This window comes from Capra hircus, chromosome 3, assembly GCF_001704415.2.
Source record: "Capra hircus breed San Clemente chromosome 3, ASM170441v1, whole genome shotgun sequence".
In the NCBI taxonomy this organism is placed as follows: Eukaryota; Metazoa; Chordata; class Mammalia; order Artiodactyla; family Bovidae; genus Capra; species Capra hircus.
The window spans coordinates 467,193-589,535 of record NC_030810.1 but is presented as its reverse complement, the minus strand read 5'-3'; the positions used below and the strand labels follow the sequence as shown (position 1 = coordinate 589,535).

Genomic DNA, 122,343 nt, shown 5'->3' with positions numbered 1-122,343 from the left:
CGACTGACCAGGAGGAATGCTGGAAGCCTGATCTGGGGGTGGCATCCGGTCCCCTGGCCCCTCCGCCCAGGACCGCCTGGGCCCCTTTCCTTCTGTAGTTCTCTCCAGGCCCGTCCCTCCCTCGGTGTTCCAGCTTATGCTCTGCAGCCTCTACGGGGTCCCCCGCCACTCTGACCAGGGTCTCCCTGCGTGGCCTCCCTGGCAGTGTGCTCCTGTCGGGTTCTGTGCCTCGGGGGGGGGACGGGTGCGGGGTTCTGCGCTGAGGGCCGGTTAGAGAAAAAACCCGGCGGAAACAACGGAGGCAAGAGTGCCCTTCCGAGGCAGCCCCGCGGAAAGCAGATATTCCTCCTACTTGTGTGAGATGTGCCCGGAGGCCAACCAACCAGGATTCTCCAGGATGGTTCGGGACTTACTTCCTAGATAGCCGCGCGGGGGCGCTCCTGGCCTGCCCGCGGGGACCGCGGAGGGGCAGGACCCGGGCAAGTTGAGCCGGATCTCCAAGAATGCACAGGAGCTCACTCAACTGCTCGAAGAAGGGGCGTGTGCTCCTGCAAATCGTGGGCCTGGGCGCTCCGGAGATGGTGCCACGTTTCCATTCCCCGGTGGGGGACCGCGAAAGCTAGGGGGCCGCTGGGCTCCCAGCACGGCCCGTTTCCTCTACAGCACACCTTCGCCTGGCCCTCGGCGCCCCTAGGCCCACCCCGGTAGCCCCAGGAGAAGAGGACCTGGTAACAGGGAGGCAGGCGGCCACGGCCCAGGGCAGAACGAGGCTGCAGACAGATCTGGGCCAGAGTCGCGCCCCGCCCCCCGTGCCGACGCCCCGCCCCTCCCCGAGCCGTAACCACGCCCCGAGCACGGATCTGCCGCCCCGCCCCCTGAGCCGACGCCGCGCCCAGAACCGCCCGCGGCTCCGGGAGCCGAGCTGGCCGAATTACATCCGACTCTGCGCGTGCCTTCTCGCCCTACAAATCCACCAATCAGAGCTCTGTGCCGCGCTTCCAGGCTGCGGCCGCGGAGGCCCCGCCCCAGCGGTACGGAGGCCCCGCCCCAGGAGCCGTCAGACCAATCGGCGGCGCATCCGCGGGGCGAGGGCGGGGCCCTGGGCGGGGCGGGGAAGGGGCGCGGGGCGCGGGGGCGGCCCGCGGGCAGTAGGGAGCCGGGCGGAGCCGGCGCGGACTCGGAGGCCGCTGGGGGCGACAGCTCGGGTCGGACAGCCGGTGAGGGCGCGGGGCCGCGCGGCAGCAGGCGAGCGGGGGCCAGGCTACGCCTCGGGGACGGGCGGCGGAGGCCGCAGGCCGAAGCCTGAGGCAGGGCGGGCGCCTCCGGACAGCGAGCGGCCAGAGAAGTCTGCTCCTGGCCTGGGAAGGCCTTCGGGCGGCGGGCCGCGTGTGAGGAGGGCGCTGTTTGGGGAGCCTGCCCGCTGGGGGCCCTGGGTGCGCGTGAGGACCCCGCGTAGGGGCCCTGGGGTGCGCGTGAGGACCCCGCGTGGGGGCCCCGGGGTGTGCGAGAGGACCCCGCGTGGGGGCCCCGGGGTGCGCGAGAGGACCCCGCGTGGGGGCCCCGGGTGGCGCGAGAGGACCCCGCGTGGGGGCCCCGGGTGGGCGTGGGGGCTACGCGTGGGGGCCCCGGGTGGGCGTGGGGGCCCCTCGTGAGGCCTGGGCAGAACCGCAAGTGGAAGCTCGGGCGACTTGCGGCCATGCCCTTTTTGGCCTTTCCTTAAATGGTCTTAAGGCTGGTATTAGGTGTTAATGCTTTTACTCCGGGAAACCTGGAAAGGCTCCTCAGGCAGTGAGAGCCTTCCAGAGCCCGCCCTGATAGCTGGGACCTGACCATGCCCAGCGATCGCTCAGGCCGGGGTCCACACCTACCCTGGTGGCCACGGCCTCCGGAGGCCTTCCACGTGCTGGTCGGTCGTAATTGCCGAGAAAACAGATTCCCAGGAGGTGCACTGAAGGAAATAGCCCGAGCCCACAGTGAAGGGAAGATGTACATCTCAGGGTGGCTTTTTCGTGCGCCTTTGCTGTCTCTGTGCGGAGCTTTGGGCGGAGCACTCTGGAGAGCGTGATGGCCGTCGGCATGGCGCCAGAGGGCTGGTGGGTGGTGTGCAGGGCCGGCGGCGCACCTGGGAGCTGGGCAGGCGTGGAGTGGCCTTTGCTTGCAGGCAGATCTAATGTTCATCTGTATCTGCGGCCCTTTGAAAGTCCTGAGTTCCTTACACCAGGAGACGTAACTCTCCGTGAGGGGTTATGAAGCACTTCACACCTGGTGTTTGTATTTTGTTTTGTTGTTCACTCTCTCTGTCATGTCTCTGCAACCCCATGGACTGTGGCACACCAGGCTCCTCTATCCTCCACTGTCTCCTGGAGTTTGCTCAAACTTAATGTCCACTGAGGGACCGTTGTCATCCAACCATCTTTTCCTCTCACCCCCTTATCCTCTTCTCCCTCAATCTTTCCAATGAGTCAGTTCCTCACATCAGGTGGCCAAAGTATTGGAGCTTCAGCATCAGTCCAATGAATATTCAGGGTTGATTTCCTTTAGGATTGACTGGTTTGATCTCCTTTTAGCCCAAGGGACTCTCAAGAGTCTTCTCCAACACCATAGTTGGAAGCATCAGTTCTTCAGCGCTCAGCCTTCTTTATGGTCCATCTCTCACATCCATACATGACTACTGTAAAACCATAGCTTTGACTTTGCAGGCCTGTGTCAGCAAAGTGATGTCTCTGCTTTTTAACATGCTGTCTAGGTTGTCATAGCTTTCCTTCCAAGGAGCACGCAGCTTAACTTCATGGCTGCAGTTAAGTTGTCTCAAAATCTGCAGAGATGATGTGGCCAGGCCCTGGCCCCAGTTGGAAGCAGAGTGGGTGGCCGGTGCCGGATCATGCCTGGACCTGCTTCCTGGGCCAGGACTCCTGCTTTGTTGCCGAGCCTCAGTGAGCACTGAGCTGTCTGGACCAGGAGCTGCAAGAGCTGCAGAAGTTTGCTGGCTCGTCACCTGCTTGGACCTTCTCTCCTCTAGGCTTCCTGCTTCCTTCTGTACTAATTCCTTTCCCAAAAGAGGAGTTTATAGGATACATTCACGTATCTCTCCTTGGGCTCCTTAGCAACAAATGAGGTTGCAGTTTACGTGCCTCATAGACTTGTGAGATCAGGCATCAGTAGCTAGATGCCTGGAACCCACTAAGTGCTGAATCAGTGTTAGCCGTCATGTTGTCGGGCAGAAAAGCAGTCTGGGTGCACAGTCCAGAAAAAAGGGGGATGTATTTAAGCAGAGTTGTCCTGCCTGGGAGAAGGGCATGGCCTGTGTTGGCGAAGCAAAGGTGGAGGCATGGGTAGTTCTCTGCGTGTGCTTTTAAGTCCATCAGGCCCCTCCTCTCCTTTCCAAACACCTGCCTCTCGGCACAGCAATGCGCCCTCTGTCCTGAGAAGGTAGCAGGTGGCTGTTCCTGCTGCTTATCCTTTCAGGTTTGTTCCTGCTTTTCCTTCACCCACTCTCTTGTAAGCCTGCCACCTCCCCTTTTGCTCAGTGGGTCGCAAGTTTCCTGCACACACCTTGGCGTTCTGTGCAGGAAAAGCCCTGTAAAGCTGAGTCGCCCGAGGTCGCTGGAGCCGAGGTCGCCCCGTCCCGCTGTCTGAGATCCACGTGTGGAGCATCGTTGGGCTGCAGCATATTTGTCAGCTCCGGGCTTTACCTTGGCAACCGGGTGTCAAAGGTGAGGGCGCCACAGAGCTTAACATGACGGAGGCCAGAATGTGATGGCTTTCTGGTGATTCTGTAAATTGGTGTAATCTTTATGGAGAGCACCTAGCAATAAGTGAGAAAAGGTTTAGATTTTGGAATCCCGGTTTGAAAGCAAACTTGGGTACACATGGCAAGTGAGACTGGTAGCGCGCTCTGCGGCCGCAGACACGCCCCGGCGACCCCTCCTCGCCCTTCCCTCCCGACGAAATTTGAACCATTATGATCCCTGGGAATACGTTCAAAGAGACATCTCAACCAAAATGGCAAAGCAGCTTGTACACAGCCTTTCCACTGATTTAAAAATATGCGAGGATGTGGACAAGGACCGGAGGAGAAGGTGGAGTGATGTAAGTGGTTTTATTTTAGGGTCACAGGACTGTTTTCCAATTTACAGTCGTTTTAAAATCCAAGACCAGAAAGGCCCTCTGACACTGTCGGATGCAGTGATGAGCTTGGCTTCGCCCATCTCTCCTAACTGCAGAGTACCAGGTGGTGAGATCCCACCCAGGCCTCCTAGGTGGGCTCTGAGGACCCCCACGGCCCAGCCCGTGGGTGCCCTCAGGGCCCCGCCCGTGTGCACTGCTCTGCCCAGCCAGCCCTCCACTCCGCTGTGGGCCCAGCTCCACTCCGTGCTGGAGAGCCGCCCGGCAAGGCCAGCCGCGCCCCCTCCTCAGTGCTCCCTGGTGCTGCCTGCACTCGGCTGTGTGGTCCGGGCCACTTCCACAGGCGTCTCCCCTTCTGGCTCATCCCGTGCTCAGCATGTGGGGTCCCTTAAGCCCAAGAGGAGATGGCACACCGTGAGGGCGGGGGTGGGGGAAGGCTGAGGTCACACGCGTTGCAAGTCACTAACCTTTCTGAGCCTGGATTCCTTGTTTTGTGAGCCAGGGGCGGGCCTGGCGGCCACTCAGGACTCTTGAGGGGTCTGACGCAGACACCCGCCTTTCGCTGAGGCCTCCTCCCTCCCTCTCCACCCACCAGATCCCTAGCGGCTTCTGGCTTCACTCCTTGCAGCTCTTACCAGCACTTAGGAGACTGGCTTCTGTGTCTTCCCTGCTGTGATGGGGCAGTGGGGTGAGGGGGGCGGGGGTTTCTCCTCTCAGAGGCTCCTGTGCTTTTAGGGACTTGGACTTGTTCTTTTCAGAAGCAAGGTGCTCGCTGAACATTTGGGTGAGTCAGGTTTCATCGGGGCAGAGTGGATAGCAGTTTTTATGGGACCTGAGATTTACCAGTGTAGGGGAGGGGAGCTCTTTAAGAAACACAGTGTTAGAAATAAAAATTAACTTGGAGTGCAAATATTTATTTAGAATGAGAAAAAGTAAATACGTTACAGAGTTGAGAAAGCTGACCATTAATACAACAGTCAGAAAAGATCCAGAAAAATAGCGTATTTGCTAATTACCTGACGCACCTTTGTTTCCCAGTGGCTCAGTGGTAAAGAATCTGCCAGCCACGCAGGAGACCCAGGTTCAATCCCTGGGTCAGGAAGATCCCCTGGAGAAGGAAATGGCAACCCACTCCAGAATTTTTGCATGGAAAATTCCATGAACAGAGGAGCCTGGTAGGCTACAGTCCGTGGGGTCACAAAGAACCGGACGCAGCTGAGCAAGTTAACAGCAGCAGCAGCAGATAAGAGTTGGTGTTGCTGTCTTGAGCCCTGACACCCTCTGTGCCACTTTACACTTGGCCGTGTCCTTTTTAATTAGCGTGACAGAGAAGAGAGTGAGTTCAGCGGCTCCTCTAGCATGGTTGATGGGAAACCTCTATTGCTGACTGTTAGGAGACATGAAGCATGGTTTCACGCTTGCTGTTTCTAGCGCAGCTACAGACTGCGTCTTGGAACAGCAGGAGTCCTGATAAATTCTGTTTTGCAGAAGTCCATTCAAAGAGTTACACCTCTGTGGCCTATCTATAAGCACACTGCTGCAGCGTGAATTCTGTTTTCTGACGGCAGGCAGTGCGGTTTTGGCCACTGAGGGCCGAGCTCTGCTTGCCTTTCCACGTGCCTGGTGATGACTCTCCAGTGTCTGGCCCCCTGCACTGCCAGCCTCGCTCCTTCCCCAGGCCCACACGCCCCCGGCACCTGGCGCTGCTGGTGCTGCTGGTGCTGCTGGTGTTGCCACGGGGTCCGGCCTGCACTTGGTCCCCCAGCCCCGGGCCTGAGCACCCTGGGCGGCAGCGACGCTCCCAGAGCCAGGCCTGCGGCGTGATGGCTGGTGATAAGCTCTGTGTGAAGGCTGAAACGTGTCCCATTAACCCAGCTCAGCGTGTCTCCTGCCCCTCGTGCAGGCACCTGGGTCCTCTTGAGTCGCATGACCTGGGGAAGCAGAACGCGGGCAGGGTCAGGGTGGAAGGGGCAGCAGGCTCAGTCAGTTGCCGTTGGAATATGTGTGCGAACTTTCTAGACGGCTTTGCCAAGGGCCCCTCCTTAGGACCTTGGAAGGGGCCGTGCCAGCGAGGAGCCCAGAAACAAGGCAGACGGGTGTCAGAGTCACACGGCCAGACTAGGGCAGGGTGTGGCCAGCACCTTGAGGACGCCTGGGATGCAGGTGGTAAGGGTGCTCAGCACCTCTTCTGCCAGCTGGTGGGGCGTGTTTGGAGGGAGGAAGCAGCTCTGGGTCATTTTACAAATCACTGGAGTTCTGTCTCCTGCGGCCTTCGGATCCTGGCTGCCTTGGTGACAGTTAACAAGATGTATGTTGGGGGAATGAGTCTCACTATCTGAACAAGAAACCCATTCCAGAGGCTGTTTAAAAATGATCATTTTTACTTTAACTGAACTGTTTGAGAAGGAGGAGACACAGGCGGGTCCCCTGCTTTCTCTTTGAAGGTGAGCCATGCTCCGCTGTAGGACCCCTGCTGTCCTCCACCCAGAAGCCGGCTGATTTCAGATGTAACATGTGTTTATCCCTGGAGACAACTCCAAAATGACAGACCCTCAGAAGGGAGGAAATAGAAACCAACTGTCTTCCCAAAGAGCGCCATGCAGACACACTCTAGATGCCCGGAGGTCGAGTCCTGTTTCTGGGAAGAGGCATAAGCCCCCTCTGCCCCGGCTTGCCCACCACCCTGGCTGCAGAGCTGCACGTCTGCCCGGAGCAGCCGTGAGGAAACGGCGGCCAGCACGGCCGCATGAGCAGTGAGGCTCCTGCTCCTGCTCCACCTCCCCCAGCCTCCGCAGACTGCTCCCAGGGCAGCCAGAACCCAGAGGTGGGCCCCAGGTGCAAACCGGGAGGGCTGCAGGAGGAGCCTCCCCGTTTGGGTTCCAGAGAGATGGGGAGACAGCCACCGTACCCCCTCCTTCTCCCTGTCCTCCGGCCAGGCCTGTTGCCTGCAGACTCCTGTGACTCCAGGGTGCTCTACTCGCTCCTGCAGCCGGAGAAGCCCCCAGCGAGCAGGGCGTCAGCTGCAGGCTTCTGTCTGGAGAACTGAGGAGTAAGCCAGGGAGCTGTGGACAGGGGGCCGAGGGGGTGAGGCCCTGGAGAAGGGGCCTGCGGGGGTGACCCCAGAGTTGCTGATGAATTTGTGGGCCCAGCGCTGATCTGTGCCTACGTGGGGCTGACCCTGCACCGTTTGCCCGTGGGAACTCAGCTAAGGGGGAGCCCACAGCCCGGGAGCCAGGCGGGCACTGGGGATGGTGTCCAGGGAGGATGGGGCCTCTGCAGGTGGGGCTGATGCTGAGGCCTCCACCCGGCCCTGGCAGGGTCAGTGCCGCTGAACAGAGATGCCACGGTCTTGTGGGATGTAAGTGATGCCAGAGACTCACAGTGCGGTATCGTGTGTGTTGCTTACCTGTTGGTGGCGACACTGGCTCTTCGTTGCTGCTCAGGGCCTCTGGTTCGGGCACACGGGGGCTGCTCTTCGCCATGGTGTGTGGGGTTCTCGCTGCAGGGGCTTGGCTTGCTGTGGAGCTCAGGCTGTAGATGCTCAGGCTTCAGGCCTTGCGGCCTGTGGGTCCCGGAGCCTGCAGGCTCCGTAGTGATGGCTCGTGGGCTTAATTGCTGTGTGGCACGTAAAATCTTCTGGACCAGGGATCAAACCCACGTGCCCTGCACTGGCAGGTGGGTGCTTACCCACTGCATCACCAGGGAAGTCCAGCACAGTATTTTAACTCTCCAGGACACAATCCGAAATTACCTGACATGCATAGAACCAGGGAAATACCAGCTTGCAGGAGAGAAGACAGGCTACAGCTAAGATGATGCGGATATTGGAATTACTGGACAAAGACCTTGTGGTCGGCAGAACTTTGTCCCCCAAGGCCATCACCCCCAGTGTTACTTCTGAGAACAGGTTATGTTATGTGGCAAAAGCACTTTGCAAATGTGAGACCATCGACGAGGTTCCCCAGTTGACCTGAGGCATGAGCGTTGCAGACTCCAGAAGCAGCTGCCCTCCCAGCCCTAGCGCCCCGCCAGAGGCGGTTGTTTGGGTGATTCATCCTCCTGCGTGCTTGTTTGAATGGAAGCAAATGCGTGTGTTCATGGTCGTCCTCTTCACCAGAACTCACGTGCCATGCACCCGCTTTGCACCCTGCTTACCACCTTCATGCCAGAGAGGCAGGCAGAGGCCTTCCTCTCGTGATGGAGTCTCAGCAGCTCCCTGTGCTGAGGACAGAGGGCTGCGCTTGCCAGCGCGCCACGCGCTCATTTGCCAGCCAAGGGGGGCGCACCTGGGGAGCAGACCTTTTTTTTTTTTACATAGACTTCTTTAGAGCAGTTTGAAGCTGAAACTCCAGTGGAAGTCCCACAGATTTCTCACATGCCCCCACTCCAGACGTGCACAGCCTTCTCCATCGTCACTGCCCCACCCCAGTGGCGCCTCTGTTACAAACCTGAGTCGACACGTCATCACCCAGAGCTTCGGCAGACTTTTGAGCTGAATTGTTCCTTTAGAATGGAAATTACACATCACAAGGTGGTTTTGAAGTTTTTTTTTTTTTATTAAATGACAATATATAGGAGCCAAGTTTGTAACACTAGATGTCAGTGGTGGAAATTATATCCAGCCACCGGAAATAGTTTTAGGAATAAGACTGCAGAACATTTTGTTCAATTAGAGGAAGAAAAGAAAGTGAACCAGGGTCCCTCGTCAGTCCCTGGATTTTGATAGATTCCCTCCAGGTCTCTGGAGAGGGTCCCCCTGAGGAGGTTCCCCTGATCCCTCTGGAGGGGGTCCCACTGGAGAGGTCTCCCTGGAGAGGGTCTCTGGAGAGATCTCCCTGGAGAGGGTCTCCAGAGAGGGTCTCTGGAGAGGTTCCCCCTGGAGAGGGCCTCTGGAGAGGTCCCCCTGGAGAGGGTCTCTGGAGACATTCCCCTGAAGAGGTCCCCCTGGAGAGGGTCTCTGGAGACATCCCCCTGAAGAGGTCCCTCTGGAGACATCCCCCTGAAGAGGTCCCCCTAGAGAGGCCTCTGGCAGCACAGGAGCCGCTCTCTGCCCTTTCGAGCCCGCAGGACTGGGAAGCGCTTGCTGTGTGTCTCATCTAGTTTGCATACTCTTGCCTTTTTAATGTTTATTTCTAAGCACACAGAGCAAAACAAAGTAATTTCTGTTCAGCTGTAATTTATGTAAAGCAGATTCCGTGCGTACATTTTTCCTTTCTTCCCATGGTCAGGCTAGAGGAAGCAGTCAGGCTGAGGCAAGACTGTTGAACAAGCAACTTCATGCTCCTACGGGGAGGGTTCTGTCACAGCTGCTCACTCCAGAGTGAGACCAAGGTCGACTGCTGTTTGCAACCCGGCGGTTTCATCTGATTTTCTAAGTTCCTTCCTTCCTGAGTTTTCTTAAGCTAAAAGATGAGTACTCATTAAATGGGAGGTATGTGTGATAGCAAGCAGAGCCCTCCTGAAGCGTCCGCGGGAGGGTGCCCATGGGCTCGGGTCCTCTCAGGAGGGTCGTCTACTGGAGCATCCTCAGGAGGGTGCCCGTGGGCTCGGGTCCTCTCAGGAGGGTCGTCTACTGGAGCATCCTCAGGAGGGTGCCCGTGGGCTCGGGTCCTCTCAGGAGGGTCGTCCTCCTGAGGTAAGCCTCCAGGTGTGAGGGTGTCTTGTGATCCTCAGTCTCGGCTTCAGCCGGGTGGGTGTTTTCCTTTGACCAGGCGGCTATGACTGGGACAGAAGCTGGCTGTTCAGAAGACCTATAAACATGCAGAGGCCATGTTTTGGAATTCCTTGATCCAGGAAAAGTGTTTTTCCATCTATCTAGTGTGGGTCGGACACAACTGAAGCGACTTAGCAGCAGCAGCAACGTGTGTTTTGTTCTTAAGAGAGATAAAACAGCGGTCGATTAACAGTGCGCTGTTAAAACTGCATGGATCAAACACACAGCTTGATGAACCGCGCGGACAGTGACCAGTCGGGCAGGGGAGCTGTGCTGGCCACACCTGCAACCTCTCCGCTGTGCATACCCTGGGGCAGCCCCCCAAGGGGACCCCAGCCCCGGCTCTTCTGGGATAGCCTCCCTGCATGTTCTTCTTGTGTGCCTCGCCTGAATGAGTACAGCAGCTTAGTCTTGCTTGATTTGGGTTTTTTGTTGGCTTTTTTTTTTTTTTTTTTGAGAAGTAGGTGTTTAGACATGACTTTCTTGTAATAAGTCAAAGGGAAGAACCTGAAGAAATTTTTTCCATCTAAATGTTTTATGAAAAAATATAAATGAGAATTATACAATGGAATACACAACAGAAGTGATTTAAAACAATACCTTGGTTGTGTATGTTGCTTCAGAATTGTAGCTTTACTTAAAAGGGGAAGGATCGCTTGGTGCCCACCGCTTGTTTCAGAAGGGCCTCTTCTGGTGGTGGGTGAGCTCTGTGAGCCCACCTCGTCTCCCTCTCACCTGTCTGCACACCTGGGGCAGCTGGCAGGTGGGCTCATCTTCCTTCACATCCTTGCTTCCGCGGGAGCTTCTCACGGTTGTGAAGCTGGAATGAAGGCGCTCGCAGTTATGGTTCTCGGCACCTCGTGGATCTCACGCTCAGTGATGCGGAAGCAGGTTCCTGCCACGTTGATCTAGCCCGTGGCCCGTGCAGAGCCTCGTGTCCTGACGCGGTGCATGTTTTTTGACGCCCGTGACGTTAACCGCAGTAAGAATTACTTCTCCCAGGGCCATGCAGCCTGGAGGGAGAGCTCTGAAGACGGCCGGTGACCGCCAGCCTGAACCACCCTTGCAGCTCAGCTGGGTCCGAGCGCGGGGTGAGCCGTTGGCTTGTGTCGGGGGCCGGCTGGGAGCTGTGTCCGGCAGGATGACCAGCTGCCTCATCACTCTGCTTGTGCTGTGCACGTCTCGCTTTCCCAGCACTCTTGACTCATTTTCTGTTTGCTTATTGATAAACCAGACGTGCAAGTCAGTTCTCAACCGGACGGTTGGGAAGGCCTTAGCTGAGTAGGGCTTAAGCAGGAGGCAGCAGGTCACTGAGAAGCTTTTCTGTCTTAATTCAAGAGATAAAAATTTCATGAGTTAATTTGTCTTGATAACAAAATTAACTTGAAAGAAAGAAGGCCAGGGAACTCAGCAGTGAAGGTGGCATGAAATGGAGTGGCCCAGGGGCCTGGTGAGGTTAGTTCTCCAAAGCACTCACTGCAGGCTAGTCGAAGACTTTTCCAAGATGATTAAGCAAACTAAAATAATTTTTGTGGCATCTGCATTCTTTCTTGATTAAACATCTGGCATTTGTTTTTGTCTTACCATGTTTAACCATTAAGTGTGTTTCTTTAAATTGACTTTTATACACAAATAGGCATACTTAAGGGAATTTGCCGTTAAGTAGAAGGGAACTATTAATAAGGATGAATGAAAGCAAGCCTGTATTACTAGATTCTAGCAGATACTTAGCCTAGTCTTTCGTTGTTAAAGACAGTGATGAGATGGGCTCTTTTCAACTTAATAGCTTAGAGCTGGAGACCTTTCCCCACACAGCAGGGAGGGTTGGAAGGGCACAGGCCCCTCTCGGGGCACCTCTGACCCTCTCAGACCCTCAGCGTCCTCATCAGTGAGGAGGGCGCGGAGGGCGGAGATGACAGCGAGGTTATTGCGGGGGTGGGGCAGGGCAGTGCAGGCAACAGCAGAGGCGGGGGCTCCCCGCAGCGTGTGCCCCGCTGCCGTCGGGGCGGGGGCTCCCCGCGGCGTGTGCCCCGCTGCCGTCGGGGCGGGGTCTCCCCGCGGCGTGTGCCATGCTGCGATCTGGCGCCGGGTCTAGAGTCTCCTCTGAACCCCCAGTGACACCTCTGCAGCCTGGAGATGCAGCTGAGAGACCAGGGCTTGCAGGGCTGGCAAAGGCAGCCCCAGCATCTCCCTCCACCTTCCTTGTGTTGTCCCCTCCATGTCGGTGGGGTGGGGACCCATGACCCAAGTTGTGCGCACCCACCTGCCTTTGCTAGAAGGCCCTGGGCCGTGCACACAGCGTGTGGGTGGGAGGAGGTGGCTGGGAAGGAGAGGCAGGTGGCTGTAGGCCACCCCGCTCCAGGGGGCCCCTTTGGATGGCATTGCCCGGCCTACGCACCCAGGAGACATTGGTCCCGGGGCTGCTGCTGGCAGGCATCTGTGCTCCCCCCGCCCGTGTATGAGGAGAAGATAATCTTTCTAAACTGTTTAGAGGCAGTTTAAGACTCGCAGAGGTGCAAAATCAATGCTGAGAATTCCGGTCTTCCCAGTAATTTTCTTATGTTTTAAAACTGAAGTAACTGAAGGTGATTGGGGTTTTCTGTTTGTTTCAGCACACTCCTTCTCAGCTGCTGAGGAATGGGGGAGCTGGAAGGAACATACAGAGTCCTGCAGACCCCGGGGGCACGCCTGGGCACCACGACCCCTGCGGGCGTCAGCACCCTGGAGCCCGGTCAGGGCCCCCCGGCGGGGGTGGCGCGGCCAGCGGCTCGGACGCACCTCCGCGTGCAGCTGCTGGACGACTCCGTGGAGCTGTTTGACGTCGAGGTAAGAAGCCCACGGGCCTGTGCCTCATGCTAGCTGAAAGTCACGGGCCGGATTCCTCATTGCTGGTAGTAGACTTTGCCTGTTTATCATGTTGCCTCAAGTAGCTGGGTAACAAAATGCTTGGAAACAGTGAGCCTGGAGAGTGACCTCTGCTGAGGTTCCTTTAAGCTTCTGACACAATGTGGGCATTCGGGAGGCTGGCTGAGGGCCATGCAGTGCAGGCAGGAACCAGCTTGCCCGCTCCCGAGTCTTGGTGGCCCAGTGGCTGGGTGAGAGGTGCCCCTCAGCATCGCGTGTGTCCACTTCCTTGTCTGCATGTGGGGGTGACTCCGGGCCCTGCTTCTCGGGGTGGCTGGGTGAGGACTGAGCGCTCGCACATGAGGAGCCTGGCACAGACCTCATTTTTCTGGGTCAGCAGTAAGAACACTTTTACTTTGAAAATTCCCTGTAGTAGCTTGCGCTGATAATATTGGCAAAAACAATTGAATATAGCAAACGCTTGAAAAGATTTTTTTCTGATTTCCTAAATAGCATTAGAGTGAATGGTCTTTTAAAAAATTGCTCATTTTCATAAGTGTGTGTGTGTGCACGCTTAGTCGCTGAGTTCTGTCTGACTTTTTGCAACCCCCCGGACTGTAGCCCGCCAGGCCCCTCTGTCCATGGGATTCTGCAGGCAAGAATACTGGAGGGGGCTGCCATGCCCTCCTCCAGGGGACCTTCCCGACCCAGGGGTCAAACCCGGGTGTCCCACATTGCAGGCAGACTCTTTACTGTCTGGGTCACCAGGGGAGGCCATGAATACTGGAGTGGGTAGCCTATCCCTTCCCCAGGGGATCTTCCAGGAGTCGAACTGGGGTCTCCTGCATTGCAGGTAGATTCCCAGCTGAGCTACCAGGGAATGCAGAAATAAGTTATTTTTTCTAGTACTTTTTATTAGTGTAAAGTAATGTCTTTGACTGCATTCCCCTGCTCTTAATGTGACAAACTAGTGAGAATGAATACCTTGAGCAGAGGCTGGCTTGTGCTTGGGGGGAGGTCGGGGCCGCACAGAAGGCGGGCAGGCATGAGGGGCTGGAGGAAGCTGGAGCCTGCCTGCAGAAAGCGCTGTGAGAGCAGAGGCGAGGCAGGAGCTGAGAGCAGGGAGGAGCAGGAGCTCCCACCCCAGCTCGGAGCCCAGGGCCGGCCGCTCTTGCTCACATGTTCTGTGGCCGGCATCCGGTACGTGGGTGCCGAGTGTCTGGACCCTGCAGGTTCTTAGGTCTCACCTGAGGAAGAAAGCAAGTATCACTTAATCGGGCAGGTAACTGAAACTGGCAGGACCTGCCCGTCCGCCTTCAGCGACACGCCTGTGTTGCAAGAGGCCGCCTTTGCAGGACAGGGAGTCTGGAGAAGGCACCTTTGCGCCCCGGGGAGCGGGCGGCTCTCTGCTCCCTCTCACCTTCTCACCGTCCTCCGGTGAGTCACCTGGAGGAACTGGTTAAAGTCTGGGAATTAGCTGGGCTTCCAGGTCTCTTCCAGCCCAGTGTTTGGAAGAATCTCCACCATGAAGCTGCCCTGTGGTGAACGCACTCGCTGTGGTCCAGGCTTCAGAGGGGGCTCCTGGGTGCTCAGTGGTGAGAAGTCTGCCCGCCAGTGCGGGAGACGCAGGTGGGACCCCTGGGTCAGGAAGGTCCCAGGAGGAGGGCGTGGCGACCCCCTCCCTTGTTCTTGCCTGGAGAATCCCAGGGACAGGGAGCCTGGTGGGCAACAGTCCGTGAGGTCACAAAGGGTCAGACACGACTGAGCGACTTAGCATGCACGCAGGCTTAGAAGAGCCTTAGGTGTTTGAAAGAAAGGAAAGAGGGAAGGAAGGAGAGAAGAGAAGAGAATTTTGCATTATTTAGGGTTTACTTTTGGAGCATCTGTTTTGGTCCTGGTTAATAGTCTTTATCAACTAAACCTAAGCTCAAAAAAGGAGAAAAGCAGACATTTATTGCTGAGTCACAACTAAGATGTAATTCTTCTCTGGGAAATTCACTTGTAAATCAGAGACTCGATTGTATAAAGGTTCAGAATATATCGAATTTGTCAAAGTCTTAATAAATTGAAATTGCTGTTTCCTTTGATCAGATAGAACCGTCATGTTTGGTATTTTGAGATACTTGGCAGAGTCCAGAAATTAAAAGAGGCATATTGCTGTTGCGCGTCATGAGTTGGGTAGGGAACTTTTTAAGTTGCGCCTGTGGTGCCTAAAGTCCGCCTTTCAGGAGAAGCGAAAGTTCAAAATGTATTTTTGTAAATGAGTTGTATTGTTAGTGCCCTATCCTCCACAACTGTGTCAGTGAGCTTCGCTGAGTAACAAACCACCCCTGGACTCGATAACCTGAGTGAACCTTTAATGCTTCCTGCACGTCTGAGCGCTGGCTTGGAGGGTCTTCTGGCTTGGCCCGGCCAAGGGGCTAGCACGACCTCACTCCTGAGTCTAGGCCCAGCCGGAAGCTGTCTGCATGTGGCCCTCACCCTCCAGCGAGCTGGCGTGGCGTGGGGATGGGCGTGTGCTCGGGGTGGGAGCCGTGAGGTCCCGGCTGGGGTTCACCCCTACAGCTTCCGCTGTGTCCCCCTGTTCAAGCAGGCCACCAGCCATCCAGGCTCTGGGGTGGAGAGGTGTGCGGAGTGGGGAGCACTCGTGAGGCTTTCCCAGCAGCTGTTGCCAGCAGTCAGGACCACGGTCTCTGTGAAGAAAGTGTCCCGGGGCTCTGGTGTTGGTGTCTTGGCTGCTGACACACCTCTCGGGCTGCTTGGGAAGGGCTGCAGAGAAGGTGTGCCCGCCTGCCCCCTTCCCCCACGGGTCCAGGACGCAGAGTCGAGGCTGGCTTCCACCCGGACCCCCTCCCTGCCCCCCATCACCACTCCCTGTGCCCCCGCTGGCACCACCCCCTCACCCAGCAGGCTGGGCCCTGAGAGGCACGCTGTGGCCCGCTGGCTGCTCCGCGCTGGGGGCTGCTGTGGACATGGGTGCCTGGCGGGAGGTCCCTGGCCAGTGGCCTCTCTCGGTAGCTCAGAGGTGGTCTCGTGGGCCTGGAGCCAGGCTCTGCTGCTAAAGGCAGGTCAGGGCAGCAAGGCTGCGTCCGCATGTGGCCCAGTGTGGCCCAGTGTGGCCCAGGGCCAGGCAGGGCGCAGACGAGCTGGGCAGGGGATGTGCTTTCTCCTGGGGTGGGGGCTTTGTTTCTCGAGGTGTGGCAGCGTCCTCTGGCCTTAGGGACTCGCTTGCGGTCTGTGGGGGTGCTCTCTGGCCCCCCACGCCTACCCCGTGTGCTCGTTTGGTTTACTTCCCACCGAGTGTCCCGCGGGCATGTCTGTGGGCCTGCAGGGCTGATATGCTGACCTTCCCTCCTGGTGCAGACGGTGGTGCAGTGGGCAAGGCCCATGGGGACGCCGAAGGTTCCTTCTCAGGGGCCGAGGATGCAGGTTACTTTTGTTACTTTGGTTACTTTTGAAGCGTTGTCTCTGCCTCTGTAAGAAGCCCCCTGGGCCGAGTCTCACGGGCAGCCCCCGCCCTGCTCCCTGCCCCCTAGGCCGCAGCTTGTCCCCTCCCCCTGGAGCCCCGGCTCCGCCCACCACCCACGGGGCCCCTGCATGTCCCTGGACCCCATGCTGCCGCCCGGGCGCCCCACAGTCAGCCTCTCCAAAGCTGGGCTGCTGTCTCCAGAGCAGCGTTGCACACGCCGAGCAGCTTCACTGAGGTGTGGCACTCGCAGCCACACGGCCGCCCGCGTGGAGCGCACAAGGCGGCTCTGCCACAGCCGCGCACAGCCGCCACCACGGTCAGCTCCCTGACGTCCCATCCTCACGGGGACCCCCCGCGCCCTGCAGCTGCCACCCGCCTCCCCGCCAGTGCTCCACCCTCGGCCCTGCCTCTGAGCATCTGGGACGCGCGTCTTGTCCCCCGAGATGTGAGCGCCGTGGGCTGCTTCTGAGGGTTGTGCAAGGGCCTCTGTGGCTGGCTTCCCCGAGGCATGGTGTGTTAGGGTCTCCTCTGTGGGGCACGGTGGGCAGTACTGTTTCCCTTTTGCTGGTGGAATCACTCCATGGCACCTGTGGGGAGAGAGAAAATCAGCCAAAAAGCCGCACGGTGTCTTGCTCCCGCTCGTGACAGCTGAGCCCGCTGCCCCTGGGCGTACATGTCGCCACCTCCTCGCGTGCCTGCGGGTCACATTTGCTATGTAAACACGTGTAAGCCCCGCCCGAGAAGCCCTGTGTTGCCTTGCGGCCGTGTCCGCTGCGCAGCCACGAGAGCAAGCAGTGTGTCTGCCTTCCCTATGGCCCCTCGACTTTTCTTCCCGTTTCCCCGCTCACGCCTTGCCTACCGCAGCTTTGGCGAACCGTGTGAGCGGCGGGATGGTACCGACAGGCCCGTTTTCTGCTCCACTGTCAGCTGGGGTCATTCCCCCCGGGCTGCGGCGGACACTGCTGCTGTGAACGGCTGTGTGCACATCGGGGGCACGCTTGTCTGTGTGTCTGGGCCATCGCCCGTGCGTCTGGGCCGTTGCCCATGCGTGAGCACTCAGGGGCCCACTACCTTCCAGGGGGGCTCCCCGTCTCCCTCCCACCAGCGAGGCCTCCAGTTTCTCCACGTTCTCACCTGCGCTGAGTATTACCTGACTTGAGTCTAGCCATCCTGGTGGGTTTGAAGTGGTGGGTTCACTGTGGTTTCAGCTAAAATTTTTAAAATTCTTAATGGCTTAAGAAAGGAAGTTTTTGAGCCCCAAATATGAGAATTGTACTATTAAAAAGTCCCCTTTTGGGGTGGTTCCTTGGATTGACGGTGAGTCATTGTGAAGCTCAGCGTCTTGCTGAGCCCATGACCTCACGTGGAGTGGGCAGCTCTACACCCCAGAGTGGTGAGGACCGTGGGGAAAGCAGGCCAGAGACAGGGCCTGCAGGCCTGGGCACTGAGGCTGGCAGACAGCAGGGGCTGCCTTGGGTGATATCTGAAAATACTGAAGTTCCATTTAGCGTGGTCATGCCAATCCCATGGGCGGAGGAGCCTGGTGGGCTGCAGTCCACGGGATTGCTGGGAGTCGGATACGACTGAGCAACTTCACTTTCACTTTTCATTTTCATGCATTGGAGAAGGAAATGGCAACCCAATCCAGTGTTCTTGCCTGGAGAGTCCCAGGGATGGCGGAGGCTGTGGGCTGCCGTCTGTGGGGTCGCACAGAGTTGGACACGACTGAAGCAACTTAGCAGCAGCAGCAAATTTATAGAAGTAGGACCGTTTACTGACACTGTATTTTCAGCTCATGTGTCATTATAATAGCTGCCAGTATCTATGAGTAGTTTCACACATGACGCTCACTTGTGCAACAAACTTAAGTTTATTACAGTCAGGTAAGATGATGGAGCAAGATGTACTTTATGGTTCTTACTAGTTACTAGTTCAAACACCTCTGTTTCGTGTAGAAGGGCGGGCAGAGGAGGCAGAAGTCTGTCTGACGGATGCAGGGTGGAGCTTCAGCTGTGACTTATTTTAAGCAACATCGGGCATTTATCGATAGCATTCTTAGCTCCCCGGTCGGTCAGCGGCCAACTTTTTGATCTAGCAAAGCCATGATTTGTTTTCAGTTAATTAACTGAATTCCATGGTTTTTAAATTAGAGATCTGGCCTCGGCTCTGGCAAGTCTTTGTTCTCATCCATGAGAGGAGCTGTCTGGAGGCCGTGCACACAGAGGCAGGCAGTGAACAATGCCCAGCTCCCTGCCCTGTCGGCGGGCGCCCTGCAGGGCCTCCCCCGGGCCATGGGCGCAGCGTCGGGGGAGGAGGGGCACAGAGCAGGCCCTTCGCTGGCCGGTCAGGGCCCGAGGTCAGCCGTCGCTTCCCCGTTGCCTGGTCTGTGGGCAGAGTGCTACTTGGGGACTGAAAGAACCATCTGGGGCGTGGTTGGGCAGGGGCACCTCTTCCCGGAGTGAGTGCCCGCCTCTGCTGCCAGCTGGGGGTGGGGGCCCAGTGAACACGAAGCTTGCTCATGTTCCCTGTTTCCTAACACACTCAGAATTTCCAGAATGGGCTTCCTTTTCTGTGAATTGCAAAAGCTTTGGCTTGAATATGGGACAAGTAGGAGGACAGACGCTGGTCATGAAGTCCCATTCTGCAAGACTTGAAGTTGCTGTTCCAGTAAAAACTTGATGTTTTCTTTCTGGCCAGGAAGACATAGCCAGAATTCCAGAGAGTACCACGGCCAGATGTCTGTCGCCGGTCCCGCACGCACACCCTAAATATGGCACAGAAACTGCCTCGGAACTCATTTTGGTCTGATCTCAGGAGAAGCTAGTAATTCAGCTTCTGAAGTGGGGATAGTGCAGGCTTCGCCCAGAGCCCTGTGTCTCCAGCCCACGCAGCCTCCGTGTGGTCCTGCCAGCTCTGGAAACCTGTCATTTGGTTTTAGAAAGCTGGTCTCCGTTTTCGACCCTGAAGCCCCGGAATGTGGCAGGATGAGATGGGCCAGGGGTGTGGACGTTTCCCCAGCTGTGGCATCGAAGCACCAACACACATGCGCGCGCACGCCTGCACACGCACACGCCTGCACTCGTGCACACCTACACGTGTGCGCACGCCTGCACGCGTGCACACCTGCGGGTTGGCACATGCACTCTGTTGGACGGGCCAGCGAGGATGACCAATGGCAGAGGGAAGAGAACCTGGAGGCGGCCCCCAGGGAAACCCGTCCCCGCGTTGCGTTGTGGGAAACAGCCACTGTCTCAGTGTCTCAGCAGAGGGTCCTAGGAAGGATACGTGCCGACGGTTGGTCTGCACCTGGGAGCTGTCCCCTGAGAACCTGAGACACCCAGTGGGCCTGTGTCCTTGGCCACCCTGGCAGGAGATGGGCGGCAGAGGTGGAGTGGATGCCCGGTGACGCGTCTGGCCTGTGAGCCCCTACCCTGGCTTCACGCACTGCCCCCAGAACCCTTGCTTTCCCCACGTGGCACTCATTTCTGACCAGGAAGAGTCCGAAGCCCTCTGTTCAGGGGAGCCCGGGAGAGCTGAGCTGGGAGAGCTGAGCTGACGCGGCTCCAGATTGCTCTGCAGGTGGTCGCTCTGTTCAGCCTCCACCCCGCCCTCCCCAGCTGCCTGCAGGGAGGCCCTGCCCACATAGAGTGGGTGCCCCGGCTGCCTGGGCCTCTGCGGGGTCACCTGGCCTGCATCTTGTCCCCCCGCAGTTCCCTTTCCCTAAGGGGGGCAAGCTGCCTTCTCTCTCCCTAAGGACGCTGGGTGGGGCAGCTTGGGACCAAGAGGTAGGTCTCAGCCGGGGTGGCTCGCGGCAGCGTATGCTCCAAGTGTGGGTGCAGCTCTGCTCAGGGCCCGTCCTGACGTGTGGGCGCCTGTCTGCACCTGTGGGGGCCGCGTGGACCAGCTGGGGCAGGAAGGCCTGGGGTCTCCCCGCAGGCCTCCGCTCAGCCGCCCAGCACCCTCCCCTGCCCCCATCTGAGCTGGAACCTGCTCTGCTCATGGTGAACACTGTCTGGATGTTAGAGGCAGGGCTGCTGCGGAAATTCTTGTGTGTGTTGCACACACGTGTGCAGGTGCGCAGGTGTCCCCAGTGTGGCCCCTGCAGCTGAGGGCGTGCCCGTCTCCGCCCTGCCCAGGTCCATGAATGCTCGGCTCCTTGGATTTTCTAGGTCATACTGGGCCCATGATTCCTGCTCTGTCTTGAGGGACTTAACTGAGTCGCTGAGTCCTCTCCGTTGGAGGAAGTCGCCGAGGCTCTCCAGAAAGCTGAGTGCAGGCGCCAGCTGCCGTGCCCTCTCACAGGGCGCGTGCTGGGTCTCCGCTTGTGCGGTGTCTGCAGCTTGTGTTTTTGAGTTCACTTCACTGTTTCCCTACCAGCGTGTCCCCCAGGATTAACCTTGAACCCCAGCCTCGCCCCAGTGAAGCGCTCACAGCTGGCCCCTTGGAGACCAGCCAGGATGGCACGCGGGGCTCCCGATGCTGCCTGTTTGGGTCACAGCCGACACCAAGTTCATGCAAGTCGTGTGTGTTCGTTGTAGAACAAGAAGGGCGTTGGAAGGCCCACAGCCAAGGGTCGCCCCGGGCGGGGGCAGCCACGCACGGCGTCTAGGTGCCCCCAGCCTCTGCCCGTGCCTTAGCTCAGCACGCCTGGAATTGGACCACACACGCGTGTAGGCTCTCTTCAAACTTAACATACTACCTGCGTGTTTCCATGCAACTTTTCCTGAAGGTTTTAATGCCTTTGGAGCTTTCTGGCTTTGTTTCTTCAGTGACTCCTCATGCCCACTCCGCGTTTTCCCTTTAGACAGGTATCTGGAGTGGGGGTTCTGCATCAGCTGGGGGTGTGTGGCCCCCGGGGCCACAATGGGCAGGAGCCCCTCACACAGCCCTGCCCAGCAGCAGGTGCCCATGACGGTTTTCATACCATCTCCAGGTTAAGAGGCAGGAGTGAGGTTTGTAGACACAGTTTTATCGAGCTTAGCCGTTTGGGATTTTGTTTTGAGGGATTTTGTGTGTGTGTGGGTGTGTGTGGCCAACACTGTTTTCAGTGGGATGCGTGCATCAGAGACGCAGCACGCCCGCCGTTTCTCCTTGCACAGTTTGGTGGGACCGGGTCTGTGCAAGCCGCTGTCGTCCCCGTCACGCTTCCTCCTGTGATGCTGAGCTTCCGTCCCCAGGAAACACTCACACACCCCTGACCTGTGACTCTTCTCCTGTGAGCACCTCGTGAGCATGGCGGAATCACGCGCTGGTTCTCAAGCACGTGGGGTCAAGGTTCGCTCCTTTCTGGCTGATGGTGTCCCGCGGTGTGGACGGACCACACTTTGCTGAGCCGGTCAGATGCTGAGGGACAGTTGGGCGGCCTCCGTGTTTTATCCTCTCTGGACATGGGGTACAGACATCGCCTCAAGACGCTGCTTCCGCTTCGTCTGTTTCCCCCACGCTGGGAGTGCTGGGCCGTGCGGTTCTGCTGTAATCGTTGGAAAGTGAAACTCGCTCTGTCTGACTCTTTGTGACCCCAGGGACTATACAGTGCATGGGATTCTCCAGCCAGAATGCTGGAGTGGGCAGCCTTTCCTTCTCCAGGGGATCTTCCCGACCCAGGAATCGAGCCGGGGTCTCCTGCACTGCAGGCGGGTGTTTACCAGCTGAGCCAGCAGGGAAGCCCAGGATCACTGGCGTGGGCAGCCTATCCCTTCTCCAGGGGATCTTCCCGACCCAGGAATCGAGCCCAGGTCTCCTGCACTGCAGGCGGGTGCTTCACCAGCTGAGCCATCGGGGCGCGCTGGCGGGCCCTCCACACTGGTCTCCACGGTGCTGCACCGTTTCGCTCTCTCAGCCACAGCGCAGAGGGTTTCTCACTGTTCCATCCACAGCGCAGAGGGTTTCTCACTGCTCCACGTCTCTCTCAGCCACAGCACAGAGGGTTTCTCACTGCTCCATGTCTTTGCCAACGCTTGTTCTTTTCTTTTCCTTTCAGATTTTTCCTTCCGTTCTTTCTCTGCTCCTTCCTTCCTTTTCTGATAGCAGCCATCCTGACAGATCAGGGATGGCATCTCACTGTGGTGTTGCTTTGCATTTCGTGATGATCAGAGACGCTGAACATCTTTTCGTGGGCTTATTGGCCATTTGTGTGTGTTTAGATATGATATTATCTGTGTGTATATATTACTTGTGTGTGTATATATTATTTGGATAAATGTCTGTCCAAGTTCGTTGCCCATTTTTTAATTGAGTTGTTTGGTTTTCTGTTGTTGAGTTTAAAAGTTCTCTATATATCCTGGATCTTAACCCCTTCTCAAATATGTGATTTGCAAATTTTTCTACATCATATTAGAAGTTTTTAAAAAAACAGGAATTTGATGGTTGGAGAAATACTAAATATATTGTATTTGAAGTAAAAAGAACAAGTCGGGATATTGGAGACACAGCAGCTGACAGCTTACAGTGAAGAAGCAGGAATGAAGGACAGGACACGTCCACACGAGGCATGTCTCCCCCAGGACTGGACGCCTGCTCAGGCCGTCAGCGTGGCTCTGAGCCACGCCCAGGGGCCCTGGCTCTCAGGAGGTGACGCTGTGGAGCCCGGGCACAGGCTCGCAGTGGACCGTGAGCCGATACACCAGGGAAGCTGAGCCCTCAGGCAGTGGGGATGGGGCAGGAGTGTGGGTCCCCCTTAGACAGGAAGGCCTAGGGACGGCCCAGCACTGTGGGGCACCGAGCGTGCACAGGACGCCGGGGAGGGGTCCCCGGGGAGGCCCTGGCCCTCCCGTGCTGGCAGCCCCAGCTCCTCACAGGGAAGCACGTCAGGCAGGTGTCTGGGCTGTGGGCCACGGAGGCTGCTTTAAACCCCGCTGCTCCTTGACTCCTGGGTCGCAGTAATTCTGGGCTTTTATTTTTGGCGAGATTTTGACTAGTCATTAAAGAGAGACATAAAGAGCGTCCGTGGGCACCTCCACGCTGTTGTTGGACTGCTTTGGGGTGTTCTCTGCACACGTGTTGTGGTTTTGCATGTTTATGTAGTCTGTGTAACTTTGGGGTGTTCTCTGCGCACGTGTTGTGCTTTTGTGCATGTAATTCTGTAGTTTATATAATTCGACTTGATTTTCCCACCGTGGCCATGAGGATCCAGCCAGCCTGCGAGGGCTTTTTTCTAGTGAAAATCAAACTGACATTTTCTTGCTCAGCCCTCGGTCCCAAACCCCCTCCTGGGTTGCGCTCTCTTCAGAAGCCTCTGTGTAGACTTCCATCCCAGTTTCACTGTCCAGCCTAAGATATCTTTCTTTAAAGTAACTCTGACATTCCCAATTATGAAAAATACATCCTTTCTTACTGTTCTAAGTTCAGACATTTATAGTGTTTTCTCATAATTATATTTTTTGCATATGTTTAACCCACTAATATGTGACCTTGTGCTTTTTTGCATATTTTGATATTTGAATCTAATGAAGTTAGATTTTTGTAGCAGAAGAAAAGCTTTTTTTTTTTTCCCTGTTGAAGTAATTCTCAGTGAGTTCAGTTCAGTTGCTCAGTTGTATCTGATTCTTTGCAACCCCATTGACTGCAGCCCGCCAGGCCTCCCTGTCCATCACCAACTCCCAGAGTTTACTCAGACTCACGTCCATTGAGTCGGTGATGCCATCCACCCATCTCATCCTCTGTCATCCCCTTCTCCTCCTGCCTTCAATCTTTCTTAGCATCAGGGTGTTTTCCAACGAGTCACCTCTTCACATCAGGTGGCCAAAGTATTGGAGTTTCAGCTTCAACATCAGTCCTTCCAATGAACACCCAGGACTGATTTCCTTTAGGATGGGCTGGTTGGATCTCCTTGCAGTCCAAGGGACTCTCAAGAGTCTTCTCCAACACCACAGTTCAAAACCATCAATTCTTTGGCACTCAGCTTTCTTTATAGTCCAACTCTCACATCCATGCATGACTACTGGAAACACCATAGCCTTGACTAGACAGACCTTTGTTGGCAAAGTAATGTCTCTGCTTTTCAATATGCTGTCTAGGTTAGTCATAACTTTCCTGCCAAGGGGCAAGCATCTTTTCTTTTCATGGCTGCAGTCATTTTCAGTGAAGACAACTTAAAAATGACTTTAAGGCTCTAGATGTTGCTTTCCTTCTGAAAAATATGTTGGAACATGGGCCCCTTTAAATCAAGCATATTAAATCAAGGAGAGTCAGCTTTACAGCTGTTTGCTCCTGGCTTAGATTTACATCAATCCAACATCTATCCTAAAACTGTATAAAAAATTAGAAACATACCCTAAATGTAGCAAAAAATCCAAATTGTATTATGAAATGAAACTATAAATTATATATAAGTACTGAGATAAAGTTGGCCTGTTAGCATACTAACATAAAGAGTAAAAAAGACATCTCAAGAGACTTTGGTGCTCTTGCTGAGAACACAGGTTCTGCAAAGGGGCTTCAGTTTTTCCTTATTTAGTGGAATCAGATTGGGAGAGACCTCAGAGTGCTGGAGGAGGGCAAACTTGTTTCAGAAAAAAACAAACTTTATTGCTGTGAATTTTTACAGTTTAGAATTAATGCTCTTATTTTTAATTATGCAGGTCAACTGAATTTATCAAGTAAGTGTTTCATCCTGGGTTTTTATTTTTGCCTTTTCCACTGCAGAAAGTTTTTCATATACTTTTTTCAAATTATAAAATGAATACATGCTCACTGTAAAAAATTCAGTCAGTTCAGTACAGAGGGGAAAAAGCTAAATGCATTTTTCTCCTACAATGGCCTGTTGCCCATTCCGCCTTCCAGGTGATCAGCTGTGCGTGTGCGAGGGTGCAGGCTTGCCATGCTGTCACTCACCAGCCACCAAGCGTCTCCCTGTGTTCACGTGTGCGTGTCTCTTCTCCTCCCGCCTCCTGAAGCCTCTGTGTTGCGAGTGCTGGTGGCCGTAGCGCTGTTCTCCTTGTAAAGGGTACACTCCTTTCTGGTCTCAGTCGTCTTTTTGGCCTAAACTCGACCACATTTTCTGTAAAGTTCCCGCTCCCACCCTTTTTGCTATTTGCCATATTCCGGTACAACCACACCGTTCTTTCACTCTGACCCTTTCTGTATCATTTGCTTCTGCTGTTTTTCTTATGAACAATCTAATGACCAACATTGAGTGCTTACCACCTCCCGAGTGCGTTCTAAAGCACTTTGCATGTATTATTTAATTTCCCGCTTAACCATTCAGTTCAGTTCAGCTGCTCAGCCGTGTCCAACTCTTTGCGACCCCATAAATCGCAGCATGCCAGGCCTCCCTGTCCATCACCAACTCCGGGAGTTCACTCAAACTCACGTCCATTGAGGCAGTGATGCCATCTAGCCATTTCATCCTCTGTCATCCCCTTCTCCTCCTGCCCCCAATCCCTCCCAGCATCAGAGTCTTTTCCAATGAGTCAACTCTTCGCATGAGGTGGCCAGAGTATCAGAGTTTCAGCTTTAGCATCAGTCCTTCCACTGAACACCCAGGACTGATTTCCTTTAGAGTGGACTGGTTGGATCTCCTTGCAGTCCAAGGGACTCTCAAGAGTCTTCTCCAACACCACAGTTCAAAAGCATCAATTCTTTGGTGTTCAGCTTTCTTCACAGTCTAACTCTCACATCCATACATGACCACTGGAAAAACCACAGCCTTGACTAGACGGACATTTGTTGGCAAAGTAATGTCTCTGCTTTTGAATATGTTATCTAAGTTGGTCATAACTTTCCTTCCAAGGAGTAAGCGTCTTTTAATTTCATGGCTGCAGTCACCATCTGCAGTGATTTTGGAGCCCCCCAAAATAAAGTCTGACACTGTTTCCCCATCTACTTCCCATGAAGTGATGGGACCAGATGCCATGATCTTAGTTTTCTGAATGTTGAGCTTTAAGCCAACTTTTTCACTCTCCTCTTTCACTTTCATCAAGAGGCTCTTTAGTTCCTCTTCACTTTCTGCCATAAGGGTGGTGTCATCTGCATATCTGAGGTGATTCGTATTTCGCCCGGCAATCTTGATTCCAGCTTGTGCTTCTTCCAGCCCGGTGTTTCTCATGATGTACTCTGCATGGAAGTTAAATAAGCAGGGTGACAATCTACAGCCTTGACGTACTCCTTTTCCTATTTGGAACCAGTCTGTTGTTCCATGTCCAATTCTAACTGTTGCTTCCTGACCTGCATACAGGTTTCTCAAGAGGCAGGTCAGGGGGTCTGGTATTCCCATCTCTTTCAGAATTTTCCACGGTTTATTATGATCAGCACAGCCAAAGGCTTTGGCATAGTCAATAAAGCAGAAATAGATGTTTTTCTGGAACTCTTGCTTTTTCGATGATCCAGAGGATGTTGGCAATTAGATCTCTGGTTCCTCTGCCTTTTCTAAAACCAACATCTGGAAGTTCACGCTTAACCATTAGCAGCATTATTATTAGTTTTTGTTTTATAATTGAGGAAATTGAGATACAGGGAATTTTTAAGTTATGCAGTACTGGGAGTTCCAGCCAGGACGATTAAAACAAGGGAAAGAGGAAGAAAAAATGAAGTGAGGGAATCCATACTGGAAAGGAAGGAGTGAAACCATCTCTTGTTTACAGATGACGTTATCTTTAATGTGGGAAATTCTAAGGAATCTACCAAAAAACTATTAGAACTATTTGTTGTTGCTGTTCAGTTGCTCAGTCATGTCCAACTGTGACCCCATGGACTGCAGCACGCCAGGCTTCCCTGTCCTTCACCATCTCCCGGAGCTTGCTCAAACTCATGTCTATTGAGTCAGTGATGCCATCCAACCATCTCATCCTCTGTCCCTTCTCCTCCTGTCCTCGATCTTTCCCAGCATCAGGGTCTTTTCTAAGGAGTCAGTACTTTGCATCAAGTGGCCAGAGTATTGGAACTTCAGCTTAAGCATCAGTCTCTCCAGTGAATATTCAGGATTGATTTCCTTTAGGATTGACTGGCTGGATCTCCTTGCAGTCCAAGGGACTCTCAAGAGTCTTCTCCAACACCACAGTTCAAAAGCATCAATTCATCCGTGCTAAGCCTTCCTTATGTTCCAGCTTACACATCCATACATGACTGCTGGAAAAACCATAGTTTTGACTAATGGACCTTTGTCAGCAAAATAATGTGTCTGCTTTTTAATATGCTGTCTAGGTTTGCCACAGCTTTTCTTCCAAGGAGCAGGCGTCTTTACCTTTCATGGCTGCAGTCATCGTCCGCAGTGATTTTTGAGCCCAGGGAAATAAAGTTTGTCACAGTTTCCATTGTTTCCCCGTCTATTTGCCATGAAGTGATGGGACCACTGCTATGATCTTGTTTTTCTGAATGTTGAGTTTTATGCCAGCTTTTTCACTCTCCATATTTAAAACTGCTAAACAAATTCATTAAGGCTGAAGGATACAAGATCAATATATAGAGATCAATTATATTTCAACACATTAGCAATGAACAATCCCAAAATAAAATTAAGAAAACAGTTGAATTTACAATGGTATCAAAAAAGAATAAAATTCTTGGGGAAAAATTAAAAGAACCTGAAAACTTATATGCTCCTTGATGGTCAACTGCTAATTTCTTAAAGGGGAAATCTGTAGTTTTAACCCACAAAATAAAAGCAGTGAAAAGGCAGTGAGGGGCTTTGCTGGTGGTCCAGCGGTTAAGAATCTGCCTGCCAACGCAGGGGACACAGGTTTGATCCCTGGTCTGGATTCCACATGCTGCAGGGCGGCCAGGCTCAAGCACCACAGCTCCTGAACCCGTGCTCTGGAGCCTGGAGCTGCAACTGCTGAAGTATGAGCATTCTAGAAGACTGCTCGGCAACGCGAAGCCCCCGCAGTGAGAGGCCTGAACACCGGGGCAGAGAAGAGCCCGTGCTCGCCTCGCCTGGAGGAAGCCCAGGAGCAGCAACGAAGACCTGACACTGCGGACATTTCAAAAATAAACAGATTTTTTTTAAATTGCAAATTCTCAAGCACAATAAGTTTCTAATTAAATTACCATCCAGTGGTTTTTTTTTAATTTAGTCAAATTATCCTCGCTTGTGTATTATCTATCCATTTTCCTTTATTTTGAAACTTAAATCACAGTGGCATTTATGTTGAATCCAGCTATAAAAATAGTCATCATTTTTAACATTGCATTTTTTTCCTAAAAACTAAACACACTAATATGTGTAACATCCTAAAACAATCGACTCTGTCCATTTGCCTTTGTGTTTGTCTACCAGAAGTACTGACTTGCGACAGAACAAGAGCGGCGTTTTCTCTGAAAAGCTCTATTAATTGTGGGGCGGGAAATGCCTCCGTGCAACTAAAACGAGTTCAATGAATCTCACTCTGTGTCTCTGAAAAACATGATCTTTAAAGATGAGTTTTAAATGCCACAATCAAATGTCAGGAGGAACTGAGCTGGGCTTTCTTTTTCCCTTCAATGAATGGCTAAAGATTAAAATTAAAGATCTGGCTTGGAGAGCATATTCACTGGCATTGCATTAACGGGCAGTGCTTATTACAGTGTCTTATAACTGCTTATTTGCAGTTGTCCCTCGTGCTTCTAGCCGAGGCAGGGAAGGGAGCTTGCAACTCAGCTGTGGGAGCCCGGGGGTCCTGCCGTATGTCTCGCCCCCACTCCCCATCCCTCTGGAGTGACCCAATCCTGACAACCACCAGGGCCAGCTCAGCTCAGTCCCAAACGCATTGGAGCTGCAGCAAAACTGGTAGCTAAAAACGAAACAGAGCCTTGGGCACTGACAACTACAAGGCCACTGAAAGAAATGAAGCACCCACATAAACCAGTGGAAAGATGTTCCATCTTCGTGGATCAGCTGACGTACAGCTGCTACCAGGGCAGTACCCACCAATGACCTGCAGATTGACCGTGACCCTGTGAGACCCCCGCTCTTTCGCAGAATTTGACAAGCTGGTGTTAAGACGTATGTGGGAATTCAGAGACCTAGAACACCAACAACAATCTCGAAAAAGAAGAGCTGGAGATCCCACACGAGCGGCTGGACTGTGACAGCGATCCAGGCCACGCCCTATGGCTGCAGACTCACCCAACCACAGGCAAACCGTGGACGCATAACCTGCAGACCCGGAGGGCCCCTCGGGGCCTTGAGCATCCGCGGATCCACAGGGTCCGTGGATACCAGGGATGACCGCATAGTCAGTGGAACAGAATTGAGAGCCCAGAAATAAATCCTTCCGTGAAGTCAGACCTCTGCCTCACCACACACAAGAAATCCTCAAAATGGGTCAGTGACCTCAATGTCAGAGTTACTAATAAAACTGTAGAACTCCCGGGAGGAGACATAGAAGTAAGTTTTCACAGCCTCAGGTTAGACAGTAGTTTCTTAGACATGACACCAAAATCACAAGTGACAAAAGAAAACCAGATAAATTGGCTTCGTTTTTAAAAAGTTGTGCTAGAAATACCACTACTGTGGCAGTGAAAGGAGTTTTCTTTCTTCATTTTCAGTGATTCCAGCAAGAGGCTGAGGAAATGCAAGTCTGCTCTGCCATCCTCAGGAGAGGGTTTCCCCACCTTCCCCTCCTGGACATGGCCCTGAATCTGGGCTGTCTTCCAGCTCGGCAGGAATGCCTGTCTGTCACCCACCGGATGCCCACGCGGGCCTCACCCATTCAGTTCAGGCTGCCTGCTGATCTCTAATTTCTGGAGGGAACTTTTATTTTCCCTTTTATTCTTTAGTTGTTTTCTTTTTTCTTCGAAATCTCATTTTATAAATACATTGACTTCTTCCGTTGACCTTTTGAAGGATCTTCATTTTTCATTTATGTGAAGTTGTTCTGGGTTTGGTTGCCACCTCCCCTCTGTTCATCCCGGATTCGTCTTCCTGCTTCCTGGGTCCACACCTCTGTTTCAGGAGTTTGGCGTTAAGTATCTGCTCCTTCCTGGTTGTCGGTGCCTAAGTTCCAGGCTGATCAGTATCAGTACCAGTGGCATTTTTAAAGCCCGCAGTTGGGTGTTGCAAGCAGGCCTCTGCTCTGCGGGGCTGTGGGGGTGAGCAGGGGAGCAGTGGGCTCCCCAAGTGCACTCACGTCAGGACCGGCACACCAGCTGGGCCTCCTGTGGATGCGGAAGAAAGAAGAGGAGCGCCCAAGGGGCTCGCCTGGCCGGGAGACCCACGGCTGAGCGTCGTACACCCTCTGTCTTATCTTCCTCTGCTGCCGAGTTAAAGACAAAGAATAAAAACATCACGGGTGGATCGCCCCGCGACTGAAACCCATCAGAGAGACAGCAGGTTGCTTCCTTGGCTGCCGCCAGTGATATAACCTGTGTGAAGACGTGGGGAAGCGCAGGCCTCGTTCACCGCCCCGCACTGTGTGCTGAGCCTCAGCTCTGCTGGGACAGCGGGACGGGCCTTCCCGCCTCCTGCAGGGAGACGGGCTCCCTTCTCGCTCTTCCCTGCCCCCACCGCAGCCCCGCACCCTCGGGGACCGGTCGGGACACTCAGCCCCACCCCTGGTCCTGGAGCCGCTGGGAGGTGGCTGGGCCGGAGTAGGGGCCCGTGGAGCAGACGTCTGAGCGGGCCAGGTTTAAGCCTCGCCTGGGCCACAGCGGCGTGCTGACGCCTGCGCTTGGACTGAGGCGCTCGCTGTGGATCTGGCTTCCCCCCAGTCTAAGCGCTCCGCTCTAGGCTGTGCCGTCCGCTGTTTGAACTGGGAGACGCGAGACGGTTCACTGCCAGCGGAAACTCACTGGGAATGGGGAGGGCGCACCGCAGAGCCCAGGGCAGCCGGCCGCCCCGCCCCGCCCCGCCCCGCATACGTGGCCCCAGCTGCCGGGCCGCCGTCTTCCCGTGAGGTCCCCGGCGGGTCAGAGGGCAGGGCCTGCAGGTGCATCCGGGTCACAGCGCAGGGGGCGGGGGGCGGGCTGGGAGCGGACGGGAGGCCGGAACGGAACCGCCGCCGGACGGGTAGCAGGTTCGGGGCGGGGTCTGGAGCCCATCTCGCTGAGTGGCTGGAGGAGCTGCCGGAGGAGGAGCAGGGGCACCAGGGGGCCCACGGATGCGAGAGCTCTCGGGGTGGTCTCCGAGGACACACTCCCTCCCCGAGGAGCAGGCGGAGGTGCCCTGTCCTTGCGCTCCAGCGGGGCTCCAGGACTGCAGCCGTCAACGCAGGGGGCAGGGGCCCTGCTCACACGGCGCCTGAGGAACCCAGAGACCCTCCGGCTCAAACGGGCTTCGGAGCAAGGGCACAGCGCCTGGCAGAAGCGCTGCTGGCCTTTCAGAGGGTCTGCAGTGCGAGGGGCTCCAGCTGCCTCTGGGTCACGAAGTCACGGTGGCTGTGCCCTGTGATTCACAAGCAGAAGTCTGGGACTGATCTAATTATTAGACGGAAAAACCATACGTCCTGGGGCTCACAGTGGAGACGTGGGTTTGGTAACAGGAGCAGAGACGGAGGTCCTGTCATTCGGCAAACGAGCTGCAAAGGGCACATGGAACAAACAAGTGGAAGGACGGAGTCAGGCATTTTCAAGAAGCATTTTCCCACACTGCGCAGACAAAGAATAAAGAAGTACTTTGTTAGTGAAGCTTCTGTAGCCCGTTTCCATCCAGACAGAATTTTTAATGGTACTTTTGTTTATGTAAATTTTTAACAATATGCTTATGTCTAAGCTTGCAGACGAGCTCTGCTTTGGAGGCCAATTGGAAAAACGGAAACTCTGCACCACACACTTGTAGCCGGTATTTTCTGTATTACGTTAGCGCCGTGTCTCTCCAGCTTGGCGTTCGCATCCCAGTCCCGGTTCAGGCTGTGGAGTCGGTCTCTGTGGTGTCTGTTGGGGGCGCAGGTTCTCAGGGCGCCTCCACATGGTCAGACAGCCCCATTCCCTCTGACCGCCCCTGTGGGCACAGACCGTGGGGACCGCAGTCCGACTGATGGTCAGTGTCTGCATTTTTAGGGACAGAAGGTGAACCCTGAGTGCCGCAGTGAGAGGCCGCAGCCACGTCGGGGGCTGGCTGCTCTCGCGGAGCTGGCCCGGCAGCACACCAGTTACCTTTCCTTTCATCGTCTTGACCGTTGATGCCAGGACGGAGGGCCCTCGCGCGTCTGGGAGCGGCCTGGACGCCAGGAGTCTGCCTCCTGCTTCCCTTTCCCGATCTGTGTGCAGCCTGTCTGGTCCCTCACACGTTTCTTGTCCTCTTGTTCGTGGTGGATCACTCCATCTTTTAACAAATGACACTGGACTGGATGTCAATATTTATGGTTACAACTGAAGGTTCTCAAGGCAAGAATATGGAAGTGGTTTCCATTCCCTTCTCCAGTGGACAACTGCCGGGGTCCAGCCCCGGTGGATCCAGGGTGATTTGAAGGTGGGGACGGAGTCGGCGTCTTTGGAAAAATACATATTTAATCACAGATATAGAGAGATTAGAAACGGATAGTGTAGTAGGAAGATTAGTGGAGAAAAAGAGGCTGATAACTTGGTCTACGTGGAATAGCATCCATGCTCCAGATGGGAATTCAGCCAGAAAAACGGGAGCAAGAAAGAAGCGACATGGGGGAATCAGTCTTTCCGGAAACTGATCCGATTTCTTTATTTTTGGATTTGCTTATATACCTTTTGTTACACTTAGGGATGAATACAGAGTCACGCGGGAGTCAGCAGTCCTGACCTTTATCAAAATCAGGTGCTTCACATAAGAAGGTACATCATCTTCTGGCCATGAGTGAGACCTGCTGACATTTTATGATCCTTTCTTTCTGATAACCAAAAAACATTTCTTCCAAGGGTGTTTTTTCTTAAACCAGGCACCACCCTCCAAGTAAAGTTACATTCCTATAGGGTGAGGGTGTAGTGAGTTACAATCAAGAAAGAAATTTATTTAACCCAAGGTTAACATGATTAGTCTTAAAGGTTAATACTTATTTCTCCTATATGCTTAAAGATTAATACTTATTTCTCCTATATGCTAGTTATATTCATTATAAGGGCAGGGAACATGGAGATTTAGCAGCAAACATCAGCCCAACAAATGAAAATCCTTTCACCAATGCTCCCCTTAAGATCTGTTTGGTCTTAAGATAGTGATAAAGTTACATTTTTACATAGCAAGGACACAGTGATTTATAACAAAGCACAGTGATCTATTACAAAAGAGAAAATCCATTAACTCAAAACGTCTAGTATTATTAACATCAAAAACTACTATATTTCCTTTTCTATATTCCAAATACATTGATTAATATATTCCCAGGTGCCTAAGGATATGGAAGCCTGGCGGCAATCATTGACTCAACAAGAAGAAAAAGCCCTGTGCTAATCAAGACTCTCAAAATACTCCAAAACTCTCTGTGCTGTTTATGGTTAAGAGGTAGTAAACAATCATGTGGCAGGAGTATGGATAATCCTGTCACACAAGCTAGTCTGTCATCAGAGAGGTTTGACCTGAGACATCCTTGTCCCACCCAGAGCAGGGAATTAGCAGCAATTATTGATACAACAAATGAAAAACCCTTCACCAATATAATTCCTAACCAACCCACTATACTAATAATTTCTAACTCCCCCAAAGAATTTGCCTTTAGTAAGTCTAAAACATCTCGTGCCTCTCAGGTTGGGAGGCTGTAAACAATCACATGTGGCCGGATGAACCTACACAGGTGGGCTAGATAACCTTCAGAGGAGTCCGTAAGCTGAAACACTCTTGTCACACCCAGGAATTTTTATTGCCTTGGAGCTGCACGTTTACTCCTTCTCTGAGAGAAACGGTTATGGGGGAGAGCCCCCCATAAAGTCAGAGGTGTAGGTGAGAGCATAAAACAGACTCTGGTTTTGGGGTTAGATGCTCGGGAACAGGGGGTTTCCTGAGGCTTGATCACGCCTTTGCGTATGCCAAGCCTCCTTCCTCATGACCTTTGCCATGGGCGGAGCTCCTCACGCTGGCTCCCGGCAGACAACGTTTTGTCAGAACTCTCCACCTTGACTTGTCCATCTTGGTGGCCCTACAGGCCTTGGCTAATAGTTTCATTGAGTTAAGCAAGGCTGTGGTCCATGTGATCAGTTTGATTACTTTTCTGTGATTGTGGTTTTCATTCTGTCTGCCCTCTGATGGATAAGGATAAGGGGCTTATGGAAGCTTCCTGATCCCCATGAACAGTATGAAAAGGCAAAAAGATAGGACACCGAAAGATGAACTCCCCAGGTCAGTAGGTGCCCAATATGCTACTGGAGAAGAGTGGAGAAATAGCTCCAGAAAGAATGAAGAGACGGAGCCAAAGTGAAAACAACACCCAGCTGTGGATGTGACTGGTGACGGAAGTACAGTCCAATGCTATAAAGAGCAATATTGCACAGGAACCTGGAATGTTAGGTCCATGAATCAAGGCAAATTAGAAGTGGTCAAATAGAAGATGGCAAGAGTGAACATCAACATTTTAGGAGTCAGTGAACTAAAATGGACTGGAATGGGTGAATTTAATTCAGATGACCATTATATCTTGTAGGAAAGAATCCTTTAGAAGAAATGGAGTAGCCCTCATAGTCAATAAAAGAGTCTGAAATGCAGTACTTGAATACAATCTCAAAATGACAGAATGATCTCTGTTTGTTTCCAAGGCAAGCCATTCAGTTTCACAGTAATCCCAAGTCTATGCCCCAACCAGTAAAGCTGAAGAAGCCAAAGTTGAATGGTTCTATGAAGACCTATAAGACCTTCTAGAACTAACAAACACCCAAAAAGGATGTCCTTTTAATCAAAGGGGACATGAATGCAAAAGTAGGAACTCAAGAGATACCTGGAGCAACAGGCAAATTTGGCCTTGTACTACAGAATGAAGCAGGGCAAAGGCTAACAGAGTTTTGCCAAGAGAACACACTGGTCATAGCAAACACCCTCTTCCAACAACACGAGAGATGACTCCACATATGGACATCACCAGATGATCAACACCAAAATCAGATTGATTATATTCTCTGCAGCCAAAGATGGAGAAGCTCTATACAGTCAGCAAAAACAAGACCAGAAGCTGACTGTGGCTCAGATCATGAACTCCTTATTGCCAAATTCAGACTTAAAGAAAGTAGGGAAAACCACTAGACCATTCAGGTGTGACCTAAACCAAATCCCTTATGATTATACAGTGGAAGTGACAATAGATTCAGGGGATTAGATCTGATAGACAGAGTGCCTGAAGAACTATGGACAGAGGCTCATGACATTGTACAGGAGGCCATGATCAAGACCATCCTCAAGAAAAAGAAGTGCAAAAAGGCAAAATAGTTGTCTGGGGAGGCCTTACAAATAGCTGAGAAAAGAAGAGAAGCTAAAGGCAAAGGAGAAAAGAAAAGATATACCCATTTGAATGCAGAGTTCCAAAGAATAGTAAGGAGAGATAAGAAAGCCTTCCTTAGTGATCAATGCAAAGAAATAGAGGAAAACAGTAAAATGGGAAAGGCTAGGGATCTCTTCCGGAGAAGGCAGTGGCACCCCACTCCAGTACTCTTGCCTGGAAAATCCCATGGGCAAAGGAGCCTGGTGGGCTGCAGTCTATGGGGTCACTAAGAGTTGGGCACTACTGAGCAACTCCACTTTCCCTTTTCACTTTCATGCATTGGAGAAGGAAATGGCAACACTCTCCAGTATTCTTGCCTGGAGAATCCCAGGGACAGAGGAACCTAGTGGGCTGCCGTCTATGGGGTCCTACAGAGTCGGATGTGGCTGAAGTGACTTAGCAGCAGTAGCAGCAGCAGAGATCTCTTCAAGAAAATGAGAGATACCAAGGGAACATTTCATGCAAAGATGGGCTCGATAAAGGACAGAAATGCTATGGCCCTAACAGAAGCAGAAGATATTAAGAAGAGGTGGCAAGAATACACAGAACAATACAAGAAAAAATCTTCACGACCCAGATAACCACAATGGTGTCATCACTCACCTAGAGCCAGATATTCTGGAATGTGAAGTCAAGTGGGCCTTAGAAAGCATCACTATGAACGAAGTAGAGGTGAACTAGTGGAGGTGATGGAATTCCGGTTGAGCTATTTCAAATCCTGAAAGATGATGCTGTGAAAGTGCTGCACTCAATATGCTAGCAAATTTGGAAAACTCAGCAGTGGCCACAGGACTGGAAAAGGTCAGTTTTCATTCCAATCCCAAAGAAAGGCAATGCCAAAGAATATTCAAACTACTGCACAATTGCACTCATCTCTCATGCTAGCAAAGTAATGCTCAAAATTCTCCAGGCCAGGCTTCAATAGTACGTGAACTGTGAACTCCCTGATGTTCAAGCTGGTTTTAGAAAAGGGAGAGGAACCAGAGATCAAATTGCCAACATTCCTTGGATCACCGAAAAAGCAAGAGAGTTCCAGAAAAACATCTGCTGCTGCTGCTGCTAAGTCGCTTCAGTCGTGTCCAACTCTGTGCGACCCCATAGATGGCAGCCCACCAGGCTCCCCCCATCCCTGGGATTCTCTAGGCAAGAATACTGGAGTGGGTTGCCATTTCCTTCTCCAGTGCATGAAAGTGAAAAGTCAAAGTGAAGTCGCTCAGTCGTGTCAGACTCTTAGTGACCCCATGGACTGCAGCCTACCAGGCTCCTCCGTCCATGGTATTTTCCAGGCAAGAGTACTGGAGTGGGGTGCCATCGCCTTCTCCAAGAAAAACATCTACTTCTGCTTTATTCATCACACCAAAGCCTTTGACTGTGTAGATCACAATAAACTGTGGAAAATTCTTAAAGAGATGGGAATACTAGACCACCTTACTTTACCTGCTTCCTGAGAAATCTGTATGCAGGTCAAGAAGCAACAGTTAGAACTGAACAAGGAACAACAGACTGGTTCCAAATAGGAAAAGGAGTACATCAAGGCTGATATTATCACCCTTCTTATTTAACTTCTATCCAGAGTACATCATGCGAAATGCCAGGCTGAAAGAAGCACAAGCTGGAATCAAGATTGCTGGGAGAAATATCAATAACCTCAGATACGCAGATGACACCACCGTTATGGCAGAAAGTGAAGAGGAAGCAAAGAGCCTGTTGAGGAAAGTGAAAGAGGAGAGTGAAAAAGTTGGCTTAAAGCTCAACATTCAGAAAACGAAGATCATGGCATCTGGTCCCATCACTTTGTGGGAAATAGATGGGGGAAACAGTGGAAACAGTGTCAGACTTTATTTTTTTGGGCTCCAACATCACTGCAGATGGTGACTGCAGCCATGAAATTAAAAGACGCTTACTCCTTGGAAGAAAAGTTATGACCAACCTAGACAGCATATTCAAAAGCAGAGACATTACATTGTTAACACAGGTCCGTCTAGTCAAGGCTATTGTTTTCCCTGTGGTCATGTATGGATGTGAGAGTTGGACTATAAAGAAAGCTGAACACCGAAGAATTGATGCCTTTGAACTGTGGTGCTGGAGAAGACTCTTGAGAGTTTCTTGGACCGCAAGGAGATCCAACCAGTTCATCCTAAAGGAAATCACTCCTTGGTGTTCATTGGTAGGACCAGTGTTGAAGCTGAAACTCCAATATTTTGGCCACCTGATGTGAAGAGTTAACTCGCTGGAAAAGACCCTGATGTTGGGAAAGATTGAAGGAGGAGGAAAAGGGGACGACAGAGGCCGAGATGGTTAGATGGCATCACCGACTCAATGGACACGAGTTTGGATAAACTCCAGGAGTTGGCGATGGACAGGGAGGCATGCTGCAGTCCATGGTGTTGCAATCAGACACGATTGAGCGACTAAACTGAACTGAAGCTGTTTTCCCAGTTATTTTGTGATTTATTCATTTACAGACATCTGAGTGCCTGTCTTGTGAATAAGTCTACACAGAGAACCCCCTGGTGATGCTTTTATAAATTAAGTATCAGGAACCATCCAGCATTTGTTCCCAAAGAGAGCCTGTTCTGTTGGAAGTCTGCATGTGTGGTGAGTTGTTAATTACTGAGCACGATTCAGAGTACAGTTTCTGCTCTCTGCGAGCCTGTGGTCTAAGGAACCTCTCTGTCCCTCACGTCGAGCACTTGGTGCATTGGTTGTTATAGACTGCAGGGGACCAGCGTGTGCCTGGGCGGCATCCTGCCCCCAGAGGCCCGTGTCTGCTCAGGTCCAGCCTCCGGGGAGTCTGTTCTAGGTGGAGCGCCGCCCTGGACCTGGGCTTCTCGGGTGTGCTGTGTTCTGGGTCACCTTTCTGAAAGGGCCCTTGAGGAAAGGCATTTGGGCCCAGGGCTGGAAGTCGTTCCAGGCAGTGTCCAGCAGTGGAGCCGGGTGCCTCGGGTGCTGTGCGTCCTGAGGCCATCAGGCAGGAGTGATGTCTCAGAGCGTCTCTGGAGGGATCAGTGTAAAAGCTGAAAGGCCACTTTCCCCGAACTCCCAGAGCTGTTTGACGCCTGCTTTCCCTGTGGCGACCTTTGTACTGAGGAGTCACCTACACAGTTGGGCGCGCGGCCCTTGGAGTGCACCCTGGTGGCCCGACACGTGTGCACATGCCCCCCTCCCCGGGGAGCCCGCCAGAGGCCCCCTTGTGCCCTTGCAGCCCCCGCAAAGCCACTGCTTCAGTCTTCAGACCATGAAGTAGTTTTGCAGATCCTCAGTCTGCTGCAAGTGAGACCATACAGCGTGGGCGCTGACGCTTTCTGTAATCAGCTGCGCAAAGCCGTGGCTTCTTTTTTGCTTCATCGCTGGGTCATATTTCATTGTGTCAACAAGACCACATATTATTTATCCACCCTGTCTGATGTTTCCGTTTCCGCTGTAAATAAAGCTGCTGTGGACATCCGTGCTCACGTCTTCTGTTTGTATTGACGGATGTTTCTGTGGCGTGTGTGCCCGGGGCTGACCGTGTAGTCACAGGCACGTGTGGGGCTTCAGTGGAGCCTGTCAGTCACTTTCCCCGAGAGACCCGCAGCCTCACATCCTCAGCCATGTGTCCCTGCATCCTTGCCGTTCCTGGCGCCGCCGGGCCTCTTGCCTTCAGGGTCCTGAGGGCTCTGGTGTAGCATGGGCTACCCTGGGTCGGTGCAGCTCTTCCCTTCGCTGGTGTTTAGTTGCTCAGCGCTGTCCGACGCTTTGTGACCCTGTGGACTGTAGCCTGCCAGGCTCCTCTGTCCATGGGATTCTCCAGGCAAGAGTACTGGAATGGGTTGCCAGGCCCTCCTCCAGGGGGTCTTCCTGACCGAGGGATCGCACCTGCGTCTCCTGCATTGTCAGGCAGGTTCTTCACCACTGAGCCGCCTGGGAAGCCCCCTTCTCACTGTGTATTGGCTATGAAATATGTTCTCTGAGAGTGCCTATTCAAATGTCTTGCCCACTTCTCTTTAGATGGACTGTCCACCTTTCCCTTATGATTTGTGGACCTTTGTTGGACTTCTGTGTTGCAAACGTCTTCTAGTTTATCACTTGCCATGTTCATGCCCTGCCAGTGTCCTGTGATGTGCAGACGCCTGGTTTTCAGGTGGTCCATTTATCCAGCCATTCTTCTGCGGTTCAAGCGTCTTGTGTCACGTGGCTCAACCCTCCAGAACCAGCTGGCATTCCTGGTTCACTGTGCCCCTTCCGAGGAGAGCCTGCGTTCCCCTGCAGTGCGCACATATGTTTACAGGTTGTATCTGTGTCTATGTCTCCGCGCAGTGGCGCGCGTGCGCTGTTCTGTAGCTGGCTGTGTTCTCCTCACAGTTTGGCTTGGTGGTCCTCTCACTTCTGTGCAGAGAGCGGTTTGGCAGCCCGGCCTGTGCTGCAGTTTTGGGGTGCACTAATCGTCTGCTGTGAGAAGCACTGTGGTGGCGAGCATTGTTCCACACACGTAGTTCAGCACCTGTGAAATACTTCTTTTGGGGCCGTTCCGTGTGCCTTGCGGGATCTTAGTCCCCTCCGGGGATGGGCCCGTGCCCCTCAGCAGTGAGGGCGTGGAGTCCCACCCGGGGAGGTCCCGAGAGACCTCCTTGGAGTGGGGGCTTGGAGAGCACTGCGGACGTTTCAGCCTTGGTGGCTGGCTGCCCTGTTTGCTCCCCCTGCCCCACGGGGGCCTGCCTCCTCCGCTCCCTGACGCGGCGCCTGCACGCTCCCCACCCATCTGGTGGGCAGGAGGCGGGTCTCAGTGCAGCTTCTCTGCGTCTCTCTGGCTCTGTCTGAACGCCACCTAGGGCTCTGCTCTCTGTCAACAGCCTGTCCTTTTGCCCATTTTCCATGTGGATGCAGTTTGCGTGTTTGAGAGAAATTAGCCCTTTGCGATGTGAGCTCTGAAAGTTTCCTGCTCGTCTTTGAAGAAGTCTTCCGACTACGGTTTCCTTGCGTGCACATGTCTCCGTGTCAGGGTCCAGGCTCTCAGTCCACCTGTGGCGGCTGCCGGCTGCTGCAGTGGTCTTCTCCCACGCAGAGTGCCACGCAGGTCCGCCTCCCTGCAGGCCCTTCCTGGGTAGGTGCTTATGTGTTTAGGTATTTTATTCATCTTGAAATTAGTATGCGACATAAGGATACACCTCTCTTTTCCCAGATGGAAACCCAATAACATTTATTGAATAGTCTGTCTCCTCCCGCTGGTTGATCTGAAACGTCGCTGTTACCAGACATTCACCTGTTTTATGTATTTGGGTTTATTTCTTCATGTCTCTGTTCCCCTGATTCGTCTGTGCGGACGTGCACCTGATGTTTTCATTACTATGGTTTCTCAACTATTTGACTATCTGCTAAGGCTCATCCTGTCACTTTTCTTTTTCAGAATTTTCTTGACCATCCTTGCATTCTAAAGAAAGCAATATATCAGTTGTGGAATGAGCTGATCCTTTCCTTAAAGAACCCTCTTGGCCCTTTTCTTAGGGCTGCCAGGAGTCTGGGGCCGCAGAAGGAGAACTGACCTTCCTACAGGTATCTCTCCAGGAAGGTGGAACTCTGTCCGCCTCTGCCCCGATTCTGTCTCCTAATCATGTTTTTAAACTTTTCTCCGTAAGGCTCTCTTTTATCGGAAGTTTATTCCAAGATGTTGCAGCTTTTTCATCGCTGTTCCAGACATGGCTGTCTCTTCGTCTCTGTCCTGAAAAGGCCACTGATGTCTGTGCAGTGATTGCCTCATCTCGTACCCAAATCCCATTTTTTTGCAGCGCCTTTCTCGTCGATGTTGAGCCGTGAAGCTCGTAGGGCTGACGTCACAGGACCTTGGCCTGGAAGGCCTGCGTCTGTGTTCTCTGTGAACTGTATCTTCAGGGAGATCACTTTGAGTTCACGTTTCTGTCCTGACAAAGTGCTCATTCCATGGTTCTCCGTGAGCATCTCTGCTTATGATGAAGAACAGGTTTTTATTCCTTCAAATAACAGTTCTCATTTCGGAGCCTCAGCACCTCCTGAGCACACAGGGAAAAAATCTGGTGGTTAAATGTGGATGTGTTCCTCTCACCCCACTTATATGTATTATATCCTAACTGCACAAATGACATGCCAAGCTGATGGAATATTTAGACTTTCACATGTAGGACTAGTTAATAATTGAGGTGAGCGTGGCAGGCACATCCCATCCCCCACTTCTGCTCAGCCCCTTGAGACGCAGCACAGCCTCCACGGCTTGTCTCTGCTGTGAGTTGGTGGGGTGCGCTGTCTCTGTGGTGTGTTGGTAGGCTGAGCTGTCTCTGTGGTGTGTTGGTAGGCTGAGCTGTCTCTGGTGTGTTGGTAGGCTGAGCTGTCTCTGTGGTGTGTTGGTAGGGTGTGCTGTCTCTGTGGTGTGTTTGTAGGCTGAGTTGTCTCTGCTGAGCTGGTAGGGTGCGTTGTCTCTGTGGCGTCTTGGTAGGCTGAGCTTTCTCTGTGGTGTGTTGGTAGCGTGTGTTTTATGAAAGGGAGTCACAGTGTATAGAGACGGAAGCTCCTTTTCTTGACTGAACTGTTGGCTTGACTCTGTTCCATGATGGTCCGTAAGAGTTCCGTGTTCTTCTCAGAGGGCTGTGTAACTTAATTATGGATGCGTCCATCAGTTCTCGTCTTAGAGTTATCTGCCCGTCCGTCCTTGCCTGTTAGCTCTGCAGCTGCTCTGGGTTACCTGCCGAAGGAAGCTAAAGTGGAGCTGCTGGGGCGAAGGTGAGTATGAGGTGTTTTCACGCCGTCCGGGCAGTGAATGTGGTCTCCCCGCAGCCACGCCACTCGCTGGCAGCGTCGTCGTAACCTGTTTGATGGTTGCAAAGGCATCCCTTGCTGTTTTCGTTTCCTTATCGCCAGAGGGCTTGAGTTCCTTTGTGTGCCTGAAGCCATGCGTGTTTCTTCACACAGGTCATCAGAGCGAGTTTTTCAGCGTGGTTCAGGATTGTAACTTTGGGCATCTTTCTTTTCAGAAAATGCTATTTTTGTTTCATCGAATCTGTCTCTCCTTTGTGCTCTGCTTAGGGGACTCTCCTCACCCGGAGGCCACAGACACAGCCTCCTCTGTGTTCCTCCAGCCTTTGGTCCACTGGAACTCATCTTTGTGAGCAGAGTAGGGGCTGCCCTCTGGCCGTGTGAGGGGCGGCCAGACACTGCGTTACCGCTGGGGTCCCCAGCAGACGTGGACACAAGACTCATTTTTAGTAAATGTCAGGATCCTTTGATGAAATGTTTACTGAGGCTAAAAATGGTTCCTATAACCTTACAGTTAAATAGATTTAACTAGATTTAAGAGCCTAGATCTGATAGATAGAGTGCCTGATGAACTATGGAATGAGGTTCGTGACATTGTACAGGAGACAGGGAGCAAGACCATCCCCATGGAAAAGAAATGCAAAAAAGCAAAATGGCTGTCTGGGGAGGCCTTACAAATAGCTGTGAAAAGAAGAGAAGCGAAAAGCAAAGGAGAAAAGGAAAGATATAAGCATCTGAATGTAGAGTTCCAGAGGATAGCAAGAAGAGGTAAGAACGCCTTCCTCAGCGACCAATGCAAAGAAACAGAGGAAAAGAACAGAATGGGAAAGACTAGAGATCTCTTCAAGAAAATTAGAGATACCAAGGGAACATTTCATGCAAAGATGGGCTCGATAAAGGACAGAAATGGTATGGACCTAACAGAAGCAGAAGATACTAAGAAGAGGTGGCAAGAATACACAGAACTGTACAAAAAAGATCTTCGTGACCCAGATAATCATGATGGTGTGATCACTAATCTAGAGCCAGACATCCTGGAATGTGAAGTCAAGTGGGCCTTAGAAAGCATCACTACGAACAAAGCTAGTGGAGGTGATGGAATTCCAGTTGAGCTGTTTCAAATCCTGAAAGATGATGCTGTGAAAGTGCCGCACTCAATATGCCAGCAAATTTGGAAAACTCAGCAGTGGCCACAGGACAGGAAAAGGTCAGTTTTCATTCCAATTCCAAAGAAAGGCAATGCCAAAGAATGCTTAAACTACCGCAAAATTGCACTCATCTCACACGCTAGTAAAGTAATGCTCAAAATTCTCCAAGCCAGGCTTCAACAATATGTGAACCATGAACTTCTTGATGTTCAAGCTGGTTTTAGAAAAGGCAGAGGAACCAGAGATCAAATTGCCAACATCCGCTGGATCATGGAAAAAGCAAGAGAGTTCCAGAAAAACATCTATTTCTGCTTTATTGACCATGCCAAAGCCTTTGACTGTGTGGATCACAATAAACTGTGGAAAATTCTGAAAGAGATGGGAATACCAGACCACCTGACCTGCCTCTTGAGAAATCTGTATGCAGGTCAGGAAACAACAGTTAGAACTGGACATGGAACAACAGACTGGTTCCAAATAGGAAAAGGAGTACGTCAAGGCTGTATGTTGTCACCCTGCTTATTTAACTTCTATGCAGAGTACATTATGAGAAACGCTGGACTGGAAGAAACACAAGCTGGAATCAAGATTGCTGGGAGGAATATCAATAACCTCAGATATGCAGATGACACCACCCTTATGGCAGAAAGTGAAGAGGAACTAAAAAGCCTCTTGATGAAAGTGAAAGAGGAGAGTGAAAAAGTTGGCTTAAAGCTCAACATTCAGAAAACAAAGATCATGGCATCTGGTCCCATCACTTCATGGCAGATAGATGGGGAAACAGTGGAAACAGTGTCAGACTTTATTTTTGGGGGCTCCAAAATCACTGCAGATGGTGACTGCAGCCATGAAATTAAAAGACGCTTACTCCTTGGAAGAAAAGTTATGACCAACCTTGATAGCATATTCAAAAGCAGAGACATCACTTTGCTGACTAAGGTCCGTCTAGTCAAGGCTATGGTTTTTCCTGTGGTTATGTATGGGTGTGAGAGTTGGACTGTGAAGAAGGCTGAGCGCTGAAGAATGGATGCTTTTGAACTGTGGTGTTGGAGAAGACTCTTGAGAGTCCCTTGGACTGCAAGGAGATCCAACCAGTCCATTCTGAAGGAGGTCAGCCCTGGGATTTCTTTGGAAGGAATGATGCTACAGCTGAAACTCAAGTACTTTGGCCACCTCATGTGAAGAGTTGACTCATTGGAAAAGACTCTGATGCTGAGAGAGACTGGGGGCAGGAGGAGAAGGGGACAACAGAAGATGAGATGGCTGGATGGCATCACCAACTCGATGGATGTGAGTCTGAGTGAACTCCGGGAGTTGGTAATGGACAGGGAGGCCTGGCGTGCTGCAATTCATGGGGTCGCAGAGTCGGACACGACTGAGCGACTGAACTGAACTGAACCTTACAGTTACGAAAGAATGTAACTAAGCGCATTCTGAGAATGTCAGATGGAGGCCTTTTCAGCTTCACTGGATGTCAGTGTCTGGGAAGGGAGAGCCTGTGTCATTTGTTAGCCCTATGACAGTTTGTGAACCTCAACGGAAGGGAGAGGGAAGCAAGAATTTCATGTAACCAAGTTTTGCCTGTGGGGTGACCCTTTGTTGTTGAAGGCCGTGTGATTAACCCTCCTCCTGCTTTCTCTCTCATCACAGCCTAAGTGCGATGGCCAGGTGTTACTGACGCAGGTGTGGCAGCGCTTGAATCTGATAGAGTGTGACTACTTCGGCCTGGAGTTTCAGAACGTGCAGTCCTGCTGGGTACGTGCCGTGATGTGTTTTTGAAAAGAGGCTCTGGATGAGCGGCCGGATGCTGACGGCGGTGCTCCTGGGCCAGTGCCCCGGGACCGGCTGGCACGATGCGAGCAGGGCACGCTGTGACCCTCAGACTGCGCCGTCAAAATGCCCTCTGTTCAGCTACAAGGGAACCTCTTCTGCACAAGTTACAAAAGCAAGTAGCACATACCTTTGCAATGCTCGTTTCAAGAGTTGTTCAGTCGCTCAGTCGTGTCCGACTCTCTGCGACCCCGTGGAGTGCAGCACGCCAGGCCTCCCTGTCCTTAACCATCTCCTGGAGCTCGCTCAAACTCGTGTCCACTGAGTCGGTGATGCCATCGGTGATGCCATCCAGCCATCTCATCCTCTGTCATCCTCTTCCCCCCCGCCTTTAGTCTTTCCCAGCATCAGGGGCTTTTCCAATTCATTGTTTCAAGGGTAGCTTTGAGCAAACTGCTTTACTAAACTGGTTATGCTCACTTTACTTAATGGATGAACAAAGTGTGGAGCTTTAGTGTTTACAGGAACCCAAATGACCTGCTAGTTCAGAAGCACATCGGCGTCATGGAGCCGTGGCCGCCCCATCACGCAGTGGTCCTCTCGTCAGCTTGCTGTTCACAGAGGCAGTGGGCGCCTGACGTGGGCTTGGACTTAGCAGATACCCCCTACATACACTCACACCCACACACACCATGCACACATACCACAGTCACATCACACACACACTCACACCACACACATACCACACAGACATCACACGCACACCACACGCCATACACACACACCACACCCACACCACACCACACCCACACCACACCACACACACACACACACACACATACACCCCATACTCATACCACACATCACACACACTCAGACACACCACACACACACACCACACACCATCCACACACACACACACTCACACCACACACCACACCACACCACACAGACACACACCCCACACTCACACCACACACACACACTCTCACACCACACACCACAGACATCACACGCACAACACACGCCATACACACACACACCACACACACCATACTCACACCACACATCACACACACTCACATCACACACACCATACTCATACCACACATCACACACATACTCAGACACACCACACACACACTCTCACACCACACCACACCCCACAGACCCACACCACACACCACACGCCATGCACACACACACCACACCACACGCCACACACATACCACACACATACCATACTCATACCACACATCACACACACACTCAGACACACCACACACACTCACACCACACCACACACCACAGACACACACCACACACCACACACCATATACACACACACCACACTCACACCACACACACCACACTCACACCACACACACACCCATACCACACACCACACACACAACAGACATCACACACATACCACACACCATACACACACACACCACACTCACACAACACACACACAAAAACCACACACATACCATACCCACACCACACATCACACACACACTCAGACACACCACACATACCACACGCCATACACACACACACATCACACACAGACATCACACAGACACACCACATCACACCCACACACACCACACACCATGCACACATACCACACTCACACCACACACATACCACACAGACATCACACGCACACCACGCCATACACACACACCACACTCACATCACACCACACACACACCACAGCACACACACACCCCATACTCATACCACACATCACACACACACTCAGACACACCACACACATTCACACCACACACCACCCCACATGCCATACACACACACACACCACACAGACATCACACGCACACCACACGCCATACACACACACACCACACACACACCATACTCATACCACTCATCGCACACACACTCACACCACACCACACTCCACAAACACACACCACACACACCACACGCCATAGACACACATACCACACACATACCATACTCATACCACACATCACACACACACTCAGACACACCACACACACACTCTCACACCACACCACACACCACAGACACACACCGTACACCACAGACACACTCATACCACACACCACACATGCACACACCACACTCACACCACACACACACAAAAACCACACACATACCATACTCACACCACACATCACACACACACTCAGACACACCACACACACACACCCCTCATACTACACACCATACACACACACACACACCATACACAGACATCACACCCACACACACCACACGCCATGCACGCATACCACACTCACACCACACGCCATATACACACACACACTACACACACATACCACATTACACGCACCACACACACACACACACCACACACACACCACATGCCATGCACACATATCGTACTCACACCACACATCACACACACACACGCCACACCATACACACACACACACACACACACACACCCCTCCATGCACACACACACGCAGAGCTCTGGGTGCCCTCGGCCCAGCAACAGTGCACCCTGTGCCTGTGGCCGGTGGTTTGCAGCCCTCCCCGTGGGACTTGGTGTCTGTTGTATCAAGATTCAACCTGGGGGGATGTTCCTCCTTTAAATGTTTGTCTTAAATATAAACATTTTTGTATTTTGTAATATACTGATTAAACAGAGAAGTAAGTTAATGAATTTGATATCTTTTCTTAAATTCTCTTTAGATCTGGCTTGAACCTATGAAACCCATCATTAGACAAGTACAAAGTAAGTCCTTTTTTTAACTCTTTAAAATTCTGCTCACCTAGGATGCTTTTCCTTGACTGTTCAGATTCAAGGCGCAGACGACCAAGGTCATCACCTCGGGGTGGCAGTGAAGCGCCTCCCGCAACAGCTGCACCTGGAGGCCGCTCTGCCAGTTAGCTTCAAGCTGTGAGACGTGGAGGGCGGGCCATCACTTAACTCAGCTAGTTCTTGGTTACCTGCCTCACCTGTGGGAGAAATAGGATATGCTGGTCAATATTGCTCCCATTTTTGGCCAATATGCAAAATAAGTGTGCAGCTTCTAGTTCTGAAAGGACATTCAGGGTGACATCTCCAGTCATTTGAACTCACCTGTAACATTTTTAGAACTAAATTGAGGGGGAGAGGATTATGGAAGGAACTTCTGTTCGCTTAAAAGCCAAGACCATTTCAGTTGCTGTAGCATTTTAGCAAAGCTGCTGCTGCTAAGTCACTTCAGTCGTGTCCGACTCTGTGCGACCCCATAGACGGCAGCCCACCAGGCTCCCCCATCCCTGGGATTCTCCAGGCAAGAACACTGGAGTGGGTTGCCACTTCCTTCTCCAGTGCATGAAAGTGAAGAGTGAAAGTAAATTCGCTCAGTTGTGTCCGACTGTTAGCGACCCCACGGACTGCAGCCCACGAGGCTCCTCCGCCCGTGGGATTTTCCAGGCAAGAGTACTGGAGTGGGGTGCCATTGCCTTCTCTGATTTTAGCAAAGCAGTTCCTCTTTTCTGTTGGTGACAATTACATGACTGGGTTATTATAAAACTTCAATAAAGCTTAAATACTCAGATGAGCTAATATCTTATGCTTTTTCCGTTATAGTAATCAGGCTGTCCTAGTTTCGTATATTGAATGATAACATTTTTCTTTCTCTAAAGTATATAAGGATTTAAAGAATAACAGCCTTTTAATTTTTTATTTATTTTTATTTTTTGGCTTTGCCGCTCTGCTCATGGGATCTCATTTCCCTGACCAGGGATTGAAACCAGGCCCTGGCAATGAAAGCCCGGAATCATAGCCACGAGGCCACCTGGGAGCTCCCAGGCTTTTTAAATTATTGCTACTACTATTAGTATAAACACTGTAATTTTTTATCACTTTTTTACTCCTAAAATAAAAAGAATATATTTTAAGATTTTAATGTGCAGTCTTTTTTTTTAGGGTTTCAAACTTTCAGTAACCTCTGCTTAATACAAAAGTTCTCATTTTTTCTTTGCTACGTGTGCCCAGTACTTAGGACTAATAACTCCATGCAGAGGAAGTGTCTTAATACCTTCTTACTTGAAAAGACTTGCTCTAACAGTCCATTTGAAAGCACCAGCTCAGTTATGCCAGAACATGCAGAGAGATGGCAAACACGGAGAGTGGCTTATTTGTGGACTGTAAGGTTTTCTCTCTGCAGGACCGAAGACTGCAGTGCTTCGCCTGGCGGTGAAGTTCTTCCCACCGGACCCGGGTCAGTTGCAGGAGGAATACACACGGTAAAGAGCCTGACTGACAGGAGCCGCCGGGAGCGGGCCCCACTCGCCCTCTGCAGCACCTGCGTGTCCCTGGGCGCCTGGTCAGGGCCCTCCGCACAGAGAAGCAGCCCAGTGTCCATGTCCAAGCTGGGACCGGAGTGTTACAGCTAGAAGCATTGTTGGGGTTAACTCCTCACAGACCCAAATGCAAACAGGGTTTAGAAGAAAGTTTGTGGTACAAATTTGAGAATTAAAAGTGGGGTGTTAGGGTACTGCTGAACAGACATTCTCCAGATGAGCCTAGATTTGTGTGTGTGCACGAAGTTTGGAGAAGGGCGTGGCAACCGACTCCAGCAGTCTTGCCTGGAGAATCCCACGGACAGAGGAGCTTGGTGGGCTGCAGTCCATAGGGTCGCACAGCGTCAGGCACAACTGGAGCGACTTAGCGCGCTCGCACAAAGCTTGTAGGAGTTCTGCCCATTCGTTTACTGTTTTATCAGCAAAATGACTTTAACTGGGAGGAGGACCAAGTGTGGAAGCCTTTAGGAGTGTACGGAGCAGAAATTCCCCAGGGGGCCTCTTTCCTGCTGCTTTTTTAAATTCACAGTTGATTGTTTGCAGAAATGATTGGAAGTGTTTGCAGTCGTTTAACCTGGGTATTAAGACTATGGAAGTGGTTTTTTCCCTTGTGTTTTATGTACCGACTTTATCACGAGGAATAAAGCAAAAAACCTAAAAATCAAGTAAAAACCCAGACTTGGATACAAGTGAAGAGAAGACTGCAGTGATGGCGCAGTGGTCACGGAGTGGCTCCCTGGCCCAGCGTGGACTTGCACCCAGACCCTCTGGGCCCTGGACCCGCTGCCTGGGCCTCTGCCGACTGCTCCCCTGTCACGGGCCACGCACTGGGCTGCAGGGGAGCTTAGACCACGTGGCTCCAGCTCCGAGTCTCCACAGGAGGGAGGCCGACCCCAGGACAGCAGAGAATACGAGTGAGCGTGTCCTAACGGTGCATTAAAGGCCTGACGTTTACCGTGAAGTCCCTGTTCGGGAACCACTTTTAAATATATATGCCTCGACAACTGTGAGCAACAGGAAGTGTCAGCCTAATTCTGTCCTGGGGCCAAGCCGAGTTTATGCAGAAGGTCTTTGTTTTATTTATTAAAAAACGACATATCTGTGGTAAAAGGAAAAAAGCTTTAAGACAAAGTTAGGTGGAGTAAAAAGTCGGCATGCCTCTTCACCGCGCGCTACCCTGGTCCCTGAAGGACTGACACGGGGCTGTGTCCTCCAGGTGGAGTGCCCGCGCCGGGCCTTAAATGAGTGTCTTAGAAAGCCGCGCCACACTGCGCACGCGGAGCCGCGGGTGGGTCTCCTCTCCCCTGCGTGCCCGCTGCCTGCCCTGGACGCCCTCCGCGTTGGTGAAGCAGCCCCTTGTGGGGGCAGGTCTGGGTTGTGTCCAGCTGTTCTCTGCTGTGGAGCTGCAGCTAAGTGTCCCTCTGCACACATCTCCGTGAGCTCTGGAAACATTTCTGTAGAGAAGTTCATGGGGTGGGATTGCTTGAGGCGGGGGACGCACATTTCCGGTGTGAGCCCAGAAGGCGCTGGTGCTGCCGTTGGTGTGGGAGCCCCGAGAGGGACGGGGCGGCGGCACTGCTCCCCTGCTGTCTCCAGCGCCTGGAGCACCCGTGTGCTCGGGGCTGCTCACTGCTGGAGTGAGTGGGTGTGTAAACCGTGTCAACCCAGCCCCTGCTACTCTCACCCCTTAATTCAGGGTGCCTGTGTCTCAGGCTCGAGCCAAGACCGGGTGCTGCCCGCCTCTTTGAGACTCACAGCCACACCTGACGCTCTGCCCTCGTCGGCTCTTTCTGCTGCTTCTCGCAGAACCGTGTGTGTGGTTCCGTCTGTGTAACACGAGGAGCGCGAGTTTCTGAGCTGCCCCCTTGAAAGCGCAGCTCCGGGTGGTCTGGTGCCCGGCGTGTGGTGTGCCGCCCGTCACGTGGATGCCGAGCTCTGTGGGGCCAGGCCTCCTGGCTCCGTCTGCTCCGTGCGGCAGGGCTGTGTGTCTTCCTGCGACGTGGGGGACGTGTGTCCCAGGAGCCTGGGGCCTGATTTCTGTGCTTCTGCCTCCTCCTAGATACTTGTTTGCCCTGCAGCTTAAGAGAGACCTTCTGGAGGAACGTCTGACCTGCACGGACACCACGGCTGCCCTCCTGGCGTCCCACCTCCTGCAGGGTGAGTGTCCCCACGCGACCCACACTCACGGGACCTGCTGCGCCCAGGTTCTTCTGAGGGGCTAAAGGTTAGCTTCCTGCCTGGGAGGGAGACAGGCCGTGCAAGACCCCAGCGGTCTCCCTTGGCCTCAGACCTCCAGTTTGGGCTCCAGGCTGTACCCCGACTCTGGGGTGACATCACAGCCCCCGCGCAAGGCAGGGGGTGGACAGAGGAGACCCTCCAGTATCTCAGCGGGTGATGCTTCAGAGCATGAAGCGTTATGTGACTTCAGACATGAGCTGGGAGGAGCGTGAGGGGAGGCTGTGGGAAGCAGGTGTGTGCTGCCCCTGTGCAGGACAGAAAGGAGGAGACCCAGAAGGCTCCTGGACTGGACCACGTCTTCTGTGTAGAGTGGACGCTCTGGAGTGTGGGCGCTGGACCGTGTCTTCTGTGTTGAGTGGATGCTCTGGAGTGTGGATGCAGGAAGCAGGGCAGAGAGAGGCTTCAGCGTGTTAGGACCATAGGGTATGTGCCTTCCTTGGTCCCTCCCTGACACACCATCTCCAAACAGCAAGTGTTCTCAGAGGTTTGCCATCCTGCCAGGTGGGTCTTGTCCACAGTTGGCAACACAAGTGTGGAAGCATCTTTATTGTTGTTTGGTTGTTAAGTTGTGTCTGACTGTGTGTGACCCCATGGACTACAGCGGGGACCCCGTGGTCCAGCGCCCACACTCCAGAGTGGCCAGGCTTCCCTGTCCTTCACTATCTCCCAGAGTTTGCTCAAACTCATGTCCATTGAGTCGGTGATGCCATCCAGCTGTCTCATCTCCTGTTATCCCCTTCTCCTCCTGCCTTCAATCTCTCAGCATCGGAGGCTTTTCCAATGAGTTGGCTCTTCTCACTGGATGGCCAAAGTATTGGAGAACAGCTTCAGCATCAGTCCTTCCAATGAGTATTCAGGACTGATCGCCTGTAGGATTGACGGGTTGGATCTCCTTGCAGTCCAAGGGACTCTCAGGAGTCTTTTAGTGCTCGTTTGCCCGGGTCATCTCAGATGGAAGGTGGCTCTTCTGTGCACACCGCCGTTTGGCGGTGCCTCTGGCCTGAGGGCTGTGTGTGCAGCTCACGTGTCCCTCAGTGGCTTGTCCACCTCGGGCCTGTGCTGCGGAGACTGGAGGCCGGTGAGCACGCACGCGGCTCAATGTGCTGTAGGGGTCCACCTGGTCCTTGGCTTCAGAGACACGTCAGGCAGCTGCCAAGACGCAGCGTGCAGCAGCTCAGACGCGGCAGCAGACGGTCCTGGTCTGGGTGCGCGGTGCGGGCTGGGGGAGGCAGGCCCTGCTGTGCACGCACTGTGCCGAGGTGTGGTCCTGTGCCTGCAGGCCTTCTGTGAGGGGGAAACTGTCTCCAAACAGAGTGTATGCTTATGACTGGGCTTTAGCCACTGTTTTTCAAATAAGTGAAGCCTTGAAATACGTGAAACTAGAGACAGTCGTTGTTTCTTCAGAATTTGAGAAGTCCTGAAGGAAAAAACAATTTAAAATACATTATCCTGAAACGAAACACAGGACCTTATCCTGGGTGCAGTGGTCCTGAGACAGCTGACAGAAAGCATGGACGAAAATGTAGCCTACAGCAGCTCGGGATCTGCCGCCCACGTTGCTCACCAGCATCTTTCCTGTTCAGGACTCAGGAGAAACTCCCTTCACCTGTGTGTCTGCCTCTGATAGCATAAGATATTTGGGGAAATCAAGTTCAGGATTTTGTTTGAGAGGTATATTCTTTTACTACAGAGTCAGAATAATGTTTTTGCTTTTAGTTTGTGCATTTACATGCTTATATTTTTACGCAAGCGCTAAGATGGCCTACTGTTCCTCTCTCGCCTCAGCGGAAGTCGGGGACTACGATGAGGTGCTGGACCGGGAGCACCTGCGCACCCACGAGTATGTGCCGCGGCAGGAGCGCGCCCTGCACAGGATCCTGGCATTTCACCGCGAGCTCGCGTGAGTGCGGCAGCGTCAGGCTCGGGTGATGCTCGCGCCTGCCCCTCCCCGGGGCAGACCAGGTCCTGTGGCGGCCACGCCGGGTCGGGGGTCCAGGGTGGGGTCACCTGTGCCGCAGCCCTGGGGTGAGGTGAGGGTGACCGAAGAGGGACCAAGATGGAGAGACCGGGCCAGACTGGGGAGCTGCTGGCGGGGAGGGTCCTGGAGGCCTGGCCCCGGGGAGGGAGCCTGCAGACTCACCGACGCCCTGTGGGTGAGGCTCCGCTGCAGGCCCTGCTGTCGGCTCGGGGTGGGGGCGGGTTTCAGTGACACAGACCCAGGTCAGACCACTGAAGGTCCCCGCCTTCCTGAGGGAGGCGCTTGCCCGCGTGTTCTGCTCGCAGCCACAGGGGCCTTCTGCGTGTCTGGTCAGGCGGCACTGGCCTCCAGACCTGCCAGCTGTGACCCGTGGACTGGAGTGACAGGCGGAGCCCACTCTGCGAGGACCGCAAGGATGAACCACAAGAATGAACTGCAAAGCTGAACTGCAAGGATGCGCCGAGCTCACAGCCTGGGGCCGTACAGGCGGCCAGCACCCGAGGCCCTAGTCCCGGTTCAAGCTGTGGAGCCAGAAAGAGCCTCGTAGAACCTGAAACCATGAAACCCCTGGAAGAAAGCAGACGGTGTGCTCTTGGTTGTGGGCTTGAGCAAGACAGCAGGACCCTTAGCAACACAGGCTCCACCTGGCAAGTCCACTCACACACGGACTGTTTTCAGAAGCAGATGCTACGTTGGGTGGTCCGAGGCGGATTGAATTCTCAGACGTAGAACCATAGATACCGAGGGCCGACGGCAGGTGTGTGCAGAGGGTTGGGGCCCCTAACCCCTGATTTGTTCAAGGGTCAACTCTATCGATCTCGGTCTGTCTCCTTAGGCAAGGGGAACAAGCAAAAATTAGCAAATGGGACCTAATAAAACCAAAAAGCTTTTGCACAGCAAAGGAAACTTATCAACAAAACAAAAGGCTACCTACGAATAGGAGAAAATACGTCTGGTAAGGAGTCAGCGTCCAAAATACACACAGAATCCCTACAGCTGAACGTGAACAAGCAAGCAGCCTTATTGAAAACTGAGCGGGGGCCCCGAGGAGACGTCTTTCTAAGGAAACAAAGGCACGTGAACGGTGCTCAGCGCCACTGGCAGCAGGGAGGCACACCGCAAAGCCACAGTGAGACGCTGCCTCGCACCTGCCAGAGGCCGCTGCAGAAGACAGGAAACACCTCAGCAGAGGGGTGGGCAAAGGAGACGTGTGTGTGCACGTGTACACACACACTGTGGAGCACTACTCAGCCACAGTGAGAAAGAGACCCTGCTACCTGCAACAGTGTGGACGGACCTGGAGGGCTTGTGCCAAGTGAGAGAACCCAAACAGAGAAGAGATGCTGCGTGGCCTCACTCACATATGGAATCCTGCCAATACAGCGAACTAGCGGGGAGAGCAAAGCAGAGCCAGACGCGCGATGCAGACCACAGACTAGTGGGTGCCAGTGGGGAGAGGGGTGGCGAGGAGCATGGGGCGGGCGGGTGAGACGCACAGCTGCTGCGTGTGAAGCAGGTGAGCTACAGGCGGTACTGGCCAGCTGCTCCGTTGTCGGTCGCGCCTGACTCTTGGCGACCCGAGGGATGGCAGGCTTCCCTGTCCTTCACCACCTTCTGGAGCTTTGCTCAAGCTCGTGTCCCTCGAGTCAGTGATGCCAGGCAACCATCTCATCTTCTCGCTCTCCTCCCGCCTTCACCCTTTCCCAGCATCAGGGTCTTTTTCTGATGAGTTGACTCTTCACATCAGGTGGCCAAACTATTAGTATTGGAGCTTCAGCTTCAGCGTCAGTCCTCCCAGTGAACACCCAGGACTGCTCTCCTTTAGGATGGACTGGTTGGATCTCCTTGCAATTCAAGGGACTCTCAAGAGTCTTCTCCAACACCACAGTTCAAAAGCATCAATTCTTCACCTTCCTTTATAGTCCAACTCTCACATCCATACATGACCACTGGAAAAGCCATAGCTTGACTAGATGGACGTTTGTCAGCAAAGTAATGTCTCTGCTTTTTAATGTGCTCCCTAGGTTGGTCACAGCTTTTCTTCCAAGGAGCAAGCGTCTTTTAATTTCATGGCTGCGGTCACCATCTGCAGTGATTTTGGAGCCCAGGAAAATAAAGTCTGTCACAGTTTCCATTGTTTTCCCACCTATTTGCCATGAAGTGATGGACGAGATGCCATGATCTTAGTCTTTTGAATGTTGATTTTTAAGCATGCTTTTTCACTCTCCTCTTGCACTTTCATCAAGAGGCTGTTTAGTTCCTCTTCACTTTCTCCCATTAGGGTGGTGTCATCTGTGTATCTGAGGTTACTGATATTTCTCTCAGCAGTCTTGATTCCAGCTTGTGTTTCCTCTAGCCCGGCATTTCATATGATGTACACTGCAAGGAAATCAAACCAGTCAGTCCTAAGGAGATCAGTCCTGAATATTCATCGGAAGGACTGATGCTGAAGCTGAAGCTCCAATACTTTGGCCACCTGATGCAAAGAGTCGACTCATTAGAAAAGACCCTGATGATGGCAAAGACTGAAAGCAGGAGGAGAAGAGGACGACAGAGGATGAGATGGTTGGGTGGCATCACTGACTTGATGGACGTGAGTTTGAGCACGCTCCGGGAGCTGGTGATGGACGGGGAGGCCTGGCGTGCTGCAGTCCATGGGGTTGCAGAGTCAGACACGACTGAGCAAGTGGATTTGAACTGAACTCTGCGTAGAAGTTAAATAAGCAGGTGACAGTATGCAGCCTTTATGTCCTCCTTTCCCAATTTTGAACCAGCCCATTGTTCCATGTCTGGTTCTAACTGTTGCTTCTTGACCTGCATACAGATTTCTCAGAAGGCAGGTAAGGTGGTCTGATATTTCCATCTCTTGAAGAATTTTCCACAGTTTGTTGTGATCCACACAGTCAAAGGCTTTAGTGTAGTCAATGAAGCAGAAGTAGAAGTTTTTCTGGAATTCTCTTGCTTTTTCTATGATCCAGCAGATGTTGGCAATTTAATCTCTGGTTCCTCTGCCTTTTCTAAATCCAGCTTGACTCATCTGGAAGTTCTTGGTTCACGTTTGCAGCCTGGCATGGAGAACTCTGAGCGTTACTTTACTAGCATGAGAGATGAGTGCAATTGTGTGGTACTTTGAGCATTCTTTCACATTACCTTTCTTTGGTATTGGAATGAAAACGGACCTTTTCCAGTCCTGTGGCCACTGCTGAGTTTTCCAAATTGGCTAGCATATTGAGTGCAGCACTTTCACAGCATCATCTTTTAGGACTGGAAAAAACCTCAGCTGGAATTCCATCACCTCCACTAGCTTTGCTCATAGTGATGCTTCCTAAGGCCCACTTGATTTCGCACTGTAGCATGTTTGGCTCTAGGTGAGTGATCACACCATCCTGGTTATCTGGGTCATGAAGATCTGTTTTATATAGTTCTTTGTATTCTTGCCGCCTTTTCTTAATATCTTCTGCTTCTGTTAGGGCCATACCATTTCTGTCCTTTATTGTGCTCATCTTTGCATGAAATGTTCCCTTGGTATCTCTAACTTTCTTGAAGAATCTCTAGTCTTTCCCATTCTATTACTTTCCTCTGTTTCTTTGCACTGATCACTGAGGAAGGCTTTCTTATCTCTTCTTGCTATTCTTTGGAACTCTGCATTCAGATGCTTGCATCTTTCCTTTTCTCCTTGGCTTTTCACTTCTCTTCTTTTCACAGCTATTTGTAAGGCCTCCCCAGACAGCCATTTTGCATTTTTGCATTTCTTTTTCTTGGGGATGGTCTTCATCCCTGTCTCCTGTACAGTGTCATGAACCTCTGTCCATAGTTCATCAGGCACTCTATCTATCAGATCTAATCCCTTTAATCTATTTGTCACTTCCACTGTATAATCGTAAGGGGTTTGATCTAGGTCATACCTGAATGGTCTAGTGGTTTTCCCTGCTTTCTTCAATTTAAGTTTGAGTTTGGCAATAAGGAGTTCATGATCTGAGTCACAGTCAGCTCCTGGTCTTGTTCTTGCTGACTGTATAGAGCTTCTCCATCTTCGGCTGCAAAGAATATAATCAAAGTGATTTCAGTATTCGCCGTCTGGTGATGTCCATGTGTAGAGTCATCTTTTGTGTTGTTGGAAGAGGGTGTTTGCTATGACCAGTGTGTTTTCTTGGCAAAACTGTTAGCGTTTGCCCTGCTTCATTCTATCCTCCAAGGCCAAATCTGACTATTACTCCAGGTATTTCTTGACTTCCTACTTTTGCATTCCAGTCCCCTGTGATGAAAAGGACATGAGTTTTTGGTGTTAGTTCTAGAAGGTCTTGTAGGTCTTTGTCAGTTCAGTTCAGTCGCTCAGTCGTGTCCGACTCTTTGCGACCCCATGAATCGCAGCACGCCAGGCCTCCCTGTCCATCACCAACTCCCGGAGCTCACTCAGACTCGTGTCCATCGAGTCCGTGATGCCATCCAGCCATCTCATCCTCTGTCGTCCCCTTCTCCTCCTGCCCTCAATCCCTCCCAGCATCAGAGTCTTTTCCAATGAGTCAACTCTTCACATGAGGTGGCCAGAGTACTGGAGCTTCAGCTTTAGCATCATTCCTTCCAAAGAAATCCCAGGGCTGACCTCCTTCAGAATGGACTGGTTGGATCTCCTTGCAGTCCAAGTGACTCTCAAGAGTCTTCTCCAACCCCACAGTTCAAAAGCATCAATTCTTTGGCACTCAGCCTTCTTCACAGTCCAACTCTCACACCCATACATGACCACTGGAAAAACCATAGCCTTGACAAGACGGACCTTAGTCCGCAAAGTGATGTCTCTGCTTTGGAATATGCTATCTAGGTTGGTCATAACCTTTCTTCCAAGGAGTAAGCGTCTTTTAATTTCATGGCTGCAGTCACCATCTGCAGTGATTTTGGAGCCCCCAAAATAAAGTCTAACACTGTTTCCACTGTTTCCTCATCTATTTCCCGTGATCTTAGTTTTCTGAATGTTGAGCTTTAAGCCAACTTTTTCACTCTCCTCTTTCACTTTCATCAGGAGGCTTTTTAGCTCCTCTTCACTTTTGGACCATTCAATTTCAGCTTCTTTGGCATTAGCGGTTGGGGCATAGACTTAGATTACTGTAATACTGAATGGTTTGCCTTGAAAACAAACAGATCATTCTGTCGTTTTTGAGATTGTACCCAAGTACTGCGTTTCGGACTCTTTTGTTGACTATGAGGGCTACTCCATTTCTTCTGAAAGGGTTTTGCCCACTCTAGTAGATATAATGGTCATCTGAATTAAATTCACCCATTCTGGTTCATTTTAGTTCACTGATTTCTAAACATATAGCCAGTATTTATAACAACTATAAATGGAGTATGTAACCTTTAAAAACTATGAACCCTGTGACACACCTGTAGCTTCTATAATATTGCACCTCAGCTATATGTCCTTTTCTAAAGAGACGGGAATAAGTATCGGGGAGGCTGTGGAGCCGAGGCAGCCCTTGCGTGCTGTTGGTGAGAGCGCACATCGGTGCAGCAGCCGTGGGAGACAAACTGGAGGCCCTTCAAGAAACCAAAACTAGACCCAGTTCTGTGATGGCCTCCACGGGAGAAGAGTCCAGAAAAGAGGAGACACACACATATGCATCTGATTCACTGCGCTCTGCGCCAAAAGCTAACACAGCGCTGTAAACCAGCTCCAATTTAAAAAATCTAAAATTGAATAAAAAATTCCACTCCTGGGTGTTTATCGAAAGAAAACAGAAACCCTGGCTGGACAAGATGCGCGCAGCCCTCTGCTCACAGCTGCGCTCCTTGCGATGCCCAGGAAACAGTGTCCACCAAGAGGTGAGCAGGCGAAGAAGGCGCGTGCGCGCAGCGGGCATCACCTTGCTGTTTCCAGAGTGTCGGTTGATAAGTGTCTAGTCAGCTTCAAAGGACGTACGTTTTCGTCAAAGGATGGAAATTCCAAGAATGGTAAGCCAAGCAGTCGTGTTATTCCTAAAAGATCCCAAAACTCAGGCTTTCAGAAGCAAGAAGGAAAACGAGCTGTTTATGGAAGTCGCTCGTGGAGGCTTTGGGCATCCTGAGCGCCTGCCCTGGAGCTGCTCACTGTCTGCGGACTGTGTGCCAGGCAAGGATAACGCTGTTTGTTCTGGTGATTCTATTTTTGTTCATTTGCATAATTTAATTTTTATAAAGGTATATTCTAATGATTAGCATTGTACCTTTTAACGTTTTGAAGTGGGTTTAATGAAAGTGAAGTTGCTCAGTTATGTCCGATTCTTTCCGACCCCATGGACTGTAGCCTACCAGGCTCCTCTGTCCATGGGATTTTCCAGGCAATAGTACTGGGTTGCCATTTCCTTCTCCAGGGGATCTTCCTGACCCAGGGATCAAACCCAGGTCTCCCACATTATAGACAGACGCTTAACCACTTGAGCCACCAGGGACGTCCGTTAGATACCATTCAGTTCAGTTCAGTTCAGTTCAGTCCAGTTGTTCAGTCATGTCCGACTCTTTGCGACCCCATGAATCGCAGCACGCCAGGCCTCCCTGTCAATCACCATCTCCCGGAGTTCACTCAGACTCACGTCCATCGAGTCTGTGATGCCATCCAGCCATCTCATCCTCTGTCGTCCCCTTTTCCTGCCCCCAGTCCCTCCCAGCATCAGAGTTTTGTCCAGTGAGTCAACTCTTCACATGAGGTGGCCAAAGTTCTGGAGTTTCAGCTTTAATATCATTCCTTCCAAAGAAATCCCAGGGCTGACCTCCTTCAGAATGGACTGGTTGGATCTCCTCGCAGTCCAAGGGACTCTCAAGAGTCTTCTCCAACACCACAGTTCAAAAGCATCAAATCTTCGGCGCTCAGCCTCCTGCACAGTCCAGCTCTCACATCCATACATGACCACAGGAAAAACCATAGCCTTGACTAGACGGACCTTAGTCGGCAAAGTAATGTCTCTGCTTTTGAATATGCTGTCTAGGTTGGTCATAACTTTTCTTCCAAGGAGTAAGCATCTTTTAATTTCATGGCTGCAGTCACCATCTGCAGTGATTTTGGAGCCCAAAAAAATAAAGTCTGACACTGTTTCCCCATCTATTTCCCATGAAGTGATGGGACCGGATGCCATGATCTTCGTTTTCTGAATGTTGAGCTTTAAGCCAACTTTTTCACTCTCCTCTTTCACTTTCATCAAGAGGCTTTTTAGCTCCTTTTCACTTTCTGCCATAAGGGTGGTGTCATCTGCATATCTGAGGTTACTGAAATTTCTCCCGGCAATCTTGATTCCAGCTTGTGTTTCCTCCAGTCCAGCGTTTCTCATGATGTACTCTGCACAGAAGTTAAATAAGCAGGGTGACAACATACAGCCTTGACGCACTGAGATACCATTAAATGCCATTAAATACGTGCTGTGTCCCGTCTTTAGTATTCGTCTCTGCCTGTAATGTTTGGACGTCAGTTTGTCTGTATGAAGATAAAATTATAAGGCTGAGCATCTCAGGAGTGCAAAGAAAGTATCTGCCCCTGGGGAGCACCGACCGGAAGGGAGGGGCCACTTTCTGTGGCCGCTGTGCAGCGGCCTTCGTCGTGGGTACACCTCTGTAGGGCGTGGCTGCCCCTCTGAAGACCGGGGCCCCTGGGCTGCTTGTGGGTCCGCTCTGTTTTCTGGTCTCTGAGTTTCTGCTCTCAGGAGCGCTGTGAACTTGCTGTCTTTCATTGCAGGGGCCAGACGCCGGCTGAGTCAGACTTCCAGGTGCTGGAAATTGCCCGGAAGCTGGACATGTACGGCATCAGGTTTCACTCGGCTTCTGACCGGGAGGGGGCCAAGATCAAGCTGGCCGTTTCACACACGGGCGTCCTGGTGTTCCAGGTAGGTGGCGGGGTGCCCTCCTCACGTGCGCTGGTGAGTCTTTGTCGCCGAGTCACCTCACACTGGGAGGCGGAGCATTTGGACTGTACGGTCCCGCCTGTCCCCCTTAGAGAGGTCATTTCCTAGCCCTGGACTCTGTCCCGGAGTCCACTCTTCCTTCTAATGCTGTTTGGAAGGTCGTCCCCCGGAACCTCACCCGGGGGCTCAGAGCACCCTGCAGGGCGGCATCTGCCCCGGCGGGGGCGGCGGTGGGGGGGCTGCTGCGCGTGGGGTCTCCGCCGCGGGCCACAGTCCCACTGAGTGCAGGAGCCCGGGCCACCTGGAGAGCCTCGGGCCGTGCCCGTGGTCCCGGGGCCGTCTGCACCCACTGGATGTGCGCGCGGGAGGAGATACGTGAAGGGCCCCGAGCCGTGTTTCTGGTGACGTATCTGCATCTGCGTGCTGGGCCGGGTGGTGTGAAGCAGCTGCGGGCGCCTGCCTGGGCTCCAGGGGCGTCCCTGGCGCAGGGCTGCCTGGACTCCAGGACCCTGGCTGGCTCGGTCCCGCCCAGGACCTTGGCACCTCAGGGACGAGGCCTCCCGCTGCAGCGCCTCCCTCCACGACGGGCTTCACGCAGCCCTGAGACAGCCGGTCTGAGCCCAGCCTCCCCAGCCAAGAACGCTTAGTTTTGCCTTCTCTTCCTTTCTCTTTTAAAATCAGGAATCAAATTTCAGTTTCCTGTCGGAAAGAATGCCAGGCTTGCACTTAGAGCGTCAGCGGTGTGGCCTCCTGAGCGCCCAGGCCCCGCCGTGCCCAGGCCCCACTCGCACGCCCTCTGCCGGCGGCCCCTGCCCGGCACACAGGGGCAAGCGCAGCCCTGAATCGAGGCTGTCATTCTTCCAGAAAAGAGCAAGCCATCTATGACCAGAAGAAATTGCAAAAGCAAAGGGTTAGAGACGTTGGGTTAAAGGCGGCAGACTGAATCCATTTCCACTCCCTCAGAACCCCCACTGGAATAACAGGGAAGGAATTTTTTAAACTTGACATCAGTGAGAACCAAGAATGGAAGGGAGACCACAGAGAGCAAGGGCTGTCAGCAGCTGGGAGCTCGGAAGGCGAGGGGGATGGGCGCGGCGGCGGGGCCGGAGGCAGGACAGTTAGAGCGGCCGCCCCACCCCGGGCGGGGGCCTCCCCTTGGAGGTGGAGGGCAGTGCCTGCATGTGGGCTTCTGACCCCGGGGTCCCCACTCCAGCCCTGGGAGCTGCTGGCCAGCCCTCAGAGCCTCCTCTTCAAAGACTCATCGCAGACGATCTGAAAACACGGAAAATCAGACGAGCACGCAGAGTCCCACGTGCTCATCACACGAGTTCTCCCCAGGCCCGTGTTCTCACTCCCTGCCCCTCCACACACACACACACACACACGCACACACACACACACACACACACAGATCACGTACAAATAGCAGCACACAGACACAGAACACATATACACACACTGACACATAAATGAACACACAGACCACATCCACACACACAGACACATACACAGAGACCACATGTACACACACAGATACATAGATAGACAGCCATACAAACCACATATACTCACACAGACATACTGATATACACACACAGACAGACACAGAGACACACACGTACAGAGATACATATATACAGAGACAGACCACATCCACACACAGAGACACATATGCACAGAGACATATACACGGAGACCACATGTACACACACAGAGACCACATGTACACTCACATAAATACACAGACATACCTACAGATACACAGACACAAACACAGGCATACAAACCACATATACACACACATACATACTGATACACACACACAGACAGACACAGAGACACACACGTACAGAGATACATATATACAGAGACAGACCACATCCACACAGAGACGCACTTACACACAAACACCCGCAGACGCACACACGACACACGGGTGCACAGTGAGCGCTGGGCCGCTGCCAGCACGTCTGGCTCCTCACGACCCCATGGACTGTGGCCCCCCAGGCCCTCTGCCCGTGGGGCTCTCCAGGCAAGAGTGCTGCAGTGGGCTGCCCTGCCCTCCTCCTGGGGACCTTCCCGACCCAGGGATAAAGCCCACACCTCTCAGGTCTTCCACACTGGCGGGCGGGCGCTTTACCACTAACACTACCTGGGGAGCTGTACACGCACAGACAGGCACACGCATATACAGAGAGAGAGACGTGTGCACACATGTACACAGAGACACACAGAGACACACACGCACGTTCTGAAGCCTTGAGGGTATGCTGCCCTCGCAGGGCCCTTTCCCCTGAGGGCGTCTGTGTGCTCCCCAGGAGGAGACCACGCCCTGTCGGGGCTGCTGTGCAGCTCTCACTGAGGCCCCTCAATCCACGGGTCTGTCCCCCTTGTCACCTGGCCGGTCATGTCCACGCAGCTCCTGTTTTCCTGCAGGACAGGATGCAGTCTAGAAGTAGCCATAATGTTCAGCTGTCATGCTGCAGCTGCCTGTGACCCGGAAGACTGGACCAGACCGGGTACCGTTTTCCTGTGGCTAGAGTCAGGGACGGTGCCCAGCTGGGCCACGTGCAGGGGACACATGACCCCTCGGGGGTGACCTCGAGCACCACCTGGCCTCTCTGGTGATGCGAACGCTAACCCCATGCGCTCTGGTTCTTCCCCTGTGTCGTTACTGCTCTTTCTCTTCCAACTAATAAGCATCCTTGGAGAGATGCTGGGCCTTGCCTAGTGCCCCGTAGACCAGCGTCCCCTGGCGGTGCCTGGCCAGGGCTTACCAGACGGTCCCTGACTTGGGCACACCTGGGGCCTCCTGCTAAACTTAGACGGTGACAGGGAGAACCAGGGACTTGAGGAAAGCCTTCTTTCCAAGGAAGATGGTATTTGCAGGGCAGGTGTCAAACTTGTGGGAAGAAGAGACTCAGAGAAGCAGAAACTCGGGGCTGGAGGAGGTGCGCAAGCAGGAAAGCCTCTCTGCCCCACGCCTCGCCCCCAAGGAGCGGGCACAGCTTCAGCATGAGCGTAGACTCTCTCTTGTGAGTTTTTATTCTGGCCTGGTTTGTCATAGTAAAATATTGGTAATTAACTGTTAGAAGGCTGGTTACAACGCACACGGCGCTGCACCCACGTCACGGGGTCACTGGCCACCTGTCCCGAGGATGCAGGCGCTGTCCTAATAAACGGGATGACCTTTGAGATGCGCTGCTACGGGGAGAGAGTGCTCAGAGCTGTGTGTGTGACTTGCTGCCTCTTGTGGGGAAAAGGGAGGAAATCACACACACACACACACACACACACGATTTATTCCCTGTGGCGTCGGCACCCCTCGGATGGTGACTAGAGTCAGCAGGCTTTCAGAAGAGGAGAGAAAGAAAATGAAAGTGAAGTCGCTCAGTCGTGTCTGACTCTCTGCGACCCCATGGACTGTAGCCTCCCAGGTTCCTCCGTCCATGGGATTCTCCAGGCAAGAGTACTGGAGCGGGTTGCCATTTCCTTCTCCAGGAGATTTTCCCGACCCAGGAATTGAACCCGGGTCGCCCGCACTGTAGGCAGACGCTTTACCGTCTGAGCCACCAGGGAAGACAGAGGGGAGAGGGGAACGCTAAGTCTGGACTCAGGTTGGTGCCTTGTTAGTATATTACTATACTTCATGTTCTTTCTTTTTTAATTTAAAAGTACATTGTTGCTAAAAGTGTTAACCGTTATCTGAGCCTTCAGAGAGTCATAATCCCTTTGCAGAAGTAATGTGGAAGATCACTGATGACAAATACCTTAGCAGGCATAATAAGAGGTTTGAAATACTGTGAGAATTCCCAAAATGTGGTACAGAGAAGTGAGTGAGCGCTGCTGGGAAAACGGTGCCCACAGACTGGCTCAAAGCAGGGTCACCACCAACCTTGAGTGTGTGCGCCAGACCTTCTCAAAGAAGCCTCAGAAGTAAAGCCCACACCCTGAAGCGAGAGCCGGCCAGGCGCAGGGACACAGGGGCCCGGAGAGGCGCAGGCTGGCAGCAGGAGGCCTGGGAGGCTGAGAGCTCCGCAAAGCAGAGAGAGACAGAGGGTGAGAGACGGAGAGAGGAGGAGAGGGAACTCCAGCAGCGCCCAGGCGGCCCAGCATCCAGGATTCTGGAGGCTGGACCCAAACGGCAGCCGAGGAATTGCTACAGATGTTACTGGAGGAGAAGCGTCCAAACCTCCAGGCGCGGGTTTCCAGGTGGAAGGTGCCCACAGGCTTTACTCCCAGTGAAGGGAGATCTGGCAGGACTTGTCTGTCTGAGATGTCAGAACACAGAAGATCAGAGGGCTTCCTGGGGAGAGGCGGGGAGGCATGAAATGCCGCCGGGCTGGACACCGCTGGATGGAGGTTCTAAATGTGAAAAAAAGTCATTTCCAGCACCTGTGCAGCCAGACTCCTACCCAGGAAGAAAGCAAAAGCATTTCCAGACATGCCGCTCTTCAGAAAACTCAGTCCCCGTGCAGCCTTCTGAGGCCGAAGGTGCAGGAGAGGACCCAGGTGGAGCCGAGGACACAGGCCGGCGTGTTGAGGAGTGGAGGGGGTGGCCATGCCCAGATGCAGAGAACCTGTGTCAGCAGAAGGGCGCAGGGGCTCCAGGGGAAACTGCCAGGGAAGAAGCGGGCCTGGCTGGGAGTCCCCTGGGGCCCCAGAGGTGAGGGCTCAGCGCCTTCGCTGCTGTGGGGCCTGTGTGTGCGCACGCGCTCAGTCGTGTCCAACTCTTTCTGTCCTCATGGACTGCAGCCCGCCAGGCTCCTCTGTCCATGGGATTTTCCAGGCAAAAATACTGGAGTGGGTTGCCATTTCCTCCTCCAGGGGATCTTCCCTTCCAGGGATCGAACCCATGTCTCCTGTTCAATCCCTGGGTCCCACGTTCATTCCCTGGTCAGGGAACTGAGATCCTGCAAGCCCTATGGCACAACCAAAAAAAAAAGCCGGTCAGAGATGTCATGGTGAGATCACATTGAAGAGTTTTAAAGGTCTGCAGGGAAGTTTTGAGCTGAACCAGTGACGGGCACATAGAAAATTATGGAGAGACAGTTAGCAGCTCTGGGAGCACTACATATATAGGAGGAAAATGCAGTTGCGATCCACCCCTGCCCAGTTTGTGAGCAGCACTCACATGATCAACAGCACAGGTCAGATTTGGGGGGCCCGTAGGGAGGGGTGGACGCGGTCCCGCGGGATGCGGTCCAGACAGACAGCAGCGTGAGCCAGCTGTGTGGACGCGCAGGCGTTGTCGGACAGACCCTCTTCCCGCCTCCCGTGAGCCCCTGTGTCCAGGGCCGGGAGCTGAGGTGCGGCCTTTCCTTCTGTTGATGTTTTAAGGTTTGCTGGTTTTGAGGATGGAGTTGAGAAGCCTCCAGTGTCTCATTCTGAGCCGCAGGTGGAGTGACTGCGTGTCAGCCGCACAGGGAGGTGGGGGCTGACGTTTGAGTCGGGATCTCAGGGACATCTCTTAGGAATGCAAGGAATTGAGACGGAATTCACAGAACGTGAAGCCCACCCTTCAGAAGCATGAGTCAGCGTTTCCAGTATTAATATACTCGCAGAATCGTGCAGCTGTTGCCCCGATTCCAGAACACGTCGACGCCGCCCTCCCGGGCCCTGGTCCCGCCGCGCCCGGCTTCGCTGACCCTCTGCCTCTGTCCGCGGACACGCCTCCTCTGCCCCTCCCGGGGACGGGCCTCGGCGCCTCTGCGTCCGTGTTGTGCGTGTTTCCAAGCCTGCCTTACGGCTAAAGTGCTAGGCTTGTATGTTGAATGGAGCGCATTCTTCATCTTGCCGTCCCCCCATCCTGAGCTTGTGGAAAAGGGTAAATGGTCACGAAGACCAAGGACAGAAAAGAAAATGCCAGAGAGTGTTTCCACACATTCAGAGTTTCTATTCTGAAAAGCTTTTTCAAGTTCAGACAAATACAAGAGTGTACCGCGAGCCCCTTCACCGGGGACCCCCACCTGGGTTCCCCAGGCGCGCCCGCCTCATGATCTCAGATGCTGCCACCCAGGCTGAGCTGCTCCGCCCGGCCAGGGTCTGCCCAGGATCGTCAGCGGGAAGTGTCTCCCTTCTCTCCTTGTCCTCACGGCTGCGGTGCCCCAGGTCCGGGTCAGTCATTCGTGACGTGCGCCTGCCCGGCCCGGCCCGGCTGCTGCTGAGACTAAGCTGCCTGGGCAGCGAGTCACGGGCCGGGGGGCGCGCTGTCCGTCCCTGCCGGGGGCGGCATCCGGCACCTGCTCGGAAGGCGCGGACAGGCCTCTTCGCTGCAAGCTGCCTTCCCACAGGCTGTGTCTTTGCTGGTTGGCCGCACTGGGTCTCTGCCGCCGCGCTCGGGCCTTCTCCGGCCGTGGTGAGCAGGCCTCCTCCTCGCTGCTGTGCCCAGGCTCGGGAGTGGCGGTGCGTCTCAGCTGCTCGGTGGCACACGCGGTCCTCCCAGACCGGGGATGGAGCCCGTGGGCCCTGCTTTGGCAGGGGGTTCTTATCCACTGCACCACCAGGGAAGCCCGCAAGGAGACTTTTGTCCTTTGTAGTTGGTATTTGTGGAGAGATACTTTAAGACTGAACTTCCCTCACAGTGGCCGAAAGGCTGCTTTTAAAATGCCATTATTCAGGCTGCTGGAGGGGCTTTCTCATCATGTGGACTGTCTCCTGGTCTTCTGCTACTCGGGCTGTGATTCAGGTTGTCGGTTTTATCTCGTCTCTGTGGACGCGTGCACTGTCTCCTGGTCCTCCTGCTACTCGGGTTGTGATCTGGGTTGTGATCTGATGTTTGGTCTGCTGTTACTGTTTCTATTGGTCTTTAAATCACCCCTCAGGTGACGTCTGTGCCTTTTGGCATCTCCCCGCCCTTTCTCAGCACTTATTTACTTTCTCACACAATAACACGGTCGAGGTTCCTTTGTTCCTTGCCTGCCCCACCCTGGAAGAGCAGACAGTCCCAGTCTTCAAGGTGAAGAGTGTTTAGAAGCCGGGGTCTGGGCCCTAGCGCTCACTCTGTCTGGGGAGTCCGCAGTTCAGCCCCGGCTCTGGGTCCGTCAGGCCCCCCTGGGATCACTCCATCCTCCTCTCTTTCCTTCGCTGAGAAACTCAGCTCTGCTCCATCCCTGCACCCCCAAGCCCTCCGGAGCGCTGTCCTTGCTGGGATGGCTGCAAAATGCTCTCTGCTAACACTGGCAAAAAAGTCTCTCAGAGCTTTATCAGAGCAATAAAGTGCTCTTCCTAAAACAGATTAGTATGCTTAGTACTGACATTTTAATTGTCATTTTGGATGTAACAACTGTATGATGAGTTCTAAATATAATTTGCTTCTGAATATAACGCTGCGCTTTCTAGCAAGGCTGTAACTCACACCTCTGTCTCATGAGAAAGCGTGTGTGTGCGTCTGGATTACACGTGTGCCATTACTCAGCGTCCATCTCTTGGGTTTTAGAGCAGCACCAGAATCAACACTTTCAACTGGTCCAGGCTCCGAAAGCTCAGCTTCAAGAGGAAAAGGTTTCTCATCAAACTCCACCCGGAGGTCCATGTGAGTGCCATCACGAGAGTCTCTGCAGTTGAGGGACCATCCCCTCCGCTCAGTGGTTAATTGCTTGTGTGTCGTTTCAGCATAACGCACAAGGGAATGTGAGAACAGGGTAGGTGGCTGGGGGTGGGCTCTGGGGAGACCTGCCCAGCGGGGCCCGCCTCAGGGTGTGCTGGCAGCCCAGGGTGGCCGAGTGGCCTGACAGCGTCCACGGCTGACAGGCTCCTGGGCTGCTGAGAACCGTAGCTTCCCTGCAGCCGCTCCTCTTTTGGGTGACAGCGCTGTAGTGCAGAGGGTTTAGCTGTGGTCTGAAGCCCCGCAGCAAGTCAGTGCTGAGCTTCTGTCCAGCAGGAACGGAGGGTGTTTCCAGAATTCTGTGTCTTTGACTCAGAAATTGACCCTTCTGTGGTTCTAACTGAGGAAGCCTTGACTTTCAGAAAATGAATGTTCCTTTCTTTTGTGAGTCCGTAAGTTAATAATTAAATATAAATTTACAGAGTCGGACACGACTGAAGTGACTTAGCAGCAGCAGCAGTAAAAAGGGACAAACGTAAATGTCTATACAGTCTGATGGGAGGAAAAAATCCAATACTTGAGACGACTCTAAGATGTTCACGGTGTTACACGTCCACTGTGCCAGGAAGCTGGGAGAAGGATCAGCCTGCCGCTGTGGGAGGGGGCCCTGTGGGCTGCAGCTCAACCTCACCTCGGAGCCCAGAGCCTTGCCGTCCCGGGAGGGGCCTGTCCCGGGGGGGCCGCCCCTAAGCTTCTCAGGGGCCGGGGATCAGCAGGGCTTTTGTCAAACCAGGGCCACTGCGGCCGGCAAGAGTGCCTATTTCGTGCAGGAAGTGTGGACAGAGAGCTTGACTGATTGCTATTCAGACACCTCTTCTAAGAATGGAAGAGAAGTGTGAAGAATGCCAGGAACACTTATAAAATGCAAGTAAAAGGCTAGATTTTTCCTCTACAAGTTAAAAAGAATGTTTTGGCAGCTAATCCACGGAGACAGGGCAATGAGAGGATCAGTGCAAACTCCGAACTGTGTCTGTTTCTCACCTGGCAAGGTTATGTGTCAGCCCGGTTCCTAAGCGCTGAAGACTTTTAGGGTTGAATGTAGGAGTTAAAAGTATTGCTGCTATACTCTCTTGGAAGGTGATTGGGTAATAAGCATCACCGTGTCCAGAAACATGCGTTGCTTTTGAGCTCAATGTAACATTTCTAGGAATTTATCCTGAGCAATAACCATGAGAGGTACGGCAGTGGTTTCTTCATGGTGATGCTTGTGGGCCTGAAAACCTTTGTGTCCTGCTCATCCAAAACACCCTCAGAAAGCCCACAGGAAAGTGAGTGGGTGACGACAGGTTAATGTGTCAGCCAGCACAGAAAGATGCCTTGGTCTCCTCTAACGTGGGAAAAGGTTTCAGAGAGAAGCTTCAAAATGTTAGCCCTGTGACTTAGATGACCACACTCCTCTGATATTTCTACAAAGAAATATTCCACTGTATTTTTCTCCTCTCAACTATAAACGGAACCAACAGTCTGTATACAACTTTCAGAAAGAAAATCTCCCTAGCTTCTAACTTTGGAGTAGCCTGCGGCCTTCCTAAATGTTCTTCCTGCTGTGGCCACTGGAGCCTTTGCCTTTCCACTCGTAGGGGCCCTACCAGGACACCCTGGAGTTCGTGTTGGGCAGCAGAGACGAATGTAAGAGCTTCTGGAAGATCTGTGTGGAGCATCACACCTTCTTCAGACTCTCTGATCAGCCCAAGCCGAAAGCTAAAGCCGTCCTCTTCAGCAGAGGCTCCTCCTTCAGATACAGGTGAGCGGCCGCACTGGGCAGCTCTTTCCTTGTGGCACTGAGAACCCAAACGTCCAGCCAGGGTGCGCGTGGCTCACGGACGGAGAGTTCCGCACAGGCTGCGGCCACAGAACCGCTGGAAGCGCGGCAACTAGAGTAGTGGGGAAAGGGGCCTCCTAACGGCGTCTGGAACAGTGGTTACGCTTATCAATGCAAAGCATCCTTTTTAAATGCATGTGTAGAGTTAAGGCAGAGGCTGGGCAAGTCTTACTTTTCCTTTGCTTCTGTGAAGAATTAGTGCTGTGTATTCCCGTTTATTCTTTCCTGTAAAATCTGAATTTTGTTTGCAGTGGAAGAACTCAGAAACAGCTTGCTGACTATGTCAAAGGCGGTGGGATGAAGAGGGCTCCGTATGAAAGGTGAGTGCTCTCGTCCTCACGATGCAGAGTGTGGGCGCTTAAGCCAGCATTTCAAGTGTCTCAGGCTTTGCGTGAATGAAAGGCGCTTCCGCTGTGTGGATGTGCGTCTTGACACTTGGGCTCCGTCTCTTCTGCCCCCTTTCATGGTGATGGCTCGCGTTTCACTGTCACTTAAGGTGTTCAGATGCAGGTGACACGTGCTCCAGTTTGCCTCGCTCCTCCTGGACGTGGTGTTTTTACAGAGCACGGTGTTCTCAGTGTTAGACTGCGGACCTGAAGCTCTGTGAGTGTGGGGCTCTCCCCTAATGCCGCCTCTTCTGCAGGTGGATTTTTGCTTGCAGTCTTGTTTTCCGTCATCCTGCCGTTTCTAGTTAGATGCCTCAGGGCGTCTCACAAACCCCGGCCCGTTTTCATGGGAGCCCTTCCTTACGGGCGCAGCACCCTAACGCTGTGTGCTCCAGGAGCTCCTCTGATGATGGCATTCTTATTAAAATGCACTGAAGATGGAAAAAAAAAGCAGTGGGGTCAGGCAAGCAGGGCATGGGGCTCACCGCCTGTCCTCTGCTTGCAGGAGACACAGCAAGACCCGGATGTCTCTCCGTGCCCTCAAGGTGGACTTGCCGCGGCAGGTTAGTGCTTCTGCGTAAACGCCCCCGATGTAGTCTCCAGTCCCCTTTCAGGGAATAGCCTGGCGTGGCTGCAACGGGAATCCTAAAGTCAGCCCATCATTTACGTGGCAATTCCAGTCCTGGGGCCCTGTTTGCAGAAAGGAGTCCTGAGTGAAGAGGAAGCTCTGTGGGTGGACACGTGTCACGGTGTTGCTTGTGACCCTGGAGGCCCCGGCGACCGCCGTCCGGGCTGGTCTGGGTGTGGCCGCCTGTCGGGTGACTCAGGAGCCACTGAGAGTCCCGTTTCAGCAGAGTGGAGCCCGAGCAGGACACGTTCAGGAAGCATCAGCAGTGACACTGGCTGTCTGCACGGTGACCCGTGCAGAACCTCTTCCTGGTTTAGAGAGATGGCTGGGTGCTCGAGGGGCTGAACCTCGCAGCAGCGAATGTCGTCTCCCAGCAGCCGGGTCCCAGGCAGTTTTCATCTTCTTGGGCTTCTCATTTGACTTGGTTTTCTGCAGTGGACACAGTGCTTTTTGTTGTCAGGAAAACAGCTAAGAAATACAACTTCTATAAAAGTGCGAAGTGCTGATAATGCCAGCTGGGGTGGGGAGGGGTGGCGGGGAGGGCGGCCGGGGGGCGGCGATTTGCTCAGTGAAGCTGTGTTCACTCCGTGGGCATTTCGCTATCACGTTAAAGGTGAAAAGCAAGGAGCAATGTGTGCACCAGCGTGTCTGGCACGGCCACGGCCACTAAGCGCGGCGCACACAGGCCCCTCGCGCGCTGCCCAGGAGGCGTGAGGCCGTGGCGCCAGGCGCGGGCTGGGAGTCGCCGGCTCCGTGTGCCGGTCAGCTTCGCGGTCGTCTTTCTCTGCCTTCACCCCCGCGTGCTGACTGCCACGTGCGAGCTATTTTCACGTAGGCGCCTGCTCTTTTCACGCAGTAGTATTTCATAATTGTGTGTGCAGCTGTGTAGCTTCGTATTTATAGTTTGATTGCTGCACGCTGTTCGTTTCTGTTGCACCTTTATCTTTCATACTCTAATAGCATTTACGGAGCTGCAGGTGTACCTCACATAGAAACACTGCTGTGTCCCCAGTTTTTTTAATTGGGTTTTTAAATAAAAGCATTCTTTAACTCTTAGGGATATGTTTTCTATTTAGGAATTCCTTGTTAAATCTTTGAAATTAAAGGAACTTACCTTGGGATGCACCCACGCGTCTCATCCCCCAGCAGCCCTGGGGGGTTGGGGGCACCTTGCTAGCTGAGGGGTGGCTCAGCCCATCTGCAGCCACCCAGCCCCAGGGGATGCCAGTGTCCAGAGACACCCCAGGGGACTTCAGGGTGACCCAGGTGCCAAGGAGACTCGGGACTTGAGTGGCAGAAGTGGTGTGGTACCGAGCACATACAGGACAGTGAGTCACAGGGACCGCAAGCAGGCAGTCCTGAGCCCACTTCAGGCCACATGTGCGTTCCTGTTATTTGTAGAGGAGTGATCTGACTGTCACCACTGTCGGAGCCGTGAGAGGCGCGGGGTGCTGAGCAGCCCCCAGCGTGACCTGCCGCCTCACGCTCCTGTCTTCTCATTCTGCCCCAGAGCATCTCGTTCTCCGAGGGTGTGAAGACTCCTGTGACGCCATTGCCCACAACTGCCTCCTTCTGCTCGGCCCCTGCGTCCCCTCCAGTTCCCCCGGGCCCACGCGATTTCCAGGTCGACGGCAGCAGCTCCGAGACGGGCCCCCCCGCACCCGGCGCCCGGCGGCCAGCTACAGAGAGGAGCTCCGTGGCCATGGCCCAGCTCCCCCGGCTGCCTGCGCTCCAGCCTCACCAAGGTGTCGGCTTCGGTTGGGGCGCGAAGAGCTGTGGCCCCCACAGTCCTGAGGGGCTGAGCTGCCCCACCTCAGGCCCAGATTCAGGGGGCGCGGGCAGGGGGCGCCCGGCTGCAGGGCACGGTGACCGCGGTGAGGGGCCCCTGACCGGGGGCTCCTCCTCCAGGGTGGGGCACCTGTGCGGCCCACCGGGCCACGGTGGGGGCCCGGTTTTCACATTGACAAGCGCCCAGCTGCAGGTGTCTGAGGAATTCATAGACGACGACCCTGCAGACATCTCCTTCTTTGCCGGGGGCTCAGAGGCTTTCTCCTTCCCCTACGGCGGCCTCAGCCCAGGCTCTGGCCCGTCCAGCCCCGAAGGGTCTTCCCCGGAGGTGGTCCCTGGGGACAGGGGCTGTGGCTTTGAGTTCGAGGAGGGCAGCCTCGGAGACGCGCACCCCTTGGACACCTCGGAGCTGCTGGAGGTGAAGGCGCAGGCCAGCCTGATGCAGCGCCTGCTGAGCCCGTCCGACACCAGCTCTCTGCGGAACAACCAGTCCGAGGCCAGCTCACTGAGCAACGCGCCCCTGCCCGGCGGCCTGTCCGCACACACACCCGGCTCTGCCCCGCCGTCCGGCGCCAGCTCCATGGCCAACTTCCCCGCCTGCTCCGTGCGCTCCGAGGCCAGCTCGGCCTTCCAGTTCTCAGACATCGTGGACCAGTTAGAGCAGCTGAGCTACCCGCCCACGGCGGCTGAGGACTCGAGCAGCTCGGACACAGACTCGTGGGGCTCCGAGGCCGCAGTCCCCCTAGACGTGAGCCTGTTCTTCAGCAGCCCCTTTGTGCAGGCCAGGGCAGACAGAGTCGTTTTCGGTTTGCAGAATAATGTGAAGAATTTGATTCCCGGAGAGCCAATGGGCGAGAGCCTGCCCTGAGCGCTTCCAGGCGACCCCCGCCCGCTCTGGGGCGAGGGCTCAGGCGGTCGGCTTTGGTGTAGGAAGTGATTTGGTGGTCACCGCTGGGTATTCTTCATCCCCCCGGTTCTCTGTTCCCTCTCATACGTCAAGAAATTAAAAGGTGTGCTTGTTATGGTGCTGAAGGCTGTACAGCAGAGTGGGGACAGACGCGTGTCTGCAGCCAGCCCTCGGGACCAGCCTGTCTCTGCAGCTTTATTCTCCAGCGTTTGCTCTCATTCGGCCCAACCATGCGTTTCAAGTGGTGCTGGTTCGGGTTCACATTGGCCTTGAGTGGAACACATGCCTTATGCCTGTCGCTGCTTTTTAAGTTGAGACGCTGCCCAGGACTAATTAGGTCGTGCCTTTGTCTGATCTGACTGTGCAAGACCCTGAGGGAGCCCCCCGAGACCCAGATCTTGGGGCAGGGGTGCCATGGCCTTAGGGTCCAGGGTGCCTGGTACCTGAGGAGTCACCTTCGTGACTCTGACCCCGGGGCCGCTCTGCCTGGGGGAGGCGGTGGGTTAGCCTGCGATGGAGACCGGGCCGTGTCCTCTCTGCCTGCCTTGGGGGATGCTCTGTGATCCGTTCAGGGAAGGCAGAACCAGGAGCAGCAGCTAGGGCTGACGGGCACCTGCTCCCTGTGGAGACCCGGCGCCCGGGGCCTCACTGAGCCATGGGCGCTCTACCTTTCGTACAAACGCCAGCTCCTCCCTCAGGCCAGGTGCCTGCTGGACACAGCTGCTCCGGTTCTGACCGAGCCCACCCCCGACGCGTGGTCTTGAGGCCCGGCCGGGCGTGTGTGTGGACAGGTGAGGTGGCGGCTCCCCCCACCCCGAGGACGTGCCTGAGATCTGCGCTGCTTTCTGGCTGCACCTGGTGGCATAGCCATGTTTGCAGGTCAGCTTTCTGAAAGTCGAGTCTGCCTCAGGGGCAGGGCCTGTTGGCGGTGCCAGGAGGGGCTGCCCAGGCGTCTCTGCAGGTGTGGGTGCCGCCCGGCAGCCTCCGCCCCGTGTCGCTGCGTCGCCTGCGCACTCCTGCTGGGAGTACGGCCCAGCCTGGGCTCCCGGGAACGTTCCCTTCCCTCAGTTCTCTCTGGCCAGGCCGGCCACGCAGACGCAGGTGCCGTGCGTCCCCATGCCTTCTCGAGTCACTGGGATCCCCACAGCCCTTCTACCAGGTAACCCGTGTTTCTAAGACTGTGGTTGGTAGTGATCGAGGTGTGGGCAGTAAAAGCTGTGTGGACAGCCTGCTGTGAAAGCCATTCACTGTCCCCACGGTCATCTCGGCCAAGTCGCAGCGGTTCCAGCGCAGACACATCTCCCAACGCCACGTGGGTGGCTGAGCGCCCGGTGGGCGGTGGTTGATCCTCTGGGCATGCAGGCTGCAACCCCGCAGCATGTGATGCGGACACCAGGTCTGCGTCTGCAGGGCCCACCCAGTTCAGAATAACCAGACCCACCTTAGAATGGGGAGGGACACGGCCGGGCTCTGGCAGCGCCCGACATGGGCCTTCTCACATCTGTTCTTAAGGCTGTGGAGGTGCACGTGGCCATGCCAGCCTCGCCCCAGGCCAGAGTGTGTGCCTGCCGGCCGCATCTCCTGGTGCCACCTTTTGCGTGAATGCGTCTGTGTCCCCAGGAGTGAGGAGGAAAGGGCTGGCATTTTCCTGTGAATCTGAACTTGCTTATTCTTTAAAGACATGTTGACGTTTCTGGCTTGTGGTTCTTGAAAGTTTGTTTCCCGTTGAAATTGCCGTTTATGCGTTTGCAGATATGTACTGACTCAGACATCTTTTGTTTACTCAGTAAAATAAGGGAGCGTTTGCTACAGATTTTAGGCCTTTCAGCCCCCTATGCTCTGCTCGCCTGTGGTTTTGATTTACATGTACTGAAGGTCGTCTCGTGTGCTGAGCCCACCCCTGAGACAGCCCGTGTCGCCTCTGGTCCCACCAATGTCTGTCCGTCCGTGACTGCAGGCAGCCGGCCCCACGCTGCCCTCAGACTATCTCACTGTGGCCGTGAGGGGTGATTCCCCACAGGAGGCCAACGGGGGAGCCTCTTGCCTTCCTGAGCAGCCCCGCCTGGGCCTGCCGTGGCCCCTGTGGTCAGCACGTGAAGGGGTGCAGGAAGCCTGCAGTCTGCCGCTCTGGGCCTGCATGAGCCCCCACGGCGGGGAGGAACCACGTGGTCCTCGGGCGCAGAACACATGCTGTTGGCGTCTTCTGAAAATGAGGCCTTTATTGCCTCCCTGCAGTCAGATAGACACCTCCCCGCAGTCAGTAGACACCCCCCCAATACAATCCTTGGGCTGAAGTGAAGCAGCTGCTCAGATTCTGGGCCCCCCTTGGCCACCAAGACCTCTCTGCGCCTGCAGGAGCCACCTGCCTGTTGCCCCGCGCAGCTGCTCCTGGGGGCTGGCTGAGGGGAGTGCCCGCAGCACGAGCCTTAGGGAGGGGTGCCTGCTCTCCGGGGTCGGGGGGCACCTGGCACCCAGTGTGGTGGGGGTGGGGGGCGCCTGGCACCCAGTGTGGTGGGGGTGGGGGGCGCCTGGCACCCAGTGTGGTGGGGGTGGGGGGCACCTGGCACCCAGTGTGGTGGGAGTGGGGGGCGCCTCGCAGCTCTGGAGCGGCCTCTGTTGGCCCACGCTCCCTGGGAGCCTGCGGCAGGCGGTCACGGCCCTCAGAGGAGAGGACAGTGGGTCACGGGCGTGGGTCCCTCCTGTGACTCCACCCCCGTCCCTGACTGGTGCCTCGGTTCCGGCACCCCCAGAGGTTAGCCTCGTCGGTCCCCAGGGCGAGCGGTCAGGAGCGTGAAAGCCCTGTGGCCTCACTCTCCAGGAGCGTCCACTCGGGCCTCGCCTCCCTTCCAGCGGCATCCCTGCAGACTGCCTACTGTACAGGACCTTGCCTCCAGTGCTCAAGTGCTCCAGAGGATCGTTAAGGCACAGCTTCTCAAGCTTTAGACAGAAGGTGTCATTTATTAGAGCCTGCTCCCTGGGCCAGCAGGAGTGTCCCACAGAGAAGACCCCACGCCTAGCGGGCGTCGGCCAGACAGTCGGCCCAGGGTGGGACTGAGCTGTAGGTTGGGGTGCTTGCTTCCCTCAACAAGGAAAGAGTCATATGTACTTAGAAGGAAACTCCAGGAGACGCCCCGGACACGCCGTGCACACAGATGTCACCCCTGAGTGTTGGCACCGCGGGCGGACTGCGGCGTCAGCCTCGGGAGAAGGATGGACACAGAGCAGGAGGAAGGGGAGTGGCGCTTGGAACCCTCAGAGCAGCTTTTGCTTCAGGAGCCGCATTTTGCTTGAAAGTGACTCAGAAACCCCTGGGCCAGATGTGGAGCCAGGCCCAGCTTCCACCAGCCCCAGGGTCCTGTTTGCCTGGAGCGTCGGGAGGCCGGCGCTGCCCTCCTCTCCCGGGCCGAGGGGCCGCCCTCCCAGCCACCCAGGTGCCGCTGCAGCTTGCGCCCCGCGCCTTCTTACCCTTCACAGTCCACCTTGACTGTTCCAAACCGGAGCTGACTCTCGCTCCACTGTGAGGCACAAGGTTTCAAGATAATTTTATTACTGGGTTTTGAAGGAGAGCATTTAAAGGTACGAAGTGAAAGTAGCCAAGCTTCCCATCTAAATGTGGCGTCTCTCTTTTGTAACCCTGTCAGGCGGTCAGGAGAAGGTCCCAGGAGAAGACGACACTGCGGGAGGATTCTTAGGAACAATTGGAAATAGAGCCCACGGAGAAAACGCTCTTCCCGAGTGGCTTCCTGCTGACTGTTTGAAATGAAAGTTTACATTTTCAGTGGTTTTTCTGAAGACACTCAGGCCTTGGCCCTGCAGCTTTGAGAGCAGAGCCTGCCGTGACCTCTAGGGGGCAGCAGCTGTCCCCCCGCTCCAATCACTTGCTTTTGGGCCCTGTCACAACATGCCATTTGCAGACGTGGCCCGTCTGCAGGATCTGGGGGTCCCCGAGGCCGCGGGGGAACAGGAGCGCACCCCGTGTGTGAGCAGTTGGTCCTGGAGCAGGAGTCCCTCCACTCAGCCGCGCTGCCCCGGCCAGTAGACGCCCTTGCACACAGGGGTCGGCGTTAACAGATACGTGAGGTTCTTCACCAGGCCGGTCAGGGCCACACGCACCCTGTGGAAGCTGAAACGTGACGTGTGGCTCCTTGAAAATGCTTGAGCCGCCCGTCTGCCTGTTAGCGTGCACTAAGGCAGGTCGTCTGTGTGGACAGGATTTTCCACGGTCAGTTCCTGGGTCATCACAGGGTCCAGAGCAGCGCTCACACACCCCAGGCCCTCCTGGAAGTGGCGGGCAAAGCCACAGCCCCACGGGGGACTCCACGACAGGGACAGTGGCCCGCACGCTCCACAGCCTCGCGTGTGGGTGGTTACACGCTTCCTGCCACGTGCCTGAGGACAGCTCCCCACAGATGTATTCGCCTTATCTCCTGGCATCTGAGTTGATAAAACGGATGTCGGTGGGACCTGCAGCGTTTCACTGTAGCCGACAGATTGAATGAAAATAAACGCCCAACGCCAGGTTGCGGTGGCCGTTCGTCTGGTCACTAGAGGACGCGCTGGCGGTGTTTGCAGATAGCAAGCGCAGCCGTCGCCCAGCAGTCACGGGGCTGGTTCCATGGCCCCGAGAGAGCGCGCCCCCCCGCAGGAAGGGCCCCCCCCCGCCGCGGGCCCGGACACCGAACTCTCTGTGAGCGCAGCCCCCACTGTGCTGGCGGTGCTCTGAACAGGCATAGACAGTGTACATTCACCTGCTGCCTTCCGCGGCTTTCTGGAATGCTCTCCCCCGAATAAATTCAGTCCTCACTGGTTGAACCCTCAGATGTGGAGCCCACAGATACAAGGGCAGCTGTGCCCACAGTGACAATACCAGATGGTGGCTCTAACCACCCCCAAGCCAAACGGGGTTCCAAATGAGCCGCCCGCCCCGAGCTAGCGCCATCCGCCCGTCGGCGCCCCTGCTGAGCCCGCCCCTGCCCACCCTGGCCTGCCTGTGGGAGGCGTCAGTGCCACCGCCAGCCCCTCACCTGTCACCGGCTGCTGCTTAAAAATAAAGCTTCTGTGCAAGACCTTCTGGTAAACCGCACTGCGAGCTTCCTGTGGGCGGCCTCGTGGAGGAGGGCTGCGCGGGGCGGGAGGCTGCGGGGCCGCCCCGTGGACTCGCTCTCGGGACCAGTGAGTGTGAGCGCCGGCCCTCAGGCTGGGAGCGCAGGCCTGGGGAGAACCGAGCAGATCCTGCAGCCTCTTCCTCTTTGACTGGAGAACGGCTGCTCCACAATGTTTTGCTGGTTTCTGCCGCATGAGAACGTGAATCAGCCGTCAGCGTTCACGTGACCCCTCCTCGTCGAGCCTCCGCTTCTATGCTCTTTTCTGAAGTTTCAGTGGGTCACGGTGTCTCATCACGCGGCTCCAGGCTAAGGAGGGACAGAAGGGACTCTGGAGTGTGATCCTCACAGCTCGTCTGGGGGGCGAGCCTCTTCTCCGGTCAAAGCAGCCGTGTTTGGGTGTTTGGGCAGACGTGACCTTGTGGGCTTGGCGTGGCGGGAGGGGACGTGGGGAAGCCACGTCATTTTCAGGTGGCTTAGCCGGTTTTAAATATGTAATGAAGCAGCTTTTAATAAACGGGCTCTGTTTCTGTTCTACGCTGTCCGGGTTTTCCAGTGTCAGCGAACATTTGTCTGTGTCTATATCCATGTGGTGTGAGCAGCCCAGGGGTCAGCTCTACCAGCCGGCCTGGGGAGCCCATCCCCGGAAGCCCTGGGTGGGGTCCCGGCTCCAGCTCCCCAGGGCTCTGAGCTTGTCAATGTGAAACCGGGCCGCTGGGATGAGAGCCGCGCAGCGAGGCTGCAGGGCCACAGCATGGGAGTTCTCTACACCTACCTCCTTCACACTGCACTTGTTAGGATATCTTAAGTTGCTTTTAATCATCAATTAAATATCTTCTCTGAAATTCTACTTTAAGGTAATTGTCAAATTTGGCATTTAATAGTTATTAATTTCTCATAGAAAAACATGATAAATAAACCTTTGAGGATTTTTCTAAATAGGTGAGATAATTTTGTATTACAGAATGTTGGATGACATAGAACAAGGTGCAGACTTGGCCTCAGTGTGATCAGGAGCAAACAGCACTTGAAGGAGGGAGGACAGTGAGTGGTAGTTGCTTTTGTGGTATGATTCTACAACGCCAGAGTAAAGTCCTTGTCGATGAACAAGTCAGGGATGTAGAGAACCGTGCAGGTGACTCTGAGCGACCCAGCTTTCTGGGGCAGGGTTAATGAGTCGGCCTCAGCACGCCTGTCCTCCTCCTCGCCCACCTGCGGTCCCCTCCCTGCTCTGTGGCCGCCCATCTCCCGGGACCCCGACCCCCAGGCCAGGCCGCCCTGGAGGCTCCTTGGGGAAGTGGGGTCACACTGAGCCGTGCCTGCCGCCGCCATCCCCGGAAGGGCCTGGTGGCGGTGCTGCCCTCCGGGTCCGCCCTTCCTTATCGCCCCCCCATCACCCGTTCACTTCCAGGCCTTTCCGTGGAGAGTCCTCAGCCTTCTCCCTCCACCCAGAGGAGCCCGCCGGGCCTGAGCCCCCAGGGCCCAGCCACGCAGGGCCCCAGCCCCCTCCTGGGCCCCGTCCTCGCTGACGCCGCTGGAGCCAGGACGGACGACCGGGAGGAGCCGAGACGCAAGGTGGGCGCCCCCGGGGTGCTTGCTGCTGGGAACCGGGGGTCAGGGGCGCCCCAGTCTTGAGACCCTCCCCTCACCTCGGGGCTTCCGCGCCACGATGGGCCTCCCCGCTGTTCTCACGGTTCCTGGCATCCGTTGGTTCCGAGTGTGGGGCTGGATCCCGGAGACCTCAGCCTCGCTGCTCCCCGAACCACTGGCTTCAGTTTAACAGTGGAGGAGCTGGGAGGAGGCCCGGGGGTCAGGGGAGCAGGGGCTGGTGGCTGAGGTGGTCCCGGAGGGGTGTCCTGGGGCTGGGCCTGTGGCAGAAGGTGAGGCCCCCGCCTGCAAGTTCAGTGTCGGGCAGGCGCGAGGTTGGCAGGCAGAGCCGGGGATCAAGGAGAGACGCCGCTCGCAAGCGAGGCCATGGCCTGAAGCAGGGGCACCCTGGCCTCAGGGCCCCCAGCTTTAGGCAGGGAGCCCCAGTTTCCCTGATGACCCCTCGGCAGGGCTGGGGCCGCCTCCGTGTTCCTAGCCCACCTTGGGCTCTGGCATCAGCGTCTGGCTGCCCAGCTCACAGGTTGCGGTGGGGGCGGGGGGCTGCCCAGTCCTCTCCGGAGCCCAGTGCCAGCTTGCTGCCTGAAAGCCCTTCCCTACCAGCGTCTCCCACTAACTGTGCGGAAACTGGCGAGGCCCCACAGTACTGGGACGCCTGAAACGGAGCTGGCGCTCTCTCTCTAACGGGTGCCCCTCTGCCTGTTGGCCGGCTCCCCTCGGGCTCTGCGGGAACAAAGCTCGGCCCCTCCCTCTGCCCTGACCTGGGCCCTGACCTTGGGGTGTTGCTGGCGTCCACCCCACTGAGTTTCCTAGAAGCTGCTCTTCGATCTGGAAATCGGGGCTGGCCCTGGCTACCCAGGCTGGCGTCCATGAGCCACTGCTGCCACCCTGCTGCTGGCAGCCCCTCGTCACTAACTGGTGGCACCCGCTGTGCGGCTGTGACCTCGGCAGCGATGCTGCTGCGGTTGTTTCTGGGCACCGCCACCTCCCAGCAACGCTCCCTCCTGGACGGGGCATTTCCCTGCAGGCTTTCTCATCCCGACTCGCTGCCCGCAGGGGATCTGGTCTCAGGCCCCAGGAAGAAGCCCCGGCCCTCAGCCTCCCTTTCCCAGCATGCCTCAGACCCCACCACACTTCATCCCCAAGCTGATCCCCTGCAGCCTAGGACTTTCACCCTTGCCGTACTCTTTCACCTCCTCCACCTGCCTGGGCCCGGACCTCCAGAATGTGTGGGCCCCGCCTCCCTGGCTCACCTCCCTTGCACCTCCTGAGCAGCCCCAGCCCCTAGACTCACCTTGGGGCCAGCACACCACCATGTGCTGAGATAGGCACCAAAGACCCTGCCTTCCCGCCGGCGACCACTTCTCTCACCTCGTACCCACCCCCACCCTTGACCTCTGAGCTGGCCCGGACCACCCACCCTCTACCCCACCTGCTCCCATCCTGTGCACTTTGCTGCCCAGATGGGTCACTTCCTCAGCAGCTAGAGTTGCTTCCTACCTGTTTCCTCCTGGGAGGCTGTCTGCTCAAGGGCAGGGACCTCTGCACTTGGCACGTCCCAGGTACCTGTTGCCACAGTTGACACTGGAGGGTCAGCCCCAAGTCTTCCACCTGGTGGAGAAGCAGAGGGTGAGCGTGCAGAAACACAGTCGGGCCGGGCGAGCACCGGTGGGAAAGCATGGAGGAGGGGCCGCCAAGCAGACCTTGGCTTGCTCGGGGTGGCGTGGGGCCCTGCAGGGGCAAGGCACAGCCCCCGGCCCAGGCGAGCACGGGGCCTGCTACTCGGGTGCAGCCCTGCCCGTCCCGCTCTGGAGGGCTCTCGCTGGGGCTTGTCCCTGCACGTTGATCTGACCCACTCTACTGTAACGTTTGCTCGACGGTGGCGGTCTGGAACCCAACCCGCAGCTTCTCTGAGGTGTGCCTGCATTTGTGTGTGAACCAGCTGCAGTCCTGGGAGCGACATCGGAACAGTAATCTCATCACAGAATGAGTAATTAGTTTCAGGGTATGCCAGCGTTTAAGCAGCAGTTATTTTCTCAAAAAGAATAACATAATATGAGAAAAACATCTGAGGGAGATAAAACTGGGCTTATATTTTCACTTAGAAGTGACTCAGGAATTAGACGTGAAGATCACACGACAGTGCTGATTTCAGCAGAAGAGACGGCGTGTTAGGGCGGCCGGTGACGTGGCCGGCAGACATTCACTCACGCTGTCTGCGCTTCTTGCAGTGCGTGCCTACGGACGAGGCATATTTCATAGCAAAGGAGATTCTCGCTACAGAACGAACATGCCTGAAGGATTTAGAAGTTATTACCGTGGTATGAAACCTAAATCCTTTGTTACTTTGATTTTCTGACTACTTCTTAAATCTAGGTCAGAGACAGAACCCCTCCTGATAAGCTGCTCTTGGCCGTCATGAAATCCGTGTATGCATGTCTATGTGTGCGGAGTGTGCGAAGTGTGAAAGTCGCTCAGCCGTGTCCAACTCTTTGCAACCCCATGGAATTCTCCAGGCCAGGATACTGGAGTGGGTAGCCTTTCCCTTCTCTGGGGATCTTCCCAACCCAGGGATCAAACCCAGGTCTGCCACCTTGCAGGCGGATTCTTAACCAGCTGAGCCATATATGCTCTGTTAAATATATTTGCCTTCAAACATGTCTAGTCAGGTCAGCACTGGGTCCAATCTTTGTAAACCTGGCAATATATCCCTGGAAGCTTTTCATCCAGAATCGTTCTGTCATATTGTGAACACTGGGTGACCAGCCGAGAGGTTGGCCACAGCTGCCCTCGTGGGGCTCTGCAGTCAGTGCCGCATGACCTAAGCTGTGAGGTTCCTGGGTCACCCTGAGCTCTCCCGGCAGTGGTTCCGGAGCGCGGTGGTCAAGGCGGACGCCATGCCTGCAGATCTGATGACCTTCCTCTTCTCCAACATCGACCCCATCTACGAGTTCCACAGAGGCTTCCTTCGTGAGGTGGAGCAGAGGCTGGTGCTCTGGTAATGCCCTGCACACCCCCCGCCCCCCCTCCCCTGGCACCTCCCACCATCACTGCTCTCAGGAGCTTTCCAGCTTCAGGAAATATTTCACAGGGGTCATTATTTCATTGCAACAGATGTTAGTAGACACATAAGTTGCTCTCATTTATCCTGTTGCAGAAGAGAGAATTTTGCTGCTCATTCACTCAGTCACGCCCAGCTCTCAGCCCGTGGGCTGCAGCACACCGTCCTTCACGGCCACCCAGAGTTTGCTCAAACTCACAGTCCATTGAGTCGGTGATGTTATCCAACCATCTCATCATATGCCACCCCCTTCTCCTCATGACCTTAATCTTCCCCAGCATCAGGATCTCTTCCAATGAGTCGGCTGTTCACATCAGGAGGTCAAGGTATGGGAGCTTCAGCTTCAGCATCAGTCTTTCCAGTGCATATTCAGAGTTGATTTCCTTCAGGATTGAATGGTTTGATCATCTTGCTGTCCAAAGGACTTCTCCAGCACCATGTTTGAAATCATCAATTCTTCAGTGCTCAGCCTTCTTTATGGTCCAACTCTCACACCCATACATGACTACTGGAAAAACCAGAGCTTTGACTATATGGATCAAAAGGATGTCCTTTTCATCATAAGGGACTGGAATGCAAAAGTAGGATATCAAGAGATACCTGGAGTAACAGGCAAGTTTGGCCTTGGAGTACAAAATGCAGCAGGGCAAAGACTAACAGAATTCTGCACAGAGAATGCACTGATCATAGCAAACACCCTCTTCCAACAAGAGATGACGCTATACATGGACATCACCAGATGGCCAATACCCAAATGAGATTGATTATATTCTTTGCAGCCAAAGAAGCAGAAGCTCTATATGGTCAGCAAAAACAAGACCGGGAGCTGACTGTGGCTCAGATCATGAACTCCTTATTGCAAAATTCAGACTTAAATTGAAGAAAGGAGGGAAAACCACTAGACCATTCAGATATGACCTAAATCAAATCCCTTACGATTATACAGTGGAAGTGAGAAATAGATTCAAGGGATTAGATCTGATAGACAGAGTGCCTGAAGAACTATAGATGGAGGTTCATGACATTGTACAGGAGACAGGGATGAAGACCATCCCCAAGAAAAAGAAATGCAAAAAGGCAAGATGGCTGTCTGAGGAGGCCTTACAAACAGCTGAGAAAAGAAGAAGTGAAAGGCAAAGGAGAAAAGGAAAGATATATCCATCTGAATGCAGAGTTCCAAAGAATAGCAAGGAGAGATGAGAAAGCCTTCCTCAGTGATCAATGCAAAGAAATAGAGGAAAACAGTAGAATGGGAAAGACTAGAGATCTCAAAAACTTAGAGATACCAAGGGAACATATCATGCAAAGATGGGCACAATAAAGGACAGAAATGGTATGGACCTAACAGAAGCAGAAGATATTAAGAAGAGGTAGCAAGAATACACAGAAGAACTGTACAAAACAGATCTTCATGACCCAGATAATCACGATGGTGTGATTACTCACCTAGAGCCAGATATCCTATAGTGCAAAATCAAAGGGGCTTTGAAGCATCAGTACAAACAAAGCTAATGGAGGTGATGGAATTCCACCGGAGCTATTTCAAGTCCTAAAAGAGGATGCTGTTAAAGTGCTGCACTCAACATGCCACCAAAACTCGGCAATGCCCACAGGACTGGAAAAGGTCAGTTTTCATTCCAATCCCAAAGAAAGGCATGCCAAAGAATGTTCAAACTACCGCACAATTGCACTCATCTCACACGCTAGCAAAGTAATGTTCAAACTTCTCCAAGCCAGGCTTCAACAATACGTGAACTGTGAACTTCCTGATGTACATGGTAGATTTAGAAAGAGCAGAGGAATCAGAGATCAAATTACCAACATCCACTGGATCACAGGAAAAGCAAGAGAATTCCAGGAAAACATCTACTCTGCTTCATTGACTATGCTAAAGTCTTTAACTGTGTGGATCATAACAAACTGTGGAAAATTCTTAAAGAGATGGGAATACCAGACCACTTTACCTGCCTCCTGAGAAATCTGTATGCAGGTCAGGAAGCAACAGTTAGAACCCGGACATGCATCAATGGACTAGTTCCAAATTGGGAAAGAAGTATGTCAAGGCTGTGTTGTATATTGTCACCCTGCTTATTTAACTTTTATCCAGAGTACATCATGCAAAATGCTGGGCTGGATGAAGCACAAGCTTCAATCAAGATTGCTGGGAGAAATATCATTAACCTCAGATATGCAGGTGACACCACCCTAGTGGCAGAAAGTGAAAAGGAACTAAAGAGCCCCTTGATGAAAGTGAAAAAGGAGAGCGAAAAAGCTGGCTTAAAACTCAACATTCAAAAAATGAAGATCATGGCATCCGGTCTCATCATTTCATGGCAAATAGATGGAGAAACAATGGAAACTTTATTTTCTTGGGTTCCAAAATCACTACAGATGGTGACTGTAGCCATGAAATTAAAAGATGCTTGCTCCTTGGAAAAAAAAGCTATGACCAACCTAGACCGCATATTAAAAAGCAGAGACATTACTTTGCTGGCAAAGGTTCATCTAGTCAAAGCTATGATTTTTCCAGTAGTCATGTATGGATGTGAGAGTTGGACTATAAAGAAAGTTGAGCGCCAAAGAACTGGTGCTTTTGAACTGTGGTGTTGGAGAAGACTCTTGAGAGTCCCTTGGACTGCAAGGAGACCCAACCAGTCCACCGTAAAGGAAATCAGTCCTGAATATTCATTGGAGGGACTGCTGCTGAAGCTGAAGCTCCAATAGTTTGGCCACCTGATGCGAAGAACTGACTCATTGGAAAAGACCCTGATGCCAGGAATGATTGAAGCCGGGGGAAAAGGGGAAGACAGAGGATGAGTTGCTGGATGGCATCACCACCGTGACAGACATGAGTCTGAGCAAGCTCCAGGAGTTGGTAATGGACAGGGAGGCCTGGCGTGCTACAGTCTGTGGGGTTGCAGAGTCAGACATGACCGAGCGACTGAACTGATATGGACCTTGTTGACAAAGTGATGTCTCAGCTTTTTAATATGCTGTCTAGGTTTATTATAGCTTTTTTTCAAGGGGAAAGTGTCTTAATTTCATAGTGGCAGTCCACCATCCACAGTGATTTTGGAGCCCAAGAAAACAGTCTGTCAGTGTTTCCATTTTTCCCCCATCTCTTTGCCATGAAGTGATGAGACCAGAAACTGTGATCTTAGTTTTCTGAATGTGGAGCTTTAAGCCAGCTTTTTCACTCCTTTCTTTCACCCTCATTGAGGCTCTTTAGCTCCTCTTCACTTTCTGCTGTTAGGGTGGTGTCACCTGCATATCTGAGGTTAATGATATTTTTCCCAGCAATCTTGATTGAAGCTTGTACTCCATCCAGCCCAGCATTTCACATAATGTACTCTACATAGAAGTTAAATAAGCAGGGTGACAATATACAACACAGCCTTGACATACTCCTTTCCCAATTCTGAACCAGTCTGTAGTTTTAAGTCCAGTTCTAACTGTTGCTTCTTGACCTGCATACAGGAAGCAGGTAAGGTCTCTGGTATTCCCATCTCTTTAAGAATTTTCCACAGTTGTTGTGATCCACACAGTCAACGGCTTTAGCACAGTCAGCGAAGCAGTTGTTTTTCTGGAATTTTCTTGCTTTTTCTATGATCCAACTATACTTTTTATAGTATACTATATGCTTTGGTGCATACTCAGTCATGTCTGACTCTTTGCGACCCTGTGGACTGTGGGCCACCAGGCTCCTCTGGCCATGGAATTTTCCAGGCAAGAATACTGGAGTGGGCTACCATTTTCTCCTCTAGGGGATCTTCCCGACCCAGGGCTCGAACCCGCGGCTCCTGTGTCTCCTGCATTGGCAGGCAGCTTCTTTACCACTGCGCCACTTGGGGAGCCTACGATTCAATGGACGTTGGCAATTTGATCTCTGGTTCCTCTGCCTTTTCTAAATCCAGCCTGTGTATCTGGAAGGTCTCAGTTCATGTACTATTGAAGCCTAGCTTGAAGGATTTTGAGCATTACTTTGCTAGGATGTAAAATGAGCATAACTGTGGAGAAGGAAACAGCAGCCGCTCGTGTTCCTGCCTGGAGAAGCCCAGGGACGGGGGAGCCTGGTGGGCTGCGGTCCATGGGGTCGCAGAGTCGGACACGACTGAAGCGACTTAGCAGCAGTGTGGTAGTTCGAACATTTTTTGGCATTTCCCCTTCTTAGGGATTGGAATGAAAACTGAGCTTTTCCAGTCCCGTGGCCACTGCTGAGTTTTCTAAATTTGCTGGCGTATTGAGTGCAATGCTTTCACAGCATCATTTTTTAGGACTTGAAATAGCTCAGCTGGAATTCCATCACCTCCACTAGCTTTGTTTGTAGTGATGCTTCCTAAGGCTCATTTCACTTCACACTCCAAGATGTCTGGGTCTAGGTGAGTGATCACACCATTGTGGTTATCTGGGTCATGAAGAACTTTTTTGCATAGTTCTTTATATTCTTGCCACTCTTCTTAATAGCTTCTGCTTCTGTTAGGGCCATACCATTTCTGTCCTTTATTGCGCCCATCTTTGCATGAAATGTTCCCTTGGTGCTTCTCATTTTCTTGAAAAGATCTCTAGTCTCAGGAGATGATCCGTTTTTGCCTGGTCACTACCATTTCAAGGATGGTTGAGATATGACAACAGTCTCTGTCAAGTATGGCCTCCCCCTCAGAGCCTCTGGGTGCTGTTCTGAGCCTGGGACTCACCATCACACTAGCAGCGAGAGGAGCATTTCTCACAAACTGTCCAAGATTTTGACCTCCTTTGTCCGTCTGCTCCAGGGAGGAATCTTCTAGCACCCAGGCCACAGGCAGTCACCAGCGCATCGGGGACATCCTGCTCAGGAACATGCTTCAGTTAAAGGTAGCATGGGCTTGTGTGAAGCTCTGGGCCTAGCAGCTGGTGGCGAGGACACCAGCTTCCTCCTCAGGACAGTGTTCTCCTTAGAACGACAAAAGGCAGGACAGACTTCCCCTCAGGTCAGCTCTGCCCTCAGGTCAGGACAGGAGCCCTTCTGAGCCGTGTTCCTCTCGGAGCGCTATTTCCACCAGGACGGGGTTTCCTCGGGTCAGTGCCCCCTCAGAACAGAGCTCCGTTCAGCCCAGGTCCTCTCGGAGCTGCCTCTTCCACCCCAAAGGCATTCTCTTCAGGACATACGCCCCTCAGGATCAACAGCGCCCCCCAGGGCTGCCTCCTGCCTGGCCAGGGTTCCCTCAGCCCGCGCCCCTCAGAGCCGTGGGGCTGGTGCAGCTGTTCCCGCTGCGCTTGCGCGCCTATACAGGGAGCCCGAGGTACCAGCCTCACCTCCAGCTGCGCCGCCCGCGCTCCCAGCGCTGGGGCTCTGGCTCTCCCGCGACACGCCAAGTGCTCCTCCTCGAGGCTTCCTGCCCCGCCCCGCCCCTGAGGCCCCGCCCCGCCCCTGAGGCCCCCCCGCCCCCCCCCCCGCCCCTGAGGCCCCGCCCCGCCCCTGAGGCCCCGCCCCGCCCCTGAGGCCCCGCCCCGCCCCTGAGGCCCCGCCCCGCCCTGCAGTGGCTAAGGCGCCCCTTTTAGGCTTAAGGTGAGCGTGTTTCCCCCGGACGCGTCTCCCGGTTTTCGGTTCTCAGGGAGGGCTGTAAGCGCGTCCCGGAGGCGGCGTGAGCTTAGACCCACACGCGCGCACACCGTTTGGTGGCGCTTACCTGGCCCGGCGGCCGCCTGTGCGGTCCGCTGAGACGCCGGTTCAGGGGCTAGACCCCGGGGGCGCGGCTCCGAGGGGCTGGCCGGGTGGAGCCGGGGCGCGCGCCGCCGCTCAGCCCGTCCCGCCCGCAGGCGCTCACCGGCCACTTCCAGCGGCTGCACGAGATCCTGACGGAGCTGGAGGCGGCCAGCCGGCGCCTGCGGAGGCTGGAGGCGCTGCGCCGCGACTTCGAGCTGCAGAAGGTCTGCTACCTGCCGCTCAACGCCTTCCTGCTGAAGCCGCTGCAGCGCCTGCGCTACTACCGCCTGCTGCTGCGCCGCCTGTGCGCCCCGGTGCCCGGGGACCCCGACCCGCGCGGCCAGGACCACACCGACCTCCGCGGTGAGTGCCGTCTGACGCCGGCGGGGCCTTCTCGAGCCCGGCGGGGCAGGAGAGGGCCGGGCGGCTGCTTCTAAACCACAAACTCGGGGAACACGCTCCTGACCGAAGCATCTGACTCCGTGGACTCCGCCTTTTCTCACTTCTTAAAAAGACCAAAGAATAAACCCTGATGCTTGTGACCTCCAAATAGGACTCGCAGTGGCAGGGTAAACTTGGAGCAGGAAATCACTGCCTCTCAGGTCAAGTCACCACTGTCACCAGACATGCCGGAGAGAACTCGCCAGCCCGTCCGGGCTCGGGTCTCCCGCGTCCTGAGGACAGAGCAGATGCTTTCTGATGTACATGGCACAAAACGGACCCTATGGTGCCGACAGTGCCCTTCCTCTCCTTCCTGAAAGCAAGTGTGGTTTGGCTAAAAAGGAGAGGACACAATTGTCCCAGTGGCTCTAAGCATTTTAAGGGAACCGTGAAAGAGCCCGTGTCAAATGAGGGTCCACAACATTAAAGAGCTGTTTGCAAAGACTGTCCTGTCTCTTCACCGAGCCTGGGTGTTGGCCAGGAGCAGTTTGGGCTGCATGAGTCCAGGTTTCAGGACCCACACTTGCTCTCCCTGGCAGTCCTGTGAGGAGTTTGAGTGCAGTGTTCCTGGAATTAAAACCACCTTTAAAATGTCACAAGCTGGTCAGGGAGGGTTTTGTCCCCGCCACCCCAGCCCACCTGCCCCTGCCCGTACTGAGGGACCTCTCCATGCAGATGCCCTCCAGGCCATCACAGAAGTGACCTCCGAGCTCCAGCACAGCCTGGTCCAGCTGGAGAGCCTGCAGAAGCTGACGGAGCTGCAGCGCGACTTGGTCGGCATAGAGAGCCTCGTCGCTCCCGGCAGGGTGAGTGGCTTCATTTGAGAACATTTTTTGAGCTGGTTACGTCACTGGTTTTGACTGAGACATAATTCAGAGTGAATGATTCCGTAGTTGCTTGTGTATTCGTGAGGTTGTACCACATCGCCACTAATTCCAGGACATTTCCATTCCCCGAAAGAAACCCCATCGCTGTTCGCAGTCACCCCCACCGCCGCTCCCTGGTCCAGCAGCTGCCGTCCGGCTTCCTGTCTCTGGACTTCCCCACTCGGAGGGTTTCACACACAGGGAGCCTCACTCCCAGCAGTTTCTTCCGGCTCCTTCGTGTTGGGGGTGGTGGCTTCACTCCTTCACCGGCTGAGGAGGGGTGCTCCTTCTCTGGAGGCGGCGCATTTTGTTTCTCTGTCTTCTGCTAATGGACGCCTCGGTTGTTTCCACTGTTTGGCCATTGTGGTTCTGTGAACACCATGTGTAAGGCCTGTGTGCACGTGTGTTCTCAGTTCTCCTGGGCACACATGTATGTGCCTGGGAGTATAACTGCCAGGTCACGCGGTCACTCTGTGTCTAACATTCTGAGAAATTGCCCAAGTTGTCCCCAGTGGCTGCAGCATCTTACACACCCACCAAGAGCACGTGAAGGTTCTGATTTCTCCATATCTCGTCTTTCTGAGTTAGCCATACCGTTCTGGCGGTATGCAGTGGCACCTCACCGTGGTTCGATCTGCGTTCCCCTGGTGGCTCGCATCAAGCGTCTTTCTGTGGGCTTATTGGCCGTTCCTGTGCCTTCTTTGGAGAAGTGCCTGTTCAGGCCCTTTGCCCCCCTTTTCACTGGGCTGTTTGTCTCTTTACTGCTGCGAGGCTCCCTCCCACCTCTGAATAACAGCTCTTTACCAGAGTATGACTTCCCAAGTATGTTCTCCCATTTTGTGGGTCAGCTTTCCGCTTTCTTGATGGCATCATGTACAACATGGAAGGTTCTAATTTAGCTGGTGCCTAACCTCGCTGCTTTTCTTTGGTTACTTGTGCTTCAGGCGTCATAGCTAAGAAGCCATTGCCTAATCCAAGCTATGAAGGTCTGCCCACTTCCTCCTGAAAGCTGCCTATGTCTTAGCTCTTCCGTGTAGACGTGGTCCATTTCGAGTTCACTTTTGTATATGGTGTGAGATAGGGGTCCAGCTTCACCCCTTTCCAGGTAGGAATACAGCTGTCCCAGCACATTTGTTGAACTGTCTTCGCACCTTAGTCAAAAATCAATGGGCTGTGGAGTGAGTTTATTTTTGAATTTTTAGTTTAATTCTATGGGTCTCTATGTCTACTGGGCTGCTTACTTTTTGTCATTAATAACTTTTGCTTTGGAAAGAACTCACCTGCAATGCAGGCGACCCCAGTTCAATTCCTGGGTCGGGAAGATCCGCTGGAGAAGGGATAGGCTGCCCACTCCAGTATTCTTGGGCTTCCCTCGTGCCTCAGCTGGCAAAGGATCTGCCTGCAACATGGGAGACCTGGGTTTGACTCCTGGGCTGGGACTATCCCCTGGAGAACAGAACGGTTACCACTTCAGTATTCTTCTGGCCTGGAGAATTCTCCATGGGGTCCTTGGGGAATATGGACTATACAGTCCGTGGGGTCACAGAGTCGGACAGGATTTTCACTTTCACAGCAGTGTTCTAAGGGTTGCATGGGGATGCTTTCTGCCTGCACACGCGTGTGAGAGCATCACACATGCGTGAGAGCATGGGTGTACAAGGCCTGTTTTCTGTTAGCCTCATTAGAAGGCCCTGAGAACGTGGTACCGTGAGCCTAAGGACCGAGACTGAAGGGGAAGGGCCTGCCCTCCTGGCGCCGGGCTGACTGCAGCCGGGACGCTGTCCCCCCCGACCACCCGGCTCCCCGGGGCTGCTCACAGGGCTGGGGGCTCTTGTTCCTGTGGTTTCTTCGCATGCTCCCAGGAAGCTGTCACTCGACGGACACAGACACATGAACAGGAGCAGTCCACAGGGCAGGGGCAAGGGCGGGCTCCCCAGGCACCAGGCCTTGCTGCCATCACCGCTGCTGAGACAGAGACCTGCTCTCCTCACAGCCGGGGGCCTGGCCTCCCCGGCAGACAGCGCGTCACCTATCTGAGGAGCAGGGCTGCGGGCTGGGTGTGGCCGGTGAGGCCCCAGGGTGCGCGAAGCCCAGGGTGCAGGACTGCGGCAGGCCCGCCCGCCAGCGCCAGGGCACGGGCGCTGTAGTGCTGGGCTCTCGGGGGCGGCGGGGCTGCTCTGTGGGCAGGAGGGCGAGCCTGCTGTGGCCCCTCCTCCTCCATGGGGCTGGCCAGGCTGGGGCTGGGGCTTCTGGGTCAAAGGCTCCTTCCTGCGCTCCTGCCCAGGGCATCCGAGGGCTGCTGAGGCCGGAGTCCTCGGGGTGTTCTCGGGTCACAGCCCACACTGCCCCTTCAGAAACAGTCCACAGCAACTGTCCAGGGTCCCCAGGCCGACCCTCCCGCCACGGTGCAGGCCGTCAGAGATGTCTGATGCCTGTGCCCCCGAGGCGGGTGTGGGGCCTGGCCTGGCGGTGAGGGCCCCGAGTCCTGGGGGAGTGGACTGCGGGACCACTGGAAGATCTCGCCCCAGCCACGGCGCCTTCATGGAGGAACCCTCTGGTCAGGCCCCAGGGCGCCCGCTCATGAGTCCCGTGATCTTTGGTGGGAACCAGGCGTCCCGTGCTCCTCCCTGCCGTTCTCTAGCTGCCCCACCCGGCTTTCCCCAAAGCTGAACTCGGGTCATCTCCGTTGTAGAACCTTCCAGAAGCACAGCAGTGCCAGCCCTCAGCACAGCCAGCCTGCAGCGGCTCAGGCATGGGGCACTGGGTTAACTGGCAGCAGGCAGGACGCGGGGGACCCCGGGGAGCAGACAGGAGGAGGAGGCTGGAGCGGCAGGCGGGCTCCCGGGCAGGAGGGCGCCACGGTAGGGCCAGCGGGGCCGTGAGGGGCTCAGGGAGCACGGAGGGTGAGGAGCCATCTGCTAGGTGCCCTGGGCCAGCACTCAGGACCCCCTGTCTTCCAGGAGCTCGTCCGCGAGGGCTGCCTCCTCAAGCTCACCAGGAAGGGCCTGCAACAGAGGATGTTCTTCCTGGTAGGTCGGCAGGCACCGTCCGGGCGGGGCCGAGCCGTCGGGGGCCATGAGGGACATGGGGACGCCCCGGGCCAGCCCCCAATCCTGGTTCTGGGCACGGGGTACCTGTGTGCAGGCCAAGCAAAAACAGGAAGGTAGAGAAACCCACAGAGCCGCGCGGCAGGGACACCCTGCTCCCGCCAGTCCGCAGGGCCTGAGGCCTCCGGGCGTCCCTGCTGCCGCCTCCTTCTTGCCATCTCGATGGATTCGCCCCCTCCTGCAGGAGAGCCTCTCAGGACCACCACCCCACTCTGCTGGCCCAAGAGGCCTGCTGTTCATGTGGTACTGGTCATCTCTGGTCAAAATCACAATGGAGTAGAACAGAAAAACAAAAAATCCCTTTTTAGCAAAAATCTCCAGCAAACTGAATAACCACCCACGAGCCCTCGGAGTGAAGCTGGTCTGACTAGGGCCGCTTGTTTTTAGAACTTGCTCACCTAAAGCTCTGGTCCCTCAGTTCTCAGACATGCTGCTGTACGCAAGCAGAGACGCCGCGGGGAGCGGCCATTTCCAGATCCGGGGCCTCCTCCCGCTGCGCGGCATGCTGGTGAGTGCGGGCGCCAGGCAGGCGGGCTCACAGCCTCTCTCGGTCCCCTCCCCCCGCTGTGGCTGCCCTCCTCGGGGCTCCCATGGCCACACCCCCCGATCACGCCCACCAGCACCTGCAGGACCAGGCCCGGGTCCTCCAGCACTCCACCTGCCAGCCCCAAGGAGCCCTGTCCTTTGGCAGGAGAGCCCACAGGAAGCCCGGGCCGGGCGCTGGGGCCACAGCGCCGCTGGAGGGATGGGGCTGACACCGCGTGTCTGAGAGAGAAAGCTCAGCCCCTCATCCCTCTGATGCCGCACGCTTTACTTCCCTAATTTTATTCGCAAACCTCTTCTCTCCAACGGCAGTTGTGGCTCCTTGTGGCGCCACGATCTGCTGTCGCGCACAGTGTTCGGGTGGTGACACGCATGCCCCCACCTGGATGGGTGAGGGGGCCGAGGCCAGCACCCGGCTCGCAGCCGCTCCCAGTGGCCGCGCCCGAGTCCTGCGCGCGGCCGGGTGACGAGGCACACGCTCCACGCCGGTGCTGTCCGGGCCTGGACCGCACCGCATGCTGCGTCCACGCCGCACGCCCGCCGTCACAGGGCAGCATGACGCTGTCTGACGGGCAGGGCGCCTCGTCCTGACGTGCTGCAGTCCATCCTCTCCGCAATCACTGGTTTTTGTGGTGAGACACCCCCGCAGACACTGACTCCCTACCGTGTGAACCTCCCTCCAACCTGGAACCCATCCTGGGACCAGCAAGCGTGGGCAGCCGCGTTCAGGCTTCTGCCGTGAGGATGTGCTGTCGGGCAGCGAGCCCGTCTCGCTGCAGCCCCGCCAGGCCCCCTCCGCTGTGGGAGGCGGGTGGGCTCCCGTGTCGGTCCAGCTCCCCTGGCGTCTGCTGTGCAGGTCCCCTCTGTTCTGAAGTATAAGTGACATCATCATAGGAAAAAGGTGAAACTGCCGAGTGGAAGTCACCGCTTGCTGTGGTGCCCGGCAGGGAGCTCTGCGGGCCTCTGGCCGTCACTCAGGAGCGCATGCCGCAGGCTGGCTGTGCCTGCTGCTGGCTCTGCTCGGCAGCTCATCTCAACAGCCTCTGCTCTCACCACTGGCTCTGGAGCCCTGAGCGCTGGACCAGGCTCTCACCACTGGCTCTGGAGCCCTGAGCGCTGGGCCAGGGAGCTGGGCCCCAGCTCCCTGCACTGGACACTTTGCTGTGTCTGGATTTTCGGGATGAGAAGCAGCGCCACCGTTTCTGTCTTTCGACACATCCTTAGTGACGTCCTTGAGATAAATCGTGTGGGCCAGGGCACTCTTGACTGCTCACTCTCCGCGGCTGCAGAAGCATCTGGCCGGGTAACTTTCCCACCAGGTGTGTGTGCACCTGCCTCTGCCGCAGCCCTGGGCACCGCCCCACCCTCCACGGTGTGGAACGCTTCCAAACCCTGCCAGGCCTCGGGTGCTCACCAGGCCAGTCATTGCTTTCCCTCTGCCTCCAGTTTGGTTTACCTCGGAGAATTTAAACTCCATCCAGAGAGATCGTGTTTGTCTTGCTCCTAGAACTGCACGTGGCACAGAGGCCCTGCTTGTTGAAGGTGTGAAGGTCGCTGTTTTCAGTCAGGCAGTCTGTCCATCTTTTCCTCTGGGGTTTCTGTCCTTGCTGCGGGCTCGGAAAGTCTTTCTCACACCAAGATTGTGTTGCCAGCTTCTTTCCTGATACACTGAAGTGTTTTATTTTTCTAACTAATCTGCCTAAAATTTGTTTTAGATGTTTTTAGAGAGATGTAACTTTTCCTTTTTGTAGTCAGCTTTCTCATCATTTGTTGAGTCCTTCATGTTTCTCACTGACCCCAAGGCTGCCTTGATCGTATGAAACATTCTTGTGTTTATACCTGGATTCTTTCTGGAGGCTCTGTTCCTTTCTGTCTGTCCCAGCATCAGTCTGCACGCTTCTCCTTAGTGGTTAGTCACTGCATCGGTAAGTTCCTTCTCGTATCTGTCCTTTTAAAAAGTCCTTTGCTAGTCTCAAGTATGTAAGTAAGTTTACTCACTTCTAAGTAAACTTTGGAGTCATTTGGATGAATTCCTTCAAGGAAAACGACTAAGATTTCTGTTGAACTGTATTAACCTATTTAACTGAGAGGAGATGCCATCCTGATAAACCCTGTCCTGCTGCCTGCCGCTGCTCAGGGTTTATGTTAGATTCTGACCTGCAGGTCCTGCGTGGGGCACCCTGGTTGGCGTCCCGTGTTGGGGGGGGGGGGCGGTCACCTATAACCAGCTAGTGCTGGGGACAGACACCCCACGCTCACTCCTGACTGTGGAGGGAAGGCTGGCGGCCCTAGGCGGCGGACAGTCACTCCCTGCCGGCATGGAGTCCTCTGCCGGTCTCCGGAGGTCCGCTCAGGCTTTGGCAGCGGCCCCAGCACGTGGGAGCGGCCACCCCGCTCTTTGTGGCGGGCGCAGTGGGTCCTGTCAGCCAGCTTCGGAGCGCCAGACCGTCCTGCACCTCTGGGACCGCCCAGCTTGCTATGGGACGGTGTCTTGTCTCTGCCTTAGGTCCAATTAGGGAATGCTTTTTCCTGGAGTTATTCAGTCCCTTATCATCACAGTTAGTCTGTGTGGATTTTCTTTGAGTCTTTGTTAGGTTTTGGCACCACTTTATAGCGTGAATTGTCCGACTCTCTTTTCAACAAAACGCTCACCGTCTCTTCCTGTGCTTGACTTTCAGCTGATAGTGCTGGACCCGCCGGTGAGTAGCCGGGTGCCTGTGGCCCTCAGGTCGTCCACCTGGGTGGCAGGGCCCCAGCGGGGGCATCCCAGTGCCCCCTGTAGCCCCGGGTAGAGTCAGCGGGGGCCTGGTGCGCACCTGCGTCCAGCTGCAAGCTCGGGTCCCACCAGCCCCGCTCCTGGCCCAGACCCCCCTCTCCGCCCACAGGTGGAGGATCGGGAGAGTGAGCGGTCTGTGCCGCACTGCTTCACCATCTACGCGGCTCGGAAGACCATCGTGGTGGCGGCCAGGTGAGGGCTGTCCTTCCCCGTCTGCCTGTGGGCCCATGCCATGCATGTCACGGTCAGCGGGACACACGGCCCGGTGAGCACTGCTTCAGGGGAGCAGCTTCACCCTCAGTGGGAGCATGTGGCTGCTGAGACCATCCCCAGGACGGCCCGGCACTGCAGGCTGCCCCCTGCCCCAGAGCTGGGCAGCAGTTGGCCGCCTGGGCCACAGCGCAGGACCAGTGGACATTTCCCTGCCCCAGGTCACATCCCTGGGAAGGAGACCCAGGCTCCTGATGGCCTGTGCGGGCCCTCCGTGGGGATCGGCACTGAGCTGTGCCCGGTCCCACGTCTCCCAGAGGAGGGCCTGGGTCCTGCCGCACCCTGTGGGGTCCTGGCTGGCGTCAGAGCACAGCACACTCACCTCCCACCAGGAGACCTTGGCAGCTTAACTGTGACCCAGGCTTCAGGCACCCATTTCTGCACCAGAGCTTTAAAATCCCATGATTCAGGAACATACCACGATGTGGGCCAGCCCCAGCCAGCACGGTGGGTCAGGCTGGGCCGCCAGCAGCCCTGCCAGCCCTCAGGGCCTGCAGCACAGGGTGCCTGGGCAGGGCCGGCACCCCAACTCCCTGCCCCACTGCGGGATGGGGCCCTGCCCAGCGGCTGAGCCCCAGGCCTGTCCGCAGCACCTGGCTGGAGAAGGCCAAGTGGCTGCACGACCTGAACGCGGCCATCGACGCAGTCAAGACTGGCAGCGCTCCGGCGCCCCCGGCCTGCATGCTGTGCCCCCTGCCCCGTGGTGAGTGCTAGCCGAGCCCCTGGACACCGAGGAGGCCTTCTGGGGGCGGGGCTGGGGGTCGCCTGGGCAGCCCACCCACTACACCCGCATGCCCTCCTTCCATGGGGCACGTTTAGGGGGCGGTGGGCATGGGCGCTCTGGCAGGGAAGTGTGTGGCCAGGGTTCCCACAGCCTCAGCCAGGGCTGGCCTCTCCCCAGGGTTCCCCGACGAGGCCTCCATGGAGCCGGAGTCCGAGGATGAGGCTGGTGGGGCCCAGGGCTCCGTGGTGGGAACAGGCCAGCTCCGCGCCAGTACCGCCAGTACCACCGCGCACGTGTGCTGGTGCCGCCAGACCAGCGTATCCAGGGCCGACCACAGCGCGGCCGGCGAGGTGCGGCCGAGCGCGGGCGCCCCTGCTCTGCTCCCTCCCTGCAGCAGCGTGCAGCCTGCTGTGTCAGGCCCCTGGGCACCCCCAGAGCAGGTGGGGGCCAGGCCAGGGAGTGAGCAGGCAGCGGGCCAGCTCGCGGGGACCCATCGGACAGGAGGCGCCTGGGTGCCCCTCTGCCGTCTGTGCCAGCCCCAGGGTCAGGGGTGTGGGGCCCCAGCCTGAGGCGCTGCCTGTGCTGTCCATGGGCTCAGGCCTGGGGCCGCACTCGCGACGCCCAGAGGGACGGGGTGCCAGTGGGAGCACAGTGGGCACCACAGCAGGGCACGCAAGCATCACGCCCCCAGCCTGCGGGTGGGCGCCGCTGTGGGCGTCCCGTGGAGCCCCAGCCCTCATCCGGAGCCTCGGCCCATTCCCGTGTCTGTCCCGGGACGCTGGGGACAAGGAGCGCCGGGCTCGTCCAGCCTCTCCCTGCCCACTGGACCGTTAAAGACAGCGGCAGGGCCAGGGGAGGCGCCCAGTCAAGCCTGGGGGCGGCCCTCCGGGGCTGGTGGTCCCGGGACACATGTCCACAGGCGTTTCTCTTCAGAACCAGCTTTCTGGATACCTGCTGAGGAAGTTCAAGAACAGCAGTGGCTGGCAGAAGCTCTGGGTGGTCTTCACCAATTTCTGTTTGTTCTTCTACAAAACTCATCAGGTAGGCGGGGGCTCCACCTGTGGGCGCTGCAGCCTCACAGAACCTGCCTCTGGGTGGGCAGGGCTGGGCGCCTGCCGAGTGAGCACGCCCTGCCACCTTCCAGGACGACCACCCCCTGGCCAGCCTCCCGCTGCTGGGCTACAGCGTGAGCCTGCCCAGGGACACTGACAGCATCCACAAGGAGCACGTCTTCAAGCTCCAGTTCAAGTCCCACGTCTACTTCTTCCGGGCCGAGAGCAAGTACACGTTCAGGAGGTAACTGCAGAGGCGCCAGCCGTGCCCACTGAGGACTGGCTGCGCACTCCCTGGGTCTAGAGGGGCTGCTGAGCGCTGCTGCCGGGGTTTAAGAGGCCCTTCCCTCTTGACTTGGGATCGTTCTTGGGAAGGTGTTGGGGCACAAGCCCGCCGATCTGAGGACCAGAGCACGCCCTGCCTCCCAGGCGAGCAGTTGGTGGGGCGGTTCTGACCTCTACGCCTCCTCTCAGGTGGATGGAGGTGATAGAGAGAGCCAGCGCCTCAGCTGGGAGGGCCGGGACCCCTGAGGAGGAGGCCTGAGGCCCACCCTTTCCCAGACGCAGACAGCCGAGCAAGCAAGGCCAGCACGCACCCCACGACTGCTCGTTCCCCCAGGAGACTGGTGGCAGGCGAGCCTCTGGCGCCACCTGGCAGGGAGTGCTGCCCTGGGCTATGCGAGGCGCCAGGAGGGCGCGCAGGGGAAGCAGGTGCGCTCTGTGCAGGCAAGGCTGACGCTGCCCCGCCCTCAACCACCTGCCCTCCTCCTCCTCCCGGGCCGGGCCTCCCGTCAGGCTGGGTGATGTGAGGGGTCTAGGCACAGAAGCCTCTCTGGTGCCCCCTGGCCCACACTTCTGAAAAGTGGACAGTAAGCCCCTCTAATTTATCCCAAGAAGTGTACGGTGCTCATGCGCCAAGTGGCTGAGAATAAAAGGCTTCTTCGTGCTTGGTCCCACGTGCTGCCTTGCCCTGCCAGCTCTCTGGCCAGCGGCCGCTCGTGCCCACCTTGGGTGAGGAGGCCTTGGGAGCCTGAGCACCCCGTCCGCCACCAGCACATCTCAGTTCAGGTCTTTATTGAAAGTGGCAGGAGCCTCTCAAGATGCTGTGAAAACTAACACCTTAATCTCAGAACACCTAGGGAAGCAAGGAAGTTTGATTTTCTTAAAAAAAAAAAAACAATCTGGCCAACACGAGTCCTTATGAGAAGACACAGTGCCTGCTCCAGCAGCATAGGCGAACCTACGGCTGCCAATGGTGGGCAGGCCAGGTGGGAGGTGGCAGGTCTGCCCCGCGCGAGTCCCTGCCCCTCCGCCTGGCAGCGAGCAGAGCCCCAGGGGCCAGCCCGGCCTCGGGGCCTCAAGGAGACCAAGCCCGCCGCCTCCGCTGCCTCTGCCTAGCCGGGAGGGGACGTGGGAGGGGACGGCCCTCTGCGGGGCGGGGGCACGGCCCATGGGGTGAGGCCAGGATGGCACAGGGCCCTGGTCAGCACAGCTCCAACCTCACGGCTCCAGGTGGAGACTCTCCTCCCGGGTGCAGACAGGGCTTCAGCGGGTTGAGGTCAGGTGGTTTCTGCTGTGGGAAAACCTGCAGACCAGAGGCCAGGTCACTGCTCCGCCCTGGCCGGGGGACACAGGACCCGCAGAGCCAAGCCCCGCCCGGCGAGGAGGACCCACAGCAGCCCGCCGCCCCCAGGCCCTCACCTCTGCACCCGCTCCACCAGGTGGGCCATGAGCTTGTCCGAGATGCCGGGGCAGGACTCCTCGGCCAGGCTAAAGGCGTTCTCCAGCTCCTCCAGCGCCCCCGCGCCCCCGCCGCGGAGCTTGTGCTTCTCCTTAAGCTGCGCGGACGCCCCAGGCTCCTGACTGGGGGCCGAGGGGCGCCTCCCGCCCCGCCCGACCTGTGGCTCGCAGCAGGAGGCGGCGCTGCCCCACTGTCCCCCCGAGCGCCGAGGACGGGCTCCCAGGACGGGTGGGGCCTCCCAGCCTGCCCTGGCCCCTGCGCCCCCCTCCTCCAACCACGAGCCTTCTCCCAACCCCAGTCGCAGAAGCCCGCAGCCTAGATGTGCGTGAGTGGCCCGGCCAGCCCCGCCAACCTGGCCACTGGGACTAGGGGCCCACTCACACCCCATGGCTGTGGAGGCCGCACGAGGAAGCAGCCTGGCCGGGGGGCTGGAGACGGGTCAGCCTGCTCGCCCAGCACACAGAACAAAGGGGCAAAGGGCACACACCTCTCTGGACACCCACCCGGCAGCCTGACCTCAGGCCAGCCCACAGAACAGGAACCCGAAGGGGGCCCAGCCAGCCAGGGTGTGGCCACGCCTCCCACCCACCTCACACCCCCAAGGTGCCAGCCCCAGGAGCGCAGCTGCGTGGCCCCAGGAGCCCCCGTGCCCATGGACAGCCCACCTCCACCAGCTCCCCTCCCCACCTGCCCTCTTCCCCTCCGGGCACCGCCGGCCCAGGGTGGGAGCCTGCCCACCCCCACCTCCCTTGGCGCGGCTCCGCTGCCTCCTCTCAACATCCACCCCTGCTCCCGGGCTCCAGGGCCAGCGTCACCCTGGGTGTGAACCTGGCCACAGCCCACTGCTGGTGACTCACTCCTGGGGATGCTACTGACTGCCCTTGAGCAAGTGACACAGACGCTGGGTCACGTGACCAATGGGGAGCGGCCCTTAAGGGCTCCCTGTCCAGGGCCTGACACCCAAGACAGAAATCTCCCAGGCTCTCTCTAGACGAAGGATCACCCCGTGTCTGTGGTTCTAGATGAAAGGTCCCAGGATAGCAGCTCATGTTCAAAGCCCCCCGGGGCCCCAGAAGACCCTGGCAGGCTCGGGATCTTGAGGGTCACCTGAGGCCGGCTTATCCCGGCCATCTCTGGTCCTTCCACTCAAAACGCCGGGTCCAAGGGGCCAACCTCATGAGCCCCGAGGGACCCAGACACCCTGTGCCGCACCAGCTTGGCCCTCACCTCTCCAAAGACGGGCCGGACCAGCGTGGACAGGCACTGTGACCTCGGCTGCCTCTTGACGGGCTCTGCCGACTACAAACGCAGAGCGTGCAGAGGTGAGCAGAGCAGAGGTGGCGGGGCGTGGGCAACTGCAAGCCACCCCCCAAGTCTGGTCTCCTAGGAGCCACCCTGGGGGAGCGGCGTGCCCAGCAGGTGCCCCCACAGCCCGCTCCCTACAGCGCGCCCGGGGCCAGGCCGACCTTCTGGGGGCCATGCAGGGCCGTCCCCTTGTGCAGCTTGCCGTGCGGGCTCGGCCGGATGGTAGGGGGAAACGTCCAGATGGGCCCCTGCTCTCCATCCTCGGGGTCTCCGTCTCTGAAGGGGACAGTGGGAAGTCACACGGGGCTGGGGGTCAGGAAGGCCCTGAGGTGCACTGGTTCACAGCCCCAAAGGCCGACCCCTGCCCTGGAGAGCCCGCCTCAGCCCCACGGGAAGAGCAGGCCCTACATGTCGGAGTCCTCGGAGCTGGACTCCTCGCCATGGCCCTCCGACCTCCAGCGCTTGTAGCGGTCGATGAGCTCCGTGAGGAAGGAGGTCTTCTTGGTATAGCGCGTGATGAACTTGTGCTTCAGGAGCTCCTTGGCGGTGGGCCGCTGCCGGGGACGCACAGGGGTCACCAGGCGCCAGGTAGCCGAGCGCTGCCTGGGGAGCCCCTGGCGCTCAGGGCAAGAAGGCCTGGGCTAAGCCCGGGGCCTCAGTGTCACTGCCGCCGCTGGGAGCCTGGTCAGGGGACCCCAGGTGGCAGGGGCGCCTAGGGGGCTGGGTGGCTGCACACCGTCTTCCCCAGGGGAAGGGCCTCCCTCCAGACCCTCCTGGCCTGGGCTGGGGGCACAGAGGAGCCCGCCCTGGCACAGCGGAGGGGCCTCTGGCCCTGTCACCTCTGAGCTCCCACTACAGACAGACAAACAGCACGCCACTCCATACACGCACATGCGCGTGCACACACACCCCCCTCAACTGTTCTCTGGAGCCCAGTGCCAGGGGCCCCAACTACGCTCAGCCATGCAGGCCTCCTCACCACTCACGAGCTGGGGGCAGGAGGCGCTTACAAATCGGGGGTCCTTGTTGAGGCAGGCCTCCACAAACTCCTTGAAGGGCTTGCTGTGGTGGCCCTCGAGCGTGGGCGGGCTGTTCTTGGGGATCAGGAACAGGACGCGCATGGGGTGCAGGTCAGAGTTGGGAGGCTCGCCCTTGGCCAGCTCAATGGCTGTGATGCCCAGCGACCAGATGTCGGCCTGAACACAGAGCCACGGGGCCGCTGCAGCGCAGGCCGCCCGCGCCCTGCTGCCCCCGCCCCCGCGCCCGCGCCCTGCCGCCCCCGCGCCCGCCCCCCGCCCCGGCCCACCTTGAAGTCGTAGGCCGACTGCTTGATGACCTCGGGCGCCATCCAGAAGGGGGTGCCCACGAACGTGTTCCTCTTGATCTGCGTGTCCGTGAGCTGCCCCGCCACCCCGAAGTCTGCCAGCTTCACATCGCCCTGCTCTGAGAGCAGCACATTGGCAGCTGCGACACAGGACCGTGGGCGTCACCCTTCGTGCCGCCCGAGGAAGCGCCCCCCAGCCTGCGGCCAGTCTCCCAGGGAGGTGCGCCCTCAGCCCCAAGGCCATGGCACACTGCCGCCGGGCGCCCGAGGGGCCCGCGCACACGCGCCCTCAGCTGGCCCCAGTGCCCGTGACGGTCACCACTGAAGACCCTGCGCACAGGAACCGCCCTCCCGGCCAGATCGCTCGACAGGCGGCGGGGGGCCTGACTTGCCTTGCTCTGCCAGTCACGCCCCTGCAGGCTGGCCCGGCCACACGTCCACCCGCAAGGCTGCTCTCAGCCCTCCCGTTCACAGGCTAAGTCAGGGCCCCCCAGCCTACGTGCAAGGACACAGCGCTGAGCCGGCCCTGTCTGTCACTAGGACAGCGGGACCGCCAGGTCTCCAGGGCCCCGCGCGCCCCCAGGCACCTTTGATGTCGCGGTGGATCTTGCGCTCCGAGTGCAGGTACTCCAGGCCCTTCAGCACCTCCCGCAGGATGGTGGCAATGCAGGCCTCCTCCAGGGGGCCCGGCTTCAGCTGCAGGCAGGGGCCAGCGGGGCCTCAGGCCTCCCCACAAAGCCTGCCCAGCCCCTCCCCACCGCCCCAGGCCCAGCACTGACCCTGAGCACCCCCGCCTCAGCGCCGAGGGCAGGGACCCCCTGCACGTGGGCGCCTCCTCTCTCTGTGCCCACTGTGTTTTGACTGCACAGGTCTCGGTTACACCACGTGAACTCTTAGTTCCAACACGTGGGACCTAGTTCCCCAACCAGGAATTGAACCCAGACCATTAGAAGCGTGGCGTCTTAGCCTCTGGACCACCAGGGAAGCCTCTTTACCCACTTTTGAAATTAAAGTTTCAGACAGCTATGTGGGAGGTAACAGCTGACACCGGGGATGTGGCCACACTCCTGAGCCTCCTGCTGGGGGCCTAACCTCCTCCCCACAGGCCAGCAGAGGACCCGGAACCCTCAGCACCAGCTGGGTCCTGAGGAACAGTCAGCCACCACGACAGGGAAGCAGGGGAGGCCACAGGAACCCAGGGTTCAAGGACAACCCCCAGACAACTTCTTCAGTCTGGCCCTGCCCACCGGGCCCCCCAGCCCCTGGGGCCCCCAGCTCACCAGGTCCAAGGCGGAGCCGCCACCCAGGTACTCCATGATGATCCACAGCTTCGTGCTCTGGGGCGGAGAAGTGTGTCAGCAGGGGGCAGCAGGCAGCACAGGGCCCGACACGCGCCCAGCTGTACTGACTCAGCCAAGATGCCCACCGGGAACAGCGGTGGCCGCCCGTCTGGCTCCCCTAACCACACCCCTGCGCAGACACTGCAGATGGGCCGAGCCCATGTCCAAAGCCCCTGGGAAGGGCTCCGGCTCCAGGGGGCCCCCTCTGCCCCAGGAGGGGCACAAACGGGCCACTCCAGAGCCAGCAGCTCCCTGCTCACACCCTGCCACCCCCAGGCTGCCCTCAGGACACGGCCGGGCCCCTGGCCCTGGGCGTGGTCGTCCCCTGGGGGCCCAGTCCACGGTCCCTCCCGTGGGGACCCCCGCCCTGCAGACCGGGCCCGGGGGGAGAGACCCAGCCAGGCCTCCTGAGCAGACCGGGCCCGCCAGCCCCGTCCCCACTCTGGCCACAGGGGTCCCAGCAGCAGCCCGTGCGGGCGGGGCACCGTCTCGGGGGCACCTTCAGGTAGGAGCCGAAGTAGCGCGTGATGTGGGGGCTGTCGCACTGGCTGAGCACGGTGATCTCCTGCTGGATGTCCTCGATCTCGTCCTCCGCCTCCTCCAGGTCGATGATCTTGATGGCCACCACCTCCTTGGTGCGGTTGTCGATGCCCTTGTACACCTCCCCGAAAGAGCCCTTGCCGACGCGGTCGAGCTTGGTGAAGAGCTCCTCGGGGTCCACTCGCGAGTGCTGGGGACGGGGGCGAGCAGCTGGGTCAGGGGCGGACGGCCAGGGAGCCCCCGCCCCGGGCCTTTTCTCGCTTCTTACATCCCTTTTCATTCAGAAAACCTAAAGCTACCTCCACTCAGGGGCAAACGTCCCCAGAGAGGACTGAGAGGCTGAGGCTCTCGCCAAGAAACCAGGGTCACAGGGAAGGCAGATGGGCCATGCAGCTCACCCCTGTGTGCCCACAGCCCAGACGTGGGGAGGACCCAGGGAGGCAAGTCATGGATCAGGAGGGACAAGGAGGTGGAGCACGGGGAGCTGGGGGCAGCTGGACAACGGTGCTGGGCAACGCTGTGAGCACACGGGGCCGGCCTCACAGGCCGCTGGCTCCGTGGGCAACAGCCTGACCACGCTGGGCCATCAGTCATAACCAACTCCAGGGAAGCCTTGCAGGGTGCAAAGAGCTCTCTCACTCAGCTTTCTAAACCAAAAACTGCTCTAAAAACTGAAGCCTATTCATCAAAGGAAAAAAACAAAACAGGTATTAAGTGAGTTCTCCCTGCACACCTGGAAGCCACACCCCTTAAGGAGAGTCCTCAGGAGAGTGATGCCCTCACCCCAGCATGGAGCTGGAGACCCACACTCCCCTGGACGTGCAAATGGACAGAGAACCACCCTTCTCACCTGGGGCTCAGACTGGAGCACAGACCCACCCGACAAGGCGCAGAGCCTCAGACAGGCTCAGCGCCAGGACACGGCAGCACAGGGGTGTCCACAGAGCAATCTGGCTTTCGACCTTGACCCTCAGTGTCCAGGCCTGAGACAGCTCAGCGTGGGGCTGCGTGGAGGACAGCGGGGCATCCCTCACCCCCACCTGCGTGGCCCCCTGGGGGCCGAGGTCACCGTGCACCCCCACAGCAGGCGCTGGAGACCCAGGACCCCAGTGGCGCTGGTCGGCTAGCAGGGAGCCTGGCATCTGGTCCACACAGGGGCAGAGAGGGTCCCCCAACTGCACTGGGCCACAAGTCCACCAGACACAGCTCCCTCCAGACCGCACCACTGCCCCGAGGGCGCCCGGGCACCCCCCCGAGGCAGCACCATACCCACCCGTCCGTGCGAGCGCCCTGGCGCTGAGGGGGCTGGGCCAGGGCGGCCACTCACAGGCTCTGAGCAGAGTCTGGGGGCACAGGGCTCCCCCCGAGCAGGGCACAGTTCAGGGCCCACTGGCTCCAGACCGAGAAGACATGTCAACCCGAAACAGCCAAGAGCTGCCTCCCCTGGGCTGTCACCAGCAGGGAAGAGCTCACCCAACCTCAGAACGCCAGGTGAGCGGGAGAGGGCGCAGGCGGCAGCCTCAAGAGGGACCCAAGCCAGGGAGCCCAGGAAGCCGCCTCCTGCTCCCCCTCAGCCCCACCCGACCCCACGCTGTCTCAGCCCAGAGCACACCTCCGGTCCAGCCCGTGCTCCGAAGACAGGCTCCTCTCCCTCCGAGGTGGCCTCAGTGCAGACGTGGGGCAGGCTGGCCTGGCAGCACTAACGGGCACCATCGTCCCCCCAGCGCTCCCTCGGCCTCCCCTTCCCACCCTCGGGCCTCTGCCAGTGGCATCCCCGCCCCCCAGCCCAGGCCAGAGTTGGGTCTGGCCCCTCAGCTCTCCACAGCCTCGAAGGGGGCCCAGGGCAGGCCCTAACCAGAGGCCGGGCCCGGCAGGGGAGCAGGGAGCCTGGCCCGGCTCTCAGCCTCTTCAGGTCCCCATGGCTGCAGGCCGGGCGCCTGAGTGGACAGAGGCCCCAGCAGCGCACCCTGGGACAGCCTGCTCACAGCCTCGAGGGGGAGAAGGGAGACAGGGCCCGGGGCCCGGTTGCGGCGGCCCTTGTGAGACCCGGGTCTGGACAGCCGCTCGGGCTGCTCGCTTGGCCCAGACCACCGTGCTCTGAACCTGCCCTGGGGCGGCCCGGTCTGCGGTCACTGCTCAGCCGCCTGCACATCCACTTAGCACCACGCCCGCCGCTGGCATCACCCCCCAAGTGAGGGCTGGCCAGTGGCCCCCATGCACCCCACGACAGGTGGCAGTCACTTGCACAGGGCGCTTCCACAGCTGCACAGGCGTGGGCAGGAGTCACAGCCCGGCGGGGGCCCGATGCCCAAGGTTCCCCCACGGGGAGCAGGCCACCGCCCCACGCACACAGGGACCGCCTCACAGGACCACGATGACAACCATCTCAAGGAAAACAACGTCCTGTCAGGCTTCCTGTCACCGACAAAGACCAAGCGTCTCCACCCCTGAAAGGACAAAAGGGGCTTCCTTCCTCTGGGGTCCCTTCCTCAGCTCCCCTGAGCCCCGCTCCGTCCCCGGGCAAGACGCAGCCACCCAGGCCCCGCTGCGAGCACCACCAGCACCCAGGTGAGGGGCCGCTCACAGCGCCACGTCCGCACATGGGGGCCGTTCCTACAGCCCTTGACTTGGAGCCAGACTTCTCTCCCAGCATCTTAGTCCAGGGACTCGGAAGACGCACGTGTCCGAGGGAGCACGGGCCTGCAGCGGCCCACCTGCAGCATCAGCGCGGCGCCCTGGGGTTCTCCGAAGAGCCCAGGCATCTAGAGCCGACCTGACTCCAGCTCCTCCCCCGCGAGGACACACACTTTCTGTTCCTCCCAGGCTCCCAGTCCTCCCAAACTGGGCTGACCAGAGTGAGCCTGAGGGCTCAAGTCTCTTCGAGAGGCGCTCCCACCACCTCATAGCTGTCAGCCTAAACCGCACCCGAGCTGACCAGCTAAGAAGAGCAAAACCCAACAGCTGGGGTGAAGGACCACCGCACCAGCTGGGGCGCTTACTTCCCAGGAGCTTCCACTCACACCTGCCTTGCAGTAACAGAAAAGGGGGGGAAGTGTGGCCCACAAGCCCTGACGGCGGCTGCCCCAACCCGCCTAACTGTAGCCATCAGCCCCAGGGCACACTGTGGAGGGTCCCCTGGACTCAGGCAGTTAATGCACAGAGCCAGACCCCTCAAAGTGCCGTGGCGTTGGTAATTTCGAGAACCAACCAGCCAAAAAACAGTGGGCATCTCCCAGGCAGGCCCCTCGCAGCCCAGTGGCAGCCCTGTCCACCCAGCAAGAGAAACACACAGGCGTGTCCTCTGCCTTCCCCGCACACAGACACTCCCAGCCCCCCTCGTCCCCCTCAGGGCCGAGGAGGCCCCTGTCCCCCAAGCCAAGGTGCTGGTGGACCCTGACCCTCCGCGGCCCTCCAGACGCACAGACCCAGTTCCTGGGGCCCAGCCCTGTAACAGCGTGGGTCTCTACATACCTCCGGCTGACCCTGCACTGACGCTACACTTTGACAGGCTGGTGGGCTCCCGCCCCACAGGACGCTGCCAACGGGCGGACCCCAGTCAGCCCTGCACCCACCAAGTCTGAGCACCCGGCGGCTGCTCCCGCTTTGCCCAGGGCTACGCATCACGGGCCTCCACCCCTCCTCCCACACGCGCCCTAAGAGGCGCTGCTCTTCTGACACCCCCGGACCACTTTTCAAAAGACAGTCCTTGGTGAAACGGCCTTTCTCGAACTCTGCAGCCGGCGCCCCGTCCCAGGCAGCGGGCATACCCGCGCACCGCGCAGACGCCCACCCTTACCTGGTTGGCAAATCCCCTGAGGTGAGCCATGGCTGCGCGGCCCTCAGACCATCCGCCGCGCCCCCGGGAGGCCCCGAGATCCCGCCTGGAGGCTCTGGAACCCGCTTCAGGCCGCTTCAGTCAACTGGAGGGAGAGCAGACCTGCTCGGGGCCCTGTTCCGGGTACGCGGGGCTCCCCGCCCCCCCGGGGCCCGGCGGCAGCCCCCTCCTCCAACCATCTGGGGACCAGCTGGAGAAGGGTCCCCCGAAGGGCTCCCGCCGCGCACCCTCCGCGCCCGACCCTGCCTCAGGCCTCCCCGGGGAGCCCCCCGACGCCGCGCACACCTCCCCGGCCCCCACCCTTCCCCAGACCCCGGCCCCCGGCCAGGGCCGCCCCTACCCGCCCCGGGGCGCCTCGCCCCGCCTCACCCCCGGCCCCCTCCCCAACCGGCCCAGGCGCGGGCCAGCCCGGCGGCGCGCCCACCTCCGGGGGGCTCCATCCCGGCCTCCCCCGGCCCGCTCCGCAGTGCCCGCGAGGGCTCCCACCCACAGCCTCCACTCGCCCGCGGACGCCTAGGCCCTCAGCTCGCGAAGCAGCGGCAGTGGCGGCGGCGGCCGGAGAAAGCTCGGCGGCGGCGGCGGCGGCGGCGGCGAGGGCACGCGGCGTCGCGGCCCAGCACGGGGCATTCTGGGACAGCGAGTCCCTCGCTCGCCCCGCGCCGGGGCGCCCGCGGGCGCCGGACTGCAAATCCCGGCAGGCCACGGGCTGGAGCGCAGAGGAGGCCCGCAGGCGCGCCGCGGGGCGCGCTGGGACTCCGAGTCCGGCTTCCTGAGAGGCGCGGGCCTACGTCTCCCGGCAGGCCGCGGGGCGGGGCGGGGCCAGGCGGCGCCAGGGCCGGGCGGCCGCGGGTGGGGCCGCTCCGCCTTCCCGCCGCCTGGCCGCACCTGGGCGGACCTGGCCCGGGGCTCCGGCCGGGTCCTGCAGGCCTCACCCCTCTGGCGTCCGGGCTTGGGAGGGTGGACCGGGCCTGGAAGTGTCTTGGAATGTTATTAAGTCTGAAAAAGGAAGGCGCTTTTGACACAGGTCGGCCTGGGTAGACCTTGACAACGTGGCACTGAGTGACAGCAGCCAGACCCAGAAGGACAAACACGGTTTGCTTCCACTTGTATGAGGTCCCCAGAGTGGCCAGATTCATCGGTACAGAAAGGCGAATGTGAGTGTAGGGGGAAAGGGTGTTTAATGGGGACGGAGCCTCAGTCTGAAAAGATGAAAAGAGATCTGGAGATTGGCTGCATAACCATGAGAATGTATTTCCTGCTGCTGAAATGTACAGTTCAGTTCACTTCAGTCGCTCAGTGTCCGACTCTTTGCGACCCCATGAATAGCAGCACACCAGGCCTCCTTGTCCATCACCATCTCCTGGAGTTAACTCAGACTCACGTCCATCCAGTCCGTGATGCCATCCAGCCATCTCATCCTCTGTCATCCCCTTCTCCTCCTGCCCGCAATCCCTCCCAACATCAGTCTTTTCCAGTGAGTCAACTCTTTGCATGAGGTGGCCAAAGTACTGGAGTTTCAGCTTCAGCATCATTCCTTCCAAAGAAATCCCAGGGTTGATCTCCTTCAGAATGGACTGGTTGGATCTCCTTGCAGTCCCAGGGACAGTTAGGATGGTAAATTGTGATCTGTTCCATTCAGTTCAGTCGCTCAGTTGGAAATCCCAGGGTTGATCTCCTTCAGAATGGACTGGATGGATCTCCTTGCAGTCCCAGGGACAGTTAGGATGGTAAATTTTATGTGATCTGTTCCATTCAGTTCAGTCGCTCAGTGGTGTCTGACTCTCTGCGACCCCATGGACTGCAGCACACCAGGCCTCCCTGTCCATTGCCAACTCCCGGAGTTTACCCAAACTCATGTCCATTGAGTTTGTGATACCATCCAACCATCTCATCCCTTGTTGTCCCCTTCTCCTCCTACCTTCAATCTTTCCCAGCATCGAGGTCTTTTCCAATGAGTCAGTTCTTCACATCAAGTGGCCAAAGTATTAAAGTTTTAGCTTGAACGTCAGTCCTTCCAATGAACACCCAAGACTGATCTCCTGGTTAGACTCCTTTGGATCTCCTTGTAGTGCAAAGGACTCTCAAGAGTCTTCTCCAACACCATAGTTTAAAAGGATCAATCCTTCAGTGCTCAGCTTCCTTTATATTTCAACTCTCACATCCATGCATGACTACTGGAAAAACCATAGCCTTGACTAGACAGACCTTTGTTGGTAAAGTAATGTCTCTGCTTTTTAATATGCTGTCTACATTGGTCATAACTTTTCTTCCATGGAGCAAGCGTCTTTTACTTTCATGGCTGCAGTCACCATCTGCAGTGATTTTGGAGTCCAAAAAATAAAGTCTGTCACTGTTTCCCCTTCTATTTGCTATGAAGTGATGGGACCGCATGCCATGATCTTAGTTTTCTGAATGCTGAGTTTTGAGCCAAATTTTTCACCCTCCTCTCATCAAGGGGCTTTTCAGTTCCTCTTCAGTTTCTGCCATAAGTGTGGTGTCATCTCCATATCTGAAGTTATTGCTATTTCTCCTGGCAATCTGGATTCCAGCTGTGCTTCACCCAGCCTGGCGTTCCGTGTGATGTGCTGGGCATAGAAGTTAGACGCGCAGTCTTGATGCAGTGCTTTCCCGATTTGGAACCAGTCTGTTGTTCCATGTCCAGTTCTAACTTGCTTCTTGACCTGCATACAGATTTCTCAAGAGGCATTTGATCTGTATTTTACCACAGTTAAAAATGAAATGAAAAACAAATTAAGTTCTGACATACGCTACAACGTGGATGAACCTGGAAAGCGTCGTGTTACAGGAAACAAGCCCCTTACAAAGGAGCGAGCGAGGCATGACTCCATTCAGGCGTGTGCCCTCAGCAGTCCACGGACTGCATCCCGCCAGCCGCCTCTGTCCGTGGCATTATTCCGGCAGGAATACTGGAATGTGTTGCCATTTCCTAATGCATCCACTTAGGTGAGGTATCAAGAACAGACCAAGAGACGGAAAGTAGAATTGAGTTTCCAGGGGCTGGGGGATGCGGAAGTGGGGAGATACCGCCCAGTGGGTACAGAGTTCCTGTTTGGAGTGATGACGCAATTCTGCAAATAGATAATGATCACGGTTACACAACATGGTGAATTTACTTAATGTCAGTGAATTGTACACTTAAAAACGGTTAAAACAACACATTTTTTGTCATCCATATTTTACCACAAGTTTTTGAAAAGCAATGATGAGTTGGATTTCATCAAAAACTTAAATTTTCCTTTCAGAAAAACATTTTAAGAGAATGTAAAGGCAAGCTATAGAGTGGGAGAAAATTGTAAATCATATCTAAGTATATGTACTGAAAATATATAAAGAGCTCTCAAAAATCAATAGTTAAGAAAAAGCATAGGACTTCCCTCGTGGTCCAGTGGTTAGGAATCCACTGCGCAGTGCAGGGGACAAGGATTTGATCCCTGGTCAGGGAACTGAGACCCCACATGCTGTGGAGCACCCAAGCCCCCGCACGCCGCAGCTGGAGAGAGGCCATGCCGCCCGTGAGCGCGCCCCGTGCCGCAGCTAGGGCCCAAGGCAGCCAAATCAGTAAACACTGTTTTAAACCCAGTAAGAAAGAATTGAGAGCAGTTGAGCAGACACTTCACCAGGGAGATACATAGACAGCAAATAGCACGTGAACAGATGCTCAAATCATAGCTCTCAAGGAAATGCCAGTTAAGTCCAAAATGACATACTAAGTACTCACATATTAGAAGGGATAAAATAAAAATCAATCTGATTTCAGTACTGACCATCTGGTGATGTCCATGTGTAGAGTCATCTCTTGTGTTGTTGGAAGAGGGTGTTTGCTATGACCAGTGTGTTCTCTTGGCAAAACTCTATAAGCCTTTGCCCTGCTTCATTTTGTACTCCAAGGCCAAACTTGCCTGTTATTCTAGGTAACTCTTGACCTTCAACTTTTGCATCCCAATCCATTGTGATGAAAAGGACATATTTTTTGTTGTTATTGCCAGTTCTAGATGGTGTTGTAAGTCTTCACAGAACCGTTCAGCTTCAGGTTATTCAACATTAATGGTTGGGGCATAAACTTGGAGTATTGTGATGTTGAATGAATAGCCTTGCAAATCACTTGCTGAGTTCATTCTGTCATTTGAGATTGCATCCAAGTACTGCATTTCGGACCCTTTTGTTGTCTATGAGGGGTACTCCATTTCTTTTAAGGGATTCTTGCCCACAGTAGTAAATATAATGGTCATCTGAATTAAATTCATCCATTCCCATCCATTTCAGTTCACTGATTCCTAAAATGTTGATGTTCACCCTTGCCACCTCCTACCTGACCACGTCCAATTTACCTTAATTCGTGGACTAATCAGGGCTTCCCAGGTGGCACTAGTGGTAAAGAACCTGCCTGCCAATAAGGAGACGCAAGAGACGCAGGTTCGGTCTTTGGGTCAGGAAGATCCCCTGGAGTAGGAAATGGCAAGCTGCTCCAGTATCCTTATCTGGAGAATCCCACGGACAGAGGAGCCTGTGGGCTGCAACCCATGGCGTCGCAGAGTCTGACCCGAGCACGTGCGCATGCGCATAAGCATGGACCTGAGGCTCCAGGTTCCTATGCAACACTGTTCTTAACAGACCTGGAACTGACTGTGGCTCAGATCATGAGCTCCTTATTGAAAAATGCAGGCTTAGATTGAAAACAGTAGGGGACACTGTTAGCCGTTCAGGTGTGACCCAAATCAAGCCCCTTATGACTATACAGTAGTAGGAGTCGTGTTAGTCACTCAGGCATGTCCGACTCTTTTCGACCCCGTGGACTGTAGCCTGCCAGGTTCCTCTGTCCATGGGATTCTCCAGGCAAGAATACTGGAATGGATTGCATTCCCTTCTCCAGAGGATCTTCCCGCCCCAGGGATTGAACCTGGGTCTCCTGCATTGCAGGCAGATTCTTTACCATCTGAGCTTAGGGATTATCCAGTGGAGGTGACAAATAGATTCAAGGGATTCGAACTGGTAGACAGGGTGCCTGAAGAACTGTGTGTGGAGGATTATAACATTGTACAGGAAGCAATGACGAAAATCATTCCAAAGAAAAAGAAACGTAAGAAGGCAAAGTGGTTGTCTGAGGAAGCTTCACAGATAGCTGAGGAAAGAAGAGAAGTGAAAGGCAAGGAGAAAGGAAAAGATACACCCAACTGAATGCAGAGTTCCAGAGAATAGCAAGGAGAGAGAAGAAGGCCTTCTTAAATGAACAATGCAAAGAAAGAAGAAAACAATGTAATGGGAGAGACTAGAGATCTCTTCAGAAAGAATTAGAGCTATCAAGGGAACATTTCACACAAGGATGAGCATGATAAAAGACAGAAATGGTAGGACTTCACAGAAACAGAAGAGAAAGAAGCGGCGGCAAGAATACACAGAAGAACGGTAAAAAAAATAAAAAAGATCTTAATGACCCAAGTAACTATGATGGTGTGGTCATTCACCTAGAACCAGACATCCTAGAGTGAGAAGTCAAGTGGGCCTTAGGAAGCATTACTACGAGCAAAGCTAGTGGAGGTGATGGAATTCCAGCTGAGCTGTTTAAAATCCTAATAGATGATGCTATTAAAGTGCTACACTCAGTAGGTCAGCAAATTTGGAAAACTCAGTAATGGCCACAAGACTGCAGAAGATCAGGTTTCACTCTAATCCCCAAGAAGGGAAATGCCAAAGAATGTTCAAGCCACCATCTGAACCGTTCTGCTCACTTCACACGCTAGCAAGGTCATGCTCAAAATCCTTCAGACACTAGGCCTCAGCAGTACGTGAGCTGAGAACTACCAGATGTACAAGCTGGATTCAGAAAAGGCGGAGGAACCAGAGATCAAATTGCCAACATTCATTGAATTGTAGAAAAAGCAAGGGGATTCCAGAAAAGCACCTTCTTCTGTTTCATTGACTACACTAAAGTCTTTCACTGTGTGGATCGCAACATACTGTGGAAAATCCTTAAAGAGACGGGAATGCCAAACCACCTTACCTGCCTCCTGAGAAACCTGTACGCAGGTCAAGAACCAGCGTGATGAGAAACAGTGAACTGGTTCAAAGCTGAGAAGGGAGTTGGCAAGGCTGCATGTTGTCCCCCTGCTTATTTAACTGATATGCAAAGTACATCACGCGGAATGCAAGGCTGGATGGAGCACAAGCTTCAGTCAAGATTGCTGGGATTAAAAAAAAAAGATTGCAGGGAGAAGTATCAACAACCTTAGATATGCAGGTGATACCACTTTAATGGCAGAAAGTGAAGAGGAACTAAAGAGCCTCTTGACGAGGGTGAAAGAGAAGAGTGGAAAAGCTGCCTTAAAACTCAGCATTCAAAAAACTAAGATCATGCATCCTGTCTCATCACCTCATGGCAAATAGAAGGAGGGAAATGGAAACAGTGACAGATTTTATGTTCTTGGGCTCCAAAATCACTCTGGACGGTGACTGCAGCCATGAAATTAAAAGACGTTTGTTCCTTGGAAGGAAAAGTATGACAAACCTAGACAGCATATTAAAAAGCAGAGACATCACTCTGCTGACAAAGGTCCATGTAATCAAGGCTATGGTTTTTCCAGTGATCATGTATGGATGTGAGAGCCGGACCATAAAGAAGGCTGAGCACCGAAGAATTGATGCTTTTGAACTGTGGTTCGAGAGAAGATTCTTGAGAGTCCCTTGGACTTCAAGGAGATCAACCCAGTCAATCCTAAAGGAAATCAACCCTGAATATTCATTGGAAGGACTGTATTGAAGCTAAAAGTGAAAGTGAGGTCACTCAGTCGTGTCCGACTCTTTGTGACCCCATGAATTGAGGCCTACCAGGATCCTCCATCCATGGGATTTCCCAGGCAAGAGTACTGGAGTGGGTTGCCATTTCCTTCTCCAGGGGATCTTCCCAACCCAGGGATCGAACTCGGGTCTCCCGCATTGTAGGCAGATGCTTTACCATCTGAAGTCCCAAAAGAACTGAAGCTGAAGCTCCAATAACATGGCCACCTGATTCAAAGAGCCGACTCATTTGAAAAGGCCCTGATGAAGGGAAAGGGGAAAATTGAAGGCAAAAGGAGAAGGGGGTGACAGAGGATGAGATGGTGGGATGGCATCAGCGACTGAATGGACGTGAGTCTGAGTAAACTCCGGGAGATGGTGAAGGACAGGGAAGCCTGGCGCGCTGCAGTCCACGGGGTTGCAGAGAGTCGGGCACGACTTACTGACCGAGCAACAGCAGCAACAAAAGAAAGACCGCTGAGGAACCAGGCGCCCGCAGGACAGGCTGGCCAGCCGTCGCAGCCTCCCAGCTCCAGGACTGAGAGTCCCCTGTCCCGGGAACCCCAGGCCCTGGGGCAGCAGGCTGGTCGGTCACGCGGGCCGTCAATGCTGAGATTGCAAAACGGTGCGGCCACCCCGAAGAGCATGTGGCGATTCTCAAAAAGTCAAGCAGAGGCTCTGCACACGGTCCAGACTGCCGCTCCTGGCATTTACCTTGGAGAAATGAAAGCTTATTTCCACACAAAAACTTGCACGTAAATGCCTACAGCATGTCTGTCCATACTCAGCCCAAACTGGAAACAAGCCAGACGATCAACGGCATGAGCATGCTGACGGGGTCCATCCCCGCCCTGGAGCATCCACGCAAGAAGCAGGGACGAAGTCCTGGTACTTCAGCACCTTGGGGAGGCCATGGGCATCCTGGGGGCGAAGGGAGCCGGCGGCTAAAGGCCCTGGGCCCGGCCCAGGGCTCCGTTTGGGGGTCTGGGCCGTGGGGCTGCTCGGCGTCCCGCCTGTGCTGGAGGGGGACCCAGACCCGCACTCACGTCCGTGAGAGAAGCTCAGAGAACTGAGAACTCTACACTAAGAAAGACGGTGCTAGTGTGCTTTTTCAGCGATAAAGGTTTTGCATTGACTCCTTAATATCAAATATAGAGTCTGTGTTCAAATGTCACAGACGTGTGTGACCATATGATGTGGTTTCACGTATGTGACCACGCGCAGCTTGTTCAGATCAAGCTCTAGGGAGGCCCCGCCTTACGCCCTGCCTCTGGTCTCCCTTTCCCTTCGCCGCTCCGGGGCCCCTTGTTCCGTGGAGGCCCCCAGGCTGCACTTTGCTGATCGCCCCCCGACATTGCCTGCCTCTGTCCCCTCCTGGAACCTCACGGGGGACTCCAGGCCCCTGGCTTCCGTGAGCAGCTGCGAGTCACCCTTATCAGATGGCACACCCCCTCCAAAGTGGAGGGGACCCAGCATGTCCCTCTGGGAAGTCCTGGAGCCCGGGGTGCTGAGGAGCCCCCCAGACGCCCAGCCCTGCAGCACCGCCCAGGCCAGCCCCACCCCAGCCGCGTGGCACTGCCCCGAGGTGTGGAGTGTGTCTGGGGAGGGTGGACCCCCAGGGCCTCTTCGCGCGGGACCCCGAGAAACTAGAGGAGAAGATGACGTGGAGACAGAGGAAGCAAGGCTGCCCCGAAGCCACGGTGCGGGGCCCTGGACCCAGGACGACCCTCCCACCTGTGCCCAGACCTCAGGTCAGGAGAGCCACAGCTTCTGGGCAGACCGGCGGCCTCCTGGGCCTGCTCACTTGGCTTTGAGGCAACCAGCCTCCCAATGGACCTTTGTCCAGGGCCAGACTTCAGGGCAGGATAGCATGCTGCTCGCAAGCTCGGAGATAAGGACCCCAGGCTGGGGAAGGCCAGACCTCGGGAGCTGCCCGGTCCTACCTGGTCCTTCAGCCTCCACTTCTGTCCAAGGAGCAGACTCACACATAAAGCATAACCAGTGCAGGCCCAGAACCGGAGAGGGGCTGGCCCTGGGTGCCTTGCTCTCTGCAGCCACACCAAGGGAGGTGGAGAAGGTGCTCGAAGACCCCCCAGGGCGAGAGCTCGGGGGACGGTTGGGGAGGGTGGAAGAGGTGCGTCCCAAGGCTGGAGATTTAGCCTCCAGGGGTAGCTGGGAAATACGGAGGAACTCCTAAGAGCTTGTCCTTCAATTTTCAGGAGTTTTGAGAGCCGGGCGTTACATGCAGTCATTACAAAAAACTAAGGCAAACACTCAGAATGATGCTCAAGAACGCATCTCGACTTGATCATTTTGCTCCATTTTCCTATTGTCGTCTGTGTCCTGAGTGTGTCAGCATGGACGGTGTCACACTGGCCGCCGGGGGCTACATCTTGGAGGGGGCAGCCCTGAAGCTTGGAGCCCAGCCGGCCCCTCCTGGGGGTAGGGCTTCAGCCTCCGGTTTGGGGCACAGACACGCTTCGGTGACAGTGACGCAGAAACAGAGAGTCCAGATGACGGCTGGGTCCAGACTCACAGGACAGACCCACAGGCCGGGTGGCTCAGAGGGTGGACGGGTATTTCCCACAGCTGGAGGCTGGGTGGCCAGGTCAGGGCCCAGGCTAGGAGGACGTTTCCCGGGAGAGCCCTCTTCTCGTGTGAAGGCGGCTCCATTTCGGCTGTGTCCTCACACGATGGACAGGTACACGGATGGAGCTGGGGCCCTCTGGGGTCTCTGCTTGCAAGGGTGCCGATCCTATCTCAGGGACCTCATCAACCCTCATTACCTCCACGGGCCCATCTCCAAACACCGCCACATTGGGATTCAACATATGAATTTGGGGGACACAATTTCATCCACAGGATTCTAGAGGAATGGCGGGCAGGCAGGAGTGGAGGGCAGGGGAGGGGCAGGGGTGCCTCCAGTGGAGACGACCTGAGCCCACGGCGAGGCCACTCAGGGAAGTTGCTGTGGGGCCTCCTCCCCACCATCTAGACTGCCAGGCTGACGGCACAGATCTGGTAGGGATCCACCGGCCAAAACCACCTGCTTCAGCCGGCCTGCTGGCCTGAGTCATCTCTCAATAGGACGACCCCTGAGGACTCCTCAGGAGAATTCGGGAGGGGCCGGAGAGGGAGGGGACAACCAAGCTCCCAGGACCCTCCCCTGGACTCCCGCCTGGCTGAGTGATGCTTGCACCACCAGGGAGGACCCTGAGTCAGAATGATTGCTGTTGCTGTTCAGGCGCTCGGTCGTGTCCAACTCTTTGCGACCCCATGGACTGCAGCACTCCAGGCCTCCCTGTCCATCACCAACTCCCGGAGTTCACTCAGACTCATGTCTGTTGAGTCGGGATGCCATCCGTCCATCTCATCCTCTATCGTCCCCTTCTCCCACCTTCAACCTTTCGCAGAATCAGGGTCTTTTCCAATGAGTCAGCTCTTCTCATGAGGTGGCCAAAGTATTGGAGTTTCAGCTTCAGCATCAGTCCTTCCAGTGAATATTCAGGGTTGATTTCTTTTAGGATTCACTGGTTTGACCTTCTTGCAGTCCAAGGGACTCTCAAGAGTCTTCTCCAACATCACAGTTTGAAAGCATCAATTCTTAGGCACTCAGCCTCCTTTAAGGTCCAGTTCTCATACCTGTACGTGACTACTGGAAAAACCATAGCCTTGACTATATGAGGATCTTTATCGGCAAAGTAATGTCTCTACTTTTTAATATGCTGTCCAAGTTGGTCATAGTTTCCCTTCCAAGAAGCAAGCATCTTTTCATTTCATGGCTGCAGTCACCGACCACAGTGATTTTGGAGCCCAGGAAAATAAAGTCTGTCACTGTTTTCATTTTTTCCACATCTATTTGCCATGAAATGATGAGACTGGATGCCATGATCTTAGTTTTCTCAATGCTCACTTTTAAGTCAGTGGGCACGGGACAGCGGGCCCTTGGGCTGGAGCCCGACCATCTTTCACCACTCTCCTCTTTCACCCTCATCAAGAGGCTCTTTAGTTCCTCTTCACTTTCTGTCATTAAGGTGGTGTCAACTGCATATCTAACTTTGTTGGTATTTCTCCCAGCAATCTTGATTCCAGCTTGTGCTTCATCCCGCCCAGCATTTCACATGATGCACTCTGCATATAAGTTAAATAAGCAGGGCGACAAAATACAGTCTTGAAGTACTCCTTTTCCAACTTTGAACCAGTCCACTGTTCCATGTCCGGCTCTAACTGTTGCTTCTTGACCTGCATACAGAGTTCTCAGGAGGCAGGTCAGGTGGTCTGGTATTCCCATCTCTTGAAGAATGTTCCAGTTTGTTGTGATCCACACTGTCACAGGCTGTAGCGTAGTCAGTGAAGCAGAAGTTAGGTATTTTCCTGGAGCTCTCTTGCTTTTACTTAATGCATATTGGCAACTTAATCTCTGGCTCCTCTGCCTTTTCTAGATCCAGCTTGTGCATCTGGAAGTTGGCAGGCTCTGAACGCGTGCGTGGGAAAATGCTGCTGCATCTTCCTGAACGCCACGGAAGGCTGGGACAGGGCCCGGGCCTCCGCGCAAGGCTGCTCTCATCGGGGGGTCCCGGGGCAGACGCCAGCGCTGGCCGCCTCGGGGGCGCCTCTGCCACCAGACCTCGTGCTGCCCTTGGCGAGGCCCAGCCTGGCGGTACCCGGGAGGCCCCACACTGCCCGTTCCTGCCGCCCCTTCCCGGGCTCTCTGGGCTCCCGTGGCCTGCGGGGCTCCAGTGGCCAGGCGAGCCTGGTGCTGGCGCCAGAATTCTGCAGGGAGCCTGGGTCTGGGGCCTCGGGGTGGGGTCGGTGCCCCGCCTCTGCTCCACAGGGTGGCCTCTTCCAGACACACCGGGATCTGCGGCTCACCTCGGGGTGTCAGAGCAATGCATCCTGAGCGGGGACAGCTGCCCAGCGGGGCCTCCCAGCCCCAGGAGCGGGTCCCTGAGGGAAACCGCCAGGCCTAGGGCTGAGTCTGGAGGTGGGCCCTGTGGAGAGGGGGCAGAGAGGGTGCAGAGGCCGTGCTGGGTGGGCAGCGGCGGAGCCGGCCTGGCCTGCTTTCCCAGGGCTGAACCTGCCCCTCTGGCCTCCTCCAAGGACTCGCGCAGCCGTGGAAGGGGGTGCAGAAGGCTGGGCCATGCCCGGGGTCCCCCCAGCACCACCCCCTGGATGCAGAGATACAGGAGGGGGTGCTGCGGGAGCAGAGGACAGCATGTGTAGGGAGCGGGGACGCCGACGGCTGGCACCACGGGGTCTGCAGGGCCATCCATCCTGCGGTGACACAGGGCGGAGCAGCCCCTGGGCGGGCGACGGGTGGAACCAGGCAGCAGGCACCTCAGGGCAGAGGGCTGCTGGGACCCTGGCCGGCCAGCACGCAGGCCTGCAGGCACCGTGGGCCCCTGGGGTCGCTGCCCACCTACAGACTCCGACCCTGCTGCCCACACACACCCATGCTGAGCCTGAGCTTCCCCTCGCTCCAGCAGGGATGGTGAGCGGGCCCCCGGCAGAGAGAAGAGGCCTCCCAGCCACACACGCCCTGGTGGGTCCCCGGGACCGGAAAGCTCTCTTTGGAGCCAAGTGCCCAGTC

The 122,343-nt window shown here is 55.4% G+C and overlaps 2 protein-coding genes across 8 annotated transcripts; one reads left to right on the top strand and one right to left on the bottom strand.

Moving 5' to 3' along the window:
• On the top strand, nucleotides 1,136-100,822 carry FARP2 (FERM, ARH/RhoGEF and pleckstrin domain protein 2). 4 transcript variants are annotated; one of them, XM_018039818.1, is made up of 28 exons: nucleotides 1,136-1,217; nucleotides 12,451-12,664; nucleotides 44,995-45,099; nucleotides 47,830-47,872; nucleotides 49,296-49,374; nucleotides 51,491-51,588; nucleotides 53,455-53,569; nucleotides 61,344-61,491; nucleotides 68,948-69,043; nucleotides 70,696-70,859; nucleotides 71,189-71,257; nucleotides 71,829-71,886; nucleotides 73,462-73,696; nucleotides 81,160-81,323; nucleotides 83,585-83,674; nucleotides 84,218-84,351; nucleotides 89,184-89,265; nucleotides 90,211-90,460; nucleotides 91,214-91,344; nucleotides 94,365-94,433; nucleotides 94,930-95,019; nucleotides 97,733-97,753; nucleotides 97,940-98,022; nucleotides 98,691-98,803; nucleotides 99,002-99,174; nucleotides 99,758-99,865; nucleotides 99,969-100,120; nucleotides 100,351-100,822. In XM_018039818.1, the coding sequence occupies exons 2-28, from the start codon at nucleotides 12,476-12,478 to the stop codon at nucleotides 100,418-100,420; spliced, it is 3,129 nt and encodes a 1,042-aa protein (XP_017895307.1). In that variant the 5' UTR covers nucleotides 1,136-1,217; nucleotides 12,451-12,475; the 3' UTR covers nucleotides 100,421-100,822. The 4 variants fall into 4 exon arrangements, with proteins under 4 accessions (XP_017895307.1, XP_017895309.1, XP_017895310.1 ...); XM_018039820.1 differs by lacking the exon at nucleotides 97,733-97,753; XM_018039821.1 differs by lacking the exons at nucleotides 1,136-1,217; nucleotides 12,451-12,664; nucleotides 44,995-45,099; nucleotides 47,830-47,872; nucleotides 49,296-49,374 and having other exon boundaries at nucleotides 51,499-51,588; nucleotides 68,953-69,043.
• STK25 (serine/threonine kinase 25) lies at nucleotides 100,934-110,570 on the bottom strand. 4 transcript variants are annotated; one of them, XM_018039837.1, is made up of 12 exons: nucleotides 110,465-110,570; nucleotides 109,923-110,046; nucleotides 106,086-106,316; nucleotides 105,527-105,583; nucleotides 104,834-104,942; nucleotides 104,229-104,386; nucleotides 103,933-104,118; nucleotides 103,331-103,476; nucleotides 103,084-103,198; nucleotides 102,845-102,916; nucleotides 101,578-101,714; nucleotides 100,934-101,461 (listed from the first exon to the last, which is right to left on the bottom strand). In XM_018039837.1, exons 2-12 carry the CDS (start codon nucleotides 109,950-109,952, stop codon nucleotides 101,422-101,424), a joined length of 1,281 nt encoding a protein of 426 aa, XP_017895326.1. In that variant the 5' UTR covers nucleotides 109,953-110,046; nucleotides 110,465-110,570; the 3' UTR covers nucleotides 100,934-101,421. The 4 variants fall into 4 exon arrangements, with proteins under 4 accessions (XP_017895326.1, XP_017895325.1, XP_017895323.1 ...); XM_018039836.1 differs by having other exon boundaries at nucleotides 110,452-110,562; XM_018039834.1 differs by having other exon boundaries at nucleotides 110,448-110,550.

What these genes read in the sequence shown, in the direction of transcription:
- FARP2 (XM_018039818.1), top strand. Translation starts at nt 12,476, where the DNA reads ATGGGGGAGCTGGAAGGAACATACAGAGTCCTGCAGACCCCGGGGGCA. An exon ending in TGGAGCTGTTTGACGTCGAG is followed by an intron (nt 12,665 to 44,994) that starts GTAAGAAGCCCA and finishes CTCTCATCACAG; the next exon opens with CCTAAGTGCGATGGCCAGGT. An exon ending in GGCTCCTCCTTCAGATACAG is followed by an intron (nt 70,860 to 71,188) that starts GTGAGCGGCCGC and finishes TTTTGTTTGCAG; the next exon opens with TGGAAGAACTCAGAAACAGC.
- STK25 (XM_018039837.1), bottom strand. Translation starts at nt 109,952, where the DNA reads ATGGCTCACCTCAGGGGATTTGCCAACCAG. An exon ending in GCGGCTCCGCCTTGGACCTG is followed by an intron (nt 104,943 to 105,526) that starts GTGAGCTGGGGG and finishes CCCTGCCTGCAG; the next exon opens with CTGAAGCCGGGCCCCCTGGA. An exon ending in GATCCACCGCGACATCAAAG is followed by an intron (nt 104,387 to 104,833) that starts GTGCCTGGGGGC and finishes CCTGTGTCGCAG; the next exon opens with CTGCCAATGTGCTGCTCTCA.